We start from the raw sequence: 126,674 nt of genomic DNA, 5'->3' as shown, positions 1-126,674 counted from the left end.
ATAATTAAAGTTGCAAAAGTGATAATATATAATTGAAATGAAGAAATTTCTATATAAAACCTACTCAAATTGCATGTGATGAATCAAAAAACATATATTTTCAAAACAGATTCATGTTTTAAGTCAAAAAAAGGGCTTGGGTACGATTTACACTGTTAATATCATTTTAGGGTATTTAAAAAGCTCGATTGTTACTTTTTTAGATAATATAAATTCAAATTTTAAGTTCTTCGGAAAATATGCAATCAAAAATTGAAGTTAAAGTTTAGAAATATTAAACTAATTTAGTAATAAGTATCAATATGAATTGAATTTTTTTTTAATTTTAGGAGATGTGAAGAACTTAATTGTTAGTATTAAAAAAATTCCGAAGCCGATATCATTTTTTGTTCGTAAGATATTCGAGTTGACAATTTTTTTTTTATTTTATAAAAAATAAATTATTTAATATAAATACTTTTAAAATTAATTTAATTTAGCACTGATCGGTGCACAATATGTTTAGTTAACCTGTCTTTCACTAAAACAAATAGGTTCGACAGTTTTCCTAAACGTCAAGATGCAAAATATAGCTTCCCATGAGAAAAACATGGATTTTCCATTTCCAGCTCGGCCTCTAGTTAAATGTCTTCAGTTCCGCACTTCAAGGTCACTATCCACGTGTGTGCACATTCATAATCCGCTGCCTTCCTCTACTTTGCAGTTCTGTGGTCGTAGAATCGAAGAGTTTAAATGCGCTGCACGTGATCCAGTCTTCTTAAGCATAAGATTTGTATCCTCTTAACTAAGTTTACTGTGGTGTACAAGAACGAGAGTTCACAGATTCAACGCCTCATGTATAACACCCAATAAATAGATACATATTTAATAATAAAAACAAGCATGGTATATTTTATATATGAAATAACAATTGTATTTAGTTTTAAGTTCACTAGTTATATTTAAAATTACTTTATTTTATATTTTCAATTCAATAGTAAAGTTTATTAAGTGTTCCTCACTCTGTCGTTCTTCTGCGAGCAAAATTCAATTTTAAGCAGTGTTGCCATAGCTGCAAACGGTAGTGAACAATACATAATAATACATATCGGTAAGGTAGTATTTTACTACACCTCCCTCCTTGAGAAAAAAAATTAACTTGCAGAGTTGTAATTTTTTTTTTTTTTTGTTAGTCTTACAATTTTTTTTTTTTTTTTTTTTTTTTTTTTTTACTTATATTTACAATTAAGGAGTACTTTTCATTTGTATCTAATTTTTTTTACAATTTAGAAATATTTTTCATTTGTTTATCGTTTCTAGAGTAAAGAATTATTTTTCATTTTATCAAATTGTTAAGTTATATTAAAATGTGGAAGTGTTTTTAAATTTCATTTTATTTTTAATATTTTGACAAGAGATTCTCGTGTACTAATTTAGTTTTACTTGTAGATACTTCTTTAATCAAAGCATTTGAATCTTCAAATAATTTAACAATAATGTATGGTCCTTTCCTTATTGGTTCTAATTTGTTTTGATTTACAATTTTTAGCATAACTTTATCATTAATTCTAAAATCTAATGGCGTTTTAATTCTTGAGTCTAAATTATCTTTTCTTTGCATTTTACTCTTTTCTACCATTTGTCGGGCTCTTCCGTGAGCTGTTTGTAATTTAAACTTTAATTCTTTGCTATAGTCATCAATATTATAAATTGGATCAATTTCCGCAGCTTTAAAATCAATTGGCAGATTAGCTTTTTTACCATACACAAGCTCGAAAGGTGTATAACCGGTAACAACACAAAATTCGTAATATTTAACCCAATCGTCCCAATCACTGAGTTCATTATTGACATGTATTCTAAGAAATTCATTTAAATTCTTGTGGTTCCTTTCTAATGAACCTATTGTTTCTGGATGGTATGGTGTGGAATGTCTGTGTTGAATTTTTAGGATTTGCATAATTTCTTTAAAAAGTGAATTCATGTACTCTGTTCCCATATCTGATTTTATTTTTCTAACTGAACCAAAGTTTAAAATGTAGTTTTCAATAAACGATCTAGCTACAGTGCTACTTTCTTTATTTATAATAGGGCACAGTGTTATATATTTGGTTAATTCATCAATTATTGTTAAAATATATCTATTGCCTTTGTTTGTTATAGGTAGAGGTCCTACTGTATCTATTGAAATTGTGTCAAAGCTAGTGTTCGGGGTATCTGTGATTTGGAGAAATTCTGTATTTTTTTTATTATATTTATTTATTTTGCATGTTTTACAATTTGAAATATATGTCTGTATTAGTTTTTTCATATTTGGGAATGTGTATTTCTGTGAAAGTTTTTTAATTAATCTTGTTACTCCAACATGTCCCCCTAGAGGGCTTTCATGATAATTTTGAATTAATTCGTTTATTTCAAGTTGGTTGTTTAAACTGATTTTTAATGGTAAAATTGCAATTTTTAATATTTTTAGTACCTGGTTCCCAATGTCTTTGAAGTTTTTAATTGTTATAAATTTAAATATCGAATCATTTTGACTTATTTTAAACTTTCGTATATTATATGATTTTAATTTGATTTCTAAAAGCGAAAATGCTTGCTCTAGAGCAGTATCTTCTAAAAGATTTGATTTTAAAAATATATTCAAGGAGACTGATTTCATTTTCTGGTTATACGTAATGGTTTGAAATTCCTTTTCCCAGTTTGGTTGAATAATGAATTTAATTTCATGAAACGTCTTTACTTCGCTTTCGTTCAAGGTTGAGTATACATTAAGGTCAGCAATAATATTGGTATGGGTATCCGAGTTTTGATGATAACTAGGAACATTTTGTTTCGTCATACTTCGAGTTGTAATTGCGTTGATACACAATTGTTTTAAATCGTCGCTATCTACTGGTACTCTTGAAAGTGCATCGGCACATACGTTGTGCTTCCCTTTGACGTATTCAATTGTGAAATCATACATTTCAAGGTCAAGTCGCATTCTTGTCAATTTCGATGTGGGATTTTTCATTCCAAACAAATAAGTAAGTGGCCTATGATCAGTAAATATTTTAAATCTTCGACCCAATAAATATGGCTTAAAATACTCCACCGCCCAATGTATTGCAATACATTCTTTTAATGAGGGATGTTTATGCTTTTCGCTCTTTTGGAAAGTTTTTGACGCATAACAAATAGGAAGATCATGGCCAGCTTTAACCTGGGATAAAACTGCTCCACAGGCTATATCGGAAGCGTCTGTAGTTAACTTAAACTCTTGCGAGAAATCTGGGTATTGTAAGATTGGGGGTTGCATTAATTTCTTTTTTAATGTTTCGAAAGCTGATTGACATTCTTGTGTCCACTCAAATTCAACATCCTTTTTTAATAATTTATTTAGAGGATGTGCAATTCTTGCAAAACTGGGAACAAATCTACGATAGTAATTACAAAATGCCACGAAACGCCGTATTTCGTCTGAATTTTTAGGAACAGGGTAATTTTGTATGACAGAGTATTTTGAAGGGTCTGGAAGGATGCCTTTATCGGAAATTTGGTGTCCTAAATAAGTAACGTTGGTTTGAAGAAATTGACATTTACTTGGGTTGAGTTTTAAAGTATGCTTTCTTAAAGCCTCAAACACTTTAATAAGATTCTTATTATGATGACTGAGCGAGCAACCAAAAACAACCACGTCATCTACGTAAAGAAAGCAGGATTCGGGAGAGAGACCTGATAATACTATAGTCATCATACGTTGAAAACTGTTAGGTGAGATTTTCAGACCGAATGGTAATCTTTTAAATTGATAGTGACCAGAACTCGTAGAAAAAGCTGTGTACTCTCTTGAATCAGGGTTGATTTCAATTTGGTGAAATCCCGAATAAAGGTCCAAGATTGAAAAATATTTCGCTCTTCCTAATTGATCGAGTATTTCGTCAATTCTGGGGAGAGGAAAAGTATCTGAAATAACCTTCTTGTTAATATTTCTAAAATCAACAACTACTCTCCAGCCTTTAATATCAGAACTATTTTTCTTCGGTACTAACAACAAAGGTGAATTATATGGAGAAAAAGAATGCTCAACTATATCATTTTTCAGCAAATCTTCTACCTGTCTCTCAATTTCGTTTTTATGTGCTTGCGGTATTCTATAGTTTTTTGTATAAACTGGTATATCATCAGTGAGATTTATTTTCTGTTTGTAAAATGTATTTGTAGTTAAGTAGTCATCTTTCAAATAAAATATGTCTTCAAATTCAAAGCAAATATTTTGAATTGAATCTTTTCCATAATTGGGAACTGAACTTAAATTGAGAGATTGTTTAATTTTATCTAATCGTGAAATAGTTTCTACTTTTGATTGCTCTTGAATTTTACTCGAAAAATTAAGGTTAAAAATGCTAAATTCTCTTTTGGACGGATCAAGAACATAGTATTCTGCCAACGGTAAACTTTTGGGCATAAAATTTTTAATTTTTTTGTCTTCTATATTTGTATTTATTATTTTTAAATATGGCGTATTATGTACAATGGAATTTGAAATAAAAATTCCAGGTTCGATTTCTTCAGACAGTATTAAACTGGGCTCTTTATATTCAACATTTAAACGTCTAATTACTTCTGATCTACCTGGTACGTATATTAGGTCATCGATTTTATCGCAAAGTGGAACAGAAATTAAATCATCCGAGTCAGATTTAAATTCTAATAGATAAGTTGAATAATTAATTGTTGCTTTCAGCTTTTTTAAGAAATCCCTTCCCAAAATGCCATCTACTTCTAAGGGAAAATCTTTCGGAACTATTTGGAATTCATGTATAAGAGAAAATTCGTTTTCAAAAGTAAGTTTTGTAAAAGTTTTTCCTATAGTCACTATTTTTCCTTGGGTGATACCTTTTATAACACAATTCTCACTTAAAATTACTTTCTGATTTAGATCGATTTTCTTAGAAGAGAAAATTGAAATAGAGGCTCCATTATCTATCATCAAATAACACCATTTATTATTTGTCATTTTGACTCTTACTTTAACAAAATCTGATCCTGAAAGAGCATTAACTGAATAAATATTTAGTTTTGACAATCCCTCAACTGAGCCACGACCTGGCGACCCTGTTGAGGGCGGTTGAAGTTTCCCTGATTTTGGGTTTCGCTATTATTCCGGTTATTACTTTGGTTATTGTAACGATTTTGGCTATTGACGTTATTATTCCTGCTTTGGTTAAAAAACGTTCTACTGTTTTGTTGGTTTTGATTTTGTCTATAATTTCCTTGGTTTCTATTGTCATAATTTCTGTTATTGTTATAATTTCTGTTAAAATTTCTATTCATGGGTGATATATTTGTATTATAATACGAGTTATTCTGATTATTGTCGAAATACCTATTATTTGAATTTTGATTTCTGTTTTGCATGTTATTATTTCTAAATTGGGTAAATGAGTTATTTCTGGGATTCCTTGAATTTCTAATGTAATAACAATTTTGATTATCTTCACTACCGTTTTCTGAATTTTGTGATCGTAATGTGTTAATATTAGTTTCCTGAATACGACAAAATTTTGATTCTGCTTCGAGCGCAAATTTGATGGCTTCGCTTAAACTTTTAGGTTCTTTATAAATTAACGCCTGTCTAATTTCAACTCTTTCTAAACCCCTTGAAAAAATTCGTATAGACATTTCGTCTACTTCGGATCTTATTATAGGACGAGCAATTTCGTCCTTACTTTGCATTTTAAGTTCAATCAACTCGGCACTTAAGTTTTCAATTTCAGTTGCAAAACTTGCTACCGAATTTTCTTGTTTTAATTTTTCCATTTGATTTATTTTCTCTTCTTTAGTTGTTTTGTCACTGAACCTATCTTTTATAGATTTTTTAAAAGACTCAAAATTCGTTGGTACAACTTCCGTTTTAAATTTACATTTTACATTTTGCAACAACTTAACCTTCAAAAGGAATTGCAACAAAGTTTCTTTCGAAGTATTATTAAGTGTATCATTGTAAAATTCACATTTGTCTAGGAAATCAGTAACGTTTTTGGGATTTCCATCAAAGTCTGGTATTAATGAGTTAGCTAATTTCAAATCAAATGCTGCCATTTTTAATTGTTTTTCTAAATAGCTCTCTATTTCCAATTCAACTTTTGGATTGAAGGGAGTATCTTTCACAACTTCATCCAAGTTCAAAACAAATTTACTTCTATTTAAATCATAATCGGAATTTGAATCTGAATCTAAGCTGTCTTCGTCTTCACACAATTCCAAAGCAAATTGAAAGTCTGTAGCATATTCAAATCCTAAGAATTCAACACAAGATTTGCATTTTTTTACCGCTAAATCCTTTTGTCTTTTATAAAGTTTTTGTTTATATTGTGGAAATTTTTCAAAATGATCATCAAAATATTTAATATAAGAATCAAATAGTGTTTTTAAATTTTTTATTGTGTTTGCTTTTGATAATTCGTTTGATGAGTATACGTTCTCTCTTTTTACCTTAACAACAAAAACACTCAGTTTATAGAAATAGTTTTTGAGTTTAATTTCTTGGTCGCACATTGAGTAAATATCACGAACTTGAGTTAATGTCACGAAATACGGAATGAAAGCAAAGGAATTAACGAAAATAGGTAAAATGCAAAAAAAAAATGGAATATAAAAAAAACTGCTAGTTGCCTACAGTAAATCAAAACATTACATTCAATAAATGGTATTATAATCGGAAGTAATGGGAAAATAACTTATAATTTGTTTATAAAACATTATTAAATTAATATAATATAAAATTAGAATAATTTTAGTTTAGTAAGTAATCGTTAGTAATTAAACAATATATATGTAGGTATATGTAGATTATTTATGTTTTTAATTTTGTTGTCAGCATGAGTATAGTTGCAAAAATTTGTTTTTTTTTTGTTTTGTTAATATGATTGCTGTTATTTAGTATATAGTATTGTATATACTCATGTTTATATGTAGTATTACTGATGGACTTTTATGAAAGTGCTGCAACTGCATGTACATACCAAGTATGTATGTAAATATATATAGTCGATTTTATCGTGTGATCTGGTGTGACGTTGATGCACGAATTTTTTTGTATGTTCTGATTTGTTATCGATGTGGCGCCTTTGCCAATTAATAATATGTTTCATGAAGGTGATCCCAAGTAATTTTTTTTATTCGTCATATGAAACGAAAAGAATTTCAAATACACGGCCAGAGGCGCCAAAAAATTAAAGTGTGTATTATTCACTTACTTTAATAATATTTTTTTTTTTTTTTTTAATCAAAAAAAATAGAAAACGTGTTCTCCAACCTCTTTTTTTTTCTCACGGTCGCCATGTGGTGTACAAGAACGAGAGTTCGCAGATTCAACGCCTCATGTATAACACCCAATTAATAGATACATATTTAATAATAAAAACAAGCATGGTATATTTTATCCATGAAATAACAATTGTATTTAGTTTTAAGTTCACTAGTTATATTTAAAATTACTTTATATTATATTTTCAATTCAATAGTAAAGTTTATTAAGTGTTCCTCACTCTGTCGTTCTTCGCTATGCTCTGCGAGCAAAATTCAATTTTAAGCAGTGTTGCCATAGCTGCAAACGGTAGTGAACAATACATAATAATACATATCGGTAAGGTAGTATTTTACTACAACGGGATGGGAAGTTATCAGTGTGGGTCGCATCCCAGCCTCTTTTTTAAGTTTTCTCAGAATTGTCATTATTTTTTTTTTAATTTAAAAAAAAAACATGCATCGAATTATTTTTACAAAATTCGATATCCCAGAACTGAGTTTAAATACGAATTTCAAGAATATGCATTTTGCAAAAATAGCAAAAGTGACACTGATGTTAAACTAATAGCTAATTAAACAACAGCTTTGAATCTCTTCAGATTTGATGTGAAAAGAAACTCTGAAACGTGTTATTTGTGAATGCCACACAAAATTTTCGTTTCAACTTAGTTTTTTACCTTAATTTGTTTTTATTTAATTTTTAGAGTAATTATGTTCTTAAATGCAAATATTTTCTTAAATACAAGAATCAAACATTTGTCTTCCTACAATTTTTAAGTTTTGTTGAATCTTTTAAGATTAAAATATTTTCTAGCATCTACGAGTAAGCAGACTTATGGTGTTAGTAATAGTAGACTTCAAAAAAAAAATACTACAAAAAGTCCGGAAAATTCTTTAATTTTAATTTTCTGGGCTTTTGAATTTTTGTAGCGTTCTCCGCATTAATAGAAATTTAAACCAGAAAGGTATTGGACAAAAAACGATGTTTAGGATCAAATGAGGACGACAGTAAGAAGCCTCAAATGAACCTCTTTCATCTTGACCATAGCTTTTTTCTTTGTTCATTTACTTTCTCTCTTTCTTTCTCTGATACTTTATTATAATCTATTTCACTTTCTTTCATATTTTCATTTCTCTCTTGATCTCCCTTTCTCTTTCCTACTTGCTTTTGATCTTCCTCTTCACTCTTTTTCACTTTATTTATAAGGAAGCTTTTTGAAAAAATAATATAATTTATATTTTAATTTTATTCTGTTTTTATTCATTAAACAAAGAAGTTTTTATTAACATTAGTGATTAGTTCAAAAGTAATAATCCTTCGTCGAAATCGTCTTCTTCGTCGTTGGTGTCGTCGACTTTACCAGCTTCATCGTTACCATTTTCACTATAACTAGTTCCATCCTTGTCATTGTCATCACAAACGTGACAACAACAGTGACAACTTTAAAAGCAGGTACACGACCAGGTAGGCTTTTAAAGTATGAAAAAAGGATGATATCTATTTTTAATGTTGACAAACTATCATTTAGGACGGTATGAGCTTCACAAAATATGCGTAGAAAAACGTAAATAATTCAAAAGATTCATGTAGGTTGAAATGAGGACGATACGAAATTGTTTAGGATGATATGAGGTTAATTTTTCTCTATGTAGGAGCAAATGAGGAGAAAAGATCCTTTTAGGGACCAGAATAGGGCCAACATTATGACTTGAGATTCGGCTCAAAAACTCCTAAAGTACTTTATAATAAGAATATTTAATATTCCGCAAAATACGAGAAACTATGTCATCATGCTGGAAACTGGTCTCTCTCGTTGTTTATATTGAACAAACTTAAATCTTGCTTAAAGTTTTTTAAATTAACTTACATTTTTTAAATGTTGGTAGAAATATGTCACAAACTGATCTTAATTAAATTTTATTTTATAAGTTTGAATTGGTTTTACTTGTGATGTACCACGAAGAGTGACTTTCTTAACCTCTAGTAAATTTCTTAGAAAAATCAAATTGACTGTTGAAAAAGAACTTTCAAAATTGGACAATATCATCCCGAATGTTCTTTTTCCAACACAAAATGTAATTGTTATCATAAAGCTGATGGTGTACATCAAGGCTTCGTTTGGCCTCCGACACAATACTTCTTAAAAAATGATATCCTGATCTAGAACTCCTAATTTATATTTTTTTGTAATTAATAGACATGAAAATATGGACACAAAATAAATATACAAAATTTGGCTTCTTAAAACGGGCTCTGGGTTAAAAAGCATAATTTAAGTTATTATTAAAGGATATCTGTATATTACAAATTTGGAGAATTAAGAAAAATTATACAAAATGGAACTCACTTATAACTCTTGCCCAACAAATGTGGTGTATGAAATAATACAAATTAAGTTAAAAAACTTCTCAAATCCTTTATACATTATTGAATTTAAAACACAGATAACTCAGCATTAGATTCAACTATGTTCCCTTAAGTTTATTTTTTTGAGCAACCAATGAAAGTAAACTTTTTAAAGAAATTGAACTTTTTGCAATTCAATTTTTGGAAAAAGTTACAATCCCCTTTAATATTCTCGAAGGCTTGAATTACTTTGATAGACAACTGATAATCAGTTTATATACATACATATATGATTTGAGAAACTTTAAAGTATCTCTTCAAAGTCTGCTGATGATGACAAAGAAAACTTCTAAACACAATTTGCAAAGTTAGTGCGACGACAATTTAGTAAAAGAATTATAACTTCTTTATCCAGTTTTTCCATTGGGATTTGTGTTTGAACTATTTTCAGAACTTGTACCCTTCTCCTCTTGGCAAAAGAGAGTTCCAAGTCAAGTTGAGGTATTGTGTCTTTGTCTGATGTCGTCAACACACACACGCAATATGAAGAAGTCCTTATAATGAGATACTTAAGCAAACATTTAACAGTTGATACATTTTGGAAAATGTGATTTGCTCTCATTATCGACATTGTTTCTGAGTGATTCTATGAGGACCTTGATTTTTTATTCTTGAAAACGAAACAACCCGGGAAAAACTTAATTTACTACCTTCATAGTCAGTATTTTCGCCCACGTTGTCCATAATATATCTTTGAAGTTTATTGCAGAATCACCGGTAAAACGTGCGAAACTTCTCCAATTGAAATGTTTCATTAGCATTTGATCACGTTTCGATTTTGATTTTTCTTTTTTTTCCTCCCAATTTTCCCTCCCTCTTCAACAAGAGATAAAAATATAATATTGCTAAAGTTTTACCCTTCTCGTTAACCAAAGGTTGATACTTTGGCAGGGGTCACCGTCAATGTATAACATCGCAATATGGCAATATATATTTTGAAGCACCCCAAAGGTGTGTGTTAAATGTCTCGGAATCAGGTGAAGCTCTTTTTACGCACGATTTTGCTTTGATAAATTCCACTGGCAAAAATATTTATGGTTAACACGTTTGAAACTTTATACTTATCACAAATTTTGTAATCCTTAGAGATTTGAAGCTTCAAACGCTTAAGTTTTTTGTACTTCCGTATTTTCGATCGAAGGACCGGGGACCAACACCAACACCGATACCAACCCTCTTGTTTCCGATTTAAAAAAAAAGTTAAAATATAAAATTATTGGGTATATTTTGTGGTGTAAACCACAAAGTATCGAGAACAGATATCTCAAGTCGACGTCGCTTTATCCGGGCAAAAGGATGCAGGATATCTTGGTTTTTTTCCGCCATTATACAGCTTATCCTTTGTGGATGCCGATGGCTGAAGTTTACTTTATTGTACAGAAATGAGTGCTGATGTTGTGGGATGAATTTTCAATAGAAAAAAAAATGAAATTAAGAAGGAATAGAGTTTGTTTGGAATTTCAAAGGAATTTAAAAAAAAATCAATTCCTCAATTAAGGCCGATTAAAATTAAAAAAAAAAAAACTGTTTTTGATTACCTCCCTAACCAATATTATTTATAGACTTGAGGCTTAAATTCCTTCAGGCTATGTTGTATCTTAATATTTATATCTTTTACCCAAGATCTATATATTTTGGTATTAGAAAAAATGTTACAAATTAAGGAAGGGAGTTAATTAAGTTTGATTTATTTGAAAGAATTATCTATACTTTTTAACTTGATTTAGGTTTTAACGATTAATTGATACTTACGCATATTAATTTGAAAATTTTTTGAAATTCTATCACTGTTAAACATTTTGTGAATGTTGTTAATTTTTAATAACTGATATTTACTATTGTAGCTATGGTACATTTTTTGTTGGCTCTTATGCGAATTAATGGTTCTTTTTGAAAAAGAATAATAAAGTGTCTTTCTTTAATGTGATACCTTTAGCAAATTTCTTTGTTTTAAAGGACAGTTTCTATTTATAGATTAAAGAATTACTAGAAAAATTGTGATCGGACCTGTTGACAAAGGTAAAAATCTAAGAATTCAAAAGCAAAAAGAACGTAGTGTGCTAAGACCAACTTAAGTTAACGTGGTCGATACAGCAGAGTCCGTTGAATCTATTGTGAGAAGAACAATCTAGTGGAACCATTCGGGACAGTCCCCATACCATCACCATCAGGTAAGCGTAATTTAGTTGCTCTCTCATCTATAGCAAGAGTTTTCTTTTCTGACCAATCTGCTGCAGCAGTTCTTCCAGTACGTTGGAAAAAGTTAATAACCGATAATACCACTTTTATTATTGATAAAACAAAATAAATCAAGTCTTCTTGAAATCAAGAAACAGTTCATCAAACCAAAATTATGTTATCTTAGCTCAAAGTATTCCTATATTTTGAGTTAGGAAAGATAAGATTTCACGTTACTTCGAAGTATGGTACAAGAAAATAAATAGGCAAATAATTTTTAGATTTTTTCAAAGATTAAGGATTTAATTTGCAAACTATTTTCTGCTTTGGAATTGATGGAACTGCCGGGTTGGAAAAAGGGGTAATTCTTAGCGTAACATGGAAATGTAGTTGCAGTAGACAATAAGGTCACTTCATGCAAACGAATTGTCACTAACAAATCTTTTTACCAACTGATTTATACCTTCTTCGGGACCTCGTTAGTATTCTAGATCAATTGGTAAGGGCAAACTGATTGTGAAAACATCAATGTTGTTCAATTTTCGCATGTTATCGGAAATTTACCTGATATTGACAAGCAATTCAGCTAAGCTATAAGATCAAGTTACCACTCTCACGGATTAGAAATTCGACACAGTCTGCTATTTGACAAAAGGATTTATGCCAGACAACCGGGTTTCCTATGAAATTATTGTATTGGATGGGTTCAAGTCTAAAAAACAAAATACTAACGTTGGTGTGCCACAGGGCTCTGTTCTATCTCCAAAATTTTGTCTTAACTTTAAATTCAATACATTGTTTCGTTAACGATAGTACTCTTATATTGAGCTCAATAAAGTTTTAAATCAGCAGCATTGTGCAATGGGGAATAAGAAACCGCGTGGAATTAAATGATTATAAAGCCCAATGTTCTCATGTATCGTAAAAGCAAAATATACCCCCATGCCAATATCCATGGATGGCGCTTGCATCAATGAGGCTGAAAATCTCGGTATTCTCTGTATTTGTGTCACCAATTTCTTATGGGACGGCCATAGCGATGCCGCTGTTATTTATATACTTCCAAAGCTTGAGTATAACTCCCATCTCTTGGCTGGTGCTCCTCAAACTTACTTGCACTTCTGGAACGTAGAGCATAAAAATTGATTGGTGATATCATCGTCGTAATGTTTCTTGTCTTACCCTTTTTACCGTTATTTTAAAGGTTTATGTTCTAGAGAAATAGCCGTAATAGTTGAGCTTCTAGCAATGCTCATTAGTACTACGCGAATGTGAAATACCTTACCACCTTACTTGCTTCTCTGCATAGAAACGTTAGTAATATCTCCTTTTGAGTGTGTGGTTATTATATAAAATAACCCTTTTATGGAAAATTAAAACTAAATAAATTGGGTGGCGCAACAGCTCGTTGAGAACTAGGGCCTAGTGACTTACAACTCTCAACGATTTCTGTGTGTGAGTAATGTTGTCAGGAATGGACACTTTAACTTTATATGCCGGTTCCGAACGGCTAATTTGAGAAAGCACTTTTTCATGACAAGAGTTACTCTTGGAGAATTTGTCAATTCTTCGCAAGTTTACCCGTGAGAAGACTTTAGATGGCATAGGCAGGGATCAAACCCATGACAGTCCAACGCACTTAACCATCATGCCACGGGTACTATTATGGAAAATTATAGAGCTTTTTTTTCAAAGACGGGACGGTCATTAAGATCAAGGCTTCCAAATTTTGACAATATATTTTGAAAAAAAAACTGTTTCCGAAGTTAATAGCGCACTTTGTTCATTGAACTGTAATAGGTCACTATAATCAATGAGTTAAATTCTTATGCAGGGAGCAAAGACAATCCTCAAGCCATTGAATCCCTTAGTTCGGTATACATGCTTCTGGCCTCTTCTGAGCTGATTTACGTTGAAAATCAAGAAATATTTAGCCATGTTTTGTTTTAAAAAAAATAAGTTTTTTGTGTATAATTATTTTACGTCATTAGTTAATTCCAAAAAAAACTATGAACTTTTGACTCTTTGTAACACAAAATTGGATCCACAGGTAGAGCAATCAAATTGATTAACCGTAGCTAGAAATCAAGCAGATTAAGATAATCAAAAATGCGTTCCAAAAATATTTCTGTCTTGTATTATTATTTAAAGTTGTTAAGCTTTAAAAAACAACCGATTTTTGAAAATTTACATATCGGTTTTGAGGATTTATGTAGCGTATTTATTTATACTTTGCAAATTCACAAAACTATATGTGAAAAAGGCTTGAAAGATAAAATCGGAAGTAACTGATTCTCAGTCCTTATTATGAATTTAAATCGCTGGTGCAGAGTTTTTGATGAATGTTTAATGTTGGTTTTGAAATGATCTAATTTTGACCTTAAATTGTTGACCATCACGGCTTAAAATTGACCCAACAGTCTAGACTGTAGTTCAAGGACAAACTGACGGACGCAATCTACGGACTTACCTTTTTCGACTTCATTGCCATATTTATGTCATCTTTGATTAAAATCTTGAGTTACAAAATGTGTACTTGTAAATTTGCATAAGTGGTCATGTAGTCCCTATTTCTCGGGAGTAAGACAAAAATAGTTTGAATTCAAAATTCATTTATTTTTCAGATTTTTTAATAAACTTTGTTTATCTTTTATGAAAATAACAGAAAGGAACATCCTCATATGCCGTATACAATTTGTATTCAAATTTGAAAGGTTCATAAAAGATTCTCTAGCATAAATGTGCTTCAATAAGAACAAGCCTAAGTGTGTCTTAAATTAAAAAGGATTCGCGTTCAAAAATGTCAAAAAAAACTAGCTCTCCTTACCGACATACTTATTCGGAACTTAAAAATGCGCGTGGGTAAAAATCAATCGAACTATATATGAGACAGCGGTGGCATCAGTTGTTCTGGAATACATTCATAAATTCATCGATGTTAACCTTCAAAAACAACCAGTGCAAAGTTTAATCCATTTAATATATTCTCTCATATAAAAGAAAATTTCATAACACATTTTTGCACACGTTACATCGTCTACACATCATGTCGAATCGAACAACCTTTACGGGCATAATATCGTAAAATCAAACGACATATAAAGTAAGTGCGTATACCAATATCAACCTTACCTGATCCTTTTATATAAAGAACTCCTTTTTTTTAAGCAAATTTTGTTTGCAAACGAAAAGTCTAAACCAAAAATAAACAACAACAACAAAAACAATATTTCCCCTCATTTTGACCTCAAAAGGTTGGTTTTCAATTTAATAAAAAAAAATATATACTCAGGTGGATTTTATGGTCTTCTTATTCCACGTGCTTAATTTAATAAAAATTATTATGCTCCGGATGTTCATTTCAATGAACATTTTGGGTATAGATTCATTCTAAGAAAAACCAAAACAAGCTACGGATATACGGAGGGCTTTTAATCATTCAACTGATTACTTTGCTATTCAAATAATTTCTTCAGGCTTGAATAATTGATTTACATAACTTAAGAAAATTAAGCCTTTGAATTGTAATACGTAAATAGAAATGTTACCTTCAAAAAAGGATTCTCCAATCCATAATATTCAAATTTTGAAATAATAAATAAAAAAAGGGTATTTCAAGGCAAAAGGCTGTACTATTGGTCTTAAGTTCATATACAGCAAACACTGGATTTATAAGTATGAGACAGTTTTAGTTAAAAAAATAAGATGTTTTAACGATATTAACCTTTTGCTTATAAATTATCTGAAAGCGTTGTTTAATGTTTTTGAAAAATACTAAAAGCAACCAAAATTATATTACACCTATGATTATTTTCAAATCATCTACTGTGAAAATGAATCCTGAATATGCAATAAACAAAGTGACTTTATTTCTCTGTTTTTATGCTCTGCATTTCTAAAACTATATTTTTTGACTATTTAGAAGTATAGACAGTCTTAAAAAGAAACATTTTTGTAGCTCATTTTTTAGACTGTAAAAAATGGACAGTTATACAAAATGGCAACAGCTTAAAATATTTTATTTCACTAAAAAAAAATCGAATAAATTCTTTTGTACATTTTAAGGAATGTCAAAACAATTTATATAAAACTTTGTTTGTTTTTGAAAAATTAACGATGTTTTCTGTTTCACTATTCATAGAATTTAGGCATTACGTAAGATATTTGCGAAGAATACTATATGCTTCAACATTGTAAAAAATGGTACGTCAATAGTAAACCTCACATTGTTCTTCCACGACTCTTTTTCTTAATGTAATTAAGTTACAAATATAAATTTAATTAAAAAATTACAACTGAAAATGAGATTTAAGGAGATCAATACACTTTTAAAAGGAGCTTTCTTTAAAATATAGATTCTTAGAATCGATTTTTCAAAGTCCCAATTTTATGACCTCTTTAAAGTTTAGAAATACATAGATAGATATATTTATTTTTGCTGAAATATATAACCTGCTCGTTTATTGTACAATGTACAGAGTTATGCTATATAGCCACCTTGGTTCTGACAATAAAAATAACAATTTCTAGTAAATGGACAACTAAAACAAAAAAAAAACAGTGAAGGAAAAGCTACTAAAACATTAATTTAAATAGTTTTGTGACAAATTGAAGATGGTAAACCTCAAGTTAGAACCAAGCTTTGCATTATACTTATGAAATAAATAAAAGCGATTAATTTGGGCAAACATTTGGCTGTTGTGGCATTGCGTATATTTATGTTTTATATGTCCACTAAAGACCCATTTAACTTGTCTTTTAAAAACAGATTTTACGTTCTTTTACAAGTCTAGAGTCTTATTGCACTATTTTCAAGAACCACTACATAAAAGATGTCGTGTAAACTATTATATTGTTTTTATAAAACTTAACAATTACATTCTTCAATCTAGTTTTAATGAGTTCGTTTCTAAAGCTTCTGCAGGCATTTCGTTTAAACCAAACAAAACAAATTTCAAAGACTCTGCTGAAGGGAGGATTTAAATGAAAAATTGCAAATTTTTTTATTTTCATTGAAACATTTTAGTGTTCTTCGATATTTCATTATTTCGATGCCAATTTAAATTTTTTGTAATGGATCCGATTTGTCAAATTGAAAATTTTGACATTTCTCGACGTTTCAAGGTCCCTAGAGTCGAAATAAAAGATTCTTAGAAAGATGTCTGTGTGTGCGTGTGTACGTACGTTCGTACGTCCGTCCGTTCGTACGTTTGCGACGATTTTTTTCGTTCTCCATAGCTCAAGAACCGGAAGAGATATCGATTTCAAATAAATTTTGTTATACAGATAAAAAGGCAGAAAGGGCTCTCAGTTTGAAAAAAGGTGAAAATTGTGGTAAACCCTAAATATCTTACGAACCAAAAACACTAGAGACTTGAATTAAATTTAATATAAAATATTGTAACGTGATATTAAAGATGTATATTTAAAAAAAAAATCCATTTAACGGTTTTTTATAAATCAAAAAAAATGAAAAAAAAATTGTCACCTCCAACATTCTACGACTAAAATATGATTTCATCTCCAAAACAATTTTGTGCAACGAAGAATAATGTTTTTGACATCTGATAAAATTTTGAGAAAAATTGAATTGACAGATTTTTTTATAAAAAATAAAAATCTAAAAAAAACATTACTAAAAGTTGGTAAAAATTGAATATCGATTCAAATATCTTTTCAAAAACTTGAAATGTAGGCTTCAAACTTAATTTATCTTATAAAAAATATTGTTTTCAACATTAGGACATATGTTGAGAAAAATCGAATTCACAATTTTCTTACAAGAAATAAAACCTAAAAAAAAAGTGCATAAAAGTTGGTAAAAATTGATTTTCGACTCAAATATCTTTTCAAAAATTGTACATTTTGGCTTCAAACTACTTTTGTCTTTCAACAAATATTGTTGTTAATATTCAGTAAATTTTTGAAAAAATCGAATTGACAGTTTTTGTACCAAAAATTAAAAACCTAAAAAAAATTTAACAAAAGTTGGTAAAAATTAATTTTCGACTCAAATGTCTTTTCAAAATTATGAAATATGGGCTTCAAACTTATTTTATTTCACAGAAAATATTGTTTTCGGTATTCAGTAATTTTTATATAAAAATCCAACAGTCCGTTTTTTCATAAAAAATAGTACGCAAATTTGGTAAAAATTGATACGAGTACATATAGACAAACTTTTAAGCAAGAAAAATCGACAGACGGGATGGGAAGTTATCAGTGCGGGTGGCATCCCAGCCTCTTTTTTAATAAAGTACTTGGCAACTTAGACTTCATTTGATAAGGAACGTACATTTTCACAAGACCGAACTTCAGGTCATCCAAACCCATTTTTCGATTTTTGTTTTTGTTAAAAGACAACACTAGACTTGGACCTTTTCCGCTTTAAGTATTTGATAAGTATTCGTTACAATATATAATATATGATGTTGTAATTATTTAGTTTCAAGTTATTCAAGCTAAGTTGTAAATTATTTTTGAATCATGGTTTAAAAATGAGTTCTTCAAAAACAAAAACTTAAGCGAATTATGTAATGGAAATATAAAATAAAACTTGCTTACCTTTTCTTATTTTAAACTTAAAATAGAAAGTTAATATAATCGATCTGAATTGTCAAAAATATTGACATTTATTGACGTTACAAGGTTCTTGGCTTATAGAAACATACATTTGTGTGTGCAGAAAAATCTTTCAATTTAAAAACTAGGCCTAGTGACTTACGTCTCTAAACCATTCATGTCAGGGCCTAATTAGAGAAAGCATTTTTCATGACGAAAATTACTCTTGGGGAATATATCAAAACTTTAGATGGTATAGTCAGAGATCGAACCCAAGTCCAAAGCACTAACCATCATGCCAAGGGTACCAAATTGGTATAATTGCAAAAACAAAAGAGCCTTGGATGCGACAAACACTGATAACTTCCCATCCTGTCTGTCTATTTGTCTTCCTTAAAACTTTAACAAAATATTCATTATAATATTTTCTTTGAGATAAATTATAATTGAGTAGAAAATTTTCAAATTTTGTTAAAAAAGTATCAGTTGAATTTTTATTAATTAAATAAATAAATTAACTAAAAATTACTAATAATATTTTGCATATGATGAAATAGTTTTATTTCAAAATTGATTTTTGCTTACGAGATTTTTAGTCGAAATAAAAACTCATTCGGTAAAAAAATATCTTAAGTTTTCAACAAAATTAAGCGCAGAATTAATTCATTTTGAAATCACTACTTTTATCTATTCACGAGATATTGGGAACGGAATATCAATTTTTAGCAGTTTTGCGTACTATTTTGTGAAGATTTAAATTGTTATAAAATAAGTGGCTGTTGCAATGGAGAATCCAGGGGGCGGTTGTAGTGGTCATGACAGCCCCACCTGGAAGATATTTTTTTTGTTTTTTCGTAAATGGGATATGACCCCCATTTTATTTTGAAAACAACATTTGTAGTTTACTTCTTTAAACTTTGTTGCTAAAAGTACTTCTTTTAACTGAAAACTGGACCAAGAACATAATATGAATCTGATATTCAGCCCTATTCCAAAAACACAGCACGAATTCGACTTTTGATCAATGGACGAACCAGAGGAGGGGGTCATATGAGCCATTAAGCTTATACAGTTAAGTTGTATAAGTAAAGATTTCATCTTAATATTTTTTAGTAAGTTAACGACATTTACCTTGAATAAGTTTGCTGCCAAAAACAACTAGCATTTTTGTTTTCACTAAATTTAGAATTTGAAAAAACTTAAGTCATGCTTTAAATTATTTTCATAAAATTTTTTTTCTAAGAAAAAAGGCAAATATTCAGGTTCTTAAAAAGAAACTTTTAATAAGAGATCATCAATTATGTATTAAGTTGGCTTTAAATTCCTAAGACTAGTCTTCAATTTTATTATTAAATTTTGTTGACACACATAAATTAATTTTTTTTGAAACACATAAACTTGCGACACATAGGAACTACATATATAGCAAGTTTTGATATATAATTTTAAACTAGACCTTTAAATCAAACATGAGGTGGCGACGGTAGAGAAGTCGAAACAAGTGGTTACTCCGATTCCGTCCGTCAGATCAGATCAAACAATTGTGTTGATAAGAATTAAGATTTTCCGCCGATCGAATTAAGGCACTTTTCTCATTTAATTAATACGCACAGCAATCCTTATACAATTTTTTTGTTAAAATATGTGCTTTTTTAAATGTTTCTCTAAATTTTGTGTTCTTAATCTTAATCTTTTGCTTTTAAGTTTTCTCAAGAACTAAAACACCGATTTCAATAATCTTCTCTTTCTGTGCAAGCTCTTGTCAATGATGAAATTGATGATGATCAAAAATGTAATTTTTTTTTAATTTTTCTTTAATTTTTAATTTTGTAGTTGTCGCTTTAGCAATTGAAATAATTATGTAAATGTAAGGTTATTCTATTAATTTGTTTTTTTCTTTATAATAAACCGGCACTCAAGGGGTTATTAGGTTATTAATACCATCAACATGTTTAAAGTTTAAACACGTGCGAGCAATAGGAAAATAGGAGATACCGATGCACATTGGTCTTAAAGTTTTGAATATCAAAATGATAAGGAAAAACAGAGCTGGGCAAAGCATTCCACATTCTCGATGTGCGGTTAAAAAAATATCTCTATACTTGACAATACGTCAGAAATTGAGCTTAAGGTTCAACTGATGTGCATTCCTAGAAGTAAGAGTATTACGGCTGAATTGAGTGAGGGGGGAATGCAAATGGCTAATTCGACAGAACACTGTTTATATATGTAAAAATCGGTAGAACAACGAAAGGCATGTAACATTGCGGCGTTGTTCAAGTGACGTAATTGTTTCAGTTAAAGTTCTATCGCCATCAATTTTAAAACTCTTTTTTGGATCCTTTCCAAAATACTTAAACTTAAGGGGCATTTGCCCAAATATGCGAGTTATATTCAAGTTTTGGACGAATGAATGCTTTGTAAATTACAGCCAGATCAGAAGGGGTCAGCATTTTTGGCAATATCGAATATATGATCATTGCATAAGAGGTGATCTGTGATATACATACATACCGAGTAGTGAAAGTTGATAAGTTTTCTGGATGCTAGTGCCACACATGGAAAGCGGCATAGGGTTTGGGTAACGTTTTAACGACAGAAGACAGCATTGAGTTTCCAAAGCATTAAATTCTACACGGTTTTTCTGTACAATGTTGTCGAGGTCAGAATTTAATTAGGCGTACTGTCATCCGCGAAACAATTTAGTGGGTTAGAAGTTTCAGACAAAAGATCAGCCCTGTAGCACACCAGCGTTTATTTTGTGAATATCAGATTTCAACCCGTCCAACACTACTTGGGTAATTTCTAACCCAACAAAGAAGGGATTCATCAATAATAAAAGCACGCATTTTCGATAATAGAGCTTGGTGCCAAACTCAATCAACTGCTTTTGAAATATCAAGTGCAATAATCTTACTTTCTCCAAAACGATGTAAAGATTTGTTCCACTGTTCGGTGACATAAACCATGATATCATCAGTAGACCTATTGCTACGAAAGCCATACTGCCGGTCATTAAGAAGCTTCCGTTCTTCAAGATATTTTTTAAGCTGATAATTAGTCAGCGTTTCCATGACCTTGGAATGAAGGGACGTCAGTGCTTTTGGACTATTGTTAGAGGAGGAGGATGATTCGCATTTTTAAGGGACATTCTGTACAAATGCTGTTTTCCATCCGCTCGAAAAGAGACCTGTAGGAAAGATCGAAAAGCTTACTGAGTGGTTTTGCCAGCATTGAAGAATACATCTTCAGAACAATAGGGGGAATACTATCCGGGCCAGCGCATTTGTGTATGTCAAGGTCTCTCAGTACTCTTACAACTGCAAGAGTGCGAAAGAAGATTCGTCCCATAGAATCTATTACGCTCTCAAGACCAGGAGGACTCATGACACTCTCGGGTAGCGTCGAATTAACAGCAAACAGTGTTGCAAGCAAATTGACTTTATCGATCGAACTCACATAGGAAGTGTCATTGTGGACAAGCGTTGGAACCGAGGATGACGTGTGTTTCGTACGTTTTTTACAAATGATCACAAATTTTTACTACCTTTGGGACATTGTAGTATTTTGTGCCTTAATTTCTGGTCATGCAAAATTTTGGTTCGTCGAATGTAGCCGTTACAAGTCTTTTTAGCTTGTTTGAACTTATTCCGGTTTTCCTCAGTCGGGTGGCTTTATACATCCGGAAACTAACATCTCGGATCCCAATTACCTCTTTACAGCTCGAAGGAAATCATGAGTTCCCTTTTGGTTTGATAAATTTTACCCCATTCTCATTCCACAAAGAATTAAATTTGTAACCATATCTGCGCTGGAATCTACTTCACTATCGAGGAAGCAAAGTGACAAGTTAAAGTTTCTGAAGAAATCATTGAGACTGTCCAAGTTGGCTTTCCCATATTGCCAAACGGTTCTCATAGGATATTTTTCTTTAAATGAGTTTTTTACACATGAGAAATTCGCAGATGCTCCTAAAGGCGGTAATGCACTGGTTGTGTATTTATTAGGATCAGATCTGGAAATTTTTGGAAAAAAAACTGATTTTGGATTCGAATATCTCAAGAATAAATGAAGTTACTTAATTATTTTAAAATTACTCCAATTAAATATTGTTAACTCAACGTAATTTTCTTAATAATTCTTTTGGATACTTTTATTACAAAAATAAAAATCTTAACAAATGCCTCTAAAAATTGGACTAAAATATCTCAGAATAAAATTAGTTACTGAAATCAAACGTATTTACATATTTTATTTTAAAGAAAGATTTTTGCGTTACATTTTGAACAACCTATAATTATTTAAATTTATCATCGACCCCGAAATTTCAAATTCTTTCCATTTTCCCAATTAGTAAATTGCTTACTTTCTTTTTTTCTTCAAACAGGAATGCGAACATGTCCAAACAGTGACATTTCGTGAAAATGAAGGACGCAAACTTTAAAAGAATGTATAATTAATAATAATAATAATTCCCAACTATAGACTGGACCATTCCATCAACTACTTTTACAAGATTAATTCTAAATAGGATAATCAATCTTCAGTGATACATATTATCTCTTCAGCATTTTTTTAAAATGAAATTACGATAATTTCCTTAATAATTTGTGTTTTATTCAAAATCAACATCGGCCATTTTTGTAATCTTGGTGAAAACTAAACCAACTATTTATAACTTGGTCTTGGTCTTGACAATATTTCGAAATCAAATATTCGAAAACAATGAAAGTTTAGGAATTATAAAAAAAAGGACTTAATAAAGTAAAATTGTTAGAAAGTCTAGGTTCATGACAGATGCCATTTGTACATTTATTTAAAATTAGTTTAATCATCTTATTAGCTTAGTTAACTGTCAAAATTACTTTTACATTTTTTCACCATAGACTTTAAATTCTTTTGATCCTACACAAAATTTTAATAAATATTCTTTAAAATTTTTAGAAATTTCGAAAGAATGGAAAGTTATCAACGTGGGTCGCATACCCCTTCTTTTAAAATAATGGAAATGATATCAAACCCACTAATACCATTGATCTTTCTTTTGACATAACGCTAATTTGTTCATTAAGCTTAGGAGAAAGTCTCAAGACTAATGTGGTATCACAATTGGCCAATAACTGGTATACGTGTATCATACCAAACAAAACTCATATTTACTCCACTTCAGGTTTTTACCTTGTCCGTCGATAAATCTCTCTCTCTCTTTATCAAAAAGTTCGATAGATAATTTAAGGACACTGCGTGAACATAAAACTGAAAACAAAATTAAGGCTTCAAGATGCAATGACCTAAATCCCTGAAGAAAACGACAAAAATCCCTCAATTCCAAAATCAAAGTGTCCTTAGAAATATTTTTCAGAACGTGCCACACCATATTCGAGTGTGATGATCAATCCGTAGCCTATAACAAGCTTGACTATATGACAAGGATTCAAATAATGAATGTTCATATAAAATGTAGATGAAGCTTCTATCCTCATAAACACTCGCACCTCGTCAAACCATATTTGACCAAACATAGGTAGATGTGAATTTTTAATGAAAATCGTTACCGTTAGTGTCAGTCACGCATCAGTAGGAAGTGAGTCAAAGTGTGATGTGTAAAGGTACCTAACTGTTACACTGTATCTATAGGTAAGATAGGTATAGGCACTCGGCTCAGCTTAAGCCCCTTGGGACTAAATATTTATATGTAGACAACAGTAGAAAGGTATGTTTATTGGAATGTTGTGAGTTGTTGAGTGTTGACTTCTCGTTTAATCATCATAAGCAAGGCTCGTGTGCTCGTATTCTGTGCCAGACGAGACGAGACGAGGCGAGTGAGTTTTATCCACATGAAGTAGCAACGTTTACGAAGTTTGTCAAATGCAAATATTTCATGTTCAACGTGGCAAATGGTTGAAATGTGTGAAAACCTTTTCCGTAATAAACGTCGCCGTCGGTCTCGAGCTCGGTGTCGGTCTCGGTTCGGTCGTCGTCGTCGTCCTCACCACCCTATCAGGCCAACGTTTCAGAAACAGCAACAACAACAACAACAAAAATTGTGATGAGTCAAGCAGGGAGCACATCATATAGGAACCTACATTTTTGTTGGCATTGGAATCCATGGAGTTGTTAACTTAATAATATAAAATTTATTCAACATGACGACCGAAACGACTATATACTTAGATACAAGATATAGTATGTAGGTCGGTTGGTAGGTAAGGCAAGTTTTACATTTGAAATGCCTGACATTGTTTTGGGTAGACTTTTTGATCTGAGAGGTCGAAAGGACCCCGAGGTTAGAAATTTATATTAACTTTGTTGTAGGTAGCGCAATAAAACAAACATAAAACAATGTTGGCGCGTAAAAGTGATGAAAAGTAAATAGAAATATACGAGTACGAGAATATTAAGTTATTTATTCTAAAACTGATGCATGTTTGGTGTTTTCTATGTTCAGTATTCCGTGTTATGTTTTGGGCTATATTTATTTAAATTATTTTTTTTCACAGGTACCTACTACGCAACGAGTATATTTTGAAGGTTTGCATAAAAGCCTAGAAAATTTTAAATTATATTCTCTTAGAAGTTTATTTAATTTGCAACTTTCTTCATCATTCCACAAGTCGTATTTTTTATTACCATCATTGCTTCAAAACAAGTGAATTGAAGATATAATCACCTGGAAGTGTTTTTGACCTTTGACCTTCATTAAATGTTCATGCGAACAGATCGTTAACTTGGGAAATTCCACATGCAATTCTTTGCAAAGAAGCTTTTTCGTTTTTAAATTTTAGTAAAAGTGTTCTGCTATCTAAAAAGCTTCTGCTGATTTTTGCTATATTCCTTAACAATTTGATATGCACAACAGCTTTTGTTGATTAATACGTCTTGCCAGACAGCGACGAAGGCCTTTTCAATGTCTAAAAGTACATAGGCAGTTGACTCTATATTTTTGAATTTTTCTTTTATTTGATTTTGTATTCTGAGAATTTGATGCCTGGTGTTGTGTTATGGTCTGAATCCAAATTAATAATCACGCAGAATATTGTTTGCAGCTTTTGTTATTTTTTCGATCCAATAAAAGAATGTAGCTGATAGTATCATCCTTTGGTATGACAGATTTTGCAATTGGTAAAACAAAAATAGTTTTTCAGCAATCTGTAAGTAAGAGACAGTAAGAGTTGTTCTTAGAAAAAATAATGGTATAGAATCGCAAGAAGGAAGCTGCACATCTCAAAAGTGAACGCTAAGAAGCGTTTAGTGTTTGCAAATGAGTAGATAAAACAACCAGACGAGTTTTAGAAAACAGTTATGTTTGGTGACGAAAGCAAATTCAATTTTTTTAAATCCGATGGCCGTACCATGGTTTGGAGGAAGCCAAACCACGAGTTTACGAAACACAACATTAATCCCACCATCAAACATGGTTGTAATAGTGTGATGATATGGGGTTGTATGGGTGCACAGGGTGTTGCAAATATGCAATTTATTGATACTCCAATGGATAAACATTTATACCTGGATATACTGAAAACAAACTTGCCGGAGAGTGTTCAAAAGATTGGTTTACCAAGGAATTACACGTTTGCCCAAGATAACGACCCAAAGCATAAGTAGTTATTGGTTCAGGAATGGCTTTTGTATCTCGTTCCGAAGCAACTTCACCTGCTTTGCCAATCACCTAACCACAACCTCATAGAGAATCTATGGGAATTGATTGATCATCTTATACGCACACATAACATTACTTCGCAAGCTGTTCTTCGCTCAGTTTTGCAGGAAGAGTGGAATAAAATTACTATAAGAAGTTTGTTTCTAACATGAAAAGTCGACTTTAGGCTGTTATTAGCGCTAAAGGATACCAGACAAGGTATTAAGTTAAATAAGTGTCGTACGCAGACTTTTTGGGGACAAATTTTGTTATTGTTTTAATTTTTTGTAAATATCTTTTTTTGTGAATTTTTTTATAAGCTTTTATTTTTATTTTGTAAGAAGTCATACAATTTAATAAAACACGTAAGCATATTTCTTGAAGTAAATCTTAAAATAAAGCGGAACTTTGCATTTGTTTTATTTGTACGCACACTTTTTTGGTTTACTGTACGTCGTATACAATTGCCTTGAAAATCGAAAACAATATTTTACTGCATTTTTTTTTCTAGAAATTAAAGTCAGAATGGATACTAGCTCACAGAGAAAAGTTTGCCAAATATTTGGAACAGGGAAAATGTTATCGATGCGTCTAACGAAGATGTTTGTTGCCACATTTTCTTCATCGAAGAAGAAGAAATCTCCTTGGTGAAGAGAATATCACTCACAGCTTCGAAAATTATGCGAATCTACGTTATGTCTTTAATTCCAACGGTCGGTTAGTTCAGTGTTGGGAAAAAATAAAAAATTAAACGAGAAAAGGACTGCACTTCTTAAAACACCAAAAAAAAAAGATGGTCAGGTGCATTTGAGCTGCAGTTAATCGATTTTAAGAACGATGGTAAAAAAACTCTTTGACATATCAACTTGTAAGTGTATTGATTTGAAGTGCTGCTCTTGTTCAAAAGAAAAAAAAGTTCCAGTAAAAGAGCGTTCCTTTCTTGAAGATCAAAGGACTCAAAGAAAAATGGCCATTGGCACAGTCGATGTTATTGAAACCAGTGAGCTTCAAAAATCCCTTTCAAGATAGAAGCAAACTAAGGAGGGAAAGTAGTAGTATTGAGTAGTACTCAATTGAAAATCAACATCAATACAAATCAAAACAGAATAATTTATGATAAAATTTCATTCATAAACATCACAGAAAACATTTTGCTTGTATTTTCAAATTATTGAATACCTACAGGTTTGCACCTAGATGGAGTTTTGATGTTCCACTCAAATTTTTGGAGGATAGTGAACCTGTAAGTTTTTTTTGGACCGCTTCAATTCTCTAAGAAGGAATGTTATAAAAAGGGTTCCACATTACACAAAAGTATTCTAAGATTGGCATTACATTTTAGAGCAAAGGGGCTTTTAAGTCTAAGCTATTGCGTTTGATAAAACAATGGAATTTGCGAAGAACTTTCTTCTCCCTTACTTTTTTCAGAACTTATTTTTCAACTTTTTATTCAAAGATCATTTCAGGAAAGTTGCGGCAATATGAAAAACAGGGACAAATACCGACATTAATTATAATTTGTTTTTTCGTGCACCATTGTTATAATTTCTAAATATCGAATTGTAAGATAATCATCATATCATTAATAGATTTTATAAATCGATAAAACTTCGGCGAAAAGAAGTTGACTAGAATTGAGGAAAATACTAGGTAAATCATTTATGTATGCAAATAAGGAAAAGGAGGGGTCCAAGATGGCTACCTTGGGGCACACCAGATGAAACCAAAATTGGTTTTAAGACAACTTCGTCAATGCAAACAAATTGAACTCGACCCTTAGGATATTAAGATTGCAACTATTTCAAAAACTTATAATGAAAACCAAAGTTTTTAAATTTCTTCATTAAAAAATCATATCAAATGCCTTTGAAAAACTGGTATAAATTGCAGGATGTCCTTCTTCGAAATTGTTTAAAATTAAATTACTATAAAAAGAAAGATTAGTCGTTGTTGATTTTCCTGCAATTAAACCATGTTCTTTACTAAAAATGTTAGTTTTTTTTACATCAATTTCTCGAGGAGTTTTTGTATACACGACAGTTTACAAATCGGACGGTAGTTGGATATTTGCTCTGATTTGTAAATTGGGTTCCTTAAAGAGCTATTAAAAATTAGGAAAAGCGGTTCAACAAGAGAAGCAGCACATTTTTTAAGAAGAATAGTTGGAATATCGTCTGGACCTGGTTTATTGTCCTCACTTAAACTCAAGATTTCCTCTTCAAATTTTGAAGTATTTAATTCTAAGCAACTGATATCAACCTTACATTCAAACGACAAATATTCGGCGGTCCATTCTGAACTTGCATTAGAATTAGCGTAATTAAATTTAAAGGAATCGCAAATACCTTATACATTTAAAAATGTTGAACCAGAAGGACTTATTTCAATTGAAACATCCAAATTATGGTTCCAATTGAATATAAATATTGTTTAGTTCATCTTTATTTTCTACTGTTCGTATAAACGTTTATAAGCCTTGTTTTTTTCATTGCTTAAGGTACATAGTCTTTTATTCAGCCAAGGGGGCTTGGAATTTGTTTTAATTTCACATTAAGGACAATGCATATCAATATTCTATTTCAGATTATTAACAAAAAAGCCATACACAAGTAATAAATACAAAGAACAAAAATACACACGCCACGGAAACGGAATATGTGAAGATATACTTCAGCTATAATGCGTGACCAAAATTGTTTAAAAAATGGTTTCCGAGTACTTTCAACAAAACTGCACTCACCCCACAGTAAATTTCTTACGTTCTTAGAATATTATTAGAATCAAAGTATTAAGATAAGTTTACAGTCTCTTTTTATTATTTAATTAAAAAACGTGGTCGAAAAAAAATGTAATGCATTTTATAAAATAAAGAAAAAACTCAAAACTGACGGCATAAAAAACGCTGCAAGGTACACCACAAAGGTATTACCTAAACATTTTCCCTAAAATGTTTCATAAACTGAGTGTGTGTATGTTTGTTTTTTTTATCTAAATAAGCATAAATTCAAAACATAAAATTTAAATTTGTTTCAATATACAAATCCTTGGTACATATAAGACGAACAATAAAACCAAAATCGTCTATCATAAAGTAAAAAGAAAATATCAAAACATTTTCATATTATCATGTTAAATAAAACATCAAACTTAAAAACCATGTTAATGGTGAGCCATAACCACAAAACTTACCTTTTCCTTTCCAAGTGATTTGCCTTAAACGCATAAATATAAAATAAGTGTAGCATAGACTCTAGACGAGTTTAAAAAAGAATTGAAATAAAAATGCTTATTTTACGTTTTTAACATTTTTTTTTGTTGCAAGCGTAAAAGATCTTGAAAAAAAATTTACATACTAAACGAAACTTCAACTCACAAACATCACACGTTCACGGTTACCTAGAAGACTCAAATTCATATCCTTCTGGCTCAAGCGTATCTAATGCGCTCTATTTGAATTTTATTTCATTCACTTAACGTGAATAGGACGAAGATACATATACATTTATTTTTGCACATCACCCAAACCGAAACACAATTCAAGTTACATGCTAAATTTTTATAAGCTTCGTTGGGGGTGGGGTAGCTGTTGGAGATGTGGAGCACCCAGGACTCAAGAGCTTGTTGCGGTTGGGGTTTTGGAAGATGCAAAAAAGAAAAACCACATAAATAAATGATTACAGAACATCAATATTTTTGTGACAAGATAAAATTTAATGACAACCAAAGGATGAATCCTCTTAAGTTGATGACATCTGCTCCTCTCTATGTTCGAGAGTCGAGTATATAGGTACAAATTATCATCATCATTATTATTTCACTTGCCTCTTTTTAGATAGGTTTACCTGGAAACAGGTTTATCAATAAATGTTGTTCATTTTCGTTTAAGGAAATGGAAACAGGACACATCATCAGGTATTTCGAAGGAAAGAAGCAAGCAATAAGTTGAATGCGATTAAATCATTTCCTCTTTTGCTAGATTGGGCAAAAACTGCAAAAGTGCTCAAACCCTACTTCCCTTAACCAACTCCCCCTTTGACGTCAACACTCTAGGGAAAAATGTTCCTATTTAATTTTCTCCATCGTAATTGTTTTTACTTCTTTTTTTTGGACTTCCTTTGAAGAAGGTTGAATTTACCGAGATAGACATCCAGACTACCGACATGACATTTCGGTTGGTCATTTAGAGTCCTGGACTAAGTACCTGCCTTAGAATAAGTTACCTTCTGTCTTATCTTCACCTAATTCCGATCCGATTACTCGGGGGATTTGTCAGTGTTACTTTTATTTCTGGTTTTATTTCTATGGAAATAACACCACCTATATAATAAGAGAGGACATGTCCTTTAAGTCCTTCTTGAAAGGCTATTTTCCAATTTGGTGTTGTTCAATTCCGTTTGTTTGTCCGGATTGTTTTGATTTCCGTGCAAAAGCAATCGAAGGCGATAGGACTACGATACGACAAGGAAATAGAACATATAACAAATGAAGTAGAATATCCTTTCTAGATCCTATCATCCACCATTCGATTCAAGATTTTGTTGTTGTTCTAGTGCTGGGGTTTTCTTTTTTCTATAAAGGTATAAAAGTATGTTTGTATGTTCTAAAGGTGCGTAAAGCTACTTAATTAAAATACAAAGAGATAGGGAGAGTGAGTTTGTTTGTTGGTGGTTTGGTTTTGGTTTTGATTCGGTTTCGGTTTGATTTAGCTTGGTGTTGTTTTAAGCTTCTCCCTTAGGGTGTGTTTTTCCTTAACCGAAATAAAAAAATAACAACAACAAACTGACTTAAGAGGGTTCCAAAAAGGTTACTATTATTTGAGGTTGTTATTAATTTATGTAGTATGTGTACATGACTCTTTTTTCGGTCTTCCTTGACAATTCTTAACACTTTATTATGGTTTTTGTCTGTTTTGATTTATTTTAAGGATATTCCGTTTTATTTTAAAATAAAATTATACAATTTTTTTCTCATGGATTTTTATTTAATTTTAACTAAAGTTTTTAATTTTATTTTATAATGTATCCTTACTGTACATTTAAATATTTTTATTGAAATAATGAAATTTAAATCCAGATAAAAGCTTGTTGTTTATTTTCTAGTTCTTTATTTGATTTTAAAGTAAATTAAGCGCGACAAAATAAATTTTGTGGTCTTTAGGGATGTGACAATTTAAAGAACCGCATATAATAGAATGGGATAGGAACTACATAAATCTAAGGCAACTTCTGCTATTTAATGCGAAGAAATGAGAGGTATGAATTATAAAATAAAAGGATTGAAGTATAAAATCATTTTAATTTTGAAATGATTTTAATCTTTTGAGAACATTTCGGAGCAATTTCCATGTCAAAAAGAATTTATTACAAAATGGATCAAAGACAGAAACCTTTTAAGCATTTTTCAAGCCGTTTTACGAACAGGTTTCTTAACGATGGACCATATATTTGCTTTGACAATTATTGCTAGAAAGTCAATTGAAAAAAGAAAAAGAATATAGGCTTCCTTTATCGACTTCAAAGCAGCATTCGACAAGGTTAATAGACAAGCTCTGATGTTAAAAGCTCTCAACGCTGGGAATCTGCTGGAAATTCTAGATGAAGTACTTTACCTTTATTGTTTCATCGAGTACATCAATACGGGATTGGACGAATTTCTCAGAATGGATTTAAAAATCGACATTTGTTCTCCAAGGCTTCATTTTAAGTCCATTAATTTCACTTAATTTATTGATAAAATGTTTGATGATGAGAAAGGGTACGGAAATACAAGTAGCAGGTTAACAACCCTTTCACTTTACAGTTGCAAATAAACAGGCTGAATAAGTTTGCAAGAAATATGGGTTACTCATTAATACAAGCAAAACTAAGGAGATGGTCTTTGAAGGGCGAAGTTGTTTAAAAATTTTAACCTTAATTTTTCAAGGCACGCTAAACAAAAATGCTGTGAGACCAAACCGGCTTTGAAAATAATGTGGCCTAAGTTAATTGCTAACCAGGATATCAATCTAGCGTCGAAATACCGTATTTTCCATTCAACGGTGAACACATGTTTGGGTTATAGCACTCCATGTTTTTGGTTATGTTTTCTTTAAAGTGTTTGAAACAGTGCAGAGATATTTTTTCAAACGTCTATTCAGACAGCTTACTCGTAGTTTCTATGCTATCGATGTGGAATCTTGTTAGGACTCTGTAATACAAAATCTAAAAGCATGCTCACCATGCAAGGAATGCAATTTAATAGAACATTTTCATTAAATTCATCCATTATTTTTGAAATCAAAAGTTGATTAAAGGCTGGTACGTTTGCAGATGTTACGACAAAAACTAGCTTTACACTCAGTATCTATCCAGAGGAACTTCAACATCGTCCACTTATCTTCAGTAACCTATTTCAGCAACGAATAATATGTCGAAGCTATAAGCTTAATTTTTAGAGTGCGTGTTGAATTTTTCAACTTAAACTTTATGCGTCATCGAGCTGATATAATTCTAATCTGCAATCTTGACAATAGAAGGGAAAATGAAGACGTAACCCATATTATTGACAATTATCCCTTTCTAGATACCTTTCTTGAAATCGTCTTTATGAAACGGAACATTGTCTACTTGATATGAGTATTGAAAACAAGCCTTTACTTTTCGCAACAGTTTTCAGGGTCTTTAGTTCATCCATTTACTGTAGTAATTAAGTTCAAATGCAAATTTAGAAATTCAGTTTCCCTTTTATAATGGGTAAAACCGTTCTTCTATTAATGGTGGTTTTTGTGTTTATAAAACCAATCTGTTTACAAATTTGTAGTTGAACACACAAAAAAATAAAATATTTATTTCTACAAAATTCTAATTGCTTAAAAGCTGTATTACTAAAACAAAAGTAAACTCTTTTCCGAATTTTGAATACAATTTTACTTAAAGGGTGATTTTTTTGAGGTTAGGATTTTCATGCATTAGTATTTGACAGATCACGCGGGATTTCAGACATGGTGTCAAAGAGAAAGATGCTCAGTATGCTTTGACATTTCGCCATGAATAGACTTACTAACGAGCAACGCTTGCAAATCATTGAATTTTATTACCAAAATCAGTGTTCGGTTCGAAATGTGTTTCGCGCTTTACGTCCGATTTATGGTCTACATAATCGACCAAGTGAGCAAACAATTAATGCGATTGTGACCAAGTTTCGCACTCAGTTTACTTTATTGGACATTAAACCGACTACACGAATGCGTACAGTGCGTTCAGAAGAGAATATTGCGTCTGTTTCTGAGAGTGTTGCTGAAGACCGTGAAATGTCGATTCGTCGCCGTTCGCAGCAATTGGGTTTGTGTTATTCGACCACATGGAAGATTTTACGCAAAGATCTTGGTGTAAAACCGTATAAAATACAGCTCGTGCAAGAACTGAAGCCGAACGATCTGCCACAACGTCGAATTTTCAGTGAATGGGCCCTAGAAAAGTTGGCAGAAAATCCGCTTTTTTATCGACAAATTTTGTTCAGCGATGAGGCTCATTTCTGGTTGAATGGATACGTAAATAAGCAAAAATTGCCGCATTTGGAGTGAAGAACAACCAGAAGCCGTTCAAGAACTGCCCATGCATCCCGAAAAATGCACTGTTTGGTGTGGTTTGTACGCTGGTGGAATCATTGGACCGTATTTTTTAAAAGATGCTGTTGGACGCAACGTTACGGTGAATGGCGATCGCTATCGGTAAATGCTAACAAACTTTTTGTTGCCAAAAATGGAAGAACTGAACTTGGTTGACATGTGGTTTCAACAAGATGGCGCTACATGCCACACAGCTCGCGATTCTATGGCCATTTTGAGGGAAAACTTCGGAGAACAATTCATCTCAAGGAATGGACCGGTAAGTTGGCCACCAAGATCATGCGAATTGACGCCTTTAGACTATTTTTTGTGGGGCTACGTCAAGTCTAAAGTCTACACAAATAAGCCAGCAACCATTCCAGCTTTGGAAGACAACATTTCCGAAGAAATTCGGGCTATTCCGGCCGAAATGCTCGAAAAAGTTACCCAAAATTGGACTTTCCGAATGGACCACCTAAGACGCAGCCGCGGTCAACATTTAAATGAAATTATCTTCAAAAAGTAAATGTCATGGACCAATCTAACGTTTCAAATAAAGAATCGATGAGATTTTGCAAATTGTATGCGTTTTTTTTTTTTTTAAAGTTCTCAAGCTCTTAAAAAATCACCGTTTATAAGGCGTTATGAAGGAAAATCCAATAAAAGGCAATATTATTGTTTTCGAATCCATTGCAATAAAAAATAATGCGAATAAAACTGGAAATGCCCTCGAAGCTATCTTCATTTTCCTTGCAATATAAAATGGGAATTTAACCATGTTTTATCGCAGTACTTAAGTATGATTTTGTATAGTGGGTGACCCTTTACCTTTGTTGGGATATAAGCTTGATTTCGCCTTGAGTGGAATCAAAATAGATATGAAACCTATTAAAAGTTCATATAGTTACTTTCTAAGTTAAACAAAGCAACATTATAAAGGATCTAGTAAAATGTTAATACCATTTTTATTAGTTACTAAGTTAAAATGGTGATTGTAACTTAATATCTTTTAACATTTTACTAAAACTAAGTTCCAAAACGTGCTTCTTGAAATAGTGGGCTTGTTATTTTTATTTTTGCTTCTTTTTTTGTTGTTTAAACAAAAATCAAAGAAACAAAATTGAGGTTGTGTACAAAAATAGCACTGCAAATACAGAAATGATGGAACAGTCAAAAATGTAGGTTAACACATATCATTGAGTATTGAAAACAATTTTTGGAATTGCTAATTGTAAGAAATAACTCCTCAAATATTTCATGGAACCAATAACGCTAGCTATTTTTATTATTAAGGGTGGTTTAAATTTTATGGCCGATTTTGAATGTAAGCCACACCTTAACGTCAACTTTTTTCTGCATTATATTTGACATATCTCAATAACAGACTAATTCAATTTCAATCATGGAAAGATACACAATTGAGCAACGCGTTGAAGTTATTTATCATTATTTTGAAAATAGACGCTCAAATCAAAATGGATATCGTGTACTTCGTAATTTTCGGGTCGTATTTTTTCGGAATTGTGAATAGTGTTCGCTATCGTGAGATGATAACAAACTTTTTTTGAAGTCCAGTTGCGCTTTTTGAAAACATTTGGTGTCAGTCAAATTGTATTGAAAGTTATTGTAATCGGTTCGATTTGTCATATTGAAAATGTTTAACTTTTTAGACGTTTTAAGGTCCCTAAAATCTAAGAGAGATGTTTTTGTATTCCTAAATGCATTATAGCTCTTGTAGAATTATACTATTTTGACTATTTGTAAATATAACCTCTCTCTATTAAAAAGGTAATTCTGTTAAAAACATTTTTCAAAACTCGTGAGATGGGCAGTACTATAAACACTTAGCTTAAATTTGTAATAGTTAAATTAACATAATATTATATTATAAATAATTTCTTCGTCACAATTATATTATTAATTTATAATTACATGAACCGTACGGCACACAGTGGATCGTTTCATACACGCTAGAGGTAGAAATGTTAAATATACATTTCTTAAGGTGGTGTATTTTTGTAACACTGACTAGAAACATAAAAAAAATCATTTTTTCTTGAAAAGATTGTAATTAATTGGCCATCGAAGAACTACTTAAAAGTTTAAAATAATATAATAGTGGCTTAAATTGTAATATAACCTTGTAGCGTCTCAAAACACAAAGTCAATGGTTTTTTAAAAAAGTATATCGTAATTTATTTTATTATTTTTAAGTACGTTATATGTATATTTAGTTCGACTAGAATAAATGAAGTTAAAGGTTTTTTCACACAAGTTTATTGTTTTAAATACTTTGGACAATCTAAATATGAGTATTTCAAAGCGTCATGTTACTGAATAGCTTAGCATATTTACTGTCAGAAAATAACCTTTTTACATTCCGCACGATTTTGCATGATATATTAGTTTGCCTTTAAAGTTATAATTTGTCTTATTAATGGTTTTGAATATTTCCAATTTATAGGGTCTTAATGCTGGTGGAATTGTTTTATGTGTGTATTTTGTATGTATATAAATCTTGAAACACAAATCTTACAAATTTAACCTCATCCTCCCTACTTACAATGAAATTCTATAATTCATGCCACTGGCTTAATTTGTGCAAACATTAATTGACTGTGTACTTAACGAATACAAAGTATAGTACTTAAATAGCAGTTCCCCCAAAGCATGCTTACATATATTTTAGGTGTTAAAAAATGTTTGGTGATACTGTTTTTGTGACATCACAACTTTTTTAGAACTAACTTTAAAACAAAGATTCATGTTGTTGCATTGAACTGACCTTGATCCACCAAACTCTTATTATATTGAACTCTTAGATCGGGTGATTTTGGTACAATTTAAAAATGTTGGTTTTTGATATTTTATTAAAAAATAAAACTGTATCGTCTTAAAACAAATGATATAGCAAAAGACTATCAATGTTTGTTCCAAAGCAAACTTTAAAAAAAGTTTTAGTTTCTAAATTATAACAAGAAAATACTAAATTTATATTATAATTGTATGTTCTTCTTTTTATTGGAAAAATCACAAATCATACAAAAAAAAATCAAGTGCCTACATTAATCATTCATTATTGTATCTGTATTTTAGTGCAAAGCTTGCTCCTTACTTAAGTACCTTGTGATACACGACATTAGATTCAAACCGCAAATTTTAAAGGATCGGCCTTGTGAGTTGTTGATGGGCATGACAAATGCAAGACGGATGGGAAATCGAAGTCTTTTAAATATAAACGGCATGTCGGTTGGGATCATCGGGATCCTCGGAATGAGAACTTCCTCACCTTTTAATTTTGCTTTCAGTGTTGTCGCGTAAATTACAATGTTCGTTCATTTTCTAACGTCGTTGCACAGTTTTTTGGTTTATGTTTCGAAGCATCTACGGAGCTAACATTTAGGCGTAAATTGTGTGGTAAAAAGCCAAGCAAATCCAAGGAGTTTAAAAATTCAATTGGATAGTTGGTGGCTTCATCTTCATTTGTGACGCAATCAATATATTTGTATATTTGAATGAATGATCCAATCTTCTTATCATTTATACATATTTATTTTTAGCCACTTAAATTACTCGCTCACTCAACCATTCATTATTTTTGTAGTTAGAAATAATGTTTGGAAATACATTCTGGTTGAGTTCGTCTTTTGATGAGAAATAATTTCAATTTCAAATAAATTTTGTTATACAGATAATAAGGCTGAAAGATACAGAAAGGGCTCTTAAGGAAATTGAGTGGGTGGTTTTTTACCATAGCAGTTTGAAAAAAAGGTGAACATTTTGGTTACCCCTAAATATCTTACGAACCAAAATCGCTAGAGACTTGAATTAAATTGTATATAATATATTATAACGTGATTCCAAAGAAGTATATTTTTTGAAAAAAATCCATTTAACGTTTTTTTTTATAAATCAAAAAAACTGAGAAAAAAAAATTTGTCACCTCCAAAATTTTACTACTTAAATATGATTTCATCTCCAAACCAATTTTGTGCAACGAAGAATAATATTTTTGATATCTGGTAGAATTTTGAGAAAAATCGTATTGACAGTTTTTTTTATAAAAAATAAAAATCTAAAAAAAACATTTCTCAAAGTTGGTAAAAAATGAATATCGATTCAAATATCTTTTCAAAAACTTGAAATCAGGTTTCAAAATTATTTTACCTTGTAAGAAATATTGCTTCCAAATTTCTGAAAAATGTTGAGAAATATCGAATTGACAGTTTTCTTACATAAAATAAAAACCTAAAAAAAAATTAATAAAAGTTTATAAAAATTGAATTTCGATTCAAATATCTTTTCAAAACTTTGAGATATTGGCTTTAATTTATTTCTATCTTTCAAAAAATCTTGTTGTCACTTCAGTAAAAGTTTGAAAAAAATCGAATAGACACGTTTTTTACAAGAAATTAAAAACCGAACAAAAATTAACAAAAGTTGGTAAAAAATAATTTTGGACTCAAATATCTCTTCAAAAATTTGAAATATTGGTTTCAAACTAATTTTATCTTATAAGAAATATTATTTTCAACATTTGTTAAAATTTTGAAAAAAATCGAATTGACAGTTTTTTTACAAAAAATAAAACTCTAAAAAAACAATACTTAAACTTTTTAAAATTTATTTTCAACTCTAAAAGCTTTTCAAAAATTAAAAATATTGGTTTCAAACTTATTTTATTTCACAAAAATTATTGTTTTCTATACTCAGTAATTTTTATATAAAAATCCAACAGTCCGTTTTTTGGCAAATTTGGTACTTTTTATATTTATTTATTTTTATTTATAATATTTTATAGAGAAACTTTTAAGCAAGACAAATCGACAGACGGGATGGGAAGTTATCAGTGTGGGTCGCACCCCAGCCTCTTTTTTGGAAATGATATCAATCCGTTCTATTCATCGACAACCACCTGACTATTACCGATGATAGCCAGCAATTGCTCAGAGAAATTTGCTGCAGATGTATCATTAAGCAAACTCTCATGTTTGTTGTCAGCTGCAGTTTCTTCCCATAGCGCCATAAATTCGACGATTTGAGGCAAGCGTTTATTTCTTCGGCAGCCGTAGATTTTGTTAATATTGGAAGTGTTTGACGGAAATCTAACTAACTATATATTCTATGTAAGTACAAAAATAAATACCTTAAATGACGGATTATACATTCGTTCTTCGATAATATCTGTCCCAAATGACGTTATTTGGAAAAAACCATTGTATTTTTCGCCACAAAGCAATGAATACAATGGCTTAGGTGGCGGAGTCAACAATGGCAATATCACTTTACTACTAAGGTAGCATAATCCGGTCGTTTCTCGGGATAACTTTAATGCACAACAATACTGGAAAACAACTGCCATTACAAGCTTAAATCATTGCTGCAACCGTATCGAAACGCTGTTCGATTCAAATCAGCACTTGATAAATGTCTTGTTCTGCGTCGCAAATTATCTGTTTGTTTTTGTTGTCTGTTTTTCGCTCGAAGATTTTGCATTTGCCATACGTCCATTGCATAGCTGTTATTTGCGTTTTTTTTATTCAAACGGGAACGGGATAAAGAGTATCCTATGTCTGTCTTCTGGCTCTTGAGTTATAAATAGTGTAACTAACAAGACTTTCTTTTACATACAAACGGATTTTTTAAGAGCTTGAGAACTTTAAAAAAAAAACGCATAAAATTTGCAAAATCTCATCGATTCTTTATTTGAAACGTTAGATTGGTCCATGACATTTACTTTTTGAAGATAATTTCATTTAAATGTTGACCGCGGCTGCGTCTTAGGTGGTCTATTCGGAAAGTCCAATTTTGGGTAACTTTTTCGAGAATTTCGGCCGGAATAGCCCGAATTTCTTCAGAAATGTTGTCTTCCAAAGCTGGAATAGTTGCTGGCTTATTTGTGTAGACTTTAGACTTGACGTAGCCCCACAAAAAATAGTCTAAAGGCGTCAATTCGCATGATCTTGGTGGCCAACTTACCGGTCCATTCCTTGAGATGAATTGTTCTCCGAAGTTTTCCCTCAAAATGGCCATAGAATCGCGAGCTGTGTTTCATGTAGCGCCATCTTGTTGAAACCACATGTCAACCAAGTCCTTGCACGAGCTGTATTTTATACGGTTTTACACCAAGATCTTTGCGTAAAATCTTCCATGTGGTCAAATAACACAAACCCAATTGCTGCGAACTGCGACAAATCGACATTTCACTGTCTTCAGCAACACTCTCAGAAACAGACGCAATATTCTCTTCTGTACGCACTGTACGCATTCGTGTGGTTGGTTTAATGTCCAATAAAGTAAACTGAGTGCGAAACTTAGTCACAATCGCATTAATTGTTTGCTCACTTGGTCGATTATGTAGACCATAAATCGGACGTAAAGCGCGAAACACATTTCGAACCGAACACTGATTTTGGTAATAAAATTCAATGATTTGTAAGCGTTGCTCGTTAGTAAGTCTATTCATGATAAAATGTCAAAGCATACTAAGCATCTTTCTCTTTGACACCATGTCTGAAATCCCGTGTGATCTGTCAAATACTAATGCATGAAAATCCTAACCTCAAAAAAATCACCCTTTACATACATATGTATACATTTCAAATTTAAATTAAAAGTGAATTAATAATTCAAATGAAAATGACGGATAATGGAAGGCATAGTATTTAACAAGCTATTCCGGATTGTATTTAATTGTAGTTGTTGTTTTCGAGTTACAATAAAACTACGGAATACTCACGAAAATACATTTGTATTGTTCTTCTAAAAATTAAGTTATCATAGATTTATCGACTCTAATAATGGGTTGCCAATTCCCATAACATCAACTCAATTATTTTACAAGAATTTTCATATTTAGAATTACGGATCTTACGTTTTAGAAATTAGCATTAATTGGGTGGCGCAACAGTCCGTTTGAGAACTAGGGCCTAGTGACTGATAACTCTCAACCATTAATGTGTGCGAGTAATTTTGTCAGAAATAGAGGGGACCTACAGTTTATATGCCGAATCTGAACGACTAATTTGAGAAAGCACTTTTTCATGACAAGAGTTACTCTTGGAGAATTTGTCAATTCCTCGCAAGAGGCAGTACCCGTGACAAAAACTTTAGGTGGCATAGGCAGGGATCGAACCCAAGACCTCTCACATGACAGTCAAACGCACTAACCATAATGCCACGGGTACTACGAATTTTACGTATAGAGTACTTAAAACTTTGATCCTTAAATAAGTAGGAGCATCAAAAAATCTTTAAACTTATTTTGACCAAAATTAATCTATTCCCAGCTAATAACGATTGTTTGTTAATAGTTATTTGGCTTTTATTTATTTTTGGGATTATTGTTTAATTTCAAGTTAGTAAGAAGTATTTTCTACTTTTATAATCATAGGCCTGGAAAATGAAGTTGTCTCTTTTAAAAAATGTATTTATTTAATATTATATACATTAATAAACTAATAACTAATTTCAAGTTTTTTCGTCTAGAACATGTGAATCGATCCACTGTGGTCGCTCTTTGTAAATATTTCTTTAAATGGCTTAAACAAACGCATTTTCTATGTACAATATTTAGATACTGTACAATGTACATATTTGAGGATGAATATACTTTTTATTTATTTTTAATCGCCTATTTCGTAATTTATGTAGGATTCAAGAGCGTTTTTACCATGCATTTTATTTTGTAATAAATTTAAGTCTGGATTATAATGAACCAGGACCTTTTATTTTTTCTATTTAGCTATGTATGGAGATTATTTAAAGGGATATGTATGTTATGTTGGTAGGTATGTATCTTTATGGTTAGCATTTAGATTAATTCTGTCAATCGATGTTGTTTTTGTTGGTTTATTTTTTTATTTATTTTCAGTTCTTTTTTGTTGTTGTTGTATCTTTCGTCTTCTATTATTTGCTTGAATGTGGTTCAATAAATGTTCAACGGGTTGTTACTAACGTAACGTTCATCATCAATAATCCACATCAGTAGAGCGTAAGGACGAATAACGATGGATTGTTTCTATTTATGTTTCTGTGTCCTTATGCGGTGTGTGTATCTTTTATAACTCTGACGGGATATAAAATAAAAATACCATCGATTGGCCAAAGGAAAAGGGTATTCATATAAAAGGATATCAGAGAGAGAGAAAGAGAGAGAGAGTTAGCAACGAGTAGTGGACTGGACACTCTGAATAGTTTATTTGGATAAAAACTATGTAGAGATAGACAAAAAGGAGAGAGAGATAGATGAACAACAACAACAAAAACATCAAAATCAACAAAACAAAAAAGATGTTGAAAGTCTATGAAAATTGTTGAGCTATGAAATTGAAATAGTTTTTTTTTTTGCTCATCCAGGGTTAATGGGTTTGTGTTCTTATAAGAGTAGGTTTTGGTATCGACGAAACGAAAGGGTTTCGAAACTTCTCTCTGATGTTTGAATAGACTGTTGATTAAACTTGGCCTACCTTACTTCCTACCTCCTCTCTGTGACTCGGCCCGGCCATCAAAATCATTGAATGCCGTTTCATTATCAAGTAGAGGTTTTGAACACAAAATGTCTATTCTGATGCCTCGAACAGATGCCCAAGTGGTTTTTGGTATCATTAACATTAATTTCATTGTTGTGAAATTTGAGACAAATGGTATTAAACTAAGAGCTTTTCAGCACTCAATTTCCACTATGGAGGTTCATTCTTCTTCGTTTAGGTGATTTATGTGGTTCTTTTTTTTAAATATAGGGTATTGCCTAACACTTTTTTGGAAAAAAATATTTATGTTTTGTTTAATAACTTTAAATGTCTTTTTTTAAGACCATTTAAAAATGTGCTTACGTTCTTTTGGTATAACAATAATTGTATGAGGTATAGTAAAAAAAATTACGGTTTGATAGTTTTTCATACTTAAATTTCCCTTAAATATTTGGACGACCAGTCAAAAGCTTAACCTATTCTTTCCCATTTAGTGGCTTTAATTTTTTCATTATTAATTCAATCTCAAAAATTACTGAGAAAACGGAAAAATTAAGAAGAAACCACTACGCAGACATGAAATTTTATGAAACTTTTTACACGATGCTTATAACTTAAAAAAGGAGTATTCAAAATGTATCATTCAAAAATCAAACCTCAGACCTCAAAAATTTCAGTTTTTTTGTCGATATACATATAGTCGAGAAATATTAAATTTGATGAGTAGAATTTTTGGTTAAACTCTGATATTGTAAAAATAAATAGTGTTTTAAAATCTAACAAAATTTTTAAGATATATGGAGAACCAAAAAAGGTATTCCGATCGTACGAACGCACGTACACACAGACAGCTGTCATTAAAAATTTGATTTAGGTTCTAAAGACTTTTAAATATAGAAAAATGTCATAACAATAATTGGAAATTAGGAGCTTATATCATCGAGGCTTGGAGATACGGCAACAGCGCGGCGTTCAGAAAAAAATATAAAAGCATTTAAAAAACGTTAATTGATCTTGAATATCTCGCTAAAAATAAAACTACATATCTACTTTAATGAAATTTTGTTTTGCACAATAATTTTAAATTAAAAAAATTAAACATAAATTTGTTTTATAAAAAAAATATAAATTTTCATCGTTAATATTTTAAGGAAAACAATGAAAACAGAATAATTGTATGCAACAATACATTTTTTGGGAAAACATAACAAAATAAGTACTAAGAATAGTTTCAATAAAGAAATTGACTTCAAGGTTCTTTTTTATTTTGTAAAATGAATTTTGTTAACATCTTGTAAAATTAGTAAACTAATATAATAAAAACTGTTTTGCTGCTCCAGCATTACTTTTTCAATTCTTTTCAAAGTTGTAACAAATAGTTTCTTGAATTAACAATCTTAATTATAAATTACTAACGGCCCGGTACGTGCTTTGCTACTTATAAAAAATGAAAAAGAATTGGGGACTCTTACTATAGTGGGTCTATATAGGTTAGTCTAACACAATGGAGCATAAATAAATAGACAGTTCGGGCTACCAATTTTGGAACAGGCAACATAAAGTTGGCCATGTGAAAAATATGATTCTTCCAATGCCCTTTGGCCTTATTTATGGACATGGAAAATGATAAACACACAGGATATTGTAATCTTTTGAATTCAAATGGTATATCAGTTGGCGGTATAAAACACACTTCTCCATTTGATTTACCAGTTTGTAGCTTCAATAAAATTTGGCTATTACATTTTCACTGCCAATCTTTTCAATTTAATAATTCATTGCCTCATCTTGATTTATAACACTGGTCAATTGATTTATGTGTTGTGACTACACCTGGTAGTTTCGCGTGATATGAATGTTCTGCAGTGCTAAAATGGTGCGTTCTCTCAATCAATCATAATTCAATCAACTCATCTATAGATTGCGCAATTGTACAAAAATTATTCCATGAAGTGATCAATCCCCTGGTACTGTCGATTATTACTGTCGATATTTTGCCGTAACCAAACTCTAACAATTGTTTTGAAAACTCATGGACAGTTGCATCATTATGTAGGTGAATACGCATATTAATGTTCAGTGTCAATTTTTGTACATATCTCCAAAGAACTGATGACTTCAAACAGGCGTTTATTTCATCAGCAGCAGTTTATCGAGGAATGACAAGCAATGTTTGAAGAAAGTCCCCTGACAGCAATATCAGAGCACCACCAAAAAGCTGCTAATTACCGCGTAAATCTTGCATTGTTCGATTAAATGCTTCTATTGATTTTTTATATGCCGCTGTGCCAATGGCGGATCCAAGGGGGGTGGGGGTCGTAGGGGTCATGACCCCCCCCTTGGGAGATAATTTGTTTGCTTTTTCGCAGGATTTCCCTTCAATTCAAAACTAATCGTATTATTATTTATATATATTATTGAATTATTTATATTTTGTTTATGAAAACAACATTTATATTTTACTTCCTTAAACTTTGTTGCTAAAAGTACAACTTTTATGAATCGGATATTCAGCCTTATTTCAAAAAAACAGCACAAATTCATCAACTTTTGACCAATTGACGATCCAGGGGGGGTCACATGAGCCAAAAAGCTTATAACAGTTAAGTTGTATAAGTAAAGATTGCATTTAAAGATTTATTAGTAATTTAACGACGTTCACTAAAAAGTGATTTGCTGTCAAAAAACAACTCAAATTTTGATTTTCGCTCAATTTAGAATTTGAAAAAAACTTTAGTCATGCTTTAAATTACTTTCATAAAATTTGTTTCTAAGAAAAAGAGGAAATATTCCGGTTCTTAAGAAGAAACCTTGAATAAGAGATCATGAATTTTATATTAAGTTGCCTTTGAATCCCTTAAACTCGCCTTCAACTTTACTATTACATTTTTTTGACACACATAAATAGTGATTATTGAAGTAATTTTTAATGCGACATATAGAAACTATATAGCAAGTTTTGCATAAGTAAACAATTTCAAACAAGAGTTTTTATTCAAATATGACATTACGACGGAAGAGAACCGAAAAAAATGGGTACCCCGATTCCTTTCGTCTGTCTGTCTTTCCTGGCCCCTACAGTCCAAACAATTGTGTTGATTGAAATTAAGATTTTCAGCCGATTAGTGTAAGGCGTTTTTTCATTTTTTTAATACGAAAAATAACAGCTGTCCCCACACAAATTTGTTGGTTCATATTAAATTTTGTGTTCTTAGTTTGGCTTCTTTCTACAAGAAAAACATATTTTCGTATTGCTCCAGAAGGGTACCATTCAAAAAACCTAATTTTGATTTTTAATTTTCTCAAGAACTAATGGAACGATTTCAAAATTCTTGTCTTTCTGGGCAAGCTCTTGTCAATAATCAAATCGATGATGATTTTTTATGATAAAATTGTATTTTTTTGATTTTTAATAAAATAAAATACAATATTTTTTGACGAAATTTTAATGTAAAATGTTCATATATTTAAGCTCTTTACTTAGTGCTTATAACAAAAATATTTTTAAGACAAAATTTAAAATGATTTCGAAAAAAAAATAGGTTAATCTAGATTTTTTGACAAATAAAATGGCATTTAAATTTTTGAAAAAAAAACTTATTTTGCAGGTACATTTTTAAATCTTAAAATATAGGAAATATTTTTAAACAGACTTTTTGGAAGAAATTATCAAGTTCTTGCGACCCAGTCGTGCTTTTCATTTCTCACAAAATTGGTTTTCAGTTGAAAACAAAATATTTTAAAAAATTAAATAAATCTACTTTTGAAGTGAATTTGCTTTGGATGCTCTAGAACTGATATTCAAAAATGAACTTTTGTTTTGTTAAATGAATGGCTAAGTGAAAAACATAATAAACTTTTCATATCTATTAATATAAACGCTTTGAAACGTGTAATTTGTGAGTACTACAAAACTTTTCTTCCCAACTTATTTGTTTATTTACCTTACTTTGGTTCAATCTATTTTTTTTAGAGAAATTATGTACTTAAATGCAGCTTTTTCTTTGAATTCAAGGAAGCGTTATAAATAATTTGATAACTAAAGTTGGCATTTAAGCAATTATAAAATTTTGTTAGCATCCTTTACAAAACATTAAAGAACATTTTTAAGCGGTGAGTAAAAACTCATCTAAGGGTGTGACCCCCCCCCCCTGTTGAAAAGTCTGGATCCGCCCTTGCACTGTGCACTCATCCCATAAAGTAACTGACGTTAATCGCAGAACTTTTGCCATAGCAGAATTTCTCGAAATATTGCAAGTTAGAGTTTCAATCACCTGTACATTCAATGGCATTAATTCAAAGTGTGCAGTCCGATCACCTTCTAATAATGTAGCAGCAATTGCAGAAGATGCAAGTGCCAATGCAATGTTTCTGTTCCGATCGAAAATTTGCTAATATCAGTGATACAACAATGGTTTTACCCGTACCACCAGGTGCATCTAAGAAACGTCATTATTGGAAACGGCTTGCATGATTGTGTCATAAACATGTTTTTGTTGAATATTCAATTTGGTTATATTCGATTGTAAAAATAATAATAAATTCATTAGAATTGAACTCCTGATCACATACTGAAAATAGTTAAATTATTCACCTGTTCATGGTTCAATCATTGGTATATTGATAGGTTAGACATCGTCACCTTTAAAATGCAATATTGGGTATTTTAATGCATCGTAACTATGATGCAGTTCCGAAACACGAAGCAATTGATCATTTCTGCGATGAAGTACAACATCACGGGATTGAAACTGATCATAAAGAATACAAATTGCAACCTCATCAATTGTTGGTGCATTGAATCGTCTTGCATGTTCTCCAATTTTGTGATTATCAGATTGCATACGATCAAGAGCAATTTTGAACAATTGAACTAATGCGTTATGCTGATGGAAAAACCTTTGTACTTTACGAATAATTTCTCGTCTTGTATTTGAAACAATTTTACAACGTTCATCCAATTCACGATTTTCATCACTAATAAAAAATTGATGATCGGGGTATGTCAATAACGAACCAGCTTGATGATAAATCTAGCCCTGAATATGTAACATGTATGCAGTTTTGCTAGATATCGAATCAGAATTTTTAAGACTTTATGATCTAGATTGATATAAACATGGAACAATCCTGTTGAGGTATTTACCTTAAAAGTCGGCATAAAATTATCTCTAATGATTTTAGTAGCACCAAAAGAAGTTATTTGAAATGCCAAATTGGATTGTTGAATATTACTCAAAAACGACTTCGACGTTTGAGATGTCCCAAAAATAAATAAATACAATGGTTCGGGTGGATTTTCTTATGTTGGCAATAACTTTAAAATATTTTGGAAAATATAAACACAACAAAGCAATAGATATCGCTGATAAAATGAAATGACTTATGATCACAACAAATTTGTTTGACAGATCTAACGTCACTTTTTTGTCTTCGATTGGTTTGCCAAATGTATAAATTGTATGTATATCGGAGTATAGAAAGATGTTGAATATACACTTTTTTAAATTTTCTCTGCTCACAAATCTTCTCTGGACTTCCACAAATAATTCAAGACAAAAGGAGGCAAATCGGTAAAGGCATTGTTAAGTTATATATACATATAGAGATAGATAATTTATGACGGGTTATTGATTTTGTAATTTCAAAAGTACCTATAGGGCTGGAATTCGACATCTTTCAAACTAAGTTATCAAACCAATTTTTGTTGACCTTTAAGAAAATGGATCGCTTAACTATCGCACAACGCATACAAATAATGAACAGCTGCTTCAAAAATTGTTATTCTAAAACCGCCAAATATCGTGCTTTAAGAAGAGGTTATGGTTTACATAATCGTCGAACTACGCAAGCAATTGGTGAAATTGTGAAGAAATTTAAAGAGACTGGATTGATTAAAGATAACGTAAGGCCTATTGGTTTGCTCGTGCTGAAAATATTGCTGCTGTAAGTGAAAATGCGACCGAAGACCCGAATGTGTCGATTCCTAATCGTTCTCAGGAATTAGAACTGTCTTACGGCACATAATGGCAAATTTGCATTGTCATCTATACCTTCATCCATGTAAAGCCCAGCTCGCACAACAACTGAAGCCAGTTGACCATCCACAAATTCGCATCGTAGAAACATCGAATGAGTGTTTGACCAAACAGTCTGTGAACGGCGATATTTGGAACACAAATTTTTTCCGCGACGAAGCACATATCTTACTCGGTGGGTCCGGAGGAGTAATTGGACTTTAGTTCTTCGAAAACGACGATGGAACGACTGCCACCGACAATTCGGAGCGTTATGGTTATATGATAATGGAATTTTTTGCCTGCCTTTGAGGAATACGTTTTAGAGAGCATGTGGTTTCAACAACACGGTCCCTTATGCCACACAATTCGAGCGAACATGGCTTTATTGCAAAAAAAATTTCCTGGTCGCGTAATTTTTCGTCATGGCAATATCAACTGGCCACCAGGACCATGACTCTTCAGCACTTATAAACCAACATTCGTTATGCAATGGCCAAGATACGGCGCTGTGGCCTTGTATTTATCAAAAAGTGGTCGAAAATCACTTCAAAAGAATCTATACTTGCAACGATTAGCGTGGGGTCATTTAAATAAATTAGTGTTTCACACATAATATCAACATTTAATATTTATAATAAAACAGAAATATCATAAAAAAAGAATTTTATTTGTGCTTTATTTACGTTTACTTTTGAAACCGCATAATGGATAATCCTATACTTGTGGTTAGTTTAGCTTCAACTTCTTTTTATTTGGCTTTTTTAAGTCTATGCATAACTTATTACATTGTGTTTTTTAAAAAAAAAGTTTATTAATTTAATATGCACCAATTAAAAAAACGGAACATTCTTAACCCTCCTTTACGTCATAGGGTCTAAATGTACCCTAAGGCATGTTTAAACACTCATATCATTTTTTTATTTCTATGGGTCAAAGATCAGTCAACGAAATTCTATAAGTCTAATGTGTTTTTATGAACACTGAACTTCTACAAAATTGTTTGCGATTTTTTCTTTAAATAATACACCTATCATGATGTAACTTTTTACCCCACTATAGAATTTCTAAGAAAAAAAAACCTATTTTGGTATTTCAATAAGAATATTTAGATAAAGAATTCTACTATGAAGTTAAAGAAGAAGAAAGCTCTACATCACATATGTTATTTTTAAAGCGATGGCAATAATATCTTCCGAACATAGCAGGCGTGGTTTGTGTCTCTTTTTCTCTTGAAAAAAGGTAACATCTACCTCTTTTTCGAAGGAAGTCTCTTGGTGGTGACTGTTTACAAGACCGCATGATTTCTCCCCATAAGGCAAAGGGCATATTATATAAGTCACTAACCCTGTTATTTCCAATAATTTATTTTTTAAAAATAGTCGAAACACGATTTTGCATTTACAACCAAAATTATTAATTGTAATTGAATAACAAACTATAAACAGTGGTTTTTGTATACGCATAAATGTAACAACTCAAGATCATGATAACCCAGTTCAAGGTTTATAAGGGATTGACCTTTTTTTACAGGTTATTAACAAGGAAAAACCCGAAACTAATATCGAGGGAAGATCTGCGAGAACTTTTAAACTTATTACACTTCATGTCAGTTTTGAAGTCATCCAAATTTTAGAATATATTTTTAAACACCTTCAAAATTAATTGTCTATTAAAGATTTAGCTAACGATTCATAAATAAGTTAGAAAACTTAAAACTGTATAATATATTAATAATACCTCACCTATACTTACATTCTCATAAACAAATGGTAACCCGTGGCGTATTAGTACTTTTTTAAGATCAAATATCTTTTTTTCCTGCAACTTGTTGAACTTGTTTAAATTTCAACTTATTATTTCAAGTAATTTAAATCCTGACAATCTGCTTAAAACATCTTGACATTAATCATTTTGATGTAAGATAATTTCAGCCTTGACTTTTTTCATTGTAAATTTGTCAGATGCAGGACATTAAGAAACTGAAACATTTGAAACTTAATGAAAAATTAAATCCAAATTAAAATTTACTCAGAATTCAATTTAACGTTGTATGTATGTACATTGTATTTATTGATGGTGTGTATTACATTTTTGGATAAATCCCCTGCTGCTTAAGTTTACCGCACATATAATTAATTTGAAATTCACTAAGGACCATTTATGTAGACATATATACAGTACATACCTCAAAGCTTAAGGAAACAAGCATGGAAGTCAATCAATTTCGAACATCATTATTTTAATTAATTGTCATTCCTTTAGAGAATATATCAAAACTTTCACAAAAATAGAAACAAGAAGATACATCAATACATAAAACATTTTCTCACGTTTACGTATACAATTATATAAGTGTGTATGGATGTTGCATGTTTGTATAGAGGTACCTACAACAAAAAACAAAGTTTCTTTTTGTTCCTGAAAAGTCATCAATTATTTATGTGTGATGTCTTTGAGCAAGCGAAACAGTTATTCACTTTAGTCACATTTTTTTTTTTTAATTAAAGGATTCCTTCCAGCACAGGATATCCAATTAACTTCAACAAAATCGATCGATTATATGAAGGTATATGGATATAGTTTGGAATATATACATATATAGAAGAATGAAGTAGTTTTAAAATGCACACTAGATTCTATACTTTTCCCGAGGTCCTTGCTACAATTTTTGCCCAACTAGACAAACGATGTGTTGATATTGTATATATGGTTACCACTTTGATGATTCTTATCTATTCTAAACATTTTTATTTTTTTTTATGATCTAGCACAGCCTTTCATTATTTTATGTAAAATACATATAATTTTGTTTAGTAAAAAAATTATTAAGTAAAATTGTTTTCTCCTCATTTTCAATTTCCATAAGTAAACGAAATCTATGATATTATTTTCTATGGTAGCTTGGAGAGTAAAACAAGTCGGATGTAACTAATGAATATGCCTATTCATTGTCTTAATATCGTTTAAAATTTAAGGGTTAACGATCGGAACCTTTCGAGCTTTTTTCGGCGAAAAATCGTTGATGATTTCATTTAAATCCAGTTCTTGCAGTAAATCGCTTTCAATGCTAAGGAGAGAAATCTAAGATAAGCCGTTTGCTCCCATCGTGATTCGAAGCCTATTTTTTTATAATTTAATACATTTTTGAAAATCAGCAATTTGTTACCATTAAAACCAAATACATTCTTAATGCAATTTCGAGGTTTGGGAATGTACATCTGAAATTTTGATTTTTGAGAATTTGGTAGTAAAAAAGTTGCAGCGATTGATCTGTTCCATAGTATTTTTCCTTTTTGTAAGAGTCAACCAAAGACACAAATTGAACCAACTCATAACCAAAACTAGGCTCTTAATCATCCGGACACACTTTCACCAATGCCTCTGTTGCAGCGTGAAAATTTCCAGCTTCATATTCATGCAATCTTTCAGTAAGAGAAATGGATAGTTCGTCAATCACTGGAATGAAGACGGATACTTTGTGTATTTCCTTGTGTGATTTGCGGCCTATGCTTTCCCGTAATCGAGCGGACTCAAACTCACATTTTTCGTTCTGGTGCGGGTTTGTACATATTCATCAGTATGGGATATTTTTTTGGCTGCTTCCTCGCATTTATCAAAATCATTTCGTGTGGATTCCATGATTTCAACGAATCTAGTGCACGCATTGCCGATTCAAAAATCATATTCGAGTCTTGCAACATCTTGCTTGTAGCGTTGAATCGCTCCAAGAAATCTTTCCAAAATAATGCAAACAAAGCGGTTTCGAGACCAATTATCTTCTGTAGAAGGTGCGTTCCTTCATTCCTCACGATGTCTTTTTGCTCTTTATTCGAAGATATGCTGGTTAGAGCTTCTTCGATTTCCAAATAACCGTTGACTAGGGCTTTCGTAGCTTCAGCTCGACAAGACCAACGAGTGTCGCTGAGCTCTTTCAAGACTAAAAACTGTCCGCTTTTCTTCTCCGATAATTTCTCAATCAGAATTCAGTGCCACTCTGTATTGGCTGTGAAAAGCGTGTACAAATTCTGCACGAGATCAAAAATTGAATAGCCGATGGACAAATTACCAATTAGTCAATAATCATTGATTTTTCCAGGAATTGAAGAACAAAGATTCTTCATATACAGCAATCAATTTATATAATTTATAAAAGAAAATTGTGGAGGCACGGAATCGAATACCCAACCTCCGAGGTTGCGGGCAAGTACCACCCCACTTAGCCATTAACCGATTGGGGTACTCCCCAAGAAAGGTAGTGAATTGGAAGTGCTTCTTATCAGGGCTATTTGAAGTTTTGATATTTCACTGATTGCTTGATTTGAGTGAAAAAATATAGATCAATTATTTCTGTTATTTAAAATTAATATAATTAAATATTCATGTATGTACAAAGTACCTAAATCCGCTCAAAAAGATTATCCTCCATGGAACTCCTATTTTGTTTTTAAATTTTCTCGAGAACTAATTCACCGATTTCAATAATACTGTCTTTATAATATATTTAATGTTCAAAATAGCCATATTTTTATTTAGATTTAAAAAATATATCGAAAGTTTGTCGTTATTCCTTGCAAAAAATATAAAACTCATATTATTAGCTCTAAATACCTGCATATTTAAATCATTTTTATAATCGAATTTTATTTTTAAATAAAAACATCGAAAAATTAAAATTTTTATTGAGAAATCAAAGGGTATTTAAGTGTTTGAAAACAGTTTCAAAAAAGAAATAAAAATTATATGATCAATTTATATAATATAGACTGTTGATCATACAGAATTCTGAAATTCAACTCACTGAGGTTCCCAAATCAGTCTTCTTTAGAAAGAAAAAATTTGTTTTTATTCATTCTAAAAACACGTAAAAGTTAAACCATTATAACGGTTTGTTTTTCATGTCTTTTCAACTACAAAATCTTTTAGTGATTTCTTCCACTTTTTTAGCAGACCGATGCTTGATTTTTTTCTGATAACAATATTTTTCTGGATTTTAACAATAGTAAAAAAGAGGCTGATAGCTTCCCATCCCGTCTGTCAATTTGTGTTGCTTAAAAGTTTATAGGTTTTCGTGTTGGGTTAAAAAAGTCGTTAGTTGAATTATTCTTACAAATTTCAAAATTACCAATATTATTTTTCATATAAAGAAATAGTTTAGTTTGAAAATCTAGTTTTGTTAAGTGGATTTTTAATCGAAAACAATTTTGTACCAATTTTAGTAGCATTTCTTAAATTTTTACAAATTGGATGAATAAAATTAATTTGAGCGATATCAAGAATCGAACATCAATTTTTACCAAATGTGCGTACTTTTTTGTGGATTTAATTTTGTTTATGAAAAAACGGAATGAAAGATTTGTATAAAAACTACTGAGTATCGAAAACAATGCTTAACATGGAATAAAAAAGTTTAAAGACGATAAAGATAAAGATATTTTTAATATATTTGAAAAGCTATTTGAATTGAAAGTAAATTTTTGCCAAGTTCTAGTATTGTTTTTTATTATTTGTAAAAAAAACTATCGATTCGATTTTTCTTAAAATTTAACCGAATTTTGACAATTGAATTTTTAAAGATAAAAAACAGTTTAGAGCCAATATCTCAAAGTTCTAAAAAGATATTTTAGTCGAAAATCTATTTTTACCAACTTTTGTTAAATTTCTTTTAGGTTTTTTGTTTTTCGTAAAAGAACTGTCAAATCGATTTTTCTCAAAATTTAAGTGAATTTTTAAAAGCCAATAACTCAAAATTGTGAAAAGATATTTGTCAAAATTCAACTTTTATCATTTCTTATAATTTTGTTCAGGTTTTTATTTTTTGTAAAAAAAAACTGCCAATTCGATTTTTCTCAAAATTTGAATGAGTGTTGACAACAACATTTTCTTAAAAATTAAAAGTAGTTTAAAACCAATATCTCAAAGTTTTGAAAATATATTTGAGTCGAAAATCAATTTTTACACCTTTTATTAATTTTCTTGTTTAGGTTTTTATTTTTTGTAAGAAAACTTCCATTTCGATTTTTCTCAAAATTTTTCAACTTTTATAAATTTTTTGGTTTAGGTTTTTATTTTTTGTAAACAAAGCTGACAATTAGATTTTTCTCAAAATTTTACCAGATGTTAAAAACGATATTATTCGATGCACAAAATTATTTTGGAGATGTAATCATTTTTTATTCGTAAGTTTTTCGAGGTGACAGATTTTTTTTTTCAGTTTATTTGATTTATAAGAAAACCGTTAATTGATTTTTTTTCCAAAAATATAATTGTTTGGTATCACGTTACAAAATTTTATATACAATTCAATTCAAGTCTCTGGCCTTTTTGATTCGTAGAATAAGATTTTTGAAGCAAAAAAAAAGAATTAAATTAAAATAGTAGTTGTGGTTATTTTCAATTTTCTCAAAAACTAAAAGACATAAAATCATCTAGTTTTCAGTTTTCGATCAAAAATAAATAAGGGCAATGTATTCTAAAAAAAAAAATTGTAGATAATCTAAAAGTTTTGAAATATTACACTCTAAACCATATTTTTAACTTTTTTTTTGACCAAATTTTGAGTTTAAAACAGTGTTTTTCGCAAACTATGCATAGTTTTGACTTGATTTAAAAACAAGCTACTAGACACAAGTGTTGGCTTTAAAAAAAGGTATAATACTTAATTGTAGGTATTACCGTTATTTTTTAATTTTTTTTTTCCATTTAAAGTACATGTTTTTTTAAATTGCCCCTACCGCCTAAACGGGGGGAGATAGACCCCCCCCCTCCCATAGTAAAAAATGCTTGTATTAAGCCCCTCTACCAAAAACCGTTATTATATCTCGGCGCCAAAGTTATCGTACTCGTGCCAAATTTTTAATTCAAACTATTTCCTCATTTGCAAAATATTGTTTTAAATTTTCAGTAATTTTTATAAATATTCAACTGACAAATTTGTTAAACAAATTTCTAAACAAAAACAACTCATTTTTCAACTCAAGTATTAGGAGAATGACTTTGAATTTTATTAATATGGCCACCAATTCACGACACAAAATAACTGCGCAAACTGAAATTTTACTCAAGACGGTTTGCGCACAGTTCTCAGTTTAAAAAAGTTTTCGTTCTTTGAACATGAGTTCAAAATTAGCTCTTTATATATATATATTGCTTGCTATTGCAATAAAAAAAATGAAATTTCAGTGCAAAAAAAGATCATAGGCTTTACGTTTCATTGTCCTGTTGCTATATTCCGGGCTTTTTATTTTCCATAGAGCCGATTGTTCTTTATAAAGTTCGAGGAACTCGCTCCAGAACTTTTGTTCATCAGCCATTATAAAAAAAAAAACAATGTTTTATCGTAAATAAAATTTTTATAATGAGCAGTTGCACAGTTTTTGACATTCACGACACAAATAACTGCACAAATTTAAGACTTGAGCAAAAATATCAAAATTGATTTAATTTTTACCCAGTTAACTGCACAAACCGCTCAAACAACCCCATTCACAACACAACTAAACTGCGCAAACCCCAGTTATTTTGTGTCGTGAATTTGCGGCCTATCGCACAAAATATTGTTATGAACATTTTGTTAAAGTTTTATCAAGACCAATCGACATACGTAATGGGAAGTTATCAGTGTGGCATTCCAGCCTCTTTTTTAATTTTGTAATATTAAACATTTTAAAGAAAAAATGTGTATATTTTTATATATTTATTTATTTAGTATAATTATAAATTTGTTAGTGAAGTTAAAGCTTCGTTGATAGTTAAATTTAAAATTATCAAAAAAAAAGTATGTCAATTTTTTTTTCAAAGATCCATAAATCTATTACGGTTTTTGAATTGTAGAATTAAAATGAAAAAGGTTTATGTTGAACTTTTCCACTGAATGTTCTTATATTTAATTTTTTAATGGAGTTATTTTTGTATGAATTTTTTTAACGATATGTTTGTGGTCCAAATTTGGTATCTAGTTTTTGAATCTTGTGTCTAGAAGTACTTTGTTTTCAAAATTAAAACAATTAAGGCTTCTTTAGTAAATTTAATACCTATCTTAAGCAAACATAACTTCATTCTCAGTGCAACAATAAGATTTTTTTTTTTCCTTTTACAACATTCAATATCCCTATGACTTCTTTCGACTCTTGGTTATCATGAATAATCGAACGCTTTAACCGAATTTCCTAAACATGTTATTCTTGGGAGGGGTTTTCTGGTAAAAATTTAATCACCTCCCAACCTCTAAAGGAAACACCTATTCACATCATTTTTTTTAAATCTCTTTTGTATTTTAATTTTAAATTGATTAAATTAACGACTGTACCAATTTCGATAATTACAACATGCATGTTCTTCAACAGTTTCTTCATTAAAAGTATTTCAATTATTTTTTTAATGTTTTGAAAATAATTGTATTATAGGTACATTTAAGAAATAAATACTACAGTATGGCCATACTCTCTCTCATCGTCTTGGGATGCTTATGGACAAAAATGAAAGGATCGTGGAGAACTTTGGACGGAATACTTAGGGTCAATTCCAGCTTCAATTACACGGTATAATTTCATGAATTGATTATTATGACCTAAAACCCTATTTTTCAACTATGAAAAGACCTTGAATTAGTTTTGAAATATTGTTGAGTAAACTTGAGTAACTATTATATTCTCTTTTAACATTTGGAATTAAAAAGTGCGGCAACCACGTTAGCGTAGAACTGACAGAAACAAAAAAAAACTAAACGAGTTGAACATTAATAATCATTTTAGAGTTCCCAATGAAAAAGTAAAATAATACTACCACCTATACATATTTATATTCCATTTATATGTATATGAAGACGTGGAATTTACGTAACATGCAACAATTTCCATCAGCTTACACAAGCATTATAAAAATTACTCTACAACTTTTAAGTAGAACTTATTGCTTTCGAACTTGAGCCATCAATGAATAAATCAAATTTAAAATTCAGATCACACAAACTCTGAAAACATGCAAGAGATACAAAAATAAATTTACTTTTAATTTAGATACACGAGATGCATTTTGATATTTAAGATAACATAAAAATGGAGATGACAAAATGGGACAATTTTGACTTGAATTTAAGAAACATTTAATTTCCCATAAAATCACACTCCGGTCAGAGATTGCCAGAGGGGATATTCAGATATATTAAAAATTGCTCTGGCAGTATATTCAAATCCAATATTGGAAAACTTTCATTATTATTTAACAAAAAAAAGGACCGTGTCTTAGATTTTAGAATTTGATTTAGTTAAATCACAAATAAGGTACCTTATTTTTAGGATTTCCTTATTTAAAAGCAAATTGTTTTTATTTGATTTGAAAAAGAAGAAAACGACGAAACAAAAAAGAAACCTTTTAGGCTTAGCAAAATAATGTTGTTAAAGGATTTCAAAAATTGATAAGGACTATCCCTTTGAAAAGAAACCGTGTGTTTATATGGAGTTTTTTTATTTTTCGAAAGAGTGAATATATTTAAAATACATTCAAATGCAAATCACAAAATCATTATATGAGAATAAATATGCGCATTTTTTAAACATTGTATTTTATATAACATTTCGTCTGATATTTTGTAGCTGTAAATTATGGTTATTGAATATTGGAATTCTCCTAAAAACATGTTGATAAAGTCTGGATTTTATTATGCAGCTCCATTATGTTGGCTTAGCATAGAAAAGGATACAATCTGCACCTTATAGGATGCGGAGCAAAATCAAAAATTAAATCTGATAAAATTTCAGTTTGGTTCGATATTAACAACAATTTGGGTTGTTAAAAGCAGAAAAACTAAGCCATCATATTTAAATTTTATACAAAAATAACTTAAAGATAAGTAATACATACCAGGGTAAAATTTTAGCAATTTTAAAGAAAGTATTCAACTTTTTTTCTACAAATTCCCATTTTAAAATGTTTAATTTTAATTTCAAGAACATTTTCCGAAAAATTTAGTTTCAGTTGTGAATTAAGGTTACGTTATTCATTCTTAAATAAAAACTCATTATAGAGCTTAGATAGTACAACACCCCTCAATCGAATTTTTCATAGTACCTAATGTTTTGGTATTATTGTAATACTTATTGAAGTACTTAGAAAAGTGAATTTAAAATTTAAAATCAATATTTTGACCGAGTATCAAGCTACGTATCGTAACAAGTACTCAACAGATCTTCATTTGGACTTGTCTTATGCATCTTCAATTGAGTTAAAAGAAGAAACTATATGCCTTGTTTTGATTTAAAAGCTTTATTTGGCAACGTAAATAAAAAAAAACCCTTTCTTGCAAGTTGACTACACCGCAAAAATGATAAAATTTCTAAAGTTAATCACGAAGACGCTACAGCCGCTGTCTGGGATGGCAAAAATAAAGCTAAAGGTGTTAAACAAGGCTGTGTTATGAGTGTACTTCTTTAATCCTATTTTTGAACGGCTTGCATACTCTAAACGGCACATTCTTACAATTTTATTAATTACTGCGTCAAATGGAGTTTAACAATCAATCTATAAAAGTCAGAAATATTTTTCTTTCGAAATGGGGACCGGAGAGCATCCCAAGAAAAAAGGGTTTTCGGTGGTGTGTAGATAACTGTTCACAAATAATATAAATGTCTTTGAGTTATTTTAAAGTACAACATGTCTTGGATGGAACACCTTAAAAATGGATTAAGTATATCGATTCTATAAATTATGCATGGTGTCTTTTTCTAAGAAATACAATTATTTGATATTCAGCTAAATTCAACATCAATGAAGCGTAAAACACTTTGAAATATGACTTCCAAAATTGTTCCTTAGAACTTTAAAATTGTTTTTTTTTTTATTATTTGTATCCAGAGTTATGGAGCTACTGAATAATAGACTTCTCAAAATCCTTTTTAAATTTTTATTTGTAAGAACATCTACATCTACTGGGGGTGTTTTTTTTCAAAAATATCAATTGAACACCCCTTCACACTAAATTTATTTCAGATAAGTAACTCACAAATGGTCCTGCTAAGAATACTAAGAAAAAAATATTGGAGTGTGTTCATAAGCAGTCGCAATTCCATGATGATTACAGCAGCTTATCCTATGCTAAGGTCCTAAATTACTTTTTGGATTCGAATCTACAAGAAAATATTAGACTCATTCTCAAAACACGAAGTGGGTTGCTCAATTTAAATGCAAGGTTATTCCAATTGAACCATTGGTTTATGTACAATGTGCAACTTCGACGCAACCACTTTATTGGATTCTGTCCCATATTCATAACCAGAAACCATAAAATTTTTTTAAATGGTCCAAACTATAAATATCGACATCAAATAATGAAATAATTATTTTAACCATCAACACTATTTTTATATATTTAAACATAAATTATTTATTGTTGTATGTGTTTGACCAATTCTTTTTTAATACTTATTTATTGTGTTTTATTAGGCTCTTTTGGCTCTATTCCATTCTTTTACCCAACGTTTCGTAAGAATTCCTTACTTCTTCAGGGGATTTTTTTGTTCTTTATTCAATACTTGTATTCAATCACATTATAATTGTTAAAACTCCATATTGCATCCTCCCGACAGCACTGACATCATTTTTATATTGTAATTGTTATTTATTTTAAATTTGTGTCAGTGCTGTCGGGAGGATGCAATATGGAGTTTTAACAATTATAATGTGATTGAATACAAGTATTGAATAAAGAACAAAAAAATCCCCTGAAGAAGTAAGGAATTCTTACGAAACGTTGGGTAAAAGAATGGAATAGTTTTTTATTTATTTATTCGCATTCCAAAAAACAAAAAGACCAAAAGAGCCTAATAAAACACAATAAATAAATTATTTATTACTACCGCTATTATTACTATCCTATAATTTTTTTTTGTTCGTTACTTGAGTAACGGTTTTCCTTTAACAGATTTTCAAAAATCAGCAAAAGATCAGAAATAAAACTATTGGTTTGGTAAACTAATTCTTGCACCTTATTTAATAAAATAAATTGCGAGGTGCTACATTCCGTTGAGAACTAGGGCCTAGTGACTTATAATTCTCAATCATTTCTGTGTGCGAGTACAGTTGTCAGGGATAAAGGGGACCTACAGTTTATATGCCGAAGCCAAACGGCTAATTTGAGAAAACACTTTTCATGACAAGAATTACTTTTGGAGAACTTTTCAATTCCTTGCAAGAGGCACTACCCGTGAACAAAACTTTAGATGGCACAGGCAGGGATCGAATCCAAGACCTTTAGCATGACAGTCCAACGCACTAACTATCATGCCATTGGTACTACGCAACTCAGTTGTTTTCAAAAAAAATTTCAAAAAACTTGTTTTGACTATAAGAACGTAACGTTTAGGAAACTTAAAACTTTAAGAATAACATAAGTGGGTTGAGGTCTCGTTTTCATTGAGATACATCGATGATGAAGAATAAAAGTGATAAAAATTGTTTTTCACTTATTTCTGCAAAATTATGAATTTTGAATAAGATCAACATAATTTAGTACAAAATTTGTGTTTTGAAAACATTTTGTTGATCCAAAGCAAAATATAAAAGTAATAGACAGACAAACATTTAATATTTTCTTAAAATTGTCTTTAGTGCAAAACTCTATTGTTCTATGGTCGCAAAATGTTTATCTTCTAGAAAAAATTTCTCACCTTTCAAGCTTTTATAAATAAACATTTGAAGTTAGTTTTTAAAGCAGTTTTATAATTTAAACTTCAAATTTCTTTACAGTTTTTTTTAACCGTTTAAGTTAGGTCTTTCGTACAGGATTATGAGTTTTTCAAAAATGTATAAACTGAATAATTAATTTAAAAAAACCATCATAAATTCTATTGAATAATAAATAGTTTCTTGAATTTACATTGGCTTAAAACGACTAATAGTTGAAAAATTTTAAAAATTGGTATTTCAAAAACATAAAGGTCTGTAGCACAACTACATATGAAAAATAATGGTTACGCACTTTGACTCATACATGTATAGCTGTTAAGCAAGCTTCGTAATATAGGATTTTACGCAATTGGCCATTAATTTAATGTCATATAGAAAACCCATTAAAATCGAATATGTTGAAATGCCAAACATTTTAGAGTGCTTATGTATTGAAATGCATACATATATATGCAGGTATCAAATGACTACACAAATTTATAGAGACCTAGAAAAGTACAACATTTTATTGGCAACACATTATTCTTTTATGGTTTTGTAATGCATACATTTTCCTAAATATAAAATATCTATTCCATTATTAGAAATGTTGGCTTTTGAATATTATTTTGAAATATTATTAGTAACTCGTAAATCAAGGAAAACAAACCTTCATACATTGTTTAATTGAGTGTAAAATACGTGTTTGCATTACTTTTTTGATATCACTATCAACACAAACAAATGAACAGAAATATTTTCCTAGTTAAACTTTTTAGAATTATAATTGGATATAATTTTATAGCATAAAAAACGAGAAATTATTATTTTGTGTGTACCAAATTACCAGCATTTAGCTTGTTCTTATCCATAGGAGTTAGCTAAAATAAGCTATCAAGAAATCAAAAAAAAAAAAAAAACAAGTTAAAAATATCAAATGAACAAAAAAGACGAAATTTTTTAACGTTGTTGGGTATATGAACGTATTATGATTCCAGGATGTGTACACGTATGGATCGTTCGCCGTAGGTACTGTTGATCAAAAATATATACAATATACAAATCTGATCTTAGGATATTTTTCTAAGAGTTTTAGATTGATGAAAAATTTGTAAAATTTAATCGAAAATTTCGTATTGTAAAAAGGAAGAACATTATTTATTATTATATTTCAATCGTTAAGAGTAACGTCTCTAAAACAAAAAAACATTCTTTTAGAATATTCTTTTCACAGTTGTGCACCTCAATTGTGGAAACTGGAAATACAATTATTTCCAATAATTTCATTCACTTACTCGAATATAGAAAAAGTAGAATTTTCATACATTTATTCTTCTTTTAGAACTTGGGGCCTGTTCAGTTTCGAAAAAAGAGCCTGGGATAACTTCCAGCACTAACTAACAGCACGTCTGTCGATTTGTCTTGCTTAAAAGTTTGTGGGTTTTGTGTTGGGTTAAACAAATTATCAGTTAAATTATTCTTAAAAATTGTAAAATAGTTTAATTTGAAAATCTAGTTTTGTTAAATAGATTTTAAGTCGAACATTTTTTTTACCAATTTCTTAAATTTTTACAAATTGAATGAATGAAATTAATTTGTGATATTTCAAGAACCGAACATCAAGTTTTACCGAATTTGCGTACTATCTCTTGTAGATTTTATATTTTTATGAAAAAACGGAGTGTTAGATTTTTATAAAAAAAACTAGTGAATATCGAAAACAATATTTTCTATGACATAAAACAAGTTTGAAGATAATATTATCAATTTTTGTAAATCTATTTGAGCCGAAAGTAAATTTTTAAATAGTTTTAGTACTGTTTTTTCTAGATTTTTATTTTTTGTAAAAACAACTCTCAATTCAATTTTTATCAACATTTTTCCGAATGCTGAAAACAATAATTCTTATAAGTTTAAGTTAATTGGAAGCCATAATCTCAAAGTTTAGAAAACATATTTGAGTCGAAAAAGCAATTTTTGCTTACTTTGAGTAACGTTTATTTAGGTTCTTATTTTTGTATAAAAAAAAAATTGTCAACTCGATTTTTCTCAAAATCTGACCAGATGTTAAAAGTTTTATTTTTCGTACAAAATTGTTTTGGAGATAAAATCATTTTATATTCTCAAAATTTTTCGAGTTGACAATTTTTTTTTTCAGTTTAATTCAAGTCTCTTGAGTTTTTGGTTCGTAAAATATTTAGGGTTAAACAAAATGTTTACCTATTTTTTAAACTGTTATTCTGAAAAAAAAAACGAACACGCAATTTTCTTGAGAGCCCTTTCTGAACCTTCCTGCCTTTTTATCTGTATAACAAAATTTATTTGAAGTCGATATCTCTTCTGGTTCTTGAACTATGGACAACGAAAAAAACGTCGCGAACGTACGGACTTACGAACAGACATCTTTCTAAGAATCTTTTATTTCAACTCTAGGACCTTGAAACGTTGAGAAATGTCAACATTTTCAATTCGACAAATCGGACCCATTACAATAACTTCCTATGGCAAGTTAATTAAAAAAAGTTATAATTTAAGTAGAACAATTTGAGAATAATTTTTTGCTAAAATTGCAATCTTTTTTGCATTATACTGCTCAAGTTAGTTAAAGAACGCAATCTTCCGAGAATGCAATAATTTCAAATCATTTGTTGAATTTAACTTTAGGATTGCATTCATTGAATTCATCTAAAGATTGACCTTAAAAGACTACCAACATTATGTTTTCAACAATTTTATAGCATTCAATATTTCTATTTCCATTCTTTTGAAGTCATTGCATTAGTGAAAATCGTATGGATTTTTTATAATCCATATTCCTTATTTACAATATTTAGTTGAATTATAGAAATGTTAATAATAAAACAGTTGTTTTCAAATCCCATGGAAAAATATTGCTATCGGTTCAATTTGTCGAATTGAAACTTTTAACATTAAACATTTCTCGAGGTTTCAATTTCCTTAGAATCTAAACAAAAGATTTTTAAATAGATGTATGTGCGTGTGTTTGTACGCACGTTTGTACGTTCGTAAGTTAAGGAAGCTTTTTTCGTCTACCATATCTCAAGAACCAGAAGTGATATCGACTTCAAAGAAATTTTGTTTTACAGCTATTAACACAGAAAGGACTCTCAAAAAATGTGGGTGATTTTAGCAATCCAAACAATGAAACATTGCACTTTTGATAATCAAATATTGTTAAGGCAATATAGAGGCTTATTCAGAAAAAAAAATCATTGAAATCAGTTCATAAGTTGCTGAGAAAATTAAAAAACAAAATAACGGTTCTCTGAGCGGTACCATTCCTCAGCAAAACAAGAATATGTTTTTCTTATTAAAAGAAGCCAAGTTAAAAAATAAAATTTTAGAGAAAATTAAAAAAAAATCTATCGGTTTGTATTTGAGAAAATTCAAATTTTCGTTTTTTGACCAAAAAAATTGTATGGGGCCATTGTTAGTTTTGCTGTTAAAAAAAATGAAAAAAACGCCTAACGCGAATTTGCTCAAAACATTAACTTTCAAGTTTGAACTCAATCCACCCAATGGTTTAGGCTATAGGACCGTGGACAGACAGACAAAACCGGCCGGACGGAATCGTGGGACCCACTTTTTTCGACTTCTCTACCATCGTAATATCAGGTTTGATTAAAATCTCAAGTTCGAAATTTTGCACGAATGCAAAACTTGACATATAGTTCCTATATGTCGCAAGTAAAAAAGTGAACATATTGTGTAACCCAAAATATATCAGAAGAAAAGAACGCTAGTGACTTGAATAAAATGTTATATTATGTAATCTGTTTAAATCAATTAACATTTCTTTTTAATTAATTATCAACTCAAATAATTTACAAACAAATTGTATCTTTAAAATAATTGTATGTAACGAAGAATAATGTTTTTGACATCTATTAAAATTTTGAGAATCAAAAAACATTACTAAAACTTGTTAAAAATTTATTTTCGACTTAAACATCTTTTCAAAAATGTTATCTTCAACATTCAGTACAAATTTTATAAAAATACAACAATCAAAATATAAAACAAAATGGCTGGGATGCGACCCACAGTGATAACTTCCCATCCCGTCTATAGATTTGTGTTGCTTAAAAGTTTGTAGGGTTGGGTTAAAAAAGTGTTTAGTGGAATTGTTCTTAAAAATTTTAAAATTACCAACAATATTTTTCATATAAACAAATAGTTTAGTTTGAAAATTAAGTTTTCTTAAATAGATTTTTAGTCGAAAGCAAATTTTTAACAATTTCTTAAATTTCTACAAATTGGATGATTAAAATTAATTTGAGAGATATCAAAACCCGAACATCAATTTTTCCAAATTTGCGTACTATTTTTAATTTTTGAAAATCTCTTTGAGTCGAAAGTAAATTTTTACCAGAATTTAGTATTGGTTTTTTTGGTTAGGATTTTATATTTTGTAAGAAAAACTGTCAATTCGATTTTTTTCAAAATTTAACTGCATGTTGACAACAATATTTTTAAAAAGATAAAAGTAGTTTAAAGCCAATATCTCAAAGTTTTCAAAAGATGTTCAAAACGAAATTTAATTTTCTTTTTTGGTTTTTATTTTTTGTAAAAAATAACTGTCAATTCGATTTTTCTCAAAATTTTAGCAGATGTTGAGAACGTTATTTTTCGTTTCACAAAATGGTTTTGGAGATAAAATCATTTTTTATTCGTAAAATTTTCGAGGTGCCATATATTTTTTCTTCAGTTTTTTCGATTTATAAAAAAAAAACAGTTAATTGAATTTTATTTCAAAAATATGTTCGTTTGGTATCATGTTACATTATATTATATAAAATTGAATTCACATTTCTAGCGTTTTTGGTTCATAAGATATTTGTTTACCTTCTTTTTTAAACTGCTATGGTAAAAAAACCACCCACGCAATTGTCTTCAAAGCCCTTTCTGCATCTTTCTGCTTATTATCTGTATAATAAAATTTGTTTGAAGTCGATATCTCTTCTGGTCCTTGAACTATGGACGACGAAAAAACGTCGCTTTTTATTTTTGTAACGAAGACTTGATATTTAAAATTCCAAAACACTTAGACGTTAAATAAAAAAAATAGACTCTAATTCAAGAAAACTTCAAAAAAATCGTGGTACCATTAATTAAGAGATATAATTATGTATATATGCTATAAATACCCAGTGTTTTTAATTTTTCGGTTATTAGGGACATATTTTAAAAATCTGATCTGAAAGATAAATTTAAAGGCGAGATTCAAATTTAGTGCAACTAATCCTTTAAAAAAATTTAATTCAATTTTGTGTAAATGCCAGAAGAAAGTAGTTTTATCGAATGGAAGAAAAGCAGAGTTAATTTTAAAAACTGTTTTGGATGTATTTTAAAGAAAAAAATCAGTACAAATTTTTAAATGATTGAAAACTTCGGTTCAATTACATGATAAAGTCACACATTAGCTCAAAACTAAAGTTTTTATTTGAAGTTTCAGTTAATCAATAAATTTGTACGAATTTAATAATTATATGTTTTTTATGAAACATTTAAGAAGCATACAATTTATTTCCTAAACTGTACAAATTTCAACTAATTTGAATTTAAAATTGAATGTCATAAAATTTTTAAGTTAACAACATAAATGGAAAAATATTAAAATTTTAAGGTCCCCTTTTCACTTAGTTAATTTATTTTTATTGAAACAAATTTTATAAAAATTCTACACATTTGAAAACCAAAATATTTTTATTTTGAAATTTGTTTAATATTTGCTTTCGAAAAATAATCAATTTGAAAAAAAAACGTATTCTTTGACATTAAATTTTTTTCCCTCGAAACGTTAACGTTGTTAAGGCCGTTGTATAAGCAATTGAATTTTTATATAATAATTGTATGATAAGTAACTTTTTCCCCAAGTTTCATAAAATCACATCTGTAATTCCCTCGTTCTCAAAGGATATTTCCAATTAAGCTTTTTGTATGAAGTAATAAAGATTAACAAAATTCTGTTATTGGCTGACGAGCAGAAATCGACGTTTGTTAATTTTTTGGTTTCAATTGGAAAAGTGGCTTATGAGAAAATTAACTTTAAGTTGATTTTTTTTATTGGAAAAGCTTAGCCCACCTTTTCAGAATTTAAGTATCGAAAGAAAATTACATTTTTTCAAGAAAGTATCAAAACAAAAATACAAAATTAATTAAAAATATTAAGTGCAAAAGATTTAAATTAGACTTTTTAAGGAAGAATTGAAACGATTTTATAAGACGATACAAATCTTGGAAAGAGATGTTAAGCTGTAAGTCGTTGATTCATCAAATTTTCTCATGTTTCTTATCACCAAAACTGTTAAAACTTAGAACTTGATAAAAAGAGGTCAGACAATCAATAGTCTTAACCGTTGAATTGATTTTGTTCACTTGAAGACCTGATCCAAAATTCAGTAAACTTTAGAACAATTATTAAAGTAATAAAAGGTTCTCAAAAAAGTCTGATGATGAACTGATTCAGAGCTTTAAAATTGAAAGATGTTTTTCAACTGTAGAAACAGATAAGTATTAATGTATTTAATAAAGCTATGAACATGAAAAGTATCCATTTAAAAATGTTTCAAAATATCAAATCTAAAAACAATAGTTTTTTTTTTTTAAATTTTAACATCGTATATTTGTTTTTTACTAAATGCACTTTTCTGTGTTAAAATTGATCAAAGTAAGTAAAAAAATAAGAAAGTTTAAAACAACTTTTCTCTCTGTTATCAGAATTAATTTAGCAGCCACTAGGTAAGTTATTATTTTTTCAAGCCTTTTCAACAGAAATAAACTTTAGAATCTATATTCCTGGTACATCAACCCTTGCTATAGTTTTATTGTGTTCGTAGTACGGGCCTACATTTTTAGCTCGAAAACAATTTTTAATTTCCTCAAAAAGCCCTCAAGTATTTTCCCGTAAAAAAAAATAATGATTTAAAAGTTTTACATAGATTTACACGACTAGGTACACTTGTATGTGTCCCTCAAAATACCCTTAAAAACACAATGCTTCTATGATAAATAAATCTGTAACATCATTCAACCAAAAATAAAATTGGAATAGGTCTGACTTTTTGAGGATTATGCTCTGATTTTATATTTAAGTAATTTTTGTTTGTATTTGTTTTTAAGGGACGTAGATTTATAAATGCATGGCTTAACTTACCGTGCTCTCCTCGTAGCCTGTCGTTAAGAGCTGTATATCAATTTCAATATCCACATCCATGTCCGTCGTTTGGCCAACGGTTGCGGACATTTTGCGATCTATGGAAATGTTTTGCATCCTGTGTGTTTGTGTGTTGTATATTGTATGTATGAATATTTTTATTTATTTAACAAAAATAAACCTTTGTTTTTCTTTTTTAATTTTTATTTTCAAAAAGGTTATGATGAGTATCACACTGATGCACAACTTCCGTTTCAAAAGGGATTATTTAAAATGAAAACAAAACAAGAAACCCAAACAAAAATTTCAAAAACTTCAAAAAGAAAATAAAGACGATCACAACACTTTTGAGTAGGAAATCCTCCTTTTATCCTTTCCTTTTTATGTAATCCTTGTTATCGGGTCATTATTTGTATGTTGTAAATTCCAACTTTTTTATTTTACAATTTTTTTATTTCGAAACAAATAATTCAGGACATTTTTTTCTTGAGATTTTGTATTTTCCTTATAAACTTTTTTGTGTGCGACAAAATATAAAAACTTATTTCACTGTCCCCTGCTGATTCACTGACACAACTTAATCACACCCCGCATACCACATTGGAATTCCACAAGGACCCCGAAGAATCAAACGAACGAACGAAGAAACGAACACACCATGCAAGGACATTATTATAAAACTGAATCCGAAAAGGGATAAAGCTTTGTGTGCAATGGGGCGATATTATATTCCGAAGAAATCCTGGACATCACGGACACAAATCCCCATGGGGGTACCGAGCACTAAGAACACTGTTGTTATCATTATTAATTCGAAGCGCCCTCTGGCGAGACAAGTAACACCCCAATTCGAAACAGATCAATGTAACAGATAAATCGCACAAACTCACGTATGACGACTAAAACGACGCACGTATGGAAACAGCGTACACACCCGACGTCAAGTGAAGGATAACAAACACCTTTATTAATCTTTTATTAGAACACCCGCATATATCAGCTACATCCTTTTTTAGTCGCCTTGTTTCTTTTTTTATATATGTATTTCTAATGATGATGATGATCTATACGGTCAAAGGACGAGAGGTGCATTTTTTTCAAGCGTCCGCACTTTGGCTTACTTTAGACCGAATCAGAGGAAAGCTTAGCGTTAACTGAAGGATTCTGTTAACTTTATCACAATCGTAGAGTTTCGTATCCTGATGTTTCCTGTAACAGAATTTTTCAAACTTACATGGTGTAAAAATGGTACACGCGTTGGTGATAATCAACAGGATATAGTGACCGAGTCCTGACTCTCTCTCTCTTGGAGCTGAATATCGGCGCTGGCGCAGGATGAGAGTATTCGTGATTCGAGCTTTCACCTGTTGTGCAAAACTGTTGGGCAAAAGCTCGTGCGGGTAGTCGTAGTCGATGTTGTCGTTGTCGTTTTCGTCGTAAAAGAGATAAAGATTGATTTAGTTGTTGTCAGATTAGACTGCGATTTTCATTCCCCCTGTGCGTCTCGTCGACGTTGCTGTCGTATGGTTGGTTATGAGACAACGAACGAACGGTATATAGCTGCTATAAAAGTCACCCGCAACTGGTGTTGGCATTTCTATTCTTAACCGCCCGTTTGCTTGGCCCGCACGACCCAACCACGACCCTCTTAAGATTGTCTCTCTTACGTTACGTAGATCCGTATGTATATTCATATATGTTGAGAAGCGACAAACGATTGATTGGACAGAGTAAGGGAGAGCGGTGGTGCTGTGAGGGGCTGTAGCCTGGGTGGCTGACGGACGGCTTGAGGGTTAGAATTGGAACTTCGCCTGGGATTTGCTCCCTGTTGCTTGTGGGTGGGTGGTTTTAGAGCAAAATAGGCGCGAACATTTTCTTCTTTGTATATTGGAAGAGGGTAGATAATATCATTTATTATGTGTGAGCTTGCTAGAGCTGAGCTATAGCCGATGCCGGCGACAACAAAGAATCTGAATCTTCAACAACTGACGACCAACGACTACGAACGACGGACACCCAACATCATAAAAGGGGTGTAAGTTGAAGTTTGTGGTCATTTATTATGCGGGGTGGCGATTGCGGAGATGGGTGAAGTGTGAAAATTGTTGTAATATTATTGATAGTGAACATAAGGAGGATATACCGTTGCATACATAAAATTCTGACCAAGTGTGTCTATCAGTCTGTGCGGTTTTAAGAGTATGATTATTATGAGCACATTTCCATATAAAACTCGTGTATAGGTAGGGAACTACTTGGTCTTGTGCTGAGATACTTTATATAGTTTTTTTTTTTTCTTTTATCTTGTTGCATTATTTAATTTTTATTGTTTGCTTTGATTGAAATTCTAGTGGCAGTTTGAGTGGCGTTAATAAAATTCTTAAATTCGTTGATTGCTCGTTATTCATAAGTTTGTATTCAAAAGATTGAATTGGGTGTTGGGATGGATCTTTTGAACTATTTTATTGTATTATGTTGTTGCGAGAGACATTAATGGAAGTTTAAGTACATTTATGGCTGATCTTGAAGTGTGATATCCGGATGTTTAATTAATATTTAAAAAGAAGGTCACTTACATAAGGTTCTATAGGTGAATAAGAAATATTGAAAAGAAACTAATGAGAGGATAACCAACCAACACGTGAATTTCCATTTTTCTATTTGCACACAAAAAAAGTAAATAAACATAAACTTTTAATAGGACATTCAAAGTCACTCGAAAAAGATATTATTATTTGGTTTATTTTGAATTTTAATCGAAAATAGTTATGTATTTAATAATATTTGTGTACTAAATTTTAAAAAATAATTTAAATAAAACTTTTATTGCTATCATGATAATTTTTTTTTTCCTTCAGAGGCATCTGAGTCTTTTGGAAATATTTGACTGCATTATGGTAAAAAACCTTTTACTTATCACTTTTTCAGGCGATAGGCGATCTAAAGGAAAGGGTAAGGGTAGAGGCGGACGTTTTCTACTTCCCTGAAAGTTTTATATATCAGCTTATTTTTATAATTATAACTAATGACTACCGCTTACGTTGTAAAGGTATGATTTTGCTCATTTTTTTAAGAAAATTTTAAATTTGCTTACCCCAGACCAATTTCTGTGGGTGACTTTTGTCATTTGGTCAATCACGTCATAAAGTATACTTACTTTGTACTTATTTTTATTTACAATTCAATATTTTTATTTTGTGACCTAATTAAAATCTAAATAATTTTGTTCCAATTTGAAGAAAAAAAAACACTGGCCCGTAAAACGCCAATGCGCCGTAAATGCTTGTCATCATCAGCGAAAACAGCATTATTATTAAATTTAGCAGTACAGCAAAATTTAAAATGGAAAAAGTGAATACGGAAGACATTAAAGTTATTAACAAGTGGACTGAAATAAATGTGAAAGCTTAATCTTGAAAATTTATTTAAAAGGTTTACCAAATAATCAATAGGTTACTTTCCAATTGTGGTCTTATTTTGAATTTGTTTTTTAAAACAAGTAAACCTGGTGAGGTGATAGCAAAAAACCTATAAAGATTAGGTAGTTACATTGCCCAAAAGTAAAGGTGCTATAAAATCCAACTAAAGAGTGATTTTTTTGAGGTTAGGATTTTCATGCATTAGTATTTGACAGATCACGCGGGATTTCAGACATGGTGTCAAAGAGAAAGATGCTCAGTATGCTTTGACATTTCATCATGAATAGACTTACTAACGAGCAACGCTTGCAAATCATTGAATTTTATTACCAAAATCAGTGTTCGGTTCGAAATGTGTTTCGCGCTTTACGTCCGATTTATGGTCTACATAATCGACCAAGTGAGCAAACAATTAATGCGATTGTGGCCAAGTTTCGCACTCAGTTTACTTTATTGGACATTAAACCAACCACACGAATGCTTACAGTGCGTACAGAAGAGAATATTGCGTCTGTTTCTGAGAGTGTTGCTAAAGACCGTGAAATGTCGATTCGTCGCCGTTCGCAGCAATTGGGTTTGTGTTATTCGACCACATGGAAGATTTTACGCAAAGATCTTGGTGTAAAACCGTATAAAATACAGCTCGTGCAAGAACTGAAGCCGAACGATCTGCCACAACGTCGAATTTTCAGTGATGGGCCCTAGAAATGTTGCAGAAAATCCGCTTTTTTATCGACAAATTTTGTTCAGCGATGAGGCTCATTTCTGGTTGAATGGCTACGTAAATAAGCAAAATTTGCCGCATTTGGAGTGAAGAGCAACCAGAAGCCGTTCAAGAACTGCTCATGCATCCCGAAAAATGCACTGTTTACTTACTTACTTACTTACTTAAGGTGGCGCTACAGTCCGGGGCGGACCTGGGCCTCAACCAACAAGCGTCTCCAGCCAGCTCGGTCCCTAGCTAGCTGTCTCCAGTTTCGCACGCCAAGTTGGTTGAGGTCCTCTCCCCACCTGGGTGCGCCACCTGAGTCGCGGTCTTCCTCTACTGCGCCGTCCCTCGGGATTGGATTCGAAGACCTTCCGGGCTGGAGCGTTGATGTCCATACCGCTCTACATGACCTAGCCATCTAAGCCGTTGGACTTTGATTCTGCTAACTAGGTCAGTGTCGCTGTACAGCCCGTACAGCTCGTCGTTATATCTTCTCCTCCATTCTCCATCTATACGTACGGGAACCAAAAATCGCCCGAAGAATTTTTATCTCGAAGCATCCTAAGACGCTCTCATCTTTCTTTGACAGGGTCCAGGCCTCAGCGCCATAAATGAGAACCGGGATGATGAGTGTCTTATAGATGGTGATTTTACATGCTCGAGAGAGGACTTTACTTCTCAATTGCCTTCTAAGTCCAAAGAAGCAGCGATTTGCAAGAGTTATTCTTCGTTTGATTTCAGCGCTGGTGTCGTTGTCTGTGTTTATAGCGGTGCCTAGGTAGACAAAGTCCTTAACTACCTCAAAGTTATAGCTGTCCATGGTGACGTTTTGTCCAAGACGTCGTCGTTCAGTGTCCTTTTTTGATGACAGCATATACTTGGTCTTGCCCTCATTGACCACTAAACCCATCTTCTTCGCTTCCGTCGCAATGCTCAAAAACGCTCCACTGACATCACGCTTTGATCTTCCAATTATGTCAATATCATCTGCGTATCCGAGTAATTGGATGGATCTTTGGAAGATTGTGCCTCTAGTGTTGACGGTTGAGTTTTGCACAATTCTTTCCAGAACGATGTTGAAGAAGTCGCATGACAGTGCATCGCCTTGTCTAAAACCTTTTTTGACATCAAATGCATCGGTAAGATCTTTTCCGACCTTGATAGAGCAGCGTGCATTCTCCATCGTCATTCTGCACAAACGGATAAGTTTGACAGGGATGCCAAAACTAGACATTGCTCGGTAGAGCTCTTCCCTATAGATGCTGTCATACGCGGCTTTAAAATCGATAAAGAGATGGTGGGTATCGATTTGAAGCATCTGGGTTTTTTCCAAGATCTGCCGTAGTGTGAATATTTGGTCGATAGTGGACTTTCCTGGTCTGAAGCCACACTGATAAGGACCAATCAGGTTGTTGACGAATGGCTTCAGACGTTCACATAATACGGCAGAGAGGATCTTATACGCAATGTTAAGGAGACTGATGCCTCTGTAGTTGGCGCAGTTTAGAGGGTCTCCTTTTTTATGTATCGGGCACACTATGCTGAGATTCCACTCATCGGGCATGCTTTCTTCCGACCAAATTTTGCAGATGAGTTGGTGCATGCTCCCTACCAAGTCATCGCCTGCTGCTTTGAATAGTTCGGCGGTGATGCCATCAGCTCCACAGCTTTGTTTGACTTAAGTTTAGATATAGCTATCTTCACTTCGTCAAGGTCGGGTAGGCGGAATTGTTGATCTGCGTCGCCGAGGTTGAGTGGTTCTATCTCCCTTACAGCGGAATTCGGTTCGTCATCGCCGTTATATAATTTGGAGAAGTGATCTTTCCATATTCTCAGCATCGACTGTGGTTCTACTACGATGTTCCCTTGATCGTCTTTACAGGCTTCGGTTCGTGGCTGGTACCCTTGGGAGGTTTTTTTTACCTTTTGGTAAAATTTACGAACCTCATTCCTGTTGTGACATCCCTCTATCTCCTCGATCGAGCGCTTCTCATGCTCTCTTTTTTTCCGTCTAAGAAGCCGGTGTTCCTCTCTCCTCTTCTGCTCGTAGAGCTCGCGAGCAGCTCTCGTCCTTTTGTGCAGCGCCGTTTTGTATGCCTCTTGTTTCGCTGCGTGAGCTTGCCGGCATTCGTCGTCAAACCAGGGGTTTCGCTGTGGTGGCCGTGTGAAACCTAGCACTTCAGAGGCGGCATCTCTGATGGCTGCAAGGCAATGTTGCCACTGGTTTTCAATGCTTAATGCAGGAAGCATAGGACTCCTTAGGAGGTTATTAGAGACTCGATCGGAAAAGGACATGGCAGTCTCTTGCGATTGTAGCCGTCTAACGTCGAATCTTCTCACAGTACTTCCTTGTTTTGGCTTGGATCGGGATATCCGTAGCCGTACCTTGGCTACAACGAGGTAGTGGTCCGAGTCAATGTTGGCCTCTCGGAATGTTCGGATATCCTGGATACTGGAGAAGTGTCGTGCGTCGATCGCAATGTGGTCAATCTGGTTGACGGTTGATTGATCAGGAGATTTCCATGTCCCCTTGTGAATATTAAGATGAGTGAACTGCGTACTAGCTACCAGAACGTCTCGCCCCGCAGCGAAATCGACCAGCCTGAATCCGTTGTCGGAGGTAGTGTCGTGCAGGCTGTATCTCCCGATTATGCCACCAAAGATGTCTTCTCTTCCTAGCTTGGCATTAAAATCTCCTAAGACAATTTTAATGTCATAGCCAGGGCACTGCTCATATGTCTTGTCCAAGAGCTCGAAGAATATGTCTTTGGTGTCTTCATCTTTCTCCTCTGTTGGGGCATGCGCGCATATTAGGCTTATGTTGGCGAATTTAGCCTTGATGCGGATTGTCGTGATGCGCTCGCTCACACTGTTGAAACTCAAGACTTTTTGCCTGAGCCTAGTTCCAACAACAAATCCACACCCAAATAGACGCTGTCTTTGTTCTCGGTAGCAGTCGCCGTAGTAGATATCGCAGTCTTTTAGTTTGCGTTTGCCCGGTCCATCCCATCGCACTTCTTGGATGGCTGTAATATCTGCCTTGCAGCAGTTTAGGGCTTCCGCTAATTGTTCGGCTGCACGTGGTCTGTTAAGGGACCTAACATTCCACGTAATTATCCGAAGTTCGTTGTCCTTATTTCGTTTGCGTGGGTTGTCAACAGTGAATCCGTCCGTATCCGAGGCTTGTTGTTGCTTCGAAACTATGATGTTTTTACGTGGCCAGGAAGTCACCCCGACGGCACAACCCCCAACCTGGAGGGCCAGATCCTTAGTATAACTCCAAGGAAGGGGAGCCGGATGAACCGCTCCTTATAGGTCTGGGCTCCGAATATGTCGAAGAAGCCCTATAAGGTGTTCACTAAGTAGTTCGACCTTACTGGAACTGTAGACGCCACCGTTGATTCTATCTCGAGAATTCGTCCGCTGCCGCCTGGATAAGGAGAGGTGCCTTAGTGGAAACACCTCTCCCCCCCTCTCTCGTTTGCTGCCCCCAACAACTTTCCACTGGGGTTGGAACCCAATCTCCAGTTGAGGTACTAGGCACCCGATGTTCACCGCGGGGAGGTGAGAGTAGGAGTTGATAGACAGAGGTGGGTTTTGAGAAAAACCTGTGGACGCTTGTGTCCTCTTGAATGCACATGTCTACCATTTGAACAAATGCACTGTTTGGTGTGGTTTATACGCTGGTGGAATCATTGGACCGTATTTTTTCAAAGATGCTGTTGGACGCAACGTTACGGTAAAAGGCGATCGCTATCGTTCAATGCTAACAAACTTTTTGTTGCCAAAAATGGAAGAACTGAACTTGATTGACATGTGGTTTCAACAAGATGGCGCTACATGCCACACAGCACACAGCTCGCGATTCTATGGCCATTTTGAGGGAAAACTTCGGAGAACAATTCATCTCAAGGAATGGACCGGAAAGTTGGCCACCAAGATCATGCGATTTGACGCCTTTAGACTATTTTTTGTGGGGCTACGTCAAGTCTAAAGTCTACACAAATAAGCCAGCAACTATTCCAGCTTTGGAAGACAACATTTCCGAAGAAATTCGGGCTATTCCGGCCGAAATGCTCGAAAAAGTTACCCAAAATTGGACTTTCCGAATGGTCAACATTTAAATGAAATTATCTTCAAAAAGTAAATGTCATGGACCAATCTAACGTTTCAAATAAAGAATCGATGAGATTTTGCAAATTTTATGCGTTTTTTTTTTTTTAAAAAGTTCTCAAGCTCTTAAAAAATTACCGTTTACTATAGAAAGATAGAAAGAAAGCCTGAAGGAAAACATTTTTAATAGAAGTTCATTTCTCATTTTTGATACTAGTAACATGTTTAATTTCAGGTTGCAGAAATAAAAATAACATGCATTTCAAATATTTTTGTTTTGTTTATTGTACTCAAATAAGTTAATTTTGCAAAGGGTACATTGAAAATATATAAATTCTGTAATACACATTTATATTAATTTCAAAATATAAATTTAACATTTTCGAATACTCACATTTAGAAATAATGATCCAGTTTGAAAAATAATCAGATTTTCAATTCCTGAGCATTACAAAATTTCAGAGATATAAAAAATAAAGCATCGGTTCCCATCGATCACCGAAATCAAGCATCAGTGAGAGCGGTTAGTAGACAGATGGAGGACCGTCTCCAAACCTACCGTGTGCTGTTCTTATGTGTTCTTTCTGTCTTTTGTTCTTCCTCTTCTGTCTCGCTTTAATGTCTTATATAGTAATAAATACAAAAAAGTTGTATTAAAAAATAAAATACAAATTTAAACGTACACTTTCATTTTTTGTCTCATTTTTATAAACTTACCTACATATATACAATAAGCTGATTTTAATTAGAAAAGTTTTTGAAAATATATTTTAAAAGAAATAATAAATGTTTAAGAGTGAAATTCATTTTTTTATATTTGCTCAACTAGCTAAGTGAATTCCTGACCAAAGTTTAAATTTAATTAGAAATAATCCAAAACTAACTTGATGTCCTTTAAGTTAGGTACAGATTCGAGCTAGCATCATTTTGCTCTCCGTTCAGCATTCTATTCTATCATTTGAAAATATTCGTCTCACGCTCTTATTTAAGTGTTGAATATAAGCAAAAGTTTTATTTATGTCAACATGTTTTAAAAATATTTCATGCTTGTTTTTGAAAAATAACATTTTATCAAATGAAAGCCATGAAATTTCGAAATAAAGTATGCTTGAGGTGGTTAAGTAACTTTCAAACAAGTTGTCAAATTTGTCAAGAGTACAAAGCTTTGGGACCATACAAAGAACAAGAACAACAACGTTTACAAATCATTTATATTTACTTTAAAAATGTCCCCCTTTTTTCACCAGGTTTATGTACAATCTACGAAATAAAATCAAGTATATTTAAAAAAAAATGGTATAAAATTGAAATGACAGGATAAAGCTCATGAAGTTCTGCTGTGAAGGCCAAACTTTAACTTAATATTAAGTTTAATAAAATTTTTATAAAATTTAATTTTTCCGAATTAATTGTTGTGTTTTATTAATCAAAAAACGTTTGGATCTAGCATTAAAGTATAATTCCCAAACGTGTTTCTTTAATTTGTTCTTCGTTTATATAGTAGATATGGTTAAAATTGTCTTTTCTTTTCTGTCAAACTGTACATTTCTTTTAAGATTATGTAAACAACTGATGCACCAATGAAAACAAGGAGTAATACTAGGTCCGTTTTTATATAATTTATGCACATACATACATTCATATAATATAGGTTAAAAGTTGTTAGAGTGGGTAAAACATTGGCGCACAATTTTAAATTTTAAGTGTCTTACAAATTATCAGTTACCAATTTGCTTAATATTTAATAATTTACTAAGGGCATCCAAAATCTTAAACCTTTCTTTTCGTTTTGCTTATTTTTAAATTGCTAATATCCTTTTATTAAAAAAACAAGCATCCAAACATGTCTAAAAAGTGACAGTTCGTGAAAATAAACAAAGCAAATACTCCTAAACAGACCTATTAATTGAAATTCCCAACTGTTGAGTGAACAAATCCATCCACTGCTCTTATAAGTATAATTCCACAGGTTTCATATAGATTTGGCAAATTGTTAAAAGCTAATGTAGCCATTCCGTTATTTTTATTTTAGCAAATAAGACAGATGGTAAAATGATGTAAAATGTTCAAAACGCTTAACATTATGTAAATGAATCCTCTAAACTTAAGCTTAGTAAATAGCTTAACATTAAACATTTTGCTAAAATCTTTCGCCATTTGCTTAAAAAGTACACATACACCAAACTTTCAATAAGCTTAATATTATGATTAAAATACTTTATCCCTTAATAATTATGATTTAAAATCACGAAAATACATATAAAGCAGCATAAAAGTGTTCATATATGCAATGTAATGGTTATGCTTATCAGAATATAATTCGCAGTTGCTCTATGTAGCTCGGATTTTATGGAATCTCGAGTTATTCACGAAAATATGCTTCAAGAAATTAAGACAAGTTGTAATGGTCGTCTTCTGATGAGCCCAACCATTACATCGAGGCGAAACGCATATATGAACAGTTGTATGCTGGTATATATATTTATTTTCGTAATTTTAAATCATATTTATCAAAATAAACGGTGCTCAGAAAAAAACAATTCGACTGTTACGAGTAACAGTCAAATATTTCTTCTTTATCTCTTAATTAACTGACGGCCACAATGAGTACAGAAAACAAATAGATCGTATTTAAAAATCTACCTTTCAAAACTGATGATGAATGGCATTTTCTACTAAAGAATTTATAAGGTTAAATGACGTTATAAAAGGGGGTTTCAATAAGAGCGGGTAGATACTGAAATGGATTTGACTTTTATTTAGTGTGGAATATGACATCATTCAAATGCCCGCCCGGCTTCTTACGGTGCGGTGACACGGATCCGAGTGTTCGAATTTTCAACGACCTTTAGGACAATAATCGATTGTGAAAAGTATAGCGGTACCAAATCAAATAACCTTGGCGGCCAATTCACATTACCCTCTGTGAGAGATAACCTTACCTTCAAATCTTTCATGCACAATGTCAATCGTGGCCTTTGCTTTGTGGCAAGTAGTGCCGTCCTGCCGGAACCACATGTCTTCTAGGTCCATATGGTTCAGTTTTGGCCATAGGCAGACTACTGGTTCTTGAAGTACAGACGACGAAAAAATCGCGACAAACGTACGCGAAAAAATGTTAAACATTTCAGTTACAATAAAAATACATATATCTACATATGTATGTGTGCACATACATACATACATAAATATGTACATTTATTAAAAACAAAAGTTGTTTGCGTCAAAAGTAGAAAAAAGGATATTAAAACATTTATCTTTGAAATTTAATAAAAATAAAAGTTCAAAAAGAAAGCATGGCTTTTGCATCCAGTTTTGTTTGTTATTCTAAATTGTGTTTATTATTTTCTTTTGAATTCCAAAATTTGAACATTTCTTATTGTTTATATAGTTATGTATATCGTTCATGACATACTTTTTCAATTAATATTTTGTTTAAGTAAATAACATTATAATTATAAACTTATCTATACACATATAAATATTATATTAAAACTTAAACCGAATCTAATGCTATGCTTAATCTAATTTTTTAAATTTTTGTGTGTCAAAACTTTAAGATTTCCATGGCCCTGCTATTGTATTCATTATTGAAATACATTCTGTTGTTTCTATTTCTTAAACTTAATTATAAATCTTTTTTCTTGATAATTAAATTTCTCCGAAACAAATATCAATTATAGAACTTGTGTAGAGTTCATATTGAAAACAAAAGTAAAATGTAATTTAAATTTCAGGCAGAACTTTCAGTGTTCTTGTGCCTAAGCTCAAACTTCTATAATCTCTCTTAGCAAATATTATTATTTCAGTTTACTTCCAACGTTTCCCTTATTCCTTTCCTCTTCCTGCTCCCAATCATACTCAAATTACTTCTGTAAAAATAATAATAATACCAAAAGGAAAAATTTGCTGCACTGAAAATCAAATATAATTAAAATTAATCTTTTTAAAAGCAGCAGTCAAAATGAAAAGACAGCAGATTTTCTAAATGTTCGTCAAAAATAAAAATAAAATTTCAACTGCAATTGACTGCAAACACCATAAGTAACATAGGTACACCCAACTTAATACCATAGGTAGGTACATGAGTGGAAGAAGTACTCGTAGTTAGGGTTTGTTAAAATTTAGGTCACTCCTGGCTGCTGGCTCCATAACATGGCTTTTCTCTAAAATTTTCCAATACCTTCGTCGTTTATTCGCATAGAGTTACTCCTGAAATAATATTTTCCATCCTCAGTAAATTTACTTCCCACTCAATCAAAAAATTTCCATAAGGAAAAATGAGAGAAATGTGGAGAAAAACCAGACAAAAAAACATGAAATGAAAACCCTGAGCTGATTTCAGTCGTTCGTTAACCTTAAATTACATTGTTAGCCGCAACACTGATACATTTTCATTTTCATTCATTTTAAGGATGAAGTTTCCTGTTTTTTTTCTTTTTTTGGTTTTTAAATTTTCATTCAAAAACTCACGGTGGGATCCGCGTGATTGAATGAAGAACCAACTCTTATAGTGGAACGAGTGTGGTGGAAGGATATGGAAGCATATTCAGAATTATATTCTCATTTATCATTGTTGCAAAGGGAGCGGGAATTTATGGGGTGAGAAATATTGCATGTAAATTTAGAACACGCTGCACGCCTACCAACTGTACCTAACTTATACTCTATTATACGCGGTACCCACATGTTTAAACTGAATTAATTACCAGAATGTAATTAAAACTCAGATTTGAAGTTCTGTATAAACCAACAAAATATTTACATTAAATGCTCATTATATAATTTTAACAATGAGTCTAATAGAAACGTACAGTGAATTAAAATATAAATAACCAACGTTTTTAACCTTTTAAAATTGTATTTGTTTAAGAAACTGCTAGTAAAAAAGATGATTGAGTTCGTTTGGGTTTTTAAAAAAAGGATTGAAATTTTTAATTCCAATAGGATATTTGATATTTCTCAACATTTCAAGGTTTATAAAATCTAAATCAAAGTTTTTAGAGAGATGTCTATGTTGGCGCGTGAACGTACATTCGGTAGTTCATCTGATGGTCATATCAAAAGATGCGGCGGAAATGACTTAGAAGATGATAAGGCAATTTAAAAAGAGTAAACATGTTGGTTAAAACTAAATAATCCATACTACCCATACCAATATTATAAATGCGAAAGTAACTCTGTCTGTCTGTTACTCAATCACGCCTAAACTCCTGAACCACTTTGCATGAAATTTGGTATAGAGATATTTTGATACCCGAGAAAGTAGGAGCGTGGATATACATACAAAACCGACAGATAGGAACTACATATATATCAAGTTTTGCATTCGTTCAAAAATTCGAACTCAAGATTTTAATCAAACATAAAAATTACGATGGTAGAGAAGTCGCAAAAAGTGGGCCCCGCGATTCCGTCCGGTCTGTTTTGTCTGTCTGTCCACACTCCTACAGCCTAAACCATTGGGTCGATTGAGTTCAAACTTGGAAGTTAAGGTTTTGAGCAGATTCGCGTTAGTCGTTTTTTTCATTTTTTTAAGATCAAAACTAACAGTGGCCTCATACATTTTTTTGGTCAAAAAACAAAAATTTTAATTTTCTCAAAAACAAACCGATATTTTTTTTAAATTTTCTTTAAATTATTATTTTTTAACTTGGATTCTTTTAATACGAAAAATATATTTTTTTATTGCTCCGGAAAGGTACCGCTCATAGAACCGTTATTAACTTCCCATAGGAAGTTATTGTAATGGGTCCGATTTGTCAAATTGAAAATTTTGACATTTCTCGACGTTTCAAGTCGAAATAAAAGATTTTTAGAAAGATGTCTGTGCGTGCGTGGGTACGTACGTTTGTACGTCCGTACGTTCGCGACGTTTTTTTCGTCGTCCATAGCTCAAGAACCAGAAGAGATATCGACTTCAAATAAATGTTGTTATAAAGATAATAAGGCAGAAAGGGCTCTCAAGAAAATTGCGTGGGTGGTTTTTTTACCATAGCAGTTTGAAAAAACGGTGAAAATTTTGGTTAACGCTAAATATCTTACGAACCAAAAACGCTACAGACTTGAATTAAATTTTATATAACATATTGTAACATGATACCAAACAGGTATATTTTTTGAAAAAAAATCAATATAATCAAATCAATATAAATCAATGTTTTTGACATCTGATAAAATTTTGAGAAAAATCGAATTGACAGTTTTTTTATAAAAAATAAAAATCTAAAAAAAACATTACTCAAAGTTCGTAAAAATTGAATATCGATTCAAATATCTCTTCAAAAACTTGAAATTTAGGCTTCAAGCTTATTTTATCTAAAAAAAAAATATTGTTTTCAACATTTTGAAAAATGTTGAGAAAAATCGAGTTGACAGTTTTTTTACAAAAAATAAAAACCTAAGAAAAAAATATAAAAGTTGGTAAAAATTGATTTTCGACTCGAATATCTTTTCAAAACCTTGAGATATTGGCTTTAATTTACTTTTATCTTTCAAAAAATCCTGTTGTCAACATACAATTAAAGTTCGAAAAAAATCGAATTGACAGTTTTTTTACAAAAAATAAAAACCTAAAAAAAAATGTATAAAAGTTGGTAAAAATTGATTTTCGACTCAAATATCTTTTCAAAAATTTTAAATATTGGCTTCAAAGTAATTTTATCTCATAAGAAATATTGTTTTCAACATTTGGTAAAATTTTTAAAAAATCGAATTGACAGTTTTTTTTACAAAAAGTAAAACTCTAAAAAAAAAGCAATATTAAAACTTCGTAAAAATTTACTTTCCACTCAAATAGCTTTTCAAAACTTAAAAATATTGGCTTCAAACTTATTTTATTTCACAGAAAATATTGTTTTCGATATTCGGTAATTTTTATATAAAAATCCAACAGTCCGTTTTTTCATAAAAAATGAAATCTACAAAAAATAGTACGCAAATTTGGTAAAAATTGATACGAGTACATATAGACAAACTTTTAAGCAAGACAAATCGACAGACGGGATGCGAAGTTATTAGTGTGGGTCGCATCCCAGCCTCTTTTTTTGTTTTTTAATTTTCTCAGCAACTTATGAACCGATTTTAATAAATTTTTTTTGAATAAGCTCTTATATTGCCTTAACAATATTTGAGTATCAAGAGCAATTTTTTTTTATTGTTTGGATTTTAAAAAAAATATTGTTTATTTTTTAATTCTGTATCCCAAAAACGGGTCAACATTTTTTTATGAAATTCAAATGTAGGGCGTATATTTACAATCACTAATCAACTGCATAGCAAAAATATTTTAAGAACAAAATTGAACAATTTTATATATACAAAATTAATTTAAAAAAAAACCGCTCTAACGATTTTCAAAAAAAAATTTTAAAATCAAGGGTTTTTTGATTTATAAAATGGCATTTAAATTTTTGAAGACAAACTAATTTTTCAGGTGAAATTTTGAATCTTAAAATAGTTTTTTTTTAATTTCTATATAACTGTTTCACACATGTTTTATTTGCTTTGCCTATATAAAAGAATAAATACTTAGTACAATTTTAAGAAACGGGTCAGAAAGAGTATATGTATTTTCTATTAGAATCACTTTTTCAACGAATGTGTACACATTATGCCTGAATAGGTGTTACGTACAACCTCTATTCAACTTTTGCTTACGTGTCACTTCATAACTAAAATCCAAAACGCATAAGAGCCTGACTGTAAACAACACATGAATAGCAATTCCTTGTACCTGTTATTTTGCTTTTTTTTAACTTTTACGAAAAAAATAAACTGAAAGTAATAAGTCCATGTTTGCGCTGAAAACTTGTAGAAAAGAAGGAATTGTGTAGGTACCTTCTACCTACCAATAACATTCCTTCATTATCACCATAAACATGTCATTATCTATCTATCTGCATAAAGCTGAGCACACGAATGAACTATTCTTTAAACGTTTTAGACACTTGCCTAACTACACAATCAATAGGCGATCGCTTTACAATTTAAACATACATGTTCTTCCTCTTTCTTACCTTCAGATAATTTACTTTGCATCCTGGTTCTTCTAATATTAAACTTTAATAAAGTCTTGGGATGAATCGCTTGGTTTTTTTGACAAGTCAAATGGCATTTATATCTTTGAAGACAAACTTTTTTTACAGGTATATTTTTAAATCTTATATAGGTACTTTAAACAGACTCTTAGAATATAGGAACAAGTTCGTGCGACCCAGTCGTGCATTTTATTTGTGGATGTAATGGATTCTCTTGAATTACTTGAGGATTCTCAGAACCCCAATACAACAATTTTTGTTTATTTACATACTCACAGAGTAAGGAATGTGCCTCGTCGCTAAAGAAAATTATATTCGAAAAATTGCCGTCCACCGCTTGTTGTTCAAGCACCAATTCGACGTATCTACTGAATTGTAAATGGTCAGCTGTCTTTAATTGTTATGTGAGCTGGACTTGAGATGCATGCAGGTGTAGATCCAAACGTAAAATACGCCATAATGTACCGTAAGACTATGTAACTCGACTCGAAATGAAATTGCTCGAATTCGAAAAACTGGCAATATATACCTATTTGACTACTTTCGAACCAACTAGAATCGAATAGTTGAAGTAGTGCCATCTATTTTCTTATGAACTTTCGAATAAACGAGAAACTTCGTTACTCGAAAGTATAGAATTCAAAACAAGGCAAAATCAAAAATAATCACTATACATCAAATGGGTTTGCGAGAGAAGTTTTTTTTTGTCAAAGTGTAAGTAAAATGTTATAAATTATTAAAATGCAATTCCCAAATTACAATCATAAACGGTTATTTTTTAAGAGCTTGAGAACTTTTAAAAAAAAAAAAAACGCATAAAATTTGCAAAATCTCATCGATTCTTTATTTGTGAAACGTTAGATTTGTCCATGACATTTACTTTTTGAAGATAATTTCATTTAAATGTTGACCGCGGCTGCGTCTTAGGTGGTCCATTCGGAAAGTCCAATTTTGGGTAACTTTTTCGAGCATTTCGGCCGGAATAGCCCGAATTTCTTCGGAAATGTTGTCTTCCAAAGCTGGAATAGTTGCTGGCTTATTTGTGTAGACTTTAGACTTGACGTAGCCCCACAAAAAATAGTCTAAAGGCGTCAAATCGCATGATCTTGGTGGCCAACTTACCGGTCCATTCCTTGAGATGAATTGTTTTTCGAAGTTTTCCCTCAAAATGGCCATAGAATTGCGAGCTGTGTGGCATGTAGCGCCATCTTGTTGAAACAACATGTCAACCAAGTTCAGTTCTTCCATTTTTGGCAACAAAAAGTTTGTTAGCATTGAACGATAGCGATCGCCATTCACCGTAACGTTGGGTCCAACAGCATCTTTGAAAAAATACGGTCCAATGATTCCACCAGCGTACAAACCACACCAAACAGTGCATTTTTCGGGATGCATGGGCAGTTCTTGAACGGCTTCTGGTTGCTCTTCACTCCAAATGCGGCAATTTACGTAGCCATTCAACCAGAAATGAGCCTCATCGCTGAACAAAATTTGTCGATAAAAAAGCGGATTTTCTGCCAACTTTTCTAGGGCCCATTCACTGAAAATTCGACGTTTTGGCAGATCGTTCGGCTTCAGTTCTTGCACGAGCTGTATTTTATACGGTCTTACACCAAGATCTTTGCGTAAAATCTTCCATGTGGTCGAATAACACAAACTCAATTGCTGCGAACGGCGACGAATCGACATTTCACGGTCTTCAGCAACACTCTCAGAAACAGACGCAATATTCTCTTCTGTACGCACTGTACGCATTCGTGTGGTTGGTTTAATGTCCAATAAAGTAAACTGAGTGCGAAACTTGGTCACAATCGCATTAATTGTTTGCTCACTTGGTCGATTATGTAGACCATAAATCGGACGTAAAGCGCGAAACACATTTCGAACCGAACACTGATTTTGGTAATAAAATTCAATGATTTGCAAGCGTTGCTCGTTAGTAAGTCTATTCATGATGAAATGTCAAAGCATACTGAGCATCTTTCTCTTTGACACCATGTCTTAAATCCCGCGTGATCTGTCAAATACTAATGCATGAAAATCCTAACCTCAAAAAAATCACCCTTTATTACAATGGGAATTCGTGATTTTTGCCAAAAATTGCGTTTGGACTTTCGTTTAACTTCCTCATTTATTTTAAAATTCATCATCAGCGGGCACTTGACTCTTTCGATTGAGATCAAAAATTCGGCATCTATTTTTGACAATATTTGCTGTCCAGCCTTCATGTCACCACTAATTTAGTTTTGGTAACCTCCTGTTGCTAAAAACTTCAATGCTGCTGATTAAATAATGACAACCAGAACGGCATTTTGTATTCTGTGAGTAGTCATGTCGGATGATAAGGTGTTAAGTAAGAACATAAATCCGTCTTTAGAAAGACGATAAAAAAGAAAGACAAACCTAAAATAAAAGTATACGTATATTTTTTATTAAGAATGTTTTCAAATATTCTACCGTACAAACATGTAGAAACCTTTTCTCACTCAACTTCATTGTGTTGGAATTATCTCTTATTGTTCTGCGTTCAATTTGCTCGTACCGTTCTTCATTTCCTTGCAAATTGAACCAAATTCCAAAGGTGTCCATTTTTGTAAAAATTATACTTTTAAAACTGTCAAACAACTCGATACTTGTTCGAAATTACAAAATTGTTTGAAAACAAGTTGGTATAACGCGCAAATGAGTTTCGAATAGAATCAAAAGTAAAATACAGTTACACAGTAGGGCCTAAGTCCTTATTCCTGATAACGACAAGGAATCGACACATTTGGGTTTTCGGCAAAACTTCCACTTACAGCAGCAAAATTTTCAGTGGTACGATGATGCACTGTCCTATTCAGTGTCTTTAAATTTTTTCACAATTTTGCCAAATGCAGGTGTAGTTGGACGATTATGTAACCCAAAATCTTCTCTTAAAATACAATATGTGGCTGTAGCAGAATTACCATTTTTGTAGTAGGTTTTAACAATTTGTGTGTCAGATTTACAACTGGAAACAAATTGGTTTATTAACTTAGTTTGACAGATATCGAATTATAGCCCTATACTTGTGAAACCGCAAAATGGCTAACCCTTTATTTAAATAGAACTTTTTTAAAAAATTCAATTGGCGTTATTTCTATAAGAAAAAAAATCCTCTACAAATTGGTTGTCGACTAAAATATCTGCTGCAAAAAAAAAGCAGCTATTAAAAATAGTTTCAGTTTATTATATGCAAAATACAATGGTCGACATAAGTATGTTTTTATTTCTGCCCCACCATTTCTTAGATTCGAATCTTACTTTTACAGTTTTCTTCATATCAGGTTTTTAAAACATTTTACTTTAATAGGTCTAAAAACAAGGAAACTAGATTTTTAAGGGTAAAGTTAAAATTCGAAGTATCGCTTCACAATAAATTGTATGATGTTTTTGCAAAGTACAAATCTTTCTCTTCGAGATAAAACTTAAATAATTTTACTAGCTTACTTAGTTTCTGGAAATCGTCATTAGCTATAAGTTTTTTTTTTGACTCTATATGAAATGTCGATCAAAACTTAAATTAAATAATTTCGTAGTTTTGAAAAATACGTTTTGGACATAAATTTTGGTGCTGGTTTCGAACCAAAACTTTAATTTTAACTAGTTGCTTAAGTTTTAAAAAATCCCCTTTTCTAACAGTATTTTCATATTTTTTTATATATGTATTTAAAAACTTGATAACAGATTCTTTAGAAGAATAGAATTTACTTTCAAACCGTTTTTCATTTTTAAGCGTTTCTCTCAGAATTTTGTTAGACAAATAGATCCAAAAACTTATGAGATTTTCCGTGTTTTTTTAAATGTAAAAAGTAATATCTTTTGAAATTTTATAGGAAAAGTAGAGTGTTTCTGATATTTGGTACTTATTTTAATTTTTGCTTTTAATAACATTTAAGTCTAAAAGCTATACCTCTTTTCTGACATATAACAGCTTAAAATCCGACTAATTATGTGTGTAACCAAATACTTCTACTTTTCTTGAATCTCAGAACTTTCGCCATTACCAAACAAATAAATGATCCAGCAAAGCAGCAAAGCTTATTAACGCCACCAGCCGAATACCCTATTCCCCATATATAAATACATATAAATACATATAGGAATAGTTTCCAATCCAAATTTATACCTTTGCTTTCGACATCAACACCAAACCACTAAATCACTTAAATGCCACAGAGCTTCAAGAACCCCCGCAGTCGTCGGTTTAATAATGCCTCATTACAATGTGATTCTTAATATGTCCCTACCTAGGCAAGTCAGGTATAACAAAAGCCTTATGTTTAAACTTAACCATTGTGTTATATAAGCGTAATACCTCAACTATGGTGCTGGTGGATTGGTGGCGTCTCCCGCATCCATCCGTCTTAAATATTCTTCTCAACAGATTTTAGAATAAATAAGCACATAAACATGAGTGATGAGAGGCATCTGCCGAAGAAGGAAAACTTAATTACCGCCGCCGTAAACAAACAAGAAAAAACCTTTCCTCAACTTGGCATTCGCTTACTAAACCGCGACTAATGTAAAGTCGTCGCTCGTCGTCCTTCGTTTAAGGTGTTCGAAAATTGGCAGAGATAAAGTTTATTATATCAATACCGAACCTGCAAATACCTACAATGAAAGGTGGGTATCAAGCTCAAGGGAATAATTCATCAAATCGTGTTGGAGAGATTCAAAGTGATGAAAGCATTTTTGTTGTTGTTCTTATCTACCTAACCAAATAAGTCGAATCAATAAATGCTAGGGACGAAATTGTCTTAGAATTAATTGAATTTCTTAAAAGAAGTAAAACAAACAAAATTTGGGCTTTTGTCTTTTTTCACTTTTTTATAAGACGACGGGAAATATTGACTTTCATAACATTTGTCTGTGCATGAAAAGTTTCGAATTTGGCTGTCTATATTTTAACATTTGAGAGTGTCAAACTGTTTATAAAGGTTTGGTTAATATTTTATATGGATTTTTTAACACTTCGAAATTGTGGAATCTGTTCGTTAAGCACACGGTCAACAAAATCAGCCTAATCAACAAGGAATTCGGCAGTTAATAGTTTGACGAATATGATGGGGCAAAGACAGTCATTCACAGTTGACCACTTGATATGATTTACACACGCTGAAGATGTATGGCAGCAATACTTGCTTACTTACTTAAGGTGGCGCTACAGTCCAGTGCGGACCTGATCCTCAGCTGGCACGGCAGCGTTATAAATCCTAATTTCTTTTGCTATGAAGAAAGAATTGAAACGGTCTTGAAATGGTGACTAATTTTTCTTGTCAAACGTGATCGACCAACAATACTAATAGGAAAATCAATTTAGTGATAACTTTATTTTTAGGAGTAGTCCTGTTATATATAAACATTGTTGCACAGTTGTTTTTAAACTTTTATACCTAAGAATCTCTTTAAAGGGACTTTCAAACTTTGACACTTTATAGTGGCAAATTTTTTGGAGCTTTTTGATGTATTAAGAACTGTGTGATTTAACTAAGTTATTTCTGTGGAGTCTTCTGAAGTCAGCCTTTGAATTTGAGATAACGCAGTCCATGGCCGGTAAGACTTGGAATGATTTATGCACCAGAATCATGGAATAAACTTAAACGATATTATATAATAACAAATATTGATGGTATTTAACACATAGGTTTTTTTAGTTAGATTTGGCGTCTACAGTTCCAAGTAGGTTGAACTACTGAGAGAACACTTTATAGGGCTACTGCGACACATTCCAGACCCAGGCTTTAATGAGCGGTTATGCCGGCTCTTGCCTTGGACTTAATCAAGGACCTGGTTCTTTATGTTGGAGATCGTGTGTCAGGGTGACCAAGTAAAGAAAATTCAGTTGCGAAGAACCAACAAGCCATTGATACGGACGGATTTACCCTTAACAGACCACGTGCAGCCAAAGAATAAGCAGAAGCCCTATACTGCTCTAAAGCAGACATGTTTGATTTGAGAACAATTAAAGTGGTGATTCTAATCGGCTTTGTTGATCTTTTTGATGATTAAATGAAAACAGTTTTCATCAGTATTTTCCCAACTTTTCGACGGTGATTGCTGCCGTCTTCAGGGGAAGAACTAAGGAACAGTAAACGGCGGATATGTATAGCGTTTGGATGTATGTTTCTCCGTTGCAAGAATTGGAACTCCTTCAAAATCTGGTTGATGTCCTGTTGCGATGGTGTGGCATGCTAGCGCTGTATTTTCCGTTTTTTTTTTTGGTGAATGTCTGGTGGTTCGTCCGGTTATCCTTTGAAGTTTATTTTGTAAACTACGTCTGATCTGCGATCCTTATCCTTTTTCGTCTTTTGGCAAGTAAATAGAGATGCAACTGTCTGGTTTGACTTATATGATAAGTTCACATCAGGGTTGTTTTTGGCGACAACTTCTTTGAAATTTTCCGAGAGTTTGGGAACATACACAACACTTTTATAAACACCTTTCTTCACTTCCAACTTATTTCCGGAAGAAACTTGATGTTTTTGATCGGAAAGCTATTGTCAATGAGTATTTGTGTGACTTTTTTCTGATTGGCGGAGTGGTATTTTGGGTCACACAACGCAAGGACTTTATTTATAAGATTGGATTCTGTGTTCATACGTATGTGTTTGGCTTGATTAGATCGGAAATTGACAAGTCTTCCAGATGCCGTATCCTTCTGATACCAGTCGAAATATAGACGGTCGTTTTCCCGATAGATTTTAACGTCTAAGAATGTTATTGACTCACTTTCTTCCTTATTTACGGTAAACTAGATCTTTTCGTTGAGTTGGTTGAGGCATCGTAGCACTTTATCAATTTCTTCTCTTTTAACAATCGCGAAAATATCATCAACGTACTTTGCTATAAACTTAGACCTGTAGTTTAGTTTAAAACATTCTTCAAGCAAATAGTCTTTAACCAAGTCAGCAATCGTCGGGGAAAGACGATTACCAATTCGCATGCCATGTATTTGTTTGTACAAATTGTCTTTAAATGTATGTAGTTATTGTCCTTTATGCAAAAATTAAACAATTCGAGAAATTTGTTTTGGCTCAACCTTGTGTTTTTGCTTATAATTTCCCATTTCCTTTTTATAATGTTGACTGCAAGTTAAACAGGAAAATAAGTAAAAAAGAAACAGCGTCGTAAGAAACCATCACTTCATTTTTATCGATTATTAAATCTTTTGCTTTGCACTTGAACTCTAACGAATTTCTGACTGAGTGGGGAGATTCTTTCGTGACAAGAAAGCAGCTATCCACATCACTGCCACCCAAGAAATAATTTCAGACGGGCAAAAAGAGGATGAAAAACTGCGATATTTTGCTATTGTGGCTACCTAAAAGAAAATAGAATACAAATAGAGGAATCAGCCTACTTAACATCGCTTACCAAATCTTTTTGTCGTGACATGTGAACTTCTAAAGCCAATCGTCCACAACCTGATAGGTCCTTATCAGTGTGGTTTTACACAGAAAGTTTCTGACATAAATCCTTGAAATAACCAAAGAACATCAAATCGACGCCCTCCATCTTTTCATCGATTTCAAGGCCACATATGACATCATCTACAGGGACGAGCTGTATAGAGCCATGTTTAGTTTTGGCATCGCTGCCAAACTCGTCTGTTCTGTGCAGGATGACAATGGAGAAATCATGCTGCTCCATAAAGGTTTTAAACAACTTAACAGAACCTTTCGATGCGCTGTCATTCGATTCTTTTTTAAATCGTACTTCACAGAATAGTGCAGAGCTCCCACGTCAACACTAGAGGCGCTATGTTTCAAAAGTCTGTCCAATTACTAGCATATACTAATGATATTGACATAATCGGAAGGAAGGCTGATGTCAATGGGGATTTTGTAAGTATTGAGGCAGAGGCTGCAAAAATGCGTTTAACGGTTAATACTCTCGTCAAGAAAGAACTCACAACACCGGCGAACGTCTCCGTTGAAACGTAACCATCGACAGACGTTACTTTGAGGTAGAACGGCGCTGAGATCGAAAGAAAAATAACTCTTGCTAACTGCTGTTTCCTTGGGCTAAGAAAGCAATTGAGTAGCAACGGCCTCTCTCAAGGGTCCAAGGTATCGCTATCAGGCCCAGGCTTGGACTATAACAAATCCTACTTCATCATCATCATGAAAAAATACGGCTGTTATGTTAAATAGACCTACGACTTATTGATTTTATTTCCAGAAATATGAAATATAGATTGTCAACTACATGTTCGTACTACATTCCGCACAAGCAACGGAATATGTTTACCTTTGGGGACAGTTTTGAATCATATTGACATATTTTCAGCGTTCAGACCCCAACACACCTGTTTTCAAAAATAAGTCGATAAGTCTAGCAACTTTTTTGGACACTATTTTTAGCAAAACAAACAATAAAATATGCTTGATATTTATACCGAAAATGACAATGAATATGAGCATTTAAAATGGTCAAATCAAAGAACACGAAGTAGATAACATTTTTAAAGTAACATGTGATCAAATCCCCTCTAAAATGAATAGTTATGATAAAAGTCCGTACGTCCGTACGTTGGGGGAAGCTTTTTTAGTTGTCCATATCTCAAGAACCAGGGGAGATATCGACTTCATGTATTTTTAAAATGAAAAATTTAGAATAATTTTGCTTTAAAATAAGAAACTTAAATGAATTTATGTATTCCAACTTTTACGAGTTTGTAAGAAAAGTCGTAAAAGTTGTCTAATACTGCTGCATAGCAGTGCATGTGCTGATAAAATATTTACTCTAGCAGCTAGAAGCCCTGGTAGCTATTAGCTTTTAAGTATTGTTTTGTACATTTATGTATAGTTCAATAAATAATAATAATAATAATAATAATAATAATAATAATAATATTTACTCTAATGAAAAACAAACGTTGTACTTATAAAATAAAATTTAAAAAGTCTTGGAGTTAGAGGTAGACGAATGGGTTCCCATACAAAAGTATAGACAAAATATAAAAGAATGAATGTGATATCTAATACGAAGACTTTTTAAACTGCTTTCTAAATATTTCGCTTATGTTACCTAATTTTATGCAATATTCTTTTGTTTTTAATTGTTATAATAACAGCTTTAATTGAAACTGTATTTTAATTGACATTTCAACTTTTTGATACTTTATAAAAATGTTCAGACATTTCCTAACCTTGTTACTTCCCAAGTGAGCTGATCAGAATTGGCCAGCAAGATTTTATGATTTCAATCAATTTAAGACCTTAAGAATAGAATCCGTAATAACAGGACATGGTGCTGAAACTCTAGCCAAGGTGGCCATTTAGCTGATATCCGTATTCCATACCATAATATACAATAAAAAATATACTCATTTAATCTTAAAAAAAAAAATGTTATATCAAAATAAAAACAATTTAAACACGAACTTTGTTTATCTTAAACATAAAGACTATAAAAGACATGTCTCAAAGCAGCAGCCTTTCAACTGTATGTAACTTCCCAACTATATATTTATTTTTATTCCCTTGTGATAAGAATGCGCATATTTTAGTTGCACATCTCCAATATTAATTTTAGCTATGCAAAATATTTGCTTAATTTCAAATGCTTCTCAATGTGCAAAGAAAAAGTTTTAAAATGGAAAATATTTCTTTATGGTTTAATAATGTAAAAGCAGAATAGTAGAATATGAATGTTCGTATAGTTTGTTTAGTTATAAAAAAATCCATAAAGCCTTTTTTTGGTTGATATTATATAACGGATTCAAAATACTATTAAGTAGAACGCAGAATGCAGAAGATTTTTCTTTATAATTAAAAAATAATATTGAAGTTAAGAGAGGAAGCTTATTTTTATATTAATTTTCAGTTTTCTATGCCAATTTTTTTAATATTTTAAGTTTTTAAACTATAATTTTCTAAGGAAGCTAAATAAAACCATGCAAAACGAAGAGCTATACTAAAAAGGTTTTACAATTTGTACTTAAGAAAAAGTTTTCGAAATTAAATAAATTTAGTTTTTTATTTGTGTATCAAAAATGTCTGGTAAAATTGATAGTTTTTATGTTAAAAATAGAATTTAAACGTTAACATGCATTTAAAATTTGATTAAAGGATATTTAATAATCTAGACGTTTCTAAAGTGCTTATAGTTTTTTCTTACAATATTATGACTAATAACTATTTTAGAAAATTAAAAATCTATTGTGCCGTTTTAAAAAATTATATTTACAAGATAAAAGATGTTTGGTGTCAAAACCTTGATTTGATAACAAGATATTCAATTAAAAAAAGAAGTAATGGTATAGCTTTCATTTTTGTAATAAAAATTGTTGATGCTAACAAAAGTATTTTTTAAACAAAATTAAGATATGTTTTTAAGGCGAAAATCAATTTATACAAATTTATATATATGTTGCTAGTTAGGTTAGGTTAGGTTACTGTTTCTTCCTCTTCCTCGTCCATACAGCTTCTGCAATGAGAATATGCCTAGTCTCGTGGACTGCTTTCCTATTAGGCAGTGTCCGGTTATGACACCTATGACACAGATGTTTTTTGTGACTTGACACGCGGTGATGTTGTTCCACCTGGTGCCTGCCCTCCTCACAGTGTCTTGCATTACCAACAGTTTACGAGTAGCGATTGGTATGCCAGTACTTGCCAAACGTGGTAAGATGGGCTGTACTGTACCGCTCAGTTCATCTGCCTTACAGTTACCTGGAATGTCTCTATGGTCCGGCACCCAGCAAAGGTATATATTAAACTGTTGTGCCATCTCCATTAGAGATGATCGACAGTTATGTACTGTTATAGAGTTTGTAGAGCCAGAGTCCAAAGATTTGATAGCTGCCTGACTATCTGAGAAAATACGGATATCAGATGTTGATATCACGTTTTCCTTAAGCCGGGACAAGACTCCCTTTATCGCCAAACATTCCGCCTGGAACACGCTACAATGATTGGAAAGGCGGAATTAGAGACTTAATTTCAGTCGTTCAGAGTACACACCTCCACCAACCCCTTCTTTTGTTTTTGAACCATCTGTGTAAAAATAGATTGACTCATCCTCCAAGAATGTTCTATCCTCCCGAAAAGATCTGGTAGGTATAGAAATCTGGAAGTTTCTGTCGAATTGTAGTTAAGGGATGGTGTAGTCTGTGTGTTTTGGAAGCAGAGCTTGCAGCTATTTGTTTGCTAAAAATGTCAAGAGGTGTAAGGTAGAGCAAGGTGTCCAGTGCCGCAGACGGAGTCGTGCGAAGCGAACCGCTTATACATACGCAAGCTGAACGGTGGACTTTTTTTAGCTTATCCCTGTTTATACCTTTCTCTAAAGCAGTCCACCATACTGCCGCACCGTACGTTAAAATCGGTCTGATTACCGATGTGTATAGCCAATGCGTGATTCTGGGCTGTAAACCCCATTTATTATTAAAAGCTTTTTTGCAAGAAAAGAGAGCTATAGTAGCTTTTTTGACTCTTTCCTGTACGTTGCGTTTCCAATTTAGTTTTTTGTCTAAGACAAGACCCAGGTATTTAGCCTCGTCTGAGAATTCTAATTAGATTCCTTTAATATAGGGAGGGTTGACAAATGGAATTTTGTATCTCCTCGAAAATAAGACCAGATCGGTTTTGTGTGGGTTAACACCCAATCCACACCGATCAGCCCAAAGAATTAGTCTGTCCAAGGCATTGTTGCTAGTTAATTAGTCTAAAAATTACAACTGATGTTTAGTTTATTTGTCATTGTAGAAAATTAATCTATAGGCAATTTTCAGGGAAACATTTTTTTTTTATTTTCCTTGTCCGTTGATTTTTTCTAAGTAAAGGGTGGCTACATTTTAAGGGATCATGTCGAATGTGAAACACACCTAAACGTCACGTTTTTTGGCTGCATTTCATTTAACATTTCTCAGTTTCAGACTAACTCAATTTGAACCCTGAAAAGTTACATAACTGAGCAAATGGTTGAAATAAAATGCACTTCGTGAATTTTTCGGTCAATAAATCGTCCAAATGTCAATACAATCGGAAAAATCGTCCAAAAATTTGAGCAAATCGGATTTGTAGAAGATGTGAAAACACCAGCGCATACTTCTACAGCCCGTACTGCAGAAAATATTACTACTATTCACTATAGTCTGGCTGAAAAACCAACCATTCCAACTCCAACTCATCGTCTTGCCTAAAAATTGCTACTCGTCGTTGATGAACGTTGTGCATAAGGACTCGCATTTAAACGCTAACATGATGCAATTGACTTAAGAACTTTAACGTCTCAACCATTTTCAGCGTTGTCAATGTTCAGAATGGTGCCAAAAAATGAAAACAGTGGATGATTAATTTTCGAAAAGATCATCTTCAGTTATAAAGATCAATAATCAGAATTAGCTCATTTGAGCAGATGATTGTCGAAAACCCCATGCACCAACAAAAAATGTGACTAATTGGTTCGGTTTATGGACTGGAGGCATCATCATCGAAAATTTGGGCCATCTGATTGAGAAGTGCTGCCGAAGCCACGGAGGCTATTTGGCAAGTATTTTGTTTTATACGTAAATAACTATTCCATTATATATTGATACCAATAATAAAAAGAAATGACACAAATTTCCTAAATAATTAGTTTTTTATTCTAAATCAACATCGGCCCTTTTAAAGTGTAACTGCGACAAATAATTTTTTTTTTAAATGTTATAAAGACATCGAGTGTAGCTGCGCCTGTGTGGCACCATAATTCGTTCAACATGGCCCGATAACGATCGCCATTTACTTTAACGGCCACTTCTTTCTCATTTTCGAAGAAAAATGGACCATTTATGTCTCAGGACCAAAATCTGCACCAAACAGTGTATAGTTTTGGGTGTATCGGCTTTTCAATGTATGCGTGCGGGCTTCCTGTGCCCCAAATGCGACAATTCGTTCAGCGGGAGGATAAAACTAATTATCTGTCAAATCGGACATGAGCTAAGTGTTACCATTCACGAAATAAGCATCAGTTGAAAAAAAAAACGTAAGTTGGCGGACTCTTCATAGCAATTAATTGAAATCGATACGCGTTTTTAGTTCCTGAGATATTTCAGGTCAAACAATATTTTCTTTTTTTTTTGTACGGACTCAACGAAGCATGTCCGTTCACTCATACCTTCTTAGAATATCTGTTTAGAACCCAGGAACCTTGAAACGGCGATAAATGTCCAAATTTTTGACTTGCCAATCAGATTGATTACAATATCTTAAAATGGGATGTTAAAAATATGATTTTCTAGTTTTGAAAGCTTTTAGCATCTTACAATAGTTTTTTAAAAAGTCAAAAAATATCTACTTTAACTTTTAACTTCTTCTCACATTTCAAATTTACAGATTTAGGTTTTCTTGCTAAATTGTTTTTATGAACTGACGCTATTTAGACGTATTCACATGTTCGCAAAGGATTAAAACTTCAGAATAGCAAGTATGTAAATTGATACCTGCCTACTTGGAAGATGCTTAGGAGTAAAATTATGGAGTTTACACACATTTCGAAAATTTACTTCCTCATTGATTTCACCTAGTTAATAAGTGATTTGTATCAATTATTTTTATTTAAGCATATTTTTTGTTCGGATTATGTTGTTTAATTTAAGTTTCAAAACGAAAAAAAGCGTTCTTATTTTAAAACCATGCACGTGCACTTCATGTACAGTCCATCTGCATATTTGTGTCATTTATTTCGTGTTTTTTGTTTTTTTTTTTTTCTATAATGGCTTAGCATCGTCCAAACAATCACAGCAACTGTTTCCACTTAACAAGGCTTATGCCATAAAATTAATGCCCAATCAAAATGAATATATGCCAAATTGAACGGAGTAGAATTTTCAGGGACGTGGTCAAATTATGAACTAAAGGCTCCAGCCTACAATTAACATACTCTAAGATTTAACCTTTTTTTATAATAAGGGCACACCCAATGAGATATTATGACTCTTATTTTGCAGACACAGTGTGAGCACTAGACAAATGGAAAAGGGTTTAAAAGAGGATGTCAGTGCAGATTGGTTTTTAATTCCTGAATATTGCAGACCACATTCGTGTAGTACGGCTAAAGAATGAATCTTTGTATTTGACAGTATAACCGAAATGGACTCAATGTTACATTGATGAGCTTTTCTAGAAGCGCGAGTAATACCGTTGAACTGTTTATGGGAGAATATACAGCAGGCTATTTTTTAAGACCATAAACCGTAAAAACTGCAGTAAAAAAGGGTTAGACAAGAAACCCTTATCGTATCATATCCTGCCGTTCAAGTTCCACATGCGAAGAAGAAAGATGTGTATCTAAAAAACGAATATAAACCTAAGTGAACTATCGTCAACGAAACAATCTATTGGATTAGAAGTTGCAAGCCCTAGTGACTTACAACTCTCAACCATTCCTGTGGGCGAGTACTGTTGTCAGGAATGGAAGGGACCTACAATTTTAGGCCGAATCCGAACGGCTAATTTGAGACAGCACTTTTTCATGACAAGAAGGATTTGTCAATTCCTCGTAAGAGGCAGTACCCGCGCAAATTAATTCTTTTTTAAATTACGGTGGCACAGGTGAAAATTGAACCAAGACCCCTTGCATGACAGTCCAACGCACTAACCATCATGCCACGTGTACTACATAAAAAAAAAAAAAACAAAAATTGTAACCTATGTATGAAAAAATGTTTGGTTTCTCTCAATAATTTTGTAGATCAGATTTTTGAATAAACAAATTAAAAAAAATAAACAAATATCCTTTTTTTCTAATTTTTAATACGACTTCTCCAGGAAAGTCCACTTTCGACAAAAAATTCACACTATGGCAGATCTTGGAAAAAAACCAGGAGCATCAAATCGATACCGAGCATCTCTTTACCGATTCTTCAGATGAATGTCTAGTTTTGGCATCCCTGTAAAACTTATCCGTTTGCGAAGAATGACGATGAGGAATGCACGCTGTTCTATCAAGGTCGGAAAAGATCTCACCGATGCATTTGATGTCAAAAAAGGTTTAAGACATGGCAATGCACTGTCATGCGACTTCTTCAATATCGTTCTGGAAAGAATAGTGCAAAACTCAAGCGTCAACACTAAAGGCACAATCTTCCAAAGATCCATAAAATTACTCGGATACGCAGATGATATTGACATAATTGGAAGATCAAAGCTTGATGTTAGTGGAGTGTTTTTGAGCATTGCGACGGAAGCGAAGAAGATGGGTTTAGTGTTCAATGAGGGCAAGACTAAGTATATGCTGTCATCAAAAAAGGGCATTGAACAACTACGTGATGGACAAAACGTCACCAGTACAGCTATAACTTTGAGGTAGTTAAAGACTTTGTCTAGCTAGGCACCGCTATTAACACATATAACGACAGCAGCGCTAAAATCAAACGAAGAATATCTCTTGCCAATCGCTGCTTCCTGGGAAAAAGAAGGCAATTGAGAAGTAAAGTCTTTTCTCGAGCATCCAAAATCATCATCTATAAGACACTCATCATTCCGGTTCTCATTTATGGCGCTGAGGCCTGGACCCTGTTAAAGAAAGATGAGAGCGACATAGAATGCTTCGAGAGAAAAATTCTTCGGTTGATTTTTGATCCCGTACGCATAGATGGAGAATGGAGAAGAAGATATAACGACAAACTGTACGGGCTGTACAGCGACACTGACCTAGTTAACAGAATTAAAGTCCAATGGCTTTGATGGCTAAATCATGTAGAGCGAATGGACATCAACGCTCCAGCCCGGAAGGTCTTCGAATCCAATCCCAGGGGACGGCAGCGGCGCAGTAGAGGAAGACCGCGACCCAGGTGGCGCACGCAGGTGTGTAAAGACCTCAACCAACTTAGCGTGCGAAACTGGGGACAGCTAACTAGGGACCAAGCTGGCTGGAGACGCATGTTGGTTGAGGCCCAGGTCCGCCCCGGACTGTAGTGCCACTTGAAGTAAGTAATACGACGCACATACTACAGGTCTAGTTTTGTATGACTATGGTCCAAAAATAAGAAACATACATTTTCGTATCCTCAGCTCGAAATAATTAAATGTCATAAGACCGCTCGCGCTGTAGCAAATAGTGCCATGCTGTTGAAACCGCATGTCTTTGGTGTCCATATTATCCAATTTAGGCCACAAAAAATTGGTGATCATCGACCTATAACGATCGCCGTAAACGGTGAATTCCATACCTGCATCAATTTCAAAGAAGTACTGACTGATGAGGCCTCGAACACAAATAACACACCAATCATTTACTTTTTTTGGATGCATTGGAATCTCGTGTGGATTGGTGTTGCCCAAATCTAAAAATGTTGTTTCGTACACATTCATCCTAAAATGGATCAAATCGCTTAAGATGATTTATCCACCAAAATTGGTGGCCACCTAACTTTTTAAAGACGACTATGTATCCCCACAAAAATCACAACGCAAAGAAGAGGCTGGGTTGCGACGCATACTGATAACTTACCATCCCGTTTGTTGATTTGTCTTGCTTAAAAGATTCGTTGTCGAAAACCAATTTTTACCAATTTTACTAACACTTCCTAAAAGTTCTTAAAAAGTTCTCTTGTCTTTTGTTCTTCAGGAGATATAAGGAACCGAACATCAATTTTTATAAAAAAAATTTACTAAATTTCAAAAACAACTCTGTGATATAAAATTAGTTTGAAGTCAATATTTTTAATTTTTGAAAAGATATTTGAGTCGCAAATCAGATTGTCCATTTGATTTTTCTTAAAATCTTACCGCATGTTGAAAACAATATTTCTTTTAAAATAAAATTAGTCTGAGGCCATAATCTCAAATGTTTAAAAATATATTTGCGTCGAAAGTCAAGTTTTTACCAACTGTTATTAATTTTTGTTTATCTTTTTTATTTTTCGTAAGAAAACCTATCCATTCCATTTTTCTCAAAATTTTACAAAATGACAAAAACGTTTTTTTTCGTTGCATAAAACTATTTTGGAGATACAATCTTTTAAACATTGTAAAATATTCAGTGTGACAAATATTTTTTCACTTTTTTGGATTTATAAAAAAAAACCGAAGGTTGTAATGTTTTCCAAAAAATATATTTTTTTGTATTGATATAGTAAAAAAAAAACACCCACTAAATTTTTTTAAGAGTCCTTTCTGCATCTTTCTGCATTATTAGCTGTATAACAAAATTTATTTAAAGTCGATATCTCTACTGGTTCTTGGGCTAAGGACGACGAAAAAAATATCGCGAACGTAAGTACAGACGCACGCACAGATACTCTAGGGACCTTTAAATGTCGAGAAATGTCAAAATTTTCAATTTGTAAATAATAAAAAAATGAATTATACTTAAAAAAAATCAATTGATGTTTTAGAGAAGAGAGAAAGGTTTGCAGATAAAAATGGACGCTATATATCAATAACTAAAGGAGAAAATTATTAGGTTGTATGTTCTCGACACCAAGAGATTCGTTTATAAAATCTAAAACAATAAAGTTATTAAAATTTTTAAATTAAGATTTAAAAATCTATTGTTACTTAACACAAAAAAGAAAATATTTATTCATATTTTTCACAACGTCCGACACCGCCGCCCGTGGTGCACCAGAAACCAACTGCGACTCTGAAAATAAAAAAAGGAAAAATCGATATAAAATAAAAGGATATAATTTAATCCCAAAATAATGCAGAATGCAATGACATTAAATTTATGCGTTCAGCCTGCATTTAATTACAATTAACACTAACCTCGATTATCCTAGATTAAATGAATTACCTCTCCATTATTAGTTTACTCCGCTATTTGGCCACAACACAATCACTTTTGATTTTAATTTCGACGACGACGCTACGCGGTGAGCAACGCCAACGCCTTTTTTTATGTCCTGATTTTATAAATATTCATTTTTCTATCCCAGCTTGGTTTTTAAGTTTCCTTTTTTCTGTCCGTTTCAATGGTAATTAGTTGATTCCTGAAACAAATTTGAATTACAAGGATTGGTAAACATCATATAACCCAATTGAGACTCGATCTCTCTCTATCTCTACTGCAAGCAGATAAATCCTTTAAAGCAGATTGTCGTCCTGCGGTGTATATGATTAAGACCACTGAACAGGGGAACATACACACGTATAGGTAAACTTGAACCAAAGCTGGTAATATATGCAAATTTGGTTTCGTACAATTTCAACAATGTCACATTGGCCAGATCATGATTGAGATACATTTCTGGTTCGAACCGAAAAGGCGAGCCGCACTAATCTACATCTGTGCAATGCAACGCAATCTAATCATTGCCCTCAACCGAACCGCATCGTCGTCGTCGTTGTTGTCGTCCACTTTGTCGTCGTCGTCGACTTTGGCGGCTGGTGTGGCGTGGCGTACCGTGGTGTGGCGTGTGTTGTTGAATGAGGATACAGAGTGCGGTGTTGACTTTATAGGATTCCCCATCACATAATTTATAGCCAAACACCCAGTATGTGGTGGAAATATCTTCGAGTTAGTACCCATAGGAAGTTGCATATATTAAGGACGTGTTACTTTTCCAAGTGGGGAATCTGCAGATGACACACAGGTTTATCCATCCACATGATGGTCAAAAAAATGGGTGGCTTGGTTCCATAGAAAGGACAGGGTTGGGAACTGGGTATAGGGAATGGCAAAAGGAAGCGAACCGGTAGCGCGTGGTCAACGTCATCATGCTTTAGAAATTGCATTTTACCGAAGCTATACCTCTTGCTCGCATGATGTCCAACGTAAAAAGGTGAACAAAAGTTTCTGGAAGCCAAATAGATTGGTATCCTACATGAAAAGAGGAAAAAAAAGGACCAACAAAAAGACGGACACAAAGAGAAACGAAAAATGGCTTTTCATTAAAAATAAAAAAAAGGAAAACTCCAACGTACGTCCGTCGACGTACCTATACGTAACACACGAGAGTGCATATTCAATGCATGCATAATCCCGTGGTAAAAGGCAATTAGGGCTGAAAATGCTATTGTCCACTTTATAACTATATTTTATTGCTCTAAGCCAATTTTAAAAGAGTTTACGGATGTACGAGTACGAGAGTTATATTATATAAAAGTATTTTATAATGCATATAAACATATAAAGGAGCTAAGAGACCACAAAACAATTAGTATGGGAAACATACTCGTTCGTGATATGTGCATTGACTTTTACGGCCATAATGGTTGGTTCAATACGAGCGACGGGCTCAGTTAATGAAGGAAATAAGTACCTTTAGACTTGAAGCTATGTTCATTGCGAGTTAATGAGGTATTTAATAAGATTGAAATCGGTTGAATAAAAAACGAAAGAGACATTACTATTGAATTTACTTTTAAGTAAAAGGCCATTATGTCAACAGGATTTATACAACGTAAAACATGCACAAATTTTTGAGAAATCGGTTCCACTAAACGTTGTCTCTTTTTTTTAAATCTTTTTAACTTCAGAACTTGCAGGTTTTTGTCGAACCATTTAACGTTTTTTTTATAAATCAAAAACAAATTTGTCACCTCCAAAATTTTACGACTTAAATATGATTTCATCACCAAAACAATTTTGTGCAACGAAGAATATTGTTTTTGACATCTGATACAATTTTAAGAAAAATTGAACTGACAGTTTTTTTTATAAAAAATAAAAATCTAAGAAAAAACATTACTCAAAGTTGGTAAAATTGAATATCTATTCAAATATCTTTTCAAAAACTTGAAATTTAGGCCTCAAACTTATTTTATCTTATAAGAAATATTGTTTTCAACATTCTGAAAAATGTTGAGAAAAATCGAATTGACAGTTTTTTTTACAAAAAATAAAAACCTAAAAAAATCCAACAGTCCGTTTTTTCATAAAAAATAAAATCTACAATAAAATTCGCAAATTTGGAAAAAATTTATACGAGTAAATATAGACAAACTTTTAAGCAAGACAAATCGACAGACGGGATGGGAAGTTATCAGTGTGTGTCGTATCCCAGCCTCTTTTTAATGATTATTTTTGGTTATGTTACTAATTTTAAAATAATTTTTATGTATGAAACTTATTTAATGGATTGTAATATCGGCAACTTTGTTAACAAATTTAATAATTTCGAACTTAAGATAATATGAGCTACGAGAACAAACTTATTTTTGGGTAAAAAAAAGACCTGAAAGGAATAAATTGTAAATTTAAACAGAATGGAGTTCTGACTTACTTGGATTTGAGGATTTGTGGACAAATCTATCGTATAATCCCAGCATATATCAACTGTAATCCCTTCAACACTGACTTCGAAATATCAAGGATTTCTTAACGTGCGGTGATGCTGAAAATATATTGCTGGTGGAAGACCTAAACTCAAGAATAGGGATTGAAGAAGGGGTTGAGAATGCTAGACTTGGAAAAGCAACAAATTGAAAAGACAAAATTAAGAATGCAAGAGGAAGTCAATTACTTGAACTTTGCAACACTATCGGCCTCCGTATAATGAACGGTGTAAATGATGGTGATAAATTGGGTCAATTTACATGCGTGGAAAAACAAGGAAGTTCGGTCATTGACTACAGGTTTGTAGGTGGTGACTGGAGAACAGTTGTTAAAAATTTACTTACTTAAGGTGGCGCTACAGTCCGGGCGGACCTGGGCCTCAACCAACAAAGCGTCTCCAGCCAGCTCGGTCCCTAGCTTGCTGTCTCCAGTTTCGCACGCCAAGTTGGTTGAGGTCCTCTCCCACCTGGGTGCGCCACCTGAGTCGCGGTCTTCCTCTACTGCGCAGTCCCTCGGGATTGGATTCGAAGACTTTCGGGGCTGGAGCGTTAATGCCCATGCGCTCTACATGACCTAGAAATCTAAGCCGTTGGACTGTACAGTGTACAGCCCATACAGTTTGTCGTTATATCTTCTCCTCCATTCTCCATCTATGCATACGGGACCAAAAATCACCAGAAGAATTTTTCTCTCGAAGCATCCTAAGACGCTCTCATCTTTCTTTGACAGGGTCCAGGCCTCAGCGCCATAAATGAGAACCGGGATGATAAGTGTCTTATAGATGGTGATTTTACATGCTCGAGAGAGGACTTTACTTATCAATTGCCTTCTAAGTCCAAAGAAGCAGCGATTTGCAAGATTTATTCTTCGTTTGATTTCAGCGCTGGTGTCGTTGTCTGCATTAATAGCGGTGCCTAGGTAGACAAAGTCCTTAACTACCTCAAAGTTATAGCTGTCCATGGTGACGTTTTGTCCAAGACGTCGTCGTTCAGTGTCCTTTTTTGATGACAGCATATACTTGGTCTTGTCCTCATTGACCACTAAACCCATCTTCTTCGCTTCCGTCGCAATGCTCAAAAACGCTCCACTGACATCACGCTTTGATCTTCCAATTATGTCAATATCATCTGGGTATCCGAGTAATTGGATGGATCTTTGGAAGATTGTGCCTCTAGTGTTGACGGTTGAGTTTTGCACAATTCTTTCCAGAACGATGTTGAAGAAGTCGCATGACAGTGCATCGCCTTGTCTAAAACCTTTTTTGACATCAAATGCATCGGTAAGATATTTTCCGACCTTGATAGAGCAGCGTGCATTCTCCATCGTCATTCTGCACAAACGGATAAGTTTGACAGGGATGCCAAAACTAGACATTGCTCGGTAGAGCTCTTCCCTATAGATGCTGTCATACGCGGCTTTAAAATCGATAAAGAGATGGTGGGTATCGATTTGAAGCTCCTGGGTTTTTTCCAAGATCTGCCGTAGTGTGAATATTTGGTCGATAGTGGACTTTCCTGGTCTGAAGCCACACTGATAAGGACCAATCAGGTTGTTGACGAATGGCTTCAGACGTTCACATAATACGGCAGAGAGGATCTTATACGCAATGTTAAGGAGACTGATGCCTCTGTAGTTGGCGCAGTTTAGAGGGTCTCCTTTCTTATGTATCGGGCACACTATGCTGAGATTCCACTCATCGGGCATGCTTTCTTCCGACCATATTTTGCAGATGAGTTGGTGCATGCTCCGTACCAAGTCATCGCCTGCTGCTTTGAATAGTTCGGCGGTGATGCCGTCAGCTCCAGCAGCTTTGTTTGACTTAAGTTTAGATATAGCTATCTTCACTTCGTCAAGGTCGGGTGGGCGGAATTGTTGATCTGCGTCGCCGAGGTTGAGTGGTTCTATCTCCCTTACAGCGGAATTCGGTTCGTCATCGCCGTTATATAATTTGGAGAAGTGATCTTTCCATATTCTCAGCATCGACTGCGGTTCTACTAAGATGTTCCCCTGATCGTCTTTACAGGCTTTGGTTCGTGGCTGGTACCCTCGGGAGGTTTTTTTTACCTTATGGTAAAATTTACGAAGCTCATTCCTGTTGTGACATCCCTCAATCTCCTCGATCGCGCGCTTCTCATACTCTCTTTTTTTCCATCTAAGAAGCCGGTGTTTCTTTCTCCTCTTCTGCTCGTAGAGCTCGCGAGCAGCTCTAGTCCTTTTGTGCAGCGCCGCCGTTATGCCTCTTGTTTCGCTGCGTGCGCTTGCCGGCATTCGTCGTCAAACCAGGGGTTTCGCTGTGGTGGCCGTGTGAAACCTAGCACTTCAGAGGCGGCATCTCTGATGGCTGCAAGGCAATGTTGCCACTGGTTTTCAATGCTTAATGCATGAAGCATAGGACTCCTTTAGAGGTTATTAGAGACTCGATCGGAAAAGGACATGGCAGTCTCTTGCGATTGTAGACGTCTAACGTCGAATCTTCTCACAGTACTTCCTTGTTTTGGCTTGGATCGGGATATCCGTAGTCGTACCTTGGCTACAACGAGGTAGTGGTCCGAGTCAATGTTGGCCTCTCGGAATGTTCCGATATCCTGGATACTGGAGAAGTGTCGTGCCTCGATCCAATGTGGTCAATCTGGTTGACGGTTGATTCATCAGGAGATTTCCATGTCCCCTTGTGGATATTAAGTTGCGTGAACTGCGTACTAGCTACCAGAACGTCTCGCCCCGCAGCGAAATCGACCAGCCTGAATCCGTTGTCAGAGGTGGTGTCGTGCAGGCTGTATCTCCCGATTATCCCACCAAAGATGTCTTCTCTTCCTAGCTTGGCATTAAAATCTCCTAAGACCATTTTAATGTCATAGCCAGGGCACTGCTCATAAGTCTTGTCCAAGAGCTCGAAGAATATGTCTTTGGTTCTCATCTTTCTCCTCTGTTGGGGCATGCGCGCATATTAGGCTTATGTTGGCGAATTTAGCCTTGATGCGGATTGTCGTGATGCGCTCGCTTACACTGTTGAAACTCAAGACTTTTTGCCTGAGCCTAGTTACAACAAGAAATCCACACCCAAATAGACGCTGTCTTTGTTCTCGGTGTTATAAATTTGGAAATAGAAAAAAAACCGTTTTTAGACATATGCCTCTTTGTATATCCTTTACTAACAGGAAAGAAAAAAATTAAACCAATTATAAATGTACAAATGCAATTGATTCCCAAACTACGCTGGTCAAACAAATCTGCATCCAACTATAGAACACGTTTAGATGCACTTCTGATGGAACAATACGACACGCAAGCCTGACCACATTTAATAAAAGCAATAAAGGAGCATACCATGTACCGAATAACAATCAAATAAAAACTGCATATAGAGAACCTTGGTTTGACAAGGAATGCATGCAGGGGTGAAGCCTTACTTATGCTTGGCCGAGCGCATATCGGAAGTATAATACAAATTTGTACATGGAGTATAATCAGAATAATAAACTTCTCTGCCGAAAAAATTAAAAGACTATTGGGAAGCCCAAGCACATCAGATTGCAAAGTATAATCGTAAGCGTTAAGCCTGGATCTTAATTCAAATAGACTGCAAACGTATTTCGAGCTATTGTTAAACCCAGATGCCCCAAATAAGTTTCTGAATCAGTATGCCAAACATGGCTTCAAAAATAATATTTTAGATTCACCAATCTTAAAGGAAGAAGTGTTTATATCCATAAGCAACTAAAAGGATTGAAAGGCTGCAGGCTCAGATGGTAAACCCGCAGAATTCTACAGATATGGCGCAGATACTCTTGTTGTACCTCTAACAGTAGTATTCAACAAGATCTTTGAGGAAGGAATCATCCCAAACCTGTTTAGCTATGCCTTGATTTTTCACAACGAGGGAAGCACTGAAGTTCCGGAAAACTACAGCGGAATCTCGTTTTTAATATCGTCATATAAGACGAGTGAGTTCCAAGTTGGCTTCAGATCAGGATACTTCACCGTCGATCACATTTTTGTATTCCGTTTGATTGCTGACTCGTTTCTATCGAGAAATAAGAACCTATTTGCTTTTTTCGTTGATTTCAAAGCTGCTTTCGACACCGTGGATCGCAATAGCCTATTTTACAAGCTTTTCCATATAGGAATGTCGCTTAAGTTCGGTACAGTATTGCAAAATGTATACAAGACTACCAAAGCATCAGTGTGGAATGGCCAATGCTTATCAGAATGGTTCCAAACGAAATCAGGAGTTAGACAGGGCTGTGCACTCAGTCCAAGCTTGTTTGCACTCTTTATTGATGATATAGTCTAAGCATTACCAGTGGGAATCGAGTAAAGCTCTTATTTTCGCTGACGACATAGTTTTGCTCGCGTAAACTCCGCAATCCTTCAGCTGATGATAAATAGGCTTGCTGAATATTGTAAAAAGTAGAACCTTGTGGTAAATTTAAATAAAACCAAAGTGATGGTTTTTAAGAATGGCGTTGGAAGATCGGGTGCAAGTGAGCAATGGCAATATAATGATGAAAAAGTAGAGTTGGTGAAAGAATACAAATATCTAGGATTCTGCTTTACTAAGAACTTAAGCATGGAAAAACGCTAACTGACAAAATTGTTAAGGCAAAAACTGCTATAAACGTAGCATGGAAGCAATGCTTTAGTAATAAAAAATTACGCATACCAGTAAATTCAGGGTTTTCGAAGCTGTGTCCGTTATGTTTTATGCGGCGCAAGCTTGGGGAGGTCGGAAATATGAACAAGCGGAAAAACTGCTCAGATCTTACATAAAACGGATGTTTCACTTTCCTTCGAGTACGCCAAACTATATGATCATGCTGAAAATGGGTTTATCGCCATTATTTATAAAAAGATTCAAGCAGCAGAGCAATTGGATGTTTACCTAAACTGTAGTAACCTTGCCTCTTGGAAACCAACTTTATATCACCTAATAGCTCGTCTGGATGAAGCCTCAAGAACACAATACATGGAGAAAACCAAGAACTCACTGCACCGCATTTGCTCTATACTTTCATCTTAAAGAGACATAAGTTGATTACCAAATGAAGATCGAATCGCAAGCAATAATCCACCTCCTTTTGCCAAACCTAAAATATCGGAATAACAATCTTTTTTAAAGGCATTAAAGTCATTGTTTAAAAGCTCTGTAGCAAAAACTCCTCCATGAAGCCCGGTCTCAGTAATGGCAATAACATCAAAAATACATTCACTAGCAGCAGATAAAAACATGTTGATTTTTGTCCTTAATAATAAACACGTTAACAAATTTTATCCGTCATAACAGCATTATTTAATGACAGTCCAACGCACTAACCATCATGACACGGGAAGATTATCTTAGTTGGAGTTTTATTTTCCAAACGATTGATGTCGCCGGCCAATGAAGAAGGACGTGTCATACATTTATGAATTGTATACATCCACATCTTTGTACAGCTCATAAAGTTCGCAGTTCATAGAGTTTCTCTGGCATTGTCCCAAACAAGACCAAAGATCCCAGAATTTTTCTTCCGATACAATCAAAGAATATAGTTCTCCCTTTTTCCTTATCACTTGCAATCAACACAGTATAGTAAAAATTTCAGAATGAAGCTTTTTTAAAACTTGCACTTTGACTTCAAGTGATGAAGTTCGAAATCAGGTGTTTCATATTGTTTTTTTACATCGAATCTCTACTTAATCATGGAGGTGATGCTTCTTTCGAAGTAAATGCACTCCTTATATACTTTGAAGTTGCTGCTATTAATAGTGACATTTTGTCTAAGTCGAAGTATACATATTTAATTTCATAGCCAGTACTTAGTCTTTTCTTCGATAACTTTAAGACGAATAAATTTTGCCTTTCTTTCAGCGATGTTAAAGGACTGCATAACTGTAAGTTGGGAGCAACCGATATTGCAAAAAATGTTGAAAATAGTGCCTCCCGTATTATTATTAATTTTTTGCTGAAACTTTACTTTGGTTTCATAAGTAATTAATACGGCACAACTCGATCGATGTTTTCTTGGTTCCAAGTTCATATGTCGATGAAGCCAATTTGTTTTATCTTTTTCAGGATATAATTTATCGTACTGATGTTCCTATGTTTTATCTGCTAAGCCGAAACGCAAACTGATATTTTCTTATTATGGTTTTGCAGAAAGGCTCAACACGTTCACACAAAAGTTAAGCTGGGACATGCCGCGATAATTTCTGCAAGACATAGGATCGGTCTTTTTTGAAGATGGATGAAGGTAATGAATGAGTCGTTAGGTGTATTAATGATATGATGCATGCTCCCTATAAGTTCTTTTTTACAATGTTTAAAGAATTCAGCTAGAAGTTTATCTCAACCGGGTGGCCTTATTGTTTTTGAAATTTTGTAAGGACATTTAATATTTAAAAACGTACTAGTCCGGTGAGTTTCACTGCAATGGTTTCGTCTATAAGTTGTCCGTATTTATTTACATCTCCTTTAACTTTCTCTTATTCAAATAAGGTAAACTCTGCAAAATATTAAAGAATACTTCAAAAAGTCACACAGACACAAAAACTTCATAACTTTTTCTCAACAGAGAGTTAAAATATTAAATTTTTGGTCTTCAGCTAAAGCACAATCTAACTGCATATTAAATTTAACCTATACTTAAACCTCTATGCAAATACAAAAAAAAAATATTAAAATTTAGTTCATCTCTCTAAAGCTAAAAGTCTCGAAATTTACATAAAAACACTTCCACTAAAGGTACACGAAGACCATTAAAAACGAATTGGCTGATGCCGCAGGTGAAATGTGTTTTTGTTTTGTTTCTTTTTTTCGTTTGTACTTCTTTAATTTTATTTGGCTTCCCGCCCAAAAAAACACCTTCTAAAGGGAGACCTTAACCTAAGCTGGGATAAAACGAAAACAAACCAACAATTGGGAACAAAAAAATAAAAACAAAATAAAAACATAAACACAAAACATTTAAAATATGAAATTTTATTTAACTACCTAAATTTTGTATAGGCTTCCTCCTCATGAGGCTTTACAAAACCGTCGGCGATAGGTATTTAAAAATAATGCTTCCTACTTACTCGTCAGAATGGATGAATTTAATTTTTTGTGTATTTTTCACCTACACACATTTCAAACGCATATTCTTAAGTTTTAAATGCCTGTCTTGGCCAAAAGTTTAACAAAACATGACCCTCTGACACATCCACCCCATATGAAAAGACTTAAATAAGCTTTTAACATCTCATCCACACCAAATTCAGTCTGCCTGGAAGGTCATCCTCTATATAGGTTAGTGTTAGGTACGAGTACCCATCTATAGTTCTCCCTTAAGGGCAACAAACTTTGCAAAATTTCAGTTTAAAGGCGGTGAGGAATATGATGCTTAATTTTGCGAACATACCTATTAAAAGATTCAACAGCTCAAATAGCTTATCACAGCAGAATAACCTCTGAAATCTTAAAATTTTAATCCTGATCCCGAAGGATATTTTCGTGCACAATTGGAGTGGTGAGAGAGTTCAGTCATCATTATTTTATAATTCGAAAATTGGAACACCACCATAGAACTGTTAATGTGCCAACAATTCTTTAAATTAACCTTATTCTTATTTTGTTGTAGGTCGGTGCTCTTAGTCCCAATGGTGGTTGGTAATAAGAATTCAATGGCTTGACTATTTCTATCATTAATAGCGTCTGTATGGAAACGAAGTCGACAGACAAAATAGTGAGTTTTTAGGATCAACATCATTTTCTAATTATTGTGATTGAAATTATATTTTTCCATTTGAATGCATAATAGCTTTTATCCAGAGCTCATCTTAATGCCTTAGTCTTAGGTTTATCGAAATTGTATATTGTAGAAATAAAATTTGAATCTTTGCTTTTAATAGATTCTCAATTTAAAATTTTGTTTTATCTCTTGATATAATTTTTATATGTATTCTATTTTAGTAAAGAACTTGTACTATTTTGTAATTCCAAAACAATTTCATTTAATGTGTTTTCAAAATATTTGTTTAATTATTTTCGATTAAGGTCAAGAGCTTTTCAGTTTTAAGTGTGAGATTTAAAGTTAGAAAAAGAGGTTGGGATGCGATCCACACTGATAACTTCCCATCCCGTCTGTCAATTTGTCTTGCTTAAGAGTTTGCGGGTTTTCGTGTTTGTTGAACAAGTTGAATTATTCTTAAAAATTTCAAAATTACCAACAATATTTTGCATTTAATGAAATAGTTTTCATTTCGAAATCTATTTTTGTGAACGAGAAAACCAATTTTCACCAATTTTAGTAGCATTTCTTAAAAGATTTTATTTCTTATATAAAGAAATACAAATTGGATGAATTGAATTAATAAAACACAAGATCTGCTGAAAAAAACGCAGCTGATTTTAGAAGAAACTTGGCGTTACAAATTTTGAGTTAGTAATTTAAAAATAAACGATCAGAGAAAACGACGCACGTGTTTTTGTTGAATGGAAATCGTCTTTAGAGATGACACTTATTTCTGGATGAATTAGTGCCTGTCCAAGGATAACATTCTAAAGCTGATCAAAGCAGGACATTAGCAGAAAAAGTGAATCGAATTTTCCTTTTTAAGTTTGTCTTCACTGATACAAAAATGTGTATTATATGGGATGCCCCAACTTTTCTGTATGTTCTCCTTTAAGACTTCTTTTCAGACTTCATAATTCATTTCGACTTTGTTGGATCAGTATTGATTGGATACCCTTAAAAACCATTTTGCTGTTAGTGATTGTGCATATAGTTATGTTTCTGTTTTGGTTTCAGTCCGATTTGGGTTTTGTTCATGATTCCCTAACTTTTAGTAACTGAGGTTGAAATAAACTGTCAAAATCACTTAACCGAAAAGAATTAAGATATTAAAAGGTTGAACAATATTCCAGACCCATGTCCACACTCCATCCTTGATCCGTCCGTAAAGATAATAATATTGACGTTTTGCGTGTCATCCTCCTAAAGATTTCCCGTATGAAGAATTACTTTGAACTTCTTAATGAGGCTGAAGGAAGTGTGTAGTAGTCGGTGTTTGCCTCAAAATATCTGATTTAATCGAGTTACGGCCATTGAAACGTTACTACGAGCCTACCAACTTTCTGGATGCAAACTAAAAACTCTGTTATAGGCATCTTTTAAAGATTATCACAGGACATGTTAATGACATATAACGCATTTTTGAAACCATGATTGAATCCTTGGCATGATTTTCTCACTTCAAGGATATAATTATGAATTGGTGACTGAGATAGATCCTGTGATTTGACAATAAAAAGCTTTTTCTTGTTCAATCTTTTTAAGTCGCAGTCAAGTATAAATAAACCATAAACTTCACCCGTGAACCCCAAAATCAACATTAAAGATAACATCTGTTTATTTAGTTAGACCAACTTTTGTATACCCTTTATTATGTATGTTAGAGACACAATGCGATCATAAGGACAAAAAAAGAAAGGTCTACAAATTAGATGTCAGGGCATTTTTATATTTAATTCTTGAAGAGGACAATGACACGTATAGTCATTTAGTATTTTTTTTAATTTGCAATGACTGGACATTGCAGAACAGACTATTGTAATGTTCGTGGGCTTAGGGCTAGTGATCTATCTCTTATTGTCACATCTGACCATTGTGTCAGTCAAAAAAAGAGCTCCTAAGAGAACCGTTTATTAATACGAGAAAGCCAACTGGGACGGTCTCAATAATTACTTCAGGTTCTTTAAAAGGTCACTATGCCTTCTCCAAAGTGACGTTGAAGCCAGCGCAGATATGATCACAAGTTTGTTTCTCCTGGGAATGAGAACTTTTATCCCGAATAGGCTTAAAACCATCAGACGTAAGGAAAACACATGGTTCGATGCGAGCTGTAAGGAGGTTATTAGGGTCAAGAAGTTAGGTTTCTGTTGTTTTAAAGCCAATCCAACTGAGGAAAACCGGAATAAGTTCAAGCAAGCCAGGAAGGCCTGCAACGCCCATATTCGATGGACCAAATTTTAACATGACTGAAAATTACTGCAATGTCCCAAAGGCCGTACAAATTTTTGGTCATTTGTAAAAAACATGAAGAATTCTTCCTCTTCTTTGGTTTCTACGCTCGTTGCTATCTATTTAGAGAAAGCTAATCTCTTTGCAAGTACCCGTAGCATGATGGTTAGTGCGTTGGACTGTCATGCAAGGGGTCTTGGGTTCAATCCCTGCCTGTGCCACCTTAATTTAATTAATTTTCGCGGGTACTGCCTCTTGCGAGGAATTGACAAATCCTTCAAGAGTAATTCTTGTCATGAAAAAGTGCTTTCTCAAACTAGCCGTTCGGATTCGGCCTTAAATTGTAGGTCCCTTCCATTCCTGACAACAGTACTCGCACACAGGAATGGTTGAGAGTTGTAAGTCACTAGGCCCTGGTTCACAACGGACTGTTGCGCCACCCCATTTGATTTGATTTTGAATCTCTTTGCTAGGCAGTTCATAGCCAATATAACGCTGCCAGAGATTTTTATGACTGTACTGTGAACGAGTTAGTGATTCTGTGGGACCAATCTTGTTACCAGTACCGGGAAATTGACAAATTATAAAAGAGTAATTCTTGTCATGAAAAAGTGCTTTCCCGAAAATGCGTGCTTTCGGTTATCATGAATCCCTGCTTCTTTGGATTAGTAATTATCTTTCGGATCGTTCAATTCAAGTTGTATTCGATGGATTCAAGTCTGAAAACCTCAAAATAAATATAGGTGTGTCCCAGGGCTCCCTCTTTTTCGGATGTGGAACTGCAACGAAAAAATATTATAAGCTCATTAATTTCCGACCTAAACAGCATTTAGTCCGATCAAATTAGACCAAAAAATCATTAAACCCACGACAAATTCAGGGGAAGCTGAAAATTCTTAAAATTGTTTAAATTATAATTATAAACATTGTCTTAAAAGTCCCAACCGATCCCATGTAAGGAAAAAATTTTAGCGGGGTAATAAGGTCCAAAAAATGAGTTTTTCGCGATTTTCTTGAAAACGGTAAGTTTTATCGCAAAATTACCCCAGACATAATTTGTAGATCAGGGAATTTCCTATAAAAAAGGTATCAATAATTTTTTCCCTAAAAGCCACCGCTTTTGAGATATAACGATGCAAAAAATTGCAAGCGTCATAAACGCACACGTTTCCACGCCACCTCTGAGGTAGTGTACTTAGCGCGTTTTTTTTTAACGTGGTTTCCCCAATAGGCCTATTCCACGGGTCTTTTGTGATTAGATTTAGAAATTAATAGTTTATTCGTCGGATTCGGAATCGTCAATCACTTCTTCTTCTTCCTCTTCTTCTTCTTCTTCTTCTTCTTCTTCTTCTTCTTCTTCTTCTTCTTCTTCTTCTTCATCCTGACTATAGGTGAATTGTGTTAAAAGTGAAGCATCACATGTTTCTTCGTCAGTATTAAATGAATCCTCTGTTGTTGGTGATTCTACATTAGAACAAGACTGGCCTTGACAATTCGTACAAGCCAGAGAACAAAACAGCCCAACTTTTTTGCAACCACATTTAGCATTGCATCCTTTTTTACAGTTACAAAAGATAGTGTTGAGCAATTTTTCCGGCGCAGGTTGAAGCAAAGTCTGAATTGGTTCTAATATATTATCGACCAACTTCCAACCCCAATCTGTTGGGTTTAGTTGATAACCAAGCCACACTTGAACTTGGTAGTATACCCGAAGAAGATGTTGATGAGCAGAGACTGAGGTTGGAGGAAGACAAGCTAATTGTACTTGTTTTTTATTTCGAGTATTTTTGACAAAAGATGCATATCGAAACTTGTCTAAGCAGGTAGTTTTTTTAGGAGCTCCGTACATACGAAGAAGAAAGTGAATTCCGTTGGTAATAACTTCTTCTGGAGTTGAATTACATTTTTTAAAAACTTCAGCAGTTGCAAGTAAGTCTTGCTTTTCAAACATTTTGAATACAGTTGTTTTACCCCTCCTGTAAAATGCAGATGTCGTATCACAGCCAGTTATGGCGTGTAAAAATAGTATGTGATTTCGACACTTTGCAAAAGTCGACAAACTTTTTGATGAATAAAACTCTGATTGATTTTGAGATTTTCCTGGTTTTAAGAAGAAAATAGTTTTTTCAGCTGGACTTCGAGCAGTGAGTAACACGTATTGAGTATTGAGTATTTAGACAAAACAGGTATACGACCGTAGCCACGCACACAACTGAACAGAGAGACAGATGTTGCCTCAAGGTTACACTATTGTATGTATTAAGGGATCGAGTTTCATTATACCTGATATTCTCAGAATAATGCTCATGAGTATTTTATATTTTAAATGTAACTTAAAATCACCGACAGAAACATATTCTTACTTACATTACAGCTACAGAAAGTATATGGGTGAGGTACTTAGGCATATTATGACGCTCGCAATTTTTTGCATCGTTATATCTCAGAAGCGGTGGCTTTTAGGGAAAAAATTATTGTTACCTTTTTTATAGGAAATTCCCTGATCTACAAATTATGTCTGGGGTAATTTTGCGATAAAACTTACCGTTTTCAAGAAAATCGCGAAAAACTCATTTTTTGGACCTTATTACCCCGCTAAAATTTTTTCCTTACATGGGATCGGTTGGGACTTTTAAGACAATGTTTATAATTATAATTTAAACAATTTTAAGAATTTTCAGCTTCTACTGAATTTGTCGTGGGTCAAATGTCTAAATTGACCGGACTAATTGTACAATGGGGAATAAAAAACCGCTTGGAATTAGATGCTTCGCAAACCCAATGCTGTTTTGTATCGTTATAACGAGATATACCGCCTTTGCCATTATCCATGGATGGCACCTGCTTCAATGAGACTGAACATGCCGATATCCTTGGTATGTGTGTCACCAACTACCTCTTCTGGAACGATCACATGCGCGATGTCGCCAAAAATTCCGCAAGGTGTTTGCTCTTCTTTAGGCGACGTATGAAATATTTCACCCCTTCTGATTTTGCTGTTATCTACAAGACATATATACGTCCAAAGCTTGAGTATAACCCCCATATCTGTAATCGTACTCCTGCAACTTACTTAAACAGTTCAACCGTAATAATCGCGCATCTGGAACTGCTTATCATTATACCCTCGAGTCCAACTTCAGCCGTACTGTCAAATACAGAGATTCGTTCCTTAGCCGTACAACGCGAATGTAGAATGCTTTACCAAATTCTGTTTTCCATGTCATTGCAATATTCTCTCAAACCCTCTCTCCTCTTCCTAGTTCTCACACTGTGTTTCTGCATAATCAGGGTAGTAATATTCCCTTGAGTGTTCGCTTATTATTGAAAAAAAAGACCGAAGAAAACAAAGGTCAATGATTTGATTTCTAGTACAATTCTCAGATACAAATTTCCAAAAAATAAAAACCTAAAAAAAAGACTAAGGTATAAATTTGTTTTCGACTAACATATCTCGGGAACAAAAACAAATATTTAAATCAAACCAACATTTTAAGATAGATAGATCTTTTTTTTCAATAATTTTAAGGTTCTTTTTACACACATTTTTTGGTTTAAGGAATAAATGATAAGACATTAAAAAAAGGTCGTCTGCCCGAGAAACAATGTTATTAACTTCCCATAGGAAGTTATTGTAATGGGTCCGATTTGTCAAATTGAAAATTTTGACATTTCTCGACGTTTCAAGGTCCCTAGAGTCGAAATAAAAGATTTTTAGAAAGATGTCTGTGCGTGCGTGTGTACGTACGTTTGTACGTCCGTACGTCCGTACGTCCGTACGTTCGCGACGTTTTTTTTCGTCGTCCATAGCTCAAGAACCAGAAGAGATATCGACTTCAAATAATTTTGTTATACAGATGTTATACAGAAAGATGCAGAAAGGGCTCTCAAGAAAATTGCGTGGGTGGTTTTTTTACCATAGCAGTTTGAAAAAAAGGTGAAAATTTTGGTTAACCTTAAATATCTTACGAACCAAAAACGCTAGAGACTTGAATTAAATTATATATAATATATTATAACGTGATACCAAACAGGTATAATTTTTGAAAAAATTCAATATAACGGTTTTTTTTATAAATCAATAAAACTGAAAAAAAAATTTGTCACCTCCAAAATTGTACGACTGAAATATGATTTCATCTCTAAAACAAATTTGTGCAACGAAGAATAATGTTTTTGACATCTGATAAAATTTTGAGAAAAATCTAATTGACAGTTTTTTTTACAAAAAATAAAAACCTAAAAAAAAAGGTATTAAAGTTGGTAAAAATTGATTTTCGACTCAAATATCTTTTCAAAACTTTGAGATATTGGCTTTAATTTACTTTTATCTTTCAAAACATTTTGTTGGTAACATTCCGTTAAAGTTTAAAAAAAATCGATTTGACAGTTTTTGTTAAAAAATTAAAAACCGGAAAAAAATTAACAAAAGTTCGTAAAAAATGATTTTCGACTCAAATATCTTATAAAAGCTTTGCGATAATAGGTTCTGACTAATTTTTTCTTATAAGAAATATTATTTTCAACATTAAGACAAATTTTGAGAAAAATCGAATTTACAGTTTTTTTACAAAAAAATAAAAACCTGAAAAAAAATGTATAAAAGTTGGTAAAAATTGATTTTCGACTCAAATATCTCTTCAAAAATTTTAAATATTGGCTTCAAACTAATTTTATCTTATAAGAAACATTGTTTTCAACATTTGGTAAAATTTTTAAAAAATTCGAATTGACAGTTTTTTTACAAAAAATAAAACTCTAAAAAAAACAATACTAAAACTTGGTAAAAATTTACTTTCGGCTCAAATAGCTTCTCAAAAATTAAAAATATTGGCTTCAAACTTATTTTATTTGAGAGAATATTCAGTAATTTTTATATAAAAATCCAACAGTCCGTTTTTTTTCATAAAAAATAAAATCTACAAAAAATAGTACGCAAATTTGGTAAAAATAGTATACGAGTAGAGATGGGATAAAAAGTTATCAGTGTGGGTCGCATCCCAGCCTCTTTTTTAATTTTGTATTCAATTTAAAATCAATTTAAAATCATACAATTTTTACAAACAAAATTACTTTAATTACTTTTACTGAAAAATTAAAATATTGCTCACTTTAAGTTTATTTACAAAATCCAAAAAAAAAATAACTTTTAGTAGACGCAAAAATAGAAGAAAAAAAAGGTAGTTTAAAAATGTTCATCTATGATTCTTCTTCTATAGATCAACACCTCGCTGGAATATTTTTGGATCATCAACCAATCTTCTCTATTTAGGTAACTTACTGTTTCATTGTCGCTTAGATAGCTTTTTCGAAAAAAGATGAAGTGTTTTCGTGCATAAGGTGCAAATATTAATCAAATCGTTTCTGTGTGGCATACAATTTAGGTTAAGAAGTTCACCTCTTACTTTAAAAGTAAAAGTAAAGTAATTATCATAATTTAGATTATAGTTAAGTTAAATGTCCCTTTCCGTAGATGTTCTCGCCTTTTTTATGAATGTATTCCTTTCATTTTCATCAATCGATTGATATTTTAAGATAGGAAGTTTTGTGAAATACCCGGTATGTTATTATCACGTATGTATAAGTACCTGCACATAATTCCAAATTATTTCTTCAAGCTTAAATTCACTTTCAAACAAGTCGTTAAGTTTGCGATTTCAACGCTTCTCAAATTATCGTTTATTAAGTACATTCCAGGTCCAATAAATCAATGTGATAATCCCATTTAAGGCTTCAGAGACTTCCTTTCAAAGCTATCAAACCGACCTATTGTGTCTGTCTAACGTTTGATGAGGTGACAAGCTGGTCTATTTATTTCTCCCTTTTCGAATGCGCTTTACAAGTGAACATTTATTAAATCAAGAGAACAACACATTGAAGTTAGAATTTCTTCCTTGGTTCAACAACAACTACCCGCCTAAACGACCCCATTCTTGACACAAGCTTAAATGTACGTACCCATTTAAATATTTCGTAAAAACAACATGATTGATTGATAAGATTATTCAGCGTGGAAAAAGACCAGACCGAATCCCCCAAAGGTAAATAGGTCTCGGTCTCGGTAATGATTGGCTATATTTACCGCTTACCAACCTATTTATTTTAGTTCAAGGTGTCAAAATGTGTGATTAGTCTTTCAAAATATCACGATAGGTAAATTTGTGAAGCTAACTACCTTAACCTATACCCAAACATTTAAATTTTTTTCATTCAGAGGATACAAAATAAGTCCTATCAACCTAAGGAAAAATAAAATAAGGAAATAAATTGAACTTGGAATTTTCAAATGATGAATTTTCCGTTCGGTTTATTTTGATTTAAAAATACATTTTTCTGTGTTTGTGTTCAATCATTGACAGCATATTGACGCACAAAAAAAAAACAAATAATTTAAATTGAATGGAAATTCTTAATTTTCGTAAATAAAAGCTCGTTACCTTAAGGTATTCATTTTGTAGGTCATTTTTTTGTTGAAAACTTTGTATAAAATACGTTTTGTTAAATTATTGTTTCAGGTATCTAAACTAAGAGACAAAATATTGACTTCTTCTTATTTGATCGAGAGTCGCGTGTTTTGTATTTGTGTATATGCGGAAGAAAGCTGGAAACGTCCCTTTGAACGAATCCACTGATTATCCTGATTCCATTTGTATGTGTTTTTTTATATAAAGCAAATACAATGACAAATTTTTATTCATCAGTGATGCAGTCCGTATAAAGACACACCTAAAGCAACTTTATAAAGAAGGTTGTATCATGTGTTAGATTTAAATTTGTCAGAAAGCGTTTGAACTTTTTTCCATTTTTGAGAAAGTCTCTAGGCTCTTGGTTCCGCAACTTACTTAAGCCTCTCCGATAGTATTCAAAAAGATGTTTTAAAATTTGTATTCCTCCCGACCAACTTCAACCACAGAGAGGTACAGAGATATATTTTTTAGCCGTACTGCCCGAATGTGTAATAGTTTAACACGCTCTATTTTTCTAGTTATTGCAATGTTGAAGAATTCAAAACTAAAGTACACTGACACCTCCCTTCGAAAACCTGTCTTTCTTTTTTCTTTGGCATATTAATATGTCACAGATGCTTTTGAAGCCAAAAAATGTTTAAGGCAAGGCTGAATGGTCAACACTAGAAGCACAATCTTCAAAGGGTCCATCCAACTACTGTGATAAGTCGATGATATTGACATAATCGGAAGATCAAAACTTGATGTCAATGGCGTGTTTTTGAGCATTGCTACCGAAGCGAAGAAGATTTAGTGGTCAACGGGACCAGGTCAAAGACCAAGTATATGCTGTCGTCTAAAAAGGACATTGAACGAGGACTTCTTGGACAAAACGTCAATATGGACAGATATAACATTGAAGTAGTTAAGGACTTTGGCTTCGCTGGCACCGACATAAATTCAGACACACCAGCGCTAAAATCAAGTAAAGATTATTAACTCTTACAGATCGCTGCTTAATTTGATTTAGAAGGAAATTAAATAGTAAAGACCTCTCTTGAGCATGTAATTTGTCATTTATGGCGCTAAGGTTTGGACCATGTCAAAAAAAGATGAGAACGTCTTAGGATGCTACGAAAGAAAAATTCTTCGGGTGATGTTTTGTCATAGCTGCATAGAATGGAGGAGAAGATACAACGATAAACTGTTCGGACTTTACAGCTCAACTGGCCTTGTCAAAAGTGTAAATGTCCTACGACTAAAATGGCTGGGCTATGTAGAGCAATGGACAACAGCGCTCCAGTCTAGAAGGTCTTCAAAACCAATACCGATGGACGGTGCAGTGTAGAAGATCGTGACTCAAGAAGCAGACGCAGGTGGGAGAAGAACTCAACCAACTAAGCTCGTGAAACTGGAGACAGCTAGCAACGGACCGAGGTGGTAGAAGACACCTGTTAGTTGCGGCTTAGGTTTACCCCTTTCTGTAGCGCCAAATTAAGGAAATAAGTAAGTCTATAAATGCCTTTTTTCGGTTCTAAAATTTACTAAAGAATCTTTACCTAGGTCTAGGCTGACAATTGATATCACAGCGAAATAAAATCCAATGTGATAAAGAAAAAAAATGTTGGGATATTTTGTTTTTGATTTCGTGTTGGTTTAAAAAATTTGTCGGTTGAATTATTCTTAGAAATTTTAAAATTACCAACAATTTTTTTTTCATACAAAGAAATAGTTTAGTTTGAAAATCTAGTTTTTAGTTAAACAGATTTTTAAACGAAAACAAATGATTAACATTTCTTAAATTTTTACTAATCGGATGAATGAAATTAATTTGAAAGATATCAAGAACCGAACATCAATTTTTACCAAATTTGCGTAATATATTTAGTAGATTTTATTTCTTTTTTTAAAGCAGACTGTTGCATTTTTATTTAAAAAAAAACTACTGAATATCGAAAACAATATTTCCTGTGGAATAAAAAAATTTAAAGACAACATTTTTAATTTTTGAAAAGCTATTTGAGTCGAAAGTAAATTTTTACCAAGTTTTAGTTTTGTTTTTCTTGTTAGGTTTTTATTTAAAAAAAATGTCAATTAGATTTGTCTCAAAATTGTACTGAATGTTGATAACAATATTTCCTAAAAGATAAAAGTTTTGAAAATATATTTCAGCCGCAAATGAATTTTTACCAACTTTTGTTAAATTTTCTTTTAAGGTTAAATTTGTTTTAAGGAACTGTCAATTCGATTTTTCTCAAAACATTACAGAATCTTGAAAACAATATTTTGTATAAGCTGAAATAAGTAGGAAGCCATAATCTCAAATTTTTGAAAAGATATTTTAGTCGAATTTCAGTTTTTACCAACTTTGAGTAATGTTTTCTTAGGTTTTTATTGTTTATACAAAAAAAAACTATTAATTCAATTTTGCTCAAAATATTACCGGATGTTACAAAGGTTATTCTTTGTTGCACAAAATTGTTTTTGAGATAAAATGTTTACTGTGGTAAAAAAAACCACCCAATTTCAATTTGACAGTTCGGACCCATTATACAATAACTTCCTATGTGAAGTTAATAAAGTCCAATGTTAATTTTAGACTTTGTATATTCCTGGGTAAAGGTATAGAATGACCTACCTTTTGATTATTAAAATAATAAGTTATTTTGATACTGATAGTTTGTATCAGTTTATATGTATATGTTTGATATAAGAAAGTTTGGAAATATTGAAAACTTATTTTCGAAGTTAGTTTTATGTAGCTCAAAAGTTTCACAACAGTTTTGCACAAAATTAAGCGGATAGAAAAATGATTAACCTTTTTCAATTACTTTTTTTATTATATTTTGACATCTTTCTCGATTACATATACAATCATTGTAGTTTTTTTAGAAATATAGTCGAGGAAATGTTTCTGAAACTATATAAATATATCAATTTTCGAGGCAACCCAATTGACGATTTTTGCTTTTCCTGCAAAAATATTGCTTATTGTTTCGTTGTCATTGTTGACATGTTTGGTGAAGTGTGTGATTATTTAAGACTTACATATTTTAATGAAATAATAACATTATAAACTTCCTGAAATGATTCCAGCTTATTCTTCATTTTGGCTATCTGACAGACACTCAGCAGTATAAGTATCTTATATCTGACACTTAAAAACGTATTAAATTATGGTTTAAGCCTTTAGTTTTTTTTTAAACATCAAAAGATATTTAAAAATATGTAATTCATTTCAAAATCCATGGAAGGGTTAATCAATTTGTATGGAAAAGAAATAAAATAAACTTGAATCCTTTTGTTTATTATCCTTTAATAACTATAATCTTTTTTATTTCCAGGAAAGCAGTAGTCGGAGATCGAAGCTCATGATTCATCAAACTGAAACAACTGTCGCCAATTTAATTCCCACTTCAACAAAAGAGACAATCATTTTATAACCAACAAAAAGTACACATATCCATGGAGTTTTTCATTATTTTATTGAATATTAAAACGATTTTTATTTGTACTCAAAAACTATATATCCATACAGTAATGGACAGAACAAAAGGATCACTTTGAAGAATGTTAAACACTTATTGGACAAAGATTTAATTCATTCCAGAAACATTATGTAGGGTCAGTATGTTATAGACTAGGTTTGTTTTGCTATCAAAACTTAGATGGAAAGAAACCACTATCGATGTCTATAAACAGAATTTGAGCTTTAACAAGGTCATTAATATTTCAATTGATACAGAAACTCAAAAAGATTGAAATGTTACAGAGAATAGTTGATAGATCCTCAGTTTGGAAGAAAAGAAAAATAGCCGCAGTATAGTTCATGTCACCCTGATAAGCCAAGGAATGTGAACCTGCTGGGAAAAAATCTTTCGCTGTACTGAAATTATTTCAAAAATATAATAAAATTATATCTTGGTATCTTAGTCATAACTTGACGAATGTTAGTTTTTAAGTGCTTAAGAGTTAAAGGTTAATCTCCATAAACATGTTCTTTCGCGCAGTCCCATAAAAAAAGTCCAGCGGTATCTAATCGCTTTATCTTGGTGACCAGTTTATTTCTCCATATTCGCTCAAGTTGTGTGGCATTTGGCACCGTCTTCTTGAAACCACATATATTCGTCAAGTCGTATTCTTCAATAGCAGCAAAAACGCTCCGCATTGACGGTGACCGTCGTTCCATCGTCGTTTTCATCTATTAAGCTATTAAGCCACATGCAACTCTGTCATAAAAGTAGCGTTAGTAAGAATTAACCAAAAAGGTCTAGAGATTCTTAATTAAACGACAGTTCTGACTTCCCGTCGCAACACCAAACTACATGTTTTTTAATGAGAATGATCTCTCACCGCTGTAGATAACTTGTTTGAAGCTTCATTTCTAATAAGTATTTCAGCTATTGTATGTGTAGCCCAAGGGCGGATCCAGACTTTTAAACAGAGGGGGTCAGACGCTTAACATATACACGAGTTTTTATCCACCGCTTAAACATGTTCTTTAATGTTCTGTAAAGGAGGCTAACAGAATTGAAAAAAACCTAATGTGTATCTTAACCTTAAATGAACACATTTCAAGGGCTAAAGTTACAACTTTAGAACGCTGTTGTCCACCAAGGTATGATCTAACTATTTAATTGGTCATATCTCTAGATTTAAAAGCATTCCAGGATTCCAACAGCTTTCTAAATTACACGGTTTAGAATCTCTTTTCATTTCAGTTCTTAAGAGATTAAAAACTTTTATATTAATAGATATGAGATGTGCATTCTGTTTTTCAATTAGCCATTAGTTTATAAAAGGAGTAACTTTTGCTGTTTTTTTGGACATTATATTCTTGAAATTCGTGTTTAAATCTCAGTTCTAGAACATCTAAAGCAAATTCATTTTAAAAAGTAGATTTCTTTATTTTTGTATGATCTTAAAAGTTTTATTCAACAGAAAATTAATTTTGAAAAAATATCATCAAAATTTAAATGTCATTTTATTTCTCAAAAAACCTAGATAAACTTAATTTTATTTCGAAAATCATAAGAGCGGGTTTTTCAAATTAGTTATTAATTATATAAAATTTTCAAATTTTGTCTTTAAAATATTTTTGGCACACAGTTATTTAGTGCTTATAAATATATGTACAAACATTTTACATTTAAATCTCGTTAAAAAATGTTCACCCCTATCTGATTTATCAAGTTTTGTAAGAAAAATATTATTATTTGGTGAATGTCTTTAAATTACTTACAAATCTTTACTTATACAACTTAATTGTGTAAGCTTTTTGGCTCGTATATTCCAGGGGGGTCGTAACCCCTACGGAACACCAACCTAAAACACATAAAAACTAGTCCTATTATTTTGCCTATCACTGTATGTACGAGTTTCTACAATGGGATTTTTCACAAAAATATCGTTTAAAGTCGTCCTCCTTTTTTTCGATGTTTGTATGTTAAAAAATGTATTTGCCTAAGGGTTTCTATACATATATACCTATGTATGTATCCAAAGTGTCACATGTAATACAAAGTGGTCAGTTAATGGTAGAAGTAGATATTTCATCCTCTTGATAATGAAATGGACCTCGAATAAAAGAATGGTATATTTTTTTGTGCAAACGTAAAACAAAAAAGATTTTAATTCATTCGTTTTATTTGTATTTAAATTTAATATTTGTATTTTTACATTTTTTTTGTTTATAAAGTTTTTTTTTTATTTTATTATGAAATATTTCGGGAAAAAAGTAGATAAGGCTTCAACTGTTAAACC

General features: G+C 32.4%; 1 protein-coding gene across 1 annotated transcript; it reads right to left on the bottom strand.

Annotated features, from left to right (window-relative positions):
• Positions 1-5,037: 5,037 nt before the first annotated feature.
• Positions 5,038-68,063, bottom strand: LOC129939599 (GATA zinc finger domain-containing protein 4-like). The gene is made up of 2 exons (XM_056047676.1): positions 67,974-68,063; positions 5,038-6,306 (listed from the first exon to the last, which is right to left on the bottom strand). Exons 1-2 carry the CDS (start codon positions 68,061-68,063, stop codon positions 5,038-5,040), a joined length of 1,359 nt encoding a protein of 452 aa, XP_055903651.1.
• Positions 68,064-126,674: the final 58,611 nt, after the last annotated feature.

The sequence above is a fragment of the Eupeodes corollae genome, chromosome 1, assembly GCF_945859685.1.
Source record: "Eupeodes corollae chromosome 1, idEupCoro1.1, whole genome shotgun sequence".
Taxonomy (NCBI): domain Eukaryota; kingdom Metazoa; phylum Arthropoda; class Insecta; order Diptera; family Syrphidae; genus Eupeodes; species Eupeodes corollae.
The sequence above is the reverse complement of the archived record's forward strand: the minus strand, read 5'-3'. Positions and strand labels throughout refer to the sequence as shown.

Coding starts and splice junctions, on each gene's coding strand:
- LOC129939599 (XM_056047676.1), bottom strand. CDS start 68,063: ATGTCCGCAACCGTTGGCCAAACGACGGACATGGATGTGGATATTGAA. Junction 6,307..67,973: donor CAGGCTACGAGGAGAGCACG/GTAAGTTAAGCC, acceptor AAAAGACAAAAG/GATTTAGCGGTAAAAAAATG.